Raw genomic sequence first — 138,499 nt, 5'->3', positions numbered from 1 at the left:
CCATTATACTATTTGGTAATCTACCTTTTTAAAAAAAAATTTATGTACTTAAGATGTACAGCATGTTGATTTGATATACATAAACATAGTGTTATGATTACTACATCTCTATCTCCTCATTTGTTGTGTGTGTGGTGAAAGCACCTGAAATTTTTGATAATTTACTTTTAAAATAAACAATATATGGTGAATTTTCCTGTGTCAAGACATATGTCTACTATATTTTAATGGCTACATATTCAATCATATAAATGTACCATATTTAATTAACTTGTCACATTTTGGGGGATATGTAAGTTGTTTCCAATTTTTACCATTAAAAATATTGCTATAAAAAATATATATATATATATATATATTGCTATAGGGCTTACCTGGTGGTGAAGAATCTGCCTGCCAATGCAGGGGACACGGTTTTGAGCCCTGGGCCGGGAAGATCACACATGCCGCAGAGCAACTAAGCCCGTGTGCCACAACTACTGAGCCTCTGCTCCAGATCCCATGAGCCACAACTACTGAACCCATGTGCCACAACTACGGAAGCCCGCGCGCCTAGAGCCTGTGCTCTGCAACAAACGAAGCCACTGCAATGAGAAGCCTGCGCACCACAATGAAGAGTAGCCCCCGCTCGCCGCAACTAGAGAAAGCCCGGGCGCAGCAACGAAGATCCAATGCAGCCATAAATAAATAAATAAAATTAATAAATTAAAAAAATATATATTGCTATAGTGAAAAAAATATATTGCTATAGTGGATATTCTGTAGTTGATCTTTGTACAACTGTAAGAGGGCTTTTTGGTATAAATTCCTAAGAATGAAATTGCTATATCAAAGACTGATCGGATTTTTGCATCTATGTTCATGAGGGATAAGGGTTTATAATTTTCTTTTTTTGTAATATCTCTGTCAACTTTTCATATCAACGTTATTCTGGCCTCATAAAATAAACTGGAGGGCTTCCCTGGTGGCGCAGTGGTTGAGAGTCCGCCTGCCGATGCAGGGGACACGGGTTCATGCCCCGGTCCGGGAAGATCCCACGTGCCGCGAAGCGGGTAGGCCCGTGAGCCATGGCCGCTGAGCCTGCGCGTCCAGAGCCTGTGCTCCGCAACGGGAGAGGCGACAACAGTGAGAGGCCCACGTACCGCAAAAAAAAAATAAAATAAAATAAACAAAATAAAAATAAATTGGAAAGTGTTCCTCCTCTATGTTCTGCGTGAGTATGTGTAGGATTGTTTTTTTCCTTCATTAAATATTTGATAGAATTCTCCAGTGAAGCCATCTGACCCTGGAGTTTTCTTTACAGAAAGAGTTTGATAATAAACTTAATTTCTTTCATATGTATGTGTCCATTATGATAAGTTGTGTTTTTCAAGGAATTTGTACATTTCATTTAGGTCATCCAATTTATTAGAATAAAGTTACTCATAATATCTTATTTTTCCTCTACTATATGTAGCATCTATAATGGGATCCCCAGGGACTTCCCTGGTGGTCCAGTGGTTAAGAATCTCCCTTCCAATGTAGGGGATGCAGGTTCCATCCCTGGTTGCAGAACTAAGATCCCACATGCCCTGGGGCCACAATGAGAGAGAAGACCGTGTGCCACAACAAAAGATCCCACATGCCATAATGAAGATCCCATGTGCTGCAACTAAGACCCGATGCAGCCAAATTAATTAATTAATTAAATTAAAAAATATATATATATATAAAATGGTGTTCCTTTTTTATGCCTGATGTTGGTTATTTGTGTTTTGTCTATTTTTTTCTTGCTAAATCTTGCTAGGAATTTATCAATATTTAAAAAATATATGCCTATTTTAGTCTTACATTTTTATTCTGTTTAAATGCTGTTTGAGACATTTAATCTTTTTTTTTTTTTTTTTTTTTTTTGGTGGCGCGGCATATGGGGATCTTAGTTCCCCTGCCAGGGATCGAACCCCTGCCCCCTGCAGTGGAAACCTGGAGTCTTAACCACTGGATCATCAAGGAAGTCCCAGGGATTTATCAATTTTATTAATCCTTCCAAAGAACCAACTTTTGACCTTACATTTTCTCTATCATTTGTCCATTTTCTATTTTATTGATTTATATTCATTATTTTTTTCTATTTATTTTGGATATAATTTGTTCTTTTCTAGCTTCTTAAAGTAAGAGCTTAGATCACCAATTTTACACTTTTCCTTTTTTTCCCAATATAAGCATTTTGTAATAAAGCATTTTTATAAAGCACACTGTTATTGCTGTATCTTACAACTTAGTTATGTTTTGTTTTTCATTTTCCTTCAGTTTAAAATAGTTTCTAATTTCCCCTGTGATACATTCTTTGACCAAGGGTTATTTTCAAATACTTTGGAATTTATAGGTCATCAGGGAGATGCAAGTTAAAATCATAACAGGATACCATTTCATACCCACTGGAATGGCTAAAATCAAAAACATTGACAACCATAAGTGATGACAAGGAAGTACAGCAATTGTCACTCTCATTGCAGGTGAGAGTGTAAAATGATACAACCAGATTGGAGAACTGTTTGGTAATTTGTTATAAAATTAAATGTACATCTACCATATGACCCAGCAATTCTACTCTTAAGTATTTACTCAAGAAAAATGAAAAGATATGTCCACAAAAAGACTTGTACACAAATGTTTATAACAGCCTTATTTGTATATAGCCCAAAAGTGGAGACAGCCCAAATGTCCATCAACAGGAGACTGGGATAACAAATTATGACAAGTCATACAATGGAATTCTACAATAACAAAAAAAGGATGAACTACTGACACAGTTAACAACATGGATGAATCTCAAAACGATTATGTTAAGCAAAAGAAGAAAGATGCAAAAGAATATGAACTGTACAATTCCATTTATATGAAGTCCAGAAACAGACAAACTGATTTTTGGTGTTTGAAGTCAAAAAAGTGCTCTTGTTGAGGAGGTGATTTGCCAAGAAAGGGATCGAGGAAATTTTCTGGGGTAATGGAAATGTTCTATATATTGTTTTGGGTGGCGGTTACACACGTACATATATTTAATTGTCAAAACTCATAGAACTGAACATAAAAGAACATTAAAGGTCTGAGCATTTTATTATATGCAAATGTATATATAAAATAAAACAATATTAAAAAATTTAAGAGTATGCAGAATTTTTAGATCTTCTTATATAGTAGATTTCTCCTTGGGGTGATTTTTCCTCCACTTACCCTACATGGATCTTAGAGCCCACAATTTACCTTCCATTGTCCTACTGAAACTGTGAGCACACTGCACATTCTTGGTTGTCAACCCAATACTACAAGCTTTACAGTATTTAAAGGCTTTCCCTTAGCAAAGGTGTTTCCAGAGCTGACAGCTGTGATTAAATGATAAGGAGGGGCTTCCCTGGTGGCGCAGTGGTTAAGAATCCACCTGCCAATGCAGGGGACATGGGTTCAAGCCCTGGTCCGGGAAGATCCCACATGCCACGGAGCAACTAAGCCCATGTGCCACAACTACTGAGCCTGCACTCTAGAGCCCATGAGCCACAACTGCTGAGCCCACGTGCCACAACTACTGAAGCCCACGCACCTAGAGCCTGTGTTCCGCAACAAGAGAAGTCACCCCAACGAGAAGCCCGCTCACCACAACAAAGAGTAGCCCCCGCTCACCACAACTAGAGAAAGCCCACATGCAGCAACGAAGATCCAACACAGCCAAAAATAAATACATAAATTTATAAAGAAATAAAATAAATGATAAGGAGTATACTCATTAATATAAATAGACAGATGATTGCTGTGGGTTGAGTAAAGAGTACAGTGCAAATAATTTGGGAATTCCCTATTTTTGGATCTCAGCAACCCTATAGGAGAGTTCATTGTGTCTTATTAGAATAACTGAATAAGAAGTATTAGGTAAACCAGGAATTGATTTTCTAGCTGCATCAGTATAACCCCTTTTTGTGATTTTTTTTTTGGCCGGGCCCCGCTTGTGGGATCTTAGTTCCCCAACCAGGGATTGAACCCAGGCCATGTCAATGAAAGCACTGAGTTCTAACCACTGGATGGCCAAGGAATTCCCTATGATATTTTCTAAGGTGTAGATTTAAAACACAAGAATGCCCCCAAACATCCCAGACTCTTTAAGATAGTACCACCATTAGAGGCTATCAGAGGTAAACTATTTCCTAGGAAAATTAGGTTTTGTGAGTTTGAAGTAGCTAATTTTTTCATGGTCAAAAATCAGAACAGTGGCTTACCAAAAGAGTTGTATTCAATTTTACATTATTTTTGAACAGTCTCTCTCTCTTGTTATATATGATTTGGAGTGTGTTCTGCCTACCAGCATTAATTATATTGTTGGGGTCTGGGGCTATATCCATGCCCTACTTCGTAAGAATTGCTAACTGAAGAAATGACACTAACTTTGCCACCTGCCTCCTATAACACTTTCTTATGTTTTTTGGCAGACTGGTTTTAGCCTAAAAGTCATCTTTCAGGAAGCTTTCCTGACCAGTCACCCAGACTAGTTTAGGTGCTCTTAGAGTCCTGCCCAGAGGTTGATCACACTTTATTTTAATCGTTGGACAACAGTCTCATTCAATAGATTGTCAGTTTCTGGAGAGCAGAGATGTTGTCTCTTTTGTTACACTTTTAATCCCCAGTGCCTGGCATATCAAAGACAGATGTTGAATGAATTTAGGAGCAGCTCAAGAAAACCTTCAAAACTCACAAGTTGTTGGGTAAGATAGCAGATCCCTTAAAAACCCAACCAAACAAAAACACTCTGTAGTATTCCAAGACTTTATGCACAGAACACAGTCTAAACCCAGTGTAGAGGTTTCAAAATCTAGTAGGAAGGAAAAATACCGTCCCTGCTCTCTCCTTGGAGAAGATATCATTGTGCACATGTGGACTTCCTCCTGGTGAAATAGTTTGAAAGGAGGAGATGGTTGTGGGCCCTTGTGCTGCTTCCCTTACTGAGGTCAGGGGTGTTGAGAGGTAGTGTGATCCAGTGACACAGTGGTTTAGAACCAGTGCTTTGCAGTCAGTGGGTTTGAGCCTTACTCTGCTATTTGCTCCTAGTGTGAAGTTTATGCAAGTTTACTTGACCTCTTTAAACTTGGTTTTTCTCATCAGTAAAATGGGGATAATGGTAGGATCTTCATAGAATTATGAGATTAAATAACAAAAGGTATGTATAGGGACTTCCCTGGTGGCACAGTGGTTAAGAATCCGCTTGCCAATGCAGGGGACATGGGTTCGATCCTTGGTCCAGGAAGATCCCACAGGCCGCAGAGCAACTAAGCCCATGTGCCACAACTACTGAGCCTGTGCTCTAGACCCCGTGCTCCACAACTACTGAAGCCCGCACGCCCAGAGCATGTGCTCCGCAACAAGAGAAGCCACCACAATGAGAAGCCTGCGCACAGCAACAAAGAGCAACCCCCGCTCGCCGCAGCTAGAGAAAGCCCGTGTGCAGCAACAAAGGACCAATGCAGTCAAAAATTCTTTTTAAAAGTATGTATAAAGTTCCTAGCCTGAAGGAAGTGCTTATAAATATTAGCTATGATGATAATGATCCTTTTTCTGAGAAAAGCAGTATTATAAAAGACTGGTCCTAGGCAGTCTTTTTCCTTGAAAGAAGTCTACAAACTCAGCCCCTGTGAAGCTGAGATTGGTTTCCAGAGCCCTCAACCACTGCTCTTTCTGTGAACCTTGTGGTGGGGATGAGAATACAGCAGCAAAGGGTGGATGGCTTCCTGCAGGCTCAACCCATACCATTGCCCTGGAAGGGGAGGGGAGGGTCTAAGGACTAAGAGACAGAAGAGGTGGCAGAGCCCCTAGACAGCTAAGTAAAGCCCCAATTTCTGAGGACTTGGTGGTTCTCGTAGTCTACAGCTTAAAAGGACCCAGCTGCTTCACTGCTGGGAATGAGATAAGGACTCCGTATTCAAATGCCAATGGCTTCAGCAGCAAAAAAGATGTATAGTTCAACCTTATTTGTTTTTCCAATAGTGTATAGAGACTACACAATATAGATGATGTACGTGCTATATGCAGAGAATAACATCTGTATTTGGTGGTTTCTGAGAGGGGATTATGAAGGACTTTTGCTTTCTAAGACAAACATTTCTGAAATGTTGAATGTTTCATACTGAGCGTGTATTATTCTTATGTAAAGAAAAAACAAGTTTTTAAAGTTTTAAAATCTGGACTTCCCTAGTGGTGCAGGGGTTAAAAATCTGCCTGCCAATGCAGGGAACATGGGTTCGAGCCCTGGTCCAGGAAAATCCCACGTGCTGCGGAGCAACTAAGCCTGTGCACCACAACTACTGAGCCTGCGCCCTAGGGCCCGTGCTCCGCAACAAGAGAAGCCACTGCAGTGAGAAGCCCGTGCACTGCAATGCAGAATAGCCCCAGCTCGCCACAACTAGAGAAAGCCCGTGTGCAGCAACGAAGACCCAACGCAGCCAAAAATAAATAAATAAAATAAAAATAAATTTTAAAAAAAGTTTTAAAATCTAATAACATGTTATAGCAAAAACTTGGACACAGTGTAATTATTCATCAACTGGAAAAGGTTAGAGTACTGTAATTCATACTACAGAAAAATATGCCACCATGAAAAGAATGAGTTAAATCCATATGTCCCACTGTGGAAGAACTATCACAATATTGTTGAGGTAAAAAACAAAAAACAAAAGCTGCAGCAAAATCTGGTTGATATAATTCCATTTTTGTGGGTTAAAAAAATGTCTAATAAAAACTCATGGAGCTGTTTACACTTGATATTTGCACAATTTATTCTAAGTAATATCTCAATAAAAGTTTTTTTCCATCTTCATGAAATTCTGGTTGCGTGTGTATGTGTTGGAATGTGCATGGGAAAAGATCTGAACAGATGAAAACCAAATTTTTAACAGTAATTGTTACTTAATTACCCCTGGGGAATTACATGAGGAAAGTGAGGGAAGACACTTGCACTTTTTGTTTTACATACTCCTCTATATTGTTTACATTTTAAAATAATAAACATGGGAATTCCCTGGCAGTCCAGTGGTTAGGACTCCTCAGCTTCCACTGCAGAGGGCACTGGGATCCACCCCTGGTCAGGGGAACTAAGATCCTGCAACCACATGGCCTGGCCAAAATAATAATAACAAGAACAACATGATTTTCTTTTGTTGTTAAAACAAAAGCAAATAGAAAAAAATTATTTGTTTGCTATGGGGTCCCTTAAATCACTCCATCAATTTCAAGAACATTTAAAAAAATACTTATTCGCTTGCACCGGGTCTTAGTTGTGGCATATGGGATCTAGTTCCCTCACCAGGGATTGAACCCTGGCCCCCTGCATTGGGAGCACAGAGTCTTAACCACTACACCACCAGGGATGTCACCTCAAGGACATTTTTGCTGCCTTCCCTCCCTCTCAGTGGGTAAAGAAAATGAAGTTAAGAACAGTCCAAAGGCTTCAGGCAAATTGTGTCCAGTCCACATCACGGTATTGCTGATTTCCCTGTAATTTACATTAGAGAAATTGAACTTCTGGTTGAAGTCGCTCGTGTTTCAAGCAGAAAGCAGACGAACTTTAATGCTACGTACGGTCTCACGACCTTTTAACGTTAACACTGCTCTCAGGAAAGAATTGGGATTTGGCGGCGAAGCTCTGCGTGAACATTATCACTTTTTAAATATCTATTTTTACCGATGCCCTAGAAGCATTCTTTTGGAAACGTTCTTGTTCCAGTAAAAGTTAGCCAATGGGAAACAGGCATGCGGGATCTGAGAGGAGGGACTGGTTTTGAGCATCCTCAGCCGCGAGTAGAAAGCGGCACCTACAGCCAGGCCCCTCCCTACAGCCTGCGACCGTCCTGTCCCCAGTGCCGCCTTGGGGGCAGTTGCAGCCCTCCCGCCAGGTGGGGCCGGGGACCAACCGGAACGGTGACCTTCCTCTGCATCCAGCCCCACGTACAATCCAGGATCCACACAGATTTAGAGGGATGATTGAGCCCAAAAGAGGCAGAATGATCAAAGATATGAACACAAAATAGGGCGAGGAAAGGGGGACGTCCTAACAGAGGCTGGGGGCCCACCTGCCAAGCTTTGTCTTTCAGAATAATATTGTGACTATTGTAGAGTAACCCAGATCCATTATTAGGACATGGAAGAGGGGGTACCACAGTAGATTTACCTTTTTAGCTTTTAATATTTTTGTCTGATTTAAAGTCATGTTTATTGTCAAGCAATACAGAAACCTATAGAGCTGAAAATTAAAGCCCCCTTCCCTAATTCTACCTTCCCAGAAATAACTACCATAACTAATGCTGCGTGTCTGTCCAAACTTTTTTTTTTTTTCGGTACGCGGGCCTCTCACTGTTGTGGCCTCTCCCGTTGCGGAGCACAGGCTCCGGATGCGCAGGCTCAGCGGCCATGACTCACGGGCCCAGCCGCTCCGCGGCATGTGGGATCTTCCCGGACCGGGGCACGAACCCGTGTCCCCTGCATCGGCAGGTGGACTCTCAACCACTGCGCCACCAGGGAAGCCCTGTCCAAACTTTTTAATGTAAATATTGTATATATAAATATACATATGGTATGATGTGGTGGTCAAGAATACAGGCTGACTTTGACAATCGAGCCTTATCCTGGACATCAGTTTTCTCAAATATATAATATTTTCTCAAATATTATTTCTCAAATAATAGCTGCTTTTAAATTTTTTTACAGAGGTGGACTCATACTACATATGAGGCTCTATAAATGTAATTTCAAATTTATTTTTGAAATACTTATAGATTCACAGGAAGTAGCAAAGATAGTACAGAAAGTTCCAGTGTGCCCTTCAATCAGTTTCCCCCAATAGTTACAAATTACTTATTTATAGTACAATATCAAAACCAGGAAACTCATGTTGGTACAATGTGCGTATATAGTTTAATGTCATTTTATCACATGTGCAGATTTCTGTAACTACCACTGGAATCGAGATGCAGAACTATTCCAACACTGCAGAAATCTCCTTCATAGTACCTGTTTACAGCCACATCCACCAACCACCAACTGCAGCATCTCTAACTCCTGGCAATTACTAACTTACTTTTCATTGCTGTAATTTTGTCATTTTGAGAATAATATATAAAGGGACTAATACAGTACACATGAATCATTTGAGACTGGCTTTTTTCACTCAGCAAAATACCCTTGAGATCCATTTACATGTATCAACATTTGTTCTTTTTTATTGCTGTGTAGTATTCCATTCTGCAATGTACCTTAAAACTTCTTTTTTTAAAAAAATATTTATTTATTTATTTATGGCTGTGTTGGGTCTTGGTTGTTACACATGGGCTGTTCTCTAGTTGCAGTGAGCAGGGACTTCTCCTGTTGAGGAGCACGGGTTCTAGGCGCAAGGGCTTCAGTAGATGTGGCTCACGGGCTGTAGAGCACAGGCTCAGTAGTTGTGATGCATGGGCTAAGTTGCTCTGCAGCCTGTGGGATTTCCCGGACCAGGGCTTGAACCCGTGTCCCCTGCATTGGCAGGCGGATTCTTAACCACTGTGCTACCAGGGAAGTCCTACATCTAGGGATTTATCCTACAAATGTGTTTAAAAAATTAAACTTGGGCTTCCCTGGTTGCGCAGTGGTTAAGAATCCGCCTGCCAGTCCAGGGGACATGGGTTCGAGCCCTGGTCCGGGAAGATCCCACATACCGCAGAGCAACTAAGCCCGTGCATCACAACTACTGAGCCTGCATTCTAGAGCCCATGAGCCACAAACACTGAGCCCGTGTGCCACGACTACTGTAGCCCGCGCACCTAGAGCCCGTGCTCTGCAACAAGAGAAGCCACTGCAATGAGAAGCCTGCGCACCGCAATGAAGAGTGGCCCCCACTCGCCACAACTAGAGAGAACCCATACACAGCAACGAAGACCCAATGCAGCCAAAAATAAATAAATAAATAATTTTTAAAAAGAAAAGAAAATCCTTGTTTAAAAAAAAAACCCCTAGATGTATTATTGCTGGATGAAAGGATATGCAAATTTAAATTTTCAGTAGATATTGCCAGATTATTTGCTAAGGAGGTCATAAGATTTACACCCCGTATCAATAGTATACGAGACCACCTGTTTCCCCACACCCAAAGACATCCCTCATCACAAATGAGGTTAGGCACACCTTTTCATATGCTTTCTGGCCACTTGTGTTTCTTGCTCAGAGACCTGCATGCCTATATCTTTCAAGCTTTGTGTCTTCATTTATAAAAATGGGGATGTGGACTGCTGGGAATCCCAAGCATGAGAATTACAAAGTTAAGGATGAGGGACTTCCCTGGCGGTGCAGTGGTTAAGACTCCGTGCTTCCACTGCAGGGGGCACGGGTTCAATCTCTGGTCAGGGAACTAAGATCCCGCATGCTGCAAGGTGTGACGGAAAAACAAAAAAAAAGAATGAATGGTCCCTCCTGCACTATTGGTGGGAATGTAAATTGGTACAACCACTATGGAAACCAGTGTAGAGGGTCCTTAAAAAGCTAAAAATAGAGTTACCATATGACCCAATAATCCCACTCCTGGGCATATATCCGGAAAAGACAAAAACTCTAATTTGAAAAGATACACGCACCCCAATGTTCATAGCAGCACTATTTACAATAGCGAAGACACAGAAGCAACCTAAATGCCCATCAATAGATGAATGGATAAAGGAGATGTGCTATATATGAAATGGAGTATTACTCAGCCATAAAAAAGAATGAAATAATGCCATTTACAGCGACATGGATGGACCAGAGATTATCATACTAAGTGAAGTAAGTCAGACAGAGAAAAACAAATATCATAGAATATCACATGTGGAATCAAAAAATGATACAAGTGAACTTATTTACAAAACGGATTACAAAACAGAAATAGAGGGCTTCCGCGGTGGCGCAAGTGGTTGAGAATCCGCCTGCCAATGCAGGGAACACGGGTTCGATCCCTGGTCCGGGAAGATCCCACATGCCACGGAGCAACTAAGCTCGTGTGCCACAACTACTGATCCTGTGCTCTAGAGCCCGTGAGCCACAACTACTGAGCCCGTGTGCCACAACTACTGAAGCCCACGCACCTAGAGCCCATGCTCCACTATGAGAGAAGCCACTGCAATGAGAGGCCCACGCACCGCAACAAAGAGTAGCCCCCGCTCGCCGCAACTAGAGAAAGCCCGCGCGCAGCAACGAAGACCCAACACAGACAAAAATAAATAAATAAAATAAATTAAAAAAAAAAACAGAGATAGACTCACAGACATAGAAAACAAACTTATGGTTACCAAAGGGAAAAGGGGGGGAGGGATAAACTAGGAATTTGGGATTAACAGATACACACTACTATGTGTAAAATAGATAAACAACAAGTACCTAATGTACAGCACAGGGAACTATATCTTGTAATAACCTATAATGAAAAAGAATCTGAAAAACAGTGTGTGTGTATATATATATATATATATAATATACGTAACTGAATCACTATGCTGTATACCTGAAACATTGTCAATTAAAGAAAAAAGAATGAAGGGCGATGCTTGTGCAGTTCCTACCTCCTTACCCCCTCCCCGCAGATGAGCACCCCACACAAGATGGCACCCTTTTTTAATAAAGCCCCTGGCCCTGAAGAGAGCACACTAGGGACTTCTGCTGAGTGGCTTTTGAGCCCTATCTGTAACTCACTGGAAGCTCCCAGGTGATGATAGCCAGTGACAAACAGCCTCCACATCCATCTGTAACCCTAGGTGACACAAATTTATGGGAGTTACCAGACACTACAAATTAAACACAAGAATCCTTGAGAGGCACTGGGGGAGGTTCTAACGTGGGTCCGCTCAGCCCCTCCTTGAAGGTGGGTGTCCAAGAGGCAGAGTTGTCCACTAGATGGAGGTTCTGCCCACTGCCATTTACTTTGCTGAATAATGTTGGGCCAGTGGCTTCCCCAACTCTGAAAACAGTTTCTTCATTTGGGGATGATAATAGCACTGAAATGGGATTGTTGTAGGATGTGGTGAGCTAATGTGCCAGGCACCAGGCACCTAACCAGGTAGTTATTATTATTCTTACAGATCTCCGACAGGAGGTTTCTAACCTTTCTATAAGCAGCCCACTTAACATTACTGTCAGTAGGTAAATAAAATTCCTCTTGTAGTCTAATCTCATCCCTCCTACTGCTGGTTCAGCTCATTCACTTGAGTTCTGTAGCAAGAAAAGGTTATTTTTAGAGACCCTCTGTAACTTACTCTTTTTCCCATCGTTCTAGGCACAGTCTGTCAAATTCGGTGGGGGAGAGAAGGAGGCATGGGGTGGGGGAGTGCTCATGGTGGCACCTTCCACTCTTTCTTTGCCTGCGCCTGTATCTGGAGACCTACATGCTATGTGCTGGTGTGGGGAGAGGGGAGAACATTCTCACCTGGCCCAGCTTCTGTGTGTAGCTTTTGCCTAGGTCCACCTGGATCTTTTCTTTGTTTCTTTTTGGCTGTGTCGGGTCTTAGCTGCGGCATGGGGGATCTTCATTATGGCATGTGGATCTTTCGTTGCGGAGCAAGGGCTCTTTGTTGTGGCGTGTGGGCTTCTCTCTAGTTGTGGTGCGGGCTCTCTAGTTGTGGCTCTCTCGCAAGCTCTGTAGTTGCAGCACAGGCTTAGTAGCCCCTCTGGCATGTGGGATCGAACCAGCGTCCCCTGCATTGGAAAGTGGATTCTTAACCACTGGTCCACCAGGGAAGTCCCCAACTTGGATCTTTAAACTTCTTCTGCCAAGGCCCCAGGGGGACTATTGACCCCTTCCAGAGAAGGAAGGGGTGGGTGATTGGGCCAAGTTTGGAATTGGGCCCCTGCTTATTGTTTAATAATCATCATAAAAGCCTTCCTGGCTAGGGAGCCTTGGAGCCTCCTGAGGGGCTTTCACATTTAGGATCCTCAGGCGTCCTTTGATCCCTCACCCTCCAGTGGTGGCCCAGTAATACGTAACAATGGCCTCTTGTTACTAAGCACAGTAGCACACAAAGGACCATATCTTTAGCACTTGGTAATAATAATAGCTAGCATTTATAGAATGCTTAATAGATACCAAACCCCTCACAACTCTCCTGGGAAGAAAATACTGTTACAGTCAAGCAAAAGAAGAAGGAAGGTCCTTAACTGCTCAAAGTTATGGCAACAAAAGGGCCAGCTTGGCACCTAAAGTCCTGCTGGGACCCTGAACCCAGTATGCTCTACCTCCAGGCAGGCAGGCTGCACTTCCAAACCTGTCCGTCCTCTTCCTCCTGCTGGTGCTTCAGCTTCCCCTGACTTCCCCTTACCAGGAGTTTTTTCCAGGTCCCTTTCTCACCTCCAGGCCATCACTGGTATTTTCAATACCCTCCGTCATCAATCATTGTCCCTCCAATTATTTAAGAATCTCCTGGGGTCACAAAAGGATTAGCTCCCCAATCCCTCCCAGTCCAGCCACCCCTCCATCCTTTCTGGGGTGCGTGCATGCACACACACGCACACACACCCATATCCAACAAAACAGTCTACAACCATTACAAATTGTGCAGCAGCAGGTTTTAGTGACAGAAGCAAATATTTAGAATGTATTTTATTTACCTTTTCATATTTTTGAGGAAAATAATAAAACATTATATCAAATATTTCTTCTTGTTGCTTATCTGTGGTTTCTAATTTATTTGCAAGTGATCTTGTATTAATTCTGTAATGAAGGGAGAAAAGTCCCTATTTGGAAACACTTGGGTACAGATGGGAATTGATGGCCTTTGGCTTTATATTTAGCCTCTGGATAGATTCCTGTCTCCCCGTGGCCCAATAAACTCCAGAGTAAGAAGCCCCAGCAGATCTAACCACTTGGGTCAAAAGAAAAGCAGTAGAAAGAAAGAAGACCCAAGAACTTTTGTGGTCTCTTTTCTGATACCCCGTGGTAATAACAGTTGTGTCTTTGATGATCTGGAGAGTCAGGGACATGATCCTGGCAGTGCCAAGGGGGGCTGGGAGTCCCCTCTCTTTCTTTGATATGGATATTGATGCCTTTTAAAAAAATAGATGCCTTTTAATTCTTACACAGATAGACTTCCAAGACAAGTTTCCCAGAAGCCTCCTTCCACAAAATGCATCCCTTGGCGTTCCCTGGTACCCCAAGGGCCTGAGGTACCTCCTCCAGAGGTTCCAGCCCCTCCCCCAGTCTTTCTCCCATTATCCTCCTGCCATTTCCCCTGCCCTCCCCCTTCACTGTCCTTTGTTCAGGAGATGGACTCAGTTGATCTGTGAGCTGAGGAGGGTGCTCTGTGAACAACAGCTACAGAGATTTAACAGGGATAGCTCGCATTTGGTAGGGAGACCGCAGAAGGCTTAGAGGATGAGCTGGATGCTAGACCTTTGCATCTTCAATAGCCTCTTGGGTGAATAGCATCAGGTAAATATTTTTGGATCACTTCATACATGTCATGTATGGCACTAAGCACTTTTACAGCATCATCTGATGCCAGTCTAGGTCTCTAACCACTGCACAACATTGCCTGCCCCTAGTTCACTTAATCCTCTCACAGCTCTTGTCACATCTTGTCCTCATGATTTACTCATCTCCCGCACTAGCCCGTGAGTCCCAAGAGAACAAGAATGACATTGTTCTATCTGTCCCATCTATCCAGCATTGCCCAGCGCAAGGTCTGGCACACAAATTGGTAAGTTCTGGGGAAGGACTGATATGGTGGGATGAGGTTTTACATTCTGTGCTCACCTCTGTGGGTTGCCCAGTTGAGTGGAGGCTTTGGATTGGATGACCTGGTTGGGGGACTGAAGCACATTGGGCATAGGCATGGGCATATCAGGTTATTTATCTGCTAGGGTCTAGATTCCCCATGAAGGCTACCAGCTCAGACCCTCCATCAGCTTGCATTGCCCCAGATCTGGCTGGCCTCCTCTCATGTGCTTGCCTCTAGTTTTCAGGGTACCAGATGCCAGTGGGTAGGTGATTCAGTGGTACCCATTCCCACAGCTGGAAAAGCTGCTCAAAGGAGTGTGCAGTACCTGCCTCCAAGAATCTATAAATCAGTTCTGTTCAAAGACCTGAACTGGCTCCTGGGGGGTGAGGTAGCCTCCTCAGGGCCTGGGCACCTGGTGGGGTAAGGGATGAGGGACGCTCTTTATCTTTTCTCCTCCTCATCTTCTTCTCTTCTAATTTCCCAGCTCAGTCACCTCCCCAGCCATTTTTGTCCCTAAAACTAAGCACAGAGTGTTCAAACATATTTATAATCATGACATATTGTTCCTTAGTTTTTCCGTTTTGTTTCTAATAACATCAGTTCTAGGCATGTTAAAACTTTGGGATCATTGTAGGGTATGTGACAGGAAGGCTTTTGAGATGGGTCCTAAATGGTGAGGAGAGTCAGAAGGTAGGGAAAATGGGAAAAGGGTGTATAGGCCAAGGCACAGAGGAGTCTATGATAAAACCAAAGGATATGAGGAAGGAAGAGATGGGAAGTGACAGGAAGTGACACTGAAAGGGCATTGCAGGCCAAGCTAAAGGTTTGCACTGTATCCTGACTGCAGTCAGAAGCCATTGAAGAGTGTGGACCAGTGAGTATATTCCAGCAACACAAAGAGAAGTGTTAAATAGCGAATATTTATTGACCACTAGCTTTGTAATGAAAAAGATTATTTCATTTAGTCCTACCAACAATCTTATGAGCTAGTATTATTTCCATCTAATTTTAAGGGAAGCTAGAGATGGGAAGACTGTTTCCTCAAGTCACAGCTAGGAGCTGATCCTGTAATCTATTCCTTTAATTGTCATGCTAGCAGGTCTGAGAAAGGGCTGGGGTCAGGGAAGGGTCCTGGAGATGGTTAGGAGACAGAATGGGCCTCCAGACTCCATGACCACCTGGATGTGGGTGTGAGGCTGAAAGCCTTCTCAAGAATGATGTCCAGTTCTCTGATTTGTGCACCTGGGAGAAGCGTGCAGAAGCACAGACTCTCTGGGACAAAGCGCGGAGACGGGAGCCAGCGCCAGCCAGCTAGTTGCTCCAGCTGCGATGGGTTGATCGCACCCGCGCGGCAGGCCCAAATCTGCCAGACAAGCAGCGCTATAGCACGAGCAGGCGGCCCGGAGTGCCTTCCCGGTCCTTTCCTGGTGCCAGCCAAGCGGCAGGAGGGGCCGAGGGGGATGCCCGGAGCAGTGCCATGTAGCGGAGGCCGGACCCTTGGCAACCGAGCCCCATGAGGTGACCACCCAGAAGCAAGCCGGGAATGGCAGCTGCTGGGGTGTGTCACCAGCGGGACAGAGGAAGAGTATGGACCCAGCTGCGGGCTAGGCCTCTCTGGTGGTCTCCGTCCTACTGTGGACACAGGATACACCAGTTTGTGGGGTCTCCCGACTCTGGGGTCCCTGAGGTGCAGTGCCTTCCCTACTCCCAGCCTGTGTCCTCAGGCAACAGGCATGGACACTATGGTCCGACCTCTCAGACCCCTCAGATTCCACACTGAATCCCTTTGTTACCCAGTTCGGGTCTGTTTGCTTGAAATGCAGCCAAGCCAATCTACCGATACTGGATTGTGGTGACGGAAATTACAGTGTTTACTGCGGGGCACCAAGCAAGGAGAACTGGGCAGCTAGTAATCAAAAGGCTCAAACTCCCAATGGCTTTCAGGCAAGGGTTTTAAAAGGCGACATGGGGGTCGCAGGGAGTATGATCAGCTCCTGGACATTTTTTGGACTGGTTGGTGGTGCTTCAGGAATCTCAGTCATCAACCTTCTGGTTCCAGCCAGTCTGGGGTCTACATGCTTGTGGTCAGCATGTAGTCACCATCCTCCACCTGGTGGAGGGTCTGAGTTTCTGCAGAACAACTCACATTATTATCTATATCCCTTCAGGAGGAGCCGTGACCCTATTATTCTAATCATTAACTGCTTGAGTCTGCTCTTTGGAACTCAGGGAAGGCCAAACCAAAAGGGGGGGGCACAGAGGGGCTTGTACCTGGGAAGGCCTCGCAGGGTCCTGCTCAGTTTCAGTCCCCCCTTTTCTCTGATAGTCCTCAATCCTGAGGGGAACAGCGATGGGACAAGAAAGGGAATAAGGTTTTGGACAGAGAGGTTAATCAGAAACTCAGCATGGGAACTGGGTTTTAGGGGTCCCTCACACTCCTCCGACTTCCCTTACCAGGTTTTGGCTCCTCACCACCCATTCCCTTGCCCTCTGGCTGCCTCCTTTCCCTTATCTCACAGCCAGCACGTTACCAGGTCCTGGGAATGCTCCTGTCCCCACTCCTCTCCCAAATTCAGCCACTTCTCTGGCCCTACTGCCTCTTTCTTAATTCAGGCCAATATTCACTCCAGGCTGGAAGGCCACATCGGCCAGCAGTCCTGTCCTCTTCAACCCACTTCCTACATTGCAGCTAGAGGGGGGATCTTTGCAAAGATTCTGGTTGTTCCCTGGATGAAAGCTCTTCAGGGGCTTTCTGATTCCTTTGGTGTAAAGACCGAACTCCTCCGTCTGACCCACGAGCCTTTCACAGCCTGGCCTCTGCGACCTCCAGCCCATCTTTCACAATGCCTCCCTCACATGTTGAGCCACAGTCCCACCTGCAACAAAATCACTGGTGGAGCTTGTTAAATGTGCAGATTCTGGGTCCCTACCCCAGGTCCGCCAAATCAGAATCCCTGGGACCGGCACCAATGCTTAACAAGCCTCCCATGATTGAAACCTACTTCTTGCAGCTCCTCAGAAAGGGCTCTCTTTCCTCCTGGGCTGTACACAGGTTCCTCTTGCCTAGTGGCTATACCTCCTCCACTTCCTTCAGACTGAGTTTAAACATTACCTCCTTCCTACCCTGGGCTTACTCCTAAAACAGCACTTATTAAGTGGAGATTTGCCTGTCTGCTTCTTTGTCTTTCCCCCCAACCAGAATGTAAGCTCCTATGGCAAGGTACCTGGCACAGAGAGGGGACTCAATAAATACTTGTTGAATCCAGAATGAATGAATATCTGGGCATACTCCAAGCTCAAGGACCTGCCATGGTGGCGGGGGAGAGAGAAGAACAACCAAGAATAAGCCACCATGAGGATGGAGGAGAGGACATGACTGGGGGGTGGGGGGTGGTGAGTCTTTCCAGTTCCCCTCAAGCTACCACCCACAGGGGTCTGGTTTAGGGGCACACCCACCTCCCAGGGATGCTAAGGAGAACCTGTTCCAATAGATCAGCTTTCTTCTCTGTCGCCTCAAGGACCCATTCCTGCTCCTCTGCTGGAGGTTTTGAATGCCCCCCACAAACACCATGCCATCCAGGGCAGCTGGGGTGGCATCTTGGTACTCCAGCAGCACTTTGTCTCCCTTTGTTTATTGACCTACCAGAAAAATCTCAAGCCCAGTCCAGACAAGTGACTCAGTACAGCCTCAAGGAATGAAAGCTGGAAAACAAGACTCAGACAGCAGGGCCAGTCCCTGCCCAGCCCAAAGAGAAGGTGCTAAGGGAAACCAGTCAGCAGATGCCCTCTAGAGCCAACACAGACCACCACTGTGTCCTGGGTCTTCTCTGCATACACAGTCAAGGTATTCTGCCCTCTGCCCTCTGCCCTCAAGGATGTCTCCATCTAGTTGGAAGTTGTGGGAAGGACTTGAATTGGGTCTTAATTACAACAGCAACTGTAATAGCAGCTGTGATTCTTATTGAATGCTTACCACATGCCAAACATTGTTCTAAGCACTTGACAAGCGGCCTCTCTCACAACTCAAATAATCCCTTTGCAGATTAGGAAACTGAGGCTCAGGGAGGTTAAACCCATCCGTACAGTTGAAGGGATGGGTATAAAGCAGAGTGGTTGAGAGGAGGGCTCTGGGTGAGTTGGAAGGTGATGCACACTCAGTTTGGGCCACATTGCTTCAGTTGGAAGCAAAGGCATGTGCTGGGGAGTGTCACAAGGTGATGGGAAAGCCCTGGTTGCCAGGCTAAGGTGCTTGTAATTGCTTCTCTAGGCTCCATGTCAATTGCTCCTTTCCTCTGTGTTTTTAATCTTAGGTGGTCAAATGCTATGATATGACCTAAGGAACTGGAGCTGGGAGTCCTGGTCCTGCTACAGTCTGGCTGTGGGACCTTAAGTAGGCTCCTGCCCTCTCTGGGCCTCGGTGTCCTCACCCTGAAAGGAGCCTTATTCAGGAACTTCCAACCCAGCCCATGGGTTTCTATTCATAGCTTCATCGCTCCAGAGCCCAATTAAGCTTAGATGCAGGAGCAGCTTTTAATTAACTTTAGCCTTTTCCTACAATAGACCCTTCCCGCACCTCACAGGTGCCCCTAGGACACAGGACAGGCACAGAGGAGGAAGGCAAAAGAGAGAGCAGAGATACTTCTCTCTGTACATCCCTGAGCAGGTGAATTGTCTGGCTCCCTCCTGGAGTCCAGGTTGGTCCACCTAGTTAGATCTCCAGGCCCAGAGAGACAGCATCTCTTCTTCCTCTTCCTCTTTACTGTCTGTATTCATTCATTCACCCATTCATCCATTTCTTCCTCAAAGGGCAGGGCCTCCTCTGTGCCAAGCATTGTACTAGGCCCTGGAATACAGCTATGAACCAGATGCACAGGACAGGCAGATGGTGGGGTTGCCTCTGTCCTAGTCCAACTGGCCACCAGGTGTCACCAGTGCCAGCCACACAGCCTCTCTCGGGTCTGAGAAGGAAAGTGGAGCTGGGATGGGGAAGTGTGAACGGGTGAACCAACCCAGCTCTGCTCAGCCAGCCTGAATCAGAAGCAAGTTCCTCTAGTGGAAAAAATAATCCATCTCCTTACCCCTCCCCCACCAGAAAGACACCCTCATGACTTCCTCAACAGCCCAGCTCACTTGCGATCTTGGGAACTCATACCCCTCTTCAGTCTGGAATTCTCTCTACAGCCCATCCTTCACAGAGAGCCCACCAGTTTCTTGTAAACCCCTTTGGTGACTGCAGCTCACTACCTCACAGGTGAGAGAGGCAGAGACCTGGGACCTTTACTGCAGTGCTTGCCCCTGGACAAATGTTTTCTCAAGCAACAGAATACAAAGAAACTATAAGGGACTAAAAATAACTGCATGCATGCCCAGCTGTGGCAAATTATGAACAAGATACAAAAAGACCAAAACCCAACTGCCATTTCTGAGGAAGGGGGAGCAAAAGCAGGGTACTGCATGTGATCCCTGCACACGGTACCACCCAGGGGGTAGGCAGACCACCTACGCCGCCCCTCTGGCCCGACCCACCAATTCGCAGGTATCCTCACCCCAATTAAGGGACCAGCTGCCTCCCCACCTCCCACCTCCCCACTCGCCCCCCGCCCCACCCCCACCTTGGGGAGCGAGCAAGGGAACCTGTTGCTCGTTTTCTTCCCTCTTGCTGCAGCACCAGTCCCAATAAAGCCTTGCTTGAATTTCTTGTCTGGCTTCTTATCAATTTCTATTGATTAAAGAGTCCAAGAACCTGGGTCAGTAACACAGGCAACCTATATTATTAGAAGACCCTTCCTGACTTAGAACCAAAATTTGACAATCACTTTGATTTGTCCTCGTTTTACCTTCTATAGGTAAAAAGAGGAGGGCTCTTCTTTCCCATACAGCACTTTAGGCATTTGAAGAGATTGTTCAGATCTCCTGAGTGTGTTTGTTCATTATTCATGTCTGTATACAGAGCATTTACTATGTGATAGGCCTCGGGGCCACAGCAGAGAACAAGCAAAGTTGAGGCCTGTCCTCCCATGGCTTGTAGTCTGTCCAAGAAACCCAAAACCATACCAGCAGTAATGATAAAGTTTGTACAAGGCCAAATAGGAGAGATCTGGTCTGACATGGAGCAGGGGGCAAGGGCCTCAGCCAGCCTGGTCCCTAGGAAGACTTCCTGAGATCTCCCTGTGGTCAGACAAAGGGTGAGCAACTTCAATGCCGTTCAATATCAAACTTTTTAAGAAAAACTGGGAGAATTTTGCTGGTACCCTGAGCTTAGAAAATGCAGCATCATGGTGGTGGGGGGGGTTGATGGGGTGTTTAGGGGACAGAGGCGGGGACAGAAAAGCCATCCAGGCAGTGAGAGAGAGGATGGAGTATCTGGGGGGCTGACAAGGCCCAGACTTGCTGGAGTACACAACTGAGGAAGGAGCTGTGAGGCAAGAGTCCCCAAAAGAAGGGAGAGACACCTTTAGGCCCTTCAGTGGTTTCTGGATACCAGTATCCAATGCCCAGATCTGGTGTGATGTGGGGTCTGGGGAAACCATGAGGTCACCTTCCCTGATGCAGAAACACTACATTCCCATGAACACAGCCCAGGAAAGCAGCAGACTTTTGATGGGGACTTGCAGTGTAATTGTGGTCCTCTAAAGCCCTCAAGGGTTCTTCACTCAAGCTGCTAAGAGGCCAGAGAGGTCCCATCTAGGGATCTCATAGCTGAGTTAACGAACCTCAGGCTGAACTGTATTTCCTCTGTTCTCTTGTTTATTTCCTTTTTTCTTAGTTTCATGAACAACATGCATTCATTTTAATAAAATTTACAAATACGATAAACAAAATAAGAATCTAAAATTACCTTGTATTATTGTATTTATTTCTGTGTAACAAATTACCCCTAAATTTCATAGCTTCAGACCACAAACATTTATCTCCCAGTTTCTCAGATTCAGGTGCTTTGGAGTAGCTTAAGGATTTGGCTCAGGATTTCTCACAAGACTGCAATCAGATTGTCAGCCAGAGCTGCAGTCATCTGAAAGTCTGACCAGGGTTGGGAGTTTTATTTCTAAGGTTGCTGATTTGTACACCCAGCAAGGTGTTGCTTGTTGTTGGTAGGAGGCCTTGTAGCTCACCACGTGGACCTCTCCATGGTTGCTTGAGTATCTTTTGACCCAGCTGCTGACTGTCCCCAGAGTGAATGATCCGAGAAAGAGAACAAGGAAGAAACCACAATGCCTTTTATGATCTAGTTAATCCTATACTTGGGAGGGGAATTAGGCTCCACCTCTTGAAGGAAGGAGTATGAAAGAATTTGTGGATATCTTTTTCAACCTCCAGATACCCCAAATCCCCTTCCCAAATAACTACTATGAACATTTTACCAGAACTTTTCTCACTCAACTATATACATCAACCTTAAAAAATAAAAATGGTGTCATAATGTACATACTGTGGTTAATTACTATTTTATGTAATGTTTGAACAGGTGATAACTCACAGTATAAAAATTTAAAGGTACAATAGCACAAAAGCATATGCTGTTAAAAGCGAGTCTCCCTCTCTCACTTGATTTCAGCCACTTAGCTCCCCTCCCTGAAATATGCCTTCACCTGTTTCTAGCATACCACAAACATATGCATATCTATCCTTTTGTTTCCACACTCACTGTTCTGCAACTTACTCTTTGGCCTCACTATATAGCTCTCAGATATTTCCATATCGGTACATAGAGAATTGCCTCATTTTTAAAAGAGCTGCAGAGTGTTTTACTGAATGGAGGCAGCCAAGTTTATTTAATATGGACTGTTTTGTAACTAGTTCTGTGATTTTAAAATGTACTATAAATGTCTTTCAGCATCAGTAAATCTAGTGCTACGTTATAGTGTGTTGTGGCTGCTAACCATGTACTGTGACTATTTTAACTGATCCCCTGGTACTGAAAATTTGAGTTGTTTCCTATTTTCTCATGGTGGCTTCCAAGACAAACAGCATACATCTAGTGAGACTTTTGGTACTACCCATCAGAAGCCTGAAAAATAGGCATAATCTTTGATCCAGCAATTCCACTTCTAAGAATCTCTCCTAATAATCAGAAAAGTGCACAAAGATGCACCTTCTTATGTTTGTTGCAAAGTTGCTTATAGCAGAGAAAAATTTTTTAAAAACCTATACATCCCAAAATATGTGACTGATTAAATCATGATTCATAATTCTATCCATGGAATGCTAGGTATACACCAAAAATTATGATGTAATCTTATCTTCACTGATCCACAAATATGTCTATGAAATGTTCCCTAGTCTTAAAAAAAAAAAAAAAACAGGTTACAAGACTGTGTATCTAATAAAATTGTGAAAACAATTCCATTTACCATAACATTAAAAAGAATAAAATAGAAAACAATTTGGGGGTCCCTCAAAAAGTTAAACATAGATTACTAAATGACCCAACAATTCTACTCTAGGTACATGCCCAAAAGAATTGAAAACAGGGCCTCATACAGATGCTTTCAAGTGAATGTTCATAGCAGCATTATTTACCATAGTCAAAAGGTGGAAACAACCCACGCGTTCATCAACAGATAAATGGATAAATAAATGTGGTACCCACATACAATGGAATATTATTCGGTCATGAAAAGGAATGAAGTTCTGATACATGCTACTATGTGGATAAACCTTACAAACATTATGCTAAGCGGAATAAGCCAGACACCAAGGACAAATATTATATGATTTAACTTATATAAAATATAGAGAGTAGGCAAATTCATAGAGATGAAAAAGTAGATTAGAGGCTACCAGGGACTGAGGGGAGGGAAAAATAGGGAGTTACTGCTTAATGAGTACAGAGCTTCTGTCTGGGATAGTGAAAAATTTTGGAAACGGATAGTGGTGATGATTGTACAATATTGCCAATGTAATTAATGCCCTTGAATCATACACATAAAATGGCTAAAGTGGTAAATTTTGTGTTATACACATTTACCACAATTTAAAAATTCCAAAAAAAGAGTAAAATACTTGCAAATAAACTTAACAAAAGAAGGGCAAAACTTATACTCTATACAATATAAAACATTGCTAAAAGGAATTAAAGGAGATCTGAATAAATGGAAAGACAACTCATGTTCATGGACCTGATATTGTTAAGATGATGATACTCCCCAAATTGACCTATGGATTCAACGTAATCCCTGTCAAAATCCCAGATGACTTCCTTGCAGAAATTGACAAGCTGATCCTAAAATTTATGTGGGAATTTAAGGGACCCAGAATAGCCAAAACAATCTTGAAAAGGATGAGCAAAGTTGGAGGAATCACATTTCCTGATTTTGAAACTTACTACAAGCTACAGTAACCAAGATGGTGTGGACTGGCATAAGGATAGATATATAGATCAATGGAAAATAATTGAGAATTCATAAATAAACTCTCATATTTAGAGTCAGTTAATTTTTTTTTTAATAAATTTATTTATTTATTTACTTATGGCTGCGTTGGGTCTTCGTTGCTGCGCGTGGGCTTTCTTTAGTTGTGGTCTTACGGGCTTAGTTGCTCCGCGGCATGTGGGATCTTCCCCGACCAGGGCTCGAACCCGTGTCTCCTGCATTGGCAGGCAGATTCTTAACCGCTGTGCCACCAGGGAAGCCCCCTAGAGTCAGTTAATTTTTGACAAGGGTGCCAAAACAATTCAATGGAGAAAGGATAGTGTTTTTGACAAATGGTGCTGGGAAAACTTGGTATCTATGTGCAGAAGAATGAATGTGAACCCCTAACTCACACCACATTAAAAAAAACCTCAAAATGGAACAAAGACCTAAATGTAAGAGCCAAAATCATTAAACTCTTAGAAGAAAATACACACACAAATCATTATGACCTTGATTAGGCAATAACTTCTTAGATATAGCACTAAAAGGACAAGCAACAAAGTAAAAGATAAATTAGATTTTATCAAAATTAATAACATTTGTGTTTCAAAGGACACCATGAGGAAAGTGAGAAAACAACCCAAAGGATAGGAGAAAAATTTTCCAAAGCATTTATCTGGTAAGGGACTTGTATCTAGAATATACAAAAAACTCCTATAATAATTACAATAATAAATTATTATAATAATAAAAAGGCAAATACCCAATTAAAAATGAGCAAAGGATATGAATAGACTCAAAAAAGATATACAATAGCAATAGGCACATAAAAGATGCTCAACATCATTTACCATCAGGAAAATGCAAATCAAAACCACTATGAGACACCACTTCATACCAGTTAAGTGAGGATAGCTATACTCAAAAAGACATATGCAAACGCGGGCTAGGATCTAGAGAAATTAGAACCCTCATACATTGCTGGTGGAAATGTAAAATCATGGAGCCACTTTGGAAAACAGTCCAGTCGTTCTTCAAAAGGTTAAACAGAGCGTTACCAAATGACCCAGCAACCCCACCCTGAGGTATTTACCCAAGAGAAATGAGAATATATGTCCATACAAACACTTGTACATGAATGTTCACAGCAGCATTCTTCATAATAGCCAAAAAGTGGAAACAACTTAAGTGTCTTCAGTAAATGAGTAGGTAAATAAATGCAGTATATCTATACAATGGAATATTATTCAGCAATAAAAAGGAATGAAATGTTGATATATGCTGCAACATGGATGAATCTCTAAAACATAAGAAGACAGACACAATCACATATTGCATGATTCCATTTATATGACATGTCCAGAACAGGAAAATCTATAAAGAAGGAAGGTAGATTTGTGGTTGCCTGAGGGTGAGGTGGGGGTGTTGGCTACAGGAGTTCTTTTGAGGTGATGAAAATGTTCTAAGTTTGATTGTGGGGATGTGAATATACTAAAAACTAATTTTTTTAAAATGAACATATCTTCCCATTTGTATTTGCCTTTGAAATGGAAGTCTTTTATTCTTTAGGACTTTTTTTTTTTTAATTTATTTTTGGCTGTGTTGGGTCTTCGTTGCTGTGCACGGGCTTTCTCTAGTTGTGGCGAATGGGGGCTGCTATTCATTGCAGTGCGAGGGCTTCTCATTGCTGTGGCTTCTCTTGTTGCGGAGCACGGGCTCTAGGCACACGGACTTCAATAGTTGTGGCTCGTGGGTTCCAGTAGTTGTGGCCCATGGGCTCTAGAGTGCAGGGTCTGTAGTTGTGGTGAAGGGGCTTAGTTGCTCTGCGTCATGTGGGATCTTCCCGGACCAGGGTTCGAAACTGTGTCCCCTGCATTGGCAGGTGGATTCTTAATCACTGCGCCACCAGGGAAGCCCACTAAAAATTACTGAATTGTACATTAAATAAGTGAGTTGTATGGTATGTGAATTATATCTCAATTAGGCTGTTACCAAAAACTAACAAAAAACAGCAGTAGATCTCTCCACCCTGAGGAATACCCTCTTCCAGGAGGATGTAGGTCCATTATTTACTCCCTGAAGATACAGAAGCTCAACCAGCTGTGCTTCCCCAACCCCAATCATGCATCATCCAGTCCCTCTTTCTCTATCACATCTACCAGGATATTGTCTTGTCCTGGAAAGCCCATGACACACAAGGCAGCTCCATGATGGGGCAATAAAATTACAACAAGGAGGTGGCTGAGGTCAGACTCAGAGCCACCAATGGATGAGACATCAAGTCTCTGTGTCTGCCGGAGAGGTGACTTGAGCCCAGGGTAGAGGCCAAGATGACAGGGACTGGCAACTCCAAGAGTGTGATTGTCAATGGTGATGATGATGATGGTGGTGGTGGTGATTAGAGTTGACAATTACTGAGCACTTACAAGTCAGGCCTACAAACACATTATTTCTTTTCATTCTCATGACAATTTTATGAGAAAAAAGGTATTACCACCCTCACTTTAGGTATGAGGAAACTAACTCTCAAAGAAGTTATATAACTGGGCCAAGGTCACACAGCAAGGAGAGGCAGAGGCAAGATCCCAGGTGTACCATGGTCAGCTGATATCAAAATCCTCCCAATGTCCCTGCGCTAGCAGGATTCAGGAACATTTACACACAAATATCAGGGACTTTTAACCATGAAAGGCATTGCATGGGCAAAAGGGTGGCTCCTTAGAAGCCAGAGGCCTCCTTATCCCACTCGTGGTCTGTCCCAGAACGAGCGTCCACTGAATGAGTGCTTAGTGTTTTCTTCTCTCCCAGTAACACTGATGACAAGTTTCAGGGAAGACACGTGGGAACTGTAACTAGGCTGGCAATGGAAATGAAAGCCATCCCAGACCAGCACTTCTGGGGTGCCTGGAGGGAACACGCAACTACCAGGACGTGAAGGGAGGAGGCCCCAGGAGTGAGCAGGCTGTGGAGCAGTGTGTTGGCACTCAGCAACACTGACCCGAGGGCAGCAGCCTGTGAGCTGGGCAGTCTGGAACTTAGACCTAACTTCCCTCTGTGGTCCTCGGTTTCCTCCTTGTGTGCCAGATGGCCAGTCTGGAAGGGCTTCAAGGTCCTTGGCCATCAGCACAGCTGATGAGGACAATCTCATCCGTGCAGTCGTTGTGACACTCCCCATGCCCTGAGACCCTGGCCACAGCCCACAAGGCTCCAACCAACTCTCCAGTACCCTTTCTTACATCACTGACCTTGTTATGGGTTGAACTGTGTCCCCCCAAAAAGATATGCTGAAGTCCTAACTCCCTAGTACCTGAGAATGTGACCTTATTTGGAGACAGTGTCTTTGCAGGTACAATTGAATTAAGATGAGGTCATTAGGGTGGGCCCTAATCCAATGGGACAATAGCTGGTATCCTTATAAGAAGAGGAAATGCCATGTGAAGACAGAGATGCACAGGGAGAAGGTCACCCCGTGATGATGGAGTCAGAGGCTGAAGTGCTACAGCTGCAAACCAAGGAACACCTCGGGCTGCCAGAAAGTGAAAGAGGCAAGGAGAGGTCCTCCTCTAGAGGCATCAGAGGAAGCATGGCCCTACTAACACCATGATTTCAGACTTCTGGCCTCCAGAACTGTGTGAGAATAAATTTCTGTTGTATTACACCGCCAAGCTTGTGGTACTTTGTTATAACAGCCTTAAAAAAATAACACAGACCCCCAACATGCTTACATGCTCCCGCCACACCAGCCATTTCTGTTTCTCCTCAGGCCAAACTCCTTCCCACCCCAGGGGAAGGCCGTGCTGTTTTTTATGAATGTTCTAGACTCTCACTCCTCCCCCACATCTCTCTCTTGGTCCTCCAAACCCAGCATAAATGGCACTCCTTCAGGGAAATCTGGACTTGGGGTTTTCCAAGTTCCGCTCAGAGCAGCAAAAGGAATGCATTCTTCAAAGCCCTCACCATATCTGCAGTGACTCATACTGACTTGCAGTTATGCAAGGCCCATTGCACCTGCCCAGCTATAGGTGTTGTGACAACAGGGTTCTGGCCTGACACGTTCACAGGCATGTCCGATGCCTAGCACATTCCCTGACACATACAGCAGGAAGTCAGGACACAACTGTGTGGGCTGCATGGTACGTGGAAACTCCTGGGCTGGTATTTGAGGGCCCAGACATTGGGGCCTTGGCTGCCTCAGCAGCCTTCTCTCCAGTCAGACTTGGCCCCCAACTCCACACTCCGGATGGTCTCCCTGCCTCCCTGCCTCCCTGGTCCCCATCATTCCTCATTCCCCTCAGCCAGGCCACATCTTACCCTTCCTGAATGACCTGGCCCTCATGTCTCCTGCAAGGCTTTCCTCAGAGCAGGTTCAAACTCAGGAAAAAGAGCCCAGAGCAGCAGCAGGCAGCAAAGGGCAGTGAGGACAGTGTGGGGTGGAAGGAGACCCCAAGACAATGTTGGGATTTTTTCTCTTTACAGCATACTCCAAGCATCAAACAACTAATACATGTTCAATGTCAGGAAAAGAAACCTTAAAAAACATAATGAGCAAAAAGGGAAAATTATACTAAAAATCACTCACATTCCCGCCACACAGAGTAATCATTGTTAGCACTTTTCGTATATCATGTAGCCTTCCAGACCTTTTCTCGTGCAATGTGTATTTCTTAAAATGCAATTATACTGTTTTGTACTCTGCTTTTTTCCAATAAGAAACAATATACTAAAGGTATTTAAGAGTCAACATACAAAATTACATCATCATTTTAGTGGCTACCTAACATTCTATTATAAGATGAACCACGGTTTTGTTATTCAGTCCCCTATTGTTGGATATTTAGATAGTTTTTAGTTTTTCTCTGGTATAAACAACACTGGCACAAACATCTGAAAAACTGGTATCTTTGTGCCCTTGTCTCATTATTTTTTGATGAATGATTCCCAGAAGTGAATTGCAAGGTCTACGATTCTATGTGCATTTTAAGGCTTCTAATGCATAGTGCAAATCTGGCCTATAAAATAGAGAACCAACCTTCAGGAGAAGCGGGCAGAGATGAAGCACAGGTTCAGGGGTGGAACAGTGGAGCTGACAGCAGTGGCATCACCCAGGGGAGGTGGTGCTGGCCGCTGGGCAGGATACTGGAGGCCCAAGGTTGCTTGGCACAGGGAGACTTTGGGGCAGCTGTGGACTGCTCACTCTGGGAGGACTCTGCTCAGGCCTTTTGTTTGGCAACCTTGACTTTCTTTGGTTCTGAAGCACTGGAGCCCTTGCCCACTGCAGGGGGCTCCCTTGTGAGCTCTTGTAGGGGAGAGAAAGTACAGTGAATTCGAATTCTCTCCATTCTTAGAAAATTATTCTAAAAAATGAGAGAGTTTTCTGGAAGCCTCCTTGCTCCTGAGAGGCCAATGGCACTTATGAACGTGGTGTGTCTTCTTGTGTCTGTTTGGGGTGTGGGGAAGGGTCTAGGCAAGGACCCTCTGGCCTGGGGACGTATGGACTGCTGTCGCTCTGTGGCTTCCACCCCAATCCCACTCCCAGGCGCCCCCTCCTCGAATCCAATCAGCTCACCAGTTTACCAGGAAGCAGCCAGAGACACTCCCCACCCCAAGGGGAAACACATCATGAAACTTGGTCCTGGCACCTTCCACCCCTTTCTGGGAAATCAAGGCACAGAGCCAGCTGCGTTTTGGAGCCACCTACCTGGTTCACGTCCCCACTCCCTCCTTTACTAGCCAGGGGACTGGGGAAAGTTAATTCACCTCATTGAGCCTCAGATTGTCCATGAGGTTAGTATTATACCTTCCTGACAGGGTGGCTGAGGGGATTAAGTGAAACAATTTATGTAACGCTTGGCATAATGTCTGGAGCACGGTGAGCACTTTATTATTATTACTATTATTATCATTCACGCGACTGCCTTTTTGGCTGGAAGCACCAGTTTCTCTCTGAGAAGTCACAGGCGTTGCCACTTCCTGTGGAGAGCCAAAACCCCACTCTTCTGCAGGGCTTCTGCTCCCACTAAGCTTTTTACTAGAAGGCTGTCGTTACAGGAAATAACTCTTCATTTTCCCCGCCTCTGGCCTGATATCACAGTCTTCAGAAAAAGAGGATCTGCTCTGGAAATCAGAATAAAACAAGCAGGTAGGGCAGCATGGTGTAGTGTGTGTGCTTGGCTGGGTGTGTGAAGTGCCCTGTGGGTGTTGGTAGAGTGGGCTTGATTGTGGGTGCTTGAGGGGCAGCCCGTTCAGGGCTGTGACTGCAGGGAGTTTGAGGGAGTTTCTGAACACCCTTGGTCTGGGGGATGGGCAGTGGAATGCGGGATTTCTCAAGGTTTCTCCCTCACCCCAATACTGGGACGTGGCTCACCAGGGTCTTGGTGGGAAGGCTCTTCCTCCCTCCTTGGGTGGCAGGAAATAACCTCCCCAGCGCAGCCCAGTGCAGCTGTGGTTTGGTGAGATGCCAGGGCTGGAGTGCTGTGGAGGAAGTTTCCATTGTTTTTAACGTTTCATTTTCAGGCTGCACCCTGAGAGGCCGTCCTCAGTTGCTGGGAGCCCTTGTGCCGGGCCTTCTCTCCTTGTTGCCTTCCAGAAACAAGCTGCCGTCTGGGAGGCAGAAGGTAAGATCAGGAGAAGACCGGCCTGAGTTCCAAGGCTGAGGCCCCTGCAGAAGCTGCACAGGTGGGTGGCAACCTTCTGGCTGCCCTGCCCCTACCCTCTGAACTGTAGTTTTCAGCTTTGCTGACTAAGGTCCTTCTTGGGGTGGATTGTGGGGAGAGGGAAGCCCCGGTCCCCAAGGGTCCCCAGGTGGGTGGTACCTCACGGGACACTTTCAGGTCTAGGTCTGGGGTAGTTACTGTCTTCTTTCTTTGCTACACCTGTGGTCTCACTGGGCTTGGGTGGGGTGTGTATGTGGAGCGCATGCATTTCTTTCTCCACCTGCTTTGTTTTCAACAAATCTCTCTTGGATCGGAGCTCTGGGATGCTGTATGCCCAGCCTGTCCCCTCGAGGCGCCTCCAAGAGCAATCTCTGGGTATGGCTGGGCACCAGGGAAACATAGAGCTGGGGCAAGTGCCCAGCCAGAGCCTCAGTCCCAGAACAATAGGAGAGTGAGGGGAACACAACCATGGATTTCTTGATATCCACAGATGCCCCACTCCAGTCTGCATCCATCCATCCCACGGCCCAGGGGTCACAGGGCCCAGAAAGCAGCCTTGGTCCTGCTAGGTGCCTGCCTGGTGGCCCTCTGGGGGCTGGGGGAGCTGCCAGACTACACTCTCCAGTGGCTGGTGCTCTACCTGGCCTCCCAGCAGATGGGGCTGCTGATCAAGGGGGTCTGCAATCTGGTCGAGGAGCTGAGCCACGTCCATTCCAGGTGACTCCCTGCAGTACCCATGGCGATTAGGCACCCAACATGTCTCAGTCCCTTGACCCCCAGCCCTGCCCCTCCTTGAATCTCTCTGGCTGAGCTGGGCTGGGGTCTGGAGCTTGGCTGTCACTTGCAGGTACCAAGGCAGCTACTGGAAGGCTGTGCGGGCCTGCCTGGGCTGCCCCATGCGCCGTGGGGCCCTGCTGCTGCTGTCCTGCTATTTCTACTTCTCCCTCCCAAACGTGGCTGGCCTGCCCTTCACTTGTATGCTTGCTCTCCTGGGCCTCTCACAGGCACTTAACATCCTCCTGGGCCTCCAGGTATGATACAAAGAGGTGAAGGGTCTGTTCAAGAGGAGGCGTGGCACATGTGACCTGCTCTGAGCTTAGTACTGAGAGTGGGACTAGTTTAGAGGCTGGTCCTTGGATGGAGCCTGTAATGGTCTGGGTTCAGCAGTGGCAGAGAATAGAGCCAAATGACAGCAGGTTGGGTAATCTTGGGGGGAGGAGGAGGAGGGTTCATGTTGTTCTTCATGGAGGCCCCCCAGCCCCACCCTGCTGTCCACAGGGCCTGGCCCAAGCAGAGATCTCTGCAATCTGTGAAAAAAGGAACTTCAATGTGGCTCATGGGCTGGCCTGGTCATATTATATTGGGTACCTGCGGCTGATCCTGCCAGGTGAGCCATCCTCTCTGCCCCCATTTCCAGATCTACAGGACAGACAGTAAGACACACAACCTTGTGTTTCCAGAACTCACTATATTTTCAAAGCATTTTCATGTCTAACAAACCATTTGATTCCCAAAACAATCTTGTAAGCGTGAAGCTGTTATTATTATGCCTGGTTGACAGGAAGAAATTTGGAGCTTAGGTCCATTAAGTGACTTGTCCCAAGTCACCCATGAATTCTTTCAATAAATATTTGCTGCATGCTGTATGCCCTTCACGCGCACTTTCTCTTTTAATTCACACCCTGTGAGGAAGGGATAATCATCACCCCTGTTTTCACAGCTATTCTGAGAGATACAGTGACCTGTCCAAAGTGACACAGCTAAGTTAGAGGAGGAGACAGGATTTGAACCCAGACCTGTCCAGAGCCTGGACCCTTGACTACCCCACTGGGAGCCCACGGGTCGTGTCTCATTCCTCTGACTTGCTGGTCAAGGCCATGGTTCTTCCCTGTCTCATGGCTGCCTTCCCTTGACACCAGGGCTTCCTCTAGAGGCCTGGCTCAGTGCACGTGGGCCTGCTGGCATGTCACCTCCCAGGACTCTTCCTGCCTCTCAGAGCCCTGAAAGCTGCGGTGGGAAGGAGTGGGGCTGACAGAAATCTGGACAAAGGTCAAGTGAGGGAGAGAAAGGGGTGGTGGGAGTAGGTGGAGGGGCGGGGAGGATGCTCACATGCTCTTCCCGTCCTGGCCTCCCAGGCAATGTGAGTGGACTGGCCCCTCGGTTCTCTTGCACCCACACATTGAGGGGAACAATGATGTGGGTCTCTGTCCTGAGTTGGGTGGGAGACACAGTTGGTGGAAATGACTTCTTGGGCCTCTCCACCCCAGGGCTCCAGGCCCGGATCCAAATTTACAATCAGTTCCACAACAATGTGCTACGGGGCGCAGGAAGCCAACGGCTGCACATCCTCTTCCCGTTGGACTGTGGGGTGCCTGACGACCTGAGCATGGCTGACCCTAACATTCGATTCCTACACAAGCTGCCCCAGCAAAGTGCTGACCGTGCTGGCATCAAGGGCCGGGTTTACACCAACAGCATCTATGAGATTCTGGAGAATGGGCAGCCGGTGAGTGTGCAGGGAAGTGGGAATGCTGGGGAGGGGTCAGGCCTAGAGACCCAGAACTCTGGGCCCTGGCCAAGCCCTGATAAAAATTCACTGCCCTTCTCTGAGCCTCAGTTTCTCCAATTGGTGCCAGGGCTGGGACCAATTGAGCTCTGAATGACGAAACTGACAAGTAACATTAATTGGGCACTTACTGCATGCCAGATGCTATTCCAGGTGCTTCATCTGACTACCTCACTGCATCCTCACCACCACCCTGTGGGGTAGGGACTGTTATAGCCCCTACTTTACAGAAGAGGAAACCGAGACTCAGAGAACCAGGGAGAAAGTGGACAATTTCTCCTTGAGTATACCATGCTCTTGACCATAAATCTGCCCTAGATGAAGGCCGTGAGAATGTGTGAAGGATTTCACGTGGGCTATGGGGAACCCAGCCAAGGCTGAACCCCAGAGCCCCATCCCCAGACTTGACTGCCAGCTGGAGCAGTTGACAGCCTAGCTCAGTGGGCCTTGCCCTGAGAATCTTAGGAGGAGGATCTGGGAAGGGTAAATTTAACGCAGCCCTGGCCCTGATTTAGGAGTGGGGTGTCAGAGGCAAAGGCCGACCAGACAGTATAGACCCCATCAGGTGGCCACCTCCCCTGACTCCATCCCTACAGATTGAGCAGTGGCACTGGGGTCCAGCGTCTGTCTGCCTGGCCCCTGGTTGAGTCTGGTCTTCCTTTTACCTCCTCCAGGCAGGCATCTGTATCCTGGAATATGCCACCCCCTTGCAGACCCTGTTTGCCATGTCACAGGATGGCCGAGCTGGCTTTAGCCGGGAGGACCGGCTTGAACAGGCCAAACTCTTCTGCCGGACACTTGAAGACATTCTGGCAGCTGTCCCTGAGTCTCAGGACAACTGCCACCTCATTGTCTACCAGGGTGAGGGGTTGATAGGCTTAAGGGCAGGAAAAGCTGGGGTCCCCAGGGTCTCCCAGGGGGTCAGCAGGAGATATGGCAGCACCACGCCCGGGTCTTCCCGAGTGGTCAGGGCATTCAAGCCCTGCCCCTTCCTCCCCTGGAAGGAAGAGGAGAGGTCCCATCTCCCCACCGTGGGATACCTGATTGCTTTCTGAGGTCTTTGGCTGTGGGTCCCGGGTGGAGTGTGAAGAGATGGGCTCTAGGGGCCTCTCACTTCATCTAGGGATGCTAGAAGAAGCAGATAGCCCCAGGCCAGGAGCCAAGAGACCAGGGCTGCAGCCTCAGCCATGCCACTCCCTTGCTCTGTGACCTTAGGCAGGTATCTGCCCCTCTCTGAGTATCATCTCTAAAAGAAAGAGGGTGGAATTCTCTTGTCTCTAAAACCACTGCTAGCTCTAGGATTTCATGAAACTCTAGCCCCAGTGGCTAGGAGTGGGGAGGAGGTGCAGGGAGGTGGGGGAGAGGGAGGGCTGGAGGATTCACCCAGCAAGTCCTCTGGGTGTGCTAGAGTGGGAATGTGTGAGGCCCTCACCCCACTCCCCACCCCTACCCTCGTTCCAGAACCGGCAGAGGGAAGCAGCTTCTCCTTGTCACAGGAGATTCTCCAGCACCTTCGGCAGGAGGAAAGGGAGGTTACCATGGGCAGCATGGGGACCTCGGTGATGCCCGTTTCCTCCACACTGTCCCAAGAGCCTGAGCTCCTCATCAGTGGCATGGAACAGCCTCTCCCGCTCCGCTCGGATATCTTCTGAGGCCCAGGGTCACCTTCCCTGAGCCCCTGGCCATCCCCAAGACTCTGGATTGGAGGATTTCTTTCTTCAGCAGCTAGAGGCCTAGCAGAGCCATTTCCTCCCATAGAGGGCCTCTCAGAGAAGGTCCCTGAGTTTGACATCTCAAGATGAATCCTATGACCTTGGGCAAGTTGTTTCACCTCTCTGAGCCTCAGTGTCCTCATCTATGAAATGGGATTATAATCATTGCCCTACCTACCTCACAGGGTAGTTTTTGTGAGGACTATGGCTGTATGGGTTTTTTGTAAACTCTAAATGCCAGGTAAACTTAAAGGATCTTCCAGGTGTCTTCCATTGGACCCTCAGACCTACTCTCTACCTTTCCTCTGTCCTGGGATGGCTTCAATAGGCTCCCTTGCCCTCTGGCTTCTGGTCACATTCAGTCAATGGGAAGCCCCAGTGGGAGAAGGAGGGGAAGGGAAGGGTGAGCTTGGGTTATCTATTCCCCCAGGTCCCTCCCTGCAGTATCAAGGTCACTGTGGGCTCTCTCTAGACCTAAAGGACCCTTTCAGTAACCCTGTCTATCTCCAGGTCTCATTAACTTCCTCCTCCTCATGCCCCTTCAGTCCTGGCAGTGGTATTGGAGCCTCACTGATGCTCAGTCTGGAGCGCTCACTCTCACTTGTAATTTCCTTACACCTGCCCTTTCTAAATAGTCCCCTTTTTATTTTTATTTTTAAAAATTTTTTGGCCACACTATGCAGCATTTGGGATCTTAGTTCCCTGACCAGTGATTGAACCCACATCCCCTGCAGTGGAAGCTTGGAGTCTTAACCACTGAACCACCGGGGAAGTCCCTAAGTAGTCCCTTTTATAAACACTCCTCAGATTATTTGAGTATGCCATCTTTTTCTGGCCAGACTGACTGATACAGGTGGTTGGCCATTATTATCTGCAATGTCCAAATCTGGTTGCACAGACACATTTCCTTACACGCCTCCTCATCCTAGTACAGGGCCATAGGGTGGTAGCTATCATTTCAGTGTAGACAGAGCCCACCAGCTGGGCTGAGGGTATAGAGCTGGGCAGCACCCCCGCTCCACCTGCCCTTTCAGTGCCCTTGTCTCCAGTGGGAGGCTTGGGGGACAGGGAGGGGCCTGAGGCAGCACACAGATGCCATGACGGTTACACACATGTGTCCTGGGCAAGGGGCTGCTCAAAGAAGCAGGAGCTAAATGTTTCCAGATGAGAGTCCCCTGGATAACGGGGGGAAGAGGGTTTGTGTGAGGTGATGGGATATACGCTGGGGACCTTGGACAACACAGCTGGCCACCTGCCATACTTTGTGCCATCACTGTTAGACCTGAGCCATTTCAACGACACCGTGGAGGCAAAATTGCCCCCATCTGGGAGGCCAGACGCCCATTTCTGCCACTTCCATCCATTCCACCCAAGACTTATTCCCTCCCTCCCACCTTTGTTTTTATCGCAAATGCTTTGTTTTTATCGCAAATTTCTGAGTACAGTATTACTGTGGAAAAAAACTTCACACACAGACACATATTGGCCAGAAGCAACACACTGCTCCCAAGGATGACAGAGAGTAAAGAGAGAGCCAAGGGAGTGAAGGGGGAAAGTCTCCTCTCCTCCCCCACTGTGCCAGCCATTCTGCCCCTGAAGATCCCCCAGCTTCACATCAGTCATTCCAACACTTAAAAACCAGCCCAGAATTAAGGGTATCCCCAACATAACCTTTCCCTACCCATCCGGCCCCCAACATGGTGCTCAGACTATGGAGACTGATGGCCCCAGGTTCAAATCCTGATTCCACCACTTAGTACTTGTGTCTTCCTGGGTGACTTGATATCCCCAGCTGTAAATGGAGATAACAGTGGCTCCTCCTCCCAGGGCTTTTATGAGGAGTAAACAGTATAATATCCGTAGGTCCATGGATGAGTCTGGAGCCCAGCACACAGTGGGCCCACAAGAAGGAGCAACTATTAACATTAGAGCTGCCTCTTACCAGTCTCAGTGGAGGCAAGCCAGTTCTCTGCACACATTACAATCCCCGTCTCTGTTCCTCTTCATCTTCTGTTATTTCTCAGAGTCCTTGACTGTGCTGGGGTCTCACCGAGGACAGTCCCCAGGGTTGACTTGTTGCCCTGAGGTGTTCTCCAGAGTAAAGCACCCAGAAGTTCCTCCATAAATGTCTGTCTGCATGTTCTTGACTGCACATAAGTGAGGCTCAAAGGTGTCAGGGGAAGGGGTACCTTTCCAGAGAGCCACTGGGAGGCTCTGTTCTGCCTTCGTGGCCTCCTGCATCTTCCCAGCCTCCATGTCCCGCCCCCTGCAGGGATTCCCACCCCTTCCTCTCCCCAGACAAACTCCATGGAGCTCCTTTTCCTTTCCTGTTTTCCCACCAGCTGGAAGATTCTGGATCTGGGAAATGTCCTGGGGTAAATGCTAGGGTAGTTCTAACAGGCCAATGTGCACAGAAAGTGGGAGGTATTGAGAACCCCCACACACACCAGTTTCCTCTATCCCATCCTGGGAAGGCAAGATAGAGTCTTGCTCCAAGATAATGGGGGCAATTCAAAGACAATTTGGGGAGCTATGATTGGTGCTTGGGGCTTTTAAGGGCCTTGGAAGTTGTTGGCAAGACCTGGTCCCTGACAGCCAAAGGTAAAGGGTAACAGATTTTCCTTCCTTTCCTAAGTCTCAGAGAAGGCAGACCCCTGAGTTCTTTGCCTTGGCTCTCTGTGGCTGGCCCTCACAGGCTGTGGGGACGGGTCTTCTATCAGGAGCCTCTGACATCCCTGCACAGGGGTCGGGTGGGTGGTGGAATCTTCCAAGCTAGACTCACTTTGACACCAAAAGGGGAGGAGATGAGGAGTTGAGGAGGGAGTAGGAACTCAGAGAGGGAGGTTCAGTGGTCTGGTGGTCCCTGAAGAGGAGGGGGTAAGTTTGTAAGGACAAATTGGGCCCTGGGAATGCTCACAGCAGCATTCAAGCTTCTTTTATTTCTTTGGTCCACGACAGGGCTTTCTGTATAAATACTCTGCTGAGAGGGCAGCTCCAGCTAAGTCCATGTGTGCCCTTACGAAGCGCTGATGCCCAGGCCCCAATTTGCTTTTGCCCTAATTCTCTGTCCGGTTTCTTGTTCTGAGCCAGGTCAGGCCAACTTTCCAAAGTCTCCCTCCTACAGAAATGTGACTTCATCAATGCTGAACCTGGGCCCATCTGGCACAGGGCAGGAGTCAGAGCCAGGAAGTTCCTGCTGGGCATCTTCGTGACTGTCCTGACGGCCCAGCACTCGCCAGTGGGTGAGAGAGATGCCACCCTCTGGCTTTGGGGATGGTGGCTCTGTGGCGAGAGTGGCATGGCCCTTGTGTAGCCTTGGCCCACAGTGGACTGCCACCACGATACAGACTGCCAGCAAGACAAAGGCAGTGACAATGACAGTTAGCGGGGGCAGCCCAACCCCTTGAGGTGGTTCCCAGGCCCCGCCCAGCACCTCCGGAAGCTGCCTCTGGGGCACCTGCCCCGCTGAGCCGTTCACAGCTGCAGAAAGCCAGGGATGGTGGCCAGCCTGGGAGGGAAGCAGCAGACGGAGAGGGTGACATGGGCACGTACACACAGAAAAAGACCAAAATAGAAAGAGATAGACACCCAAAGAGAACTGAGAGAGAGAGAGAGAGAGAGAGACAAAGAAAGACAGAGAGACAGTAAAGACAGAGAGAGAAGAGACACAGAATCACAGAGATAAACACACATAACAATAGAGAGAATGAAAGAAAAAGACAGAGGGGGGATACAGAGAGAATGAGAAAGATACAAAGAGAGAGACAGAAAGAAAAAGAGAGAGATGAAGAGACGGAAGTGAAGATAGATGCAGAGAGACAGAGGGGGAAAAAAACAGAGATAAGGCAACAAGGTCATTCGGAAAGGGACAAAGAGAGGGGCTTTATTACAGGCTGGCATATAAAGTTTGCCTCCCCACCCCCCCAAATCCCCTGCCAAGTCCCCTCCCACTGCTCTCTCTTCCCAGGTCCTCAGGAAAACTCCTAAATAGATCTTATGTCCTGGGTCAGGAATCTTAGCACACTATGGGCTGCTGTCCCATGTCCTGGCCAGGGGGCAGTGAACAGCTATTCCTTAAAGTCCCAGGAAAAAGGAGTCATTTTGTCCAGCATCTTACGTTCCCACTACTCTCCACATACACAGTAGGGAGAGGGGTGTACCCCGGGGAGAGGGAGAGAGGAAGAGGAGGCATGAACCCCAGAGGCTTGGAGTGAGGCAAGAGCTATACCCCAAAACACCCTGCTCAGAATCAGGTTCAGGGGCCTGGAGGGGAGGGAATGCCCAGTGTGGATTCCTGGCTTTGTCCAAGATGGACTGAGGAGACCCCACGCCAACCTCTGTTCTCTTTCAGGGTCTTCTACCAAAAGCTGGGGGTCACTATCCCTACCTCTGTCTGTCTCTATCCTGCTAAGTATTGAGAGGGGGTTGGGGGGATTACCATCAAGGTAGCAAACCTCCATATTGTAAGCCCCAGAGCTGACGAAGTTATCACAGGCTCAAGAAACTATCTCCTTAGTCTTCTCTTCCCCAGCTGGACCTTGAGGAGCAGACCCTTGAGGTGGATCCCCTCCCCTAACCCTGAACCCTCAGCCTGGCCATCCCATGGGTAGGCACCTGGGGTCCAGGAAGGGCTGGCCAGAACAAACCCACTCCCTTTAGTTCCTGAGTCACACTGTCCACCCCATCCCTCCCCAGTACCTGTCCCTCGGCATCTGGAAAGCTCAATACCTACGTCCCCACCCTGCTTGAAAGTCAGAGCTCTCTGGGGCCCAGGCCACAGAGCTCCCAGGCCAGGCGGTGGGGAAGCAGCTCCGGATGTACAGGGGAAAAAGGGAAGCACAGGCTGGTGAAAGGCTTGGGGCCCCTGGGGAGAGTCTCACCAGCGTGGCGGGAGGGGGTGAGCTGAGAATCTACCTGATGCATTGTCCGGCTGCGCAAGGCTCCCTCGGGACTGGCGGCCAGCCGGGCAAAGGAGAGCCTGTCTCCCCAGCTCGGTCCCTACCCGGAGCTGCCACGTCTATGGGGCTTACAGGGCACACACCCTCTGCACGCGCAGCCTCAACGCTCTCTCCTGCGCTTTTACTTCCTTGAACATCTGGGCTACCCTGAGCCCAGCCCTCAACTCTGACAGTGCTTTGATCTTACTCCTTGGCACCTCCTTTCATGCCCCCTGCCAGCTTCAGAAGCCTAGGTCTGCCTGCCTGTACCTCCTCCACGAGATCCCAGGCACTTAGCCAGCGCCTTAATCCCACCCCGCCCCCCACCAGGACTTGCCTGCTCTCTATCCCAACTGATTCCTTGAAGTCATTATCTTTGATGTTTTTTAAAAACGCGATTTCTCAAACACACTGGAAAGTGCAGACTATAATATACTAAATCTCTCTGGCCCAACCACTAGTTCTGTTCATCTCAATAGTCTGTCACATTGATTTCAAAACATTTTAAGGACTAAAACATTACAAATAAAATAGAAACCCCGCTCCCTGACCTCTCCCCTCCTTCTCACTGTAGGGATAAACATCTTGTTGAATTTGACATTTATCATTCCCATGTAAGGCATTCTTTTCTCTTTGGGTTCTTTGACTTTCACAAATATAAATTCTGGTATGTCTCTTTGCACTTGTCTATAACTTCATTTGTAAATGTGTGTGCTTTAATGCATCCAAGACACAAAAAGTGCCCACCAGTCTCTCCTCTCCCCGGAGACAGTTTATAAAGATAATTTTGGGTTCCCAACTAACTCCATGGGACCAGCCATCCCTCAATCTGTCCCTTGCTGTGCATGCACCACCCTCTATTCCAGTCTGGAGACCAGGAGACCCCCCAGGAACTCCCCTCACCCAGTGATTTGATCCCAGGAAGTAAGATGTAGCCTCCTGATTCCTTGTCTCTCAGCCCAGCTGCTACACACCCTAACGTTTAGGGACCCCACTCAGACCTCCAAGCTCGCTTAAGCTGCTGGTCATTGGGCTGCTGACTTGGCCTGCAGAGTGAGTGCAACTGGCTGGCTGGATGCTAAGGACAGGGTGCTGCTGGAGCACAGGGAACACCTGACCCCAACGTGAGGGGAGGGCTGAGGGAGGGATGCTTAGAACGTGGTCCTCTTGTTTTTCTATTCAGAATAACAATAATGTTTGTAAGGTCTCCCTGAAAGATGTAAGGAGTCCCATCTGCATCCGGAGCCCTGAGGAGGGAGAGGCATGTAGAGGATTCAGTCTACAGAGGGTGGGCGGCCGGTGGGCCGAGCTGTAGGGCTCAATGAAACAGAGTTACACTCCAAGAAAACCTCCAGGTGGTGTACGGAGGGACCGATGGATCCCCACGGAGGGGAAGAGAGGGGGCACGGGGCCAGGTTGCCATCGCTGGCTTTTGGGCACAGGTCCTGGAGGAGACCACGGTGGCCCTAGCCCAGGCCACGAGGAGCCCGGGCGCAGGCGCGGCTGTTTCAGCCTTACATCCTCAACTGGGCTGCCGGGCTGAGCAGGGCCCCTGGAGCCAGTCCCAATCTGTTTCCTTCTATTCTTTGACAGGAAGCTCTGGAGAGTCAGCCCCCACCCCCATCCCGCCCCAGCACTCCCTCTCTCTTTTCCACTATGGACAGAGCCTCCGCACAGAGGCTGCCTGCCTGCCGCCGACCCAGCTGACATGGGGAGCATCGGAGAAACGCAGCTGTGCTGGGCCATCCTGGGCTTCCTCCTGCTCCAAGGTAAGAGGCACCTGCCACTGTCCTTCAGCAGCTCCTCTCCTGTGGCCGGCAGTCCTGGGCGCCTGTCTCTCCTTCAGGACACACACCACACAGGCTCTGCATCCAGGGCTTCGCTCACCCGGAGGGAAATTCCAGAGCCTTTTTGTGAAGGGGACCACTTGGCTTGGGAGCTGGTCATTCCCAGGCAGCGGTAAAATAGAGGTATGGTTAGACTCTTTTGTGGGACATTTTCCAGGGTGAACTGGGGCCCCCGGAGAGGCTGGCCCCCTGAAATGTGGGAGGTGACTGTCTTGGTGTGAGGCTGAGGCTGGAAAGCTCCTTCCAGGGTGTCCTAGCACAAAACTGTCTGTACCTTGGCTTTACAGGTGATCTTTTTTCTTCTTTCATATGAGGAGTAACAACCTGGGATTTCCAAATATTGACTTTATGCTCAAATCACAGCAAGAGGGACTCAGGTTAGATACAAAGAACCATTTGCCAAAGAAGATGTACACATTTCATCTAGGAGGCCAGATGAAATGACCCCCAGAGGAAATGACTTGGGAACAACACCTCTCAGATAGAGCTCTGCTAGCTGTTGTGAAGCAGCTCATAAGGGGTCCTCTAATTAGGGAGCGGTTTCTGGGAAACATGAGAAATCCAGGAGATTCTGACTCACAGGGCAGAAACTTCCCTTCGGTCATCCCTTCCCCACCCCCACCTCACCCTCCACAGGTCCTCTGTGGAGGATTTATGAGCATGTGCTCAAAGCGGCAGAAGGGGGTTCAAGAGTATTTGGATGGGGAGGGAGGATGGCGGTTTCTTGGCGGTGGGTGAGAGGGCCCAAGTTCCCCAATGCTCTGTCTCCTGGAGAGGTCAGACATTTTTCTAAAAGCCCAAGGACTGGGGATAAAACTCTGATTGTCCCATTCCTATTCCCCCACCCCCTCCCGGGAGGATAGAGTCACACATCTGATCTGGGGCTGGGGGACTAGGCTATCGTAGAAACCTCAGAAATGGCAGAGGAGGAGATTAAAAGGTGAGACCCACGAGGGGACATTTTCACAAACCTAGGCTTGTCCCAGCTTCCCTACCTGCCGTCCTGTCCCAGCCAAGCCTCAGGGTTAGGAATGTCCTGAGTGATTCTACCTGAGCTACAATCACCCTTGAGTATCCTAGCCGCTCATCCCAGGATCTCACAGCCCTCGCTGTTTCCTTCTTTTGGTGGACTGGGGAATCTTTTTGAGGATATTCAGGCCCACAAAGAGACGTGACTGTGGAGACACAGATTCAGGGCAGACTTGAAACTTGGAGGATTGGAGAGAAGGGGGCAAAATTTTAAATGTTTAGAATTTCTTGAGCATGAACTGTCAGGCCCTGTGTTAAGTGCTTTATGTGCCTTTTCTTATCCTCACAATGACTTTTGGGCTACTAAAATCACTTGCATTTTAAAGAAGAGAAAACTGAGGCCCAGGTCAGACAGTAAGCGACAGAGTCAGGGCTTGAACTCAAGACCGCCAGACTCCTAAATCTATGAGTTTAACTACTAAACTATGCTGCTGAGGAAAACAGTGTGGTGGTGGTGAAGAGGGGGAAGAGAGAGGCTGGCAGGGAGTGAAGCAGGTAGGGATTAGGGAGGGGAGACAGGAAAGTAAGATATCCCTGTGCCTAGTGGTCAGAGGCAGACCGGCCTATAGAAACAGATGCTCCTCAAGTCCCTCCTCTACTCACAGAGGAATCCACTGTTGACAAACTGTTCCGGTAGGGGGAGGGGAGACAGGAGACAAAGAGAGAGCAGGCCACTGGGACTCAGAGCTTGTGACTTTGGAACTCCTTCTAAGACACTAGTTTTGCTTCTAGATAAACGCAGGAAGGCAGTGAACTGTGCCTTCCCACTAAAAACTAGTTATCACCTTATAGAACAAAGATGGTACCTTAGATATGTTTGATCAATAACTGATAGATTTTTTTTTTTTTTTAAGACATGCCTCAGATTGAAAAATGTTCACCCAGGGTGATTCCCCAGCTGGGAAGAGTTCTCTCTATGCTGGGGCACCTAGAGGTTTTAACTCCCCTCTTGACGGCCCCACCCAAGGAGGGAATGGGGCTATGAGAGATGGTGACCTGGAAAAACACAGCCCTGGCTTTGGGCAAGCTTGGGCTTGGAAGCAATTAATTCCACACTATCCAAGTGATAGCACCATGGAGGAAGGCAGTGGCTGAAGAAAATAAACTAGTGGGCTGCCCCAGGCTGGGCAGGTCCCTGGCCCTCAGCAGCCTCTGTTCACCGGGGCCTGGGCCCCCAGCCCAGCTAGTGGAGGACGGGAACCCAGCTGGGCGGCTCCACTTCCCCACGTTGTTTTCCTTTCACATTGTTCACAGGTTTCAAGAATGATTTCATTGTGGAAAATAAGCAAACACAACCTGACCTTTCAGATCCCATACACACAGGGGACACGTATATGGACACACAGCACACAGGCCCATCTGCCTGGAGGTCTGCAGGCACACTCATGCACACACACAAAGGAGAACGAGGCCTTGTGACTGGGGCCTCCTGATAATTGCCTCTTCCCTGGGTTTGGCTAACAGTGACCATTTCTGAAGTAGCCTCTATCTGTTAGAGTAAACTGGTGGCTCGTTCTAGAATTTCCTTGCCTCCTGTATGTACCTCAGAACTTGCTTCCTGTGTAGGCCCTTACCTCCAGCTGGAGGGGCACAGAGACAGCCCAGGTACCAACCCCAATCCCTCACCTCATCTTATTCACCACATCTTTCCATCCCCTTCCCTTGGGGCAAGACCAGGATGACAGTATTCACAGAAAAGGGGTGGCTCCATGGTAGTGTAGTGAGAACATTAGCTAGAGAGCTGGAGTTCTGGGTCTTTGTCTAGACGTGGCAGGTCACTGGCCCTCTGTCCTTGGACGTATCACTACTTTGGAATAACCTTCCCCTGCCCTTGTGTCAGGTTGGTATATAACCCATGTGGGACTGAAGAGACAGGAAAGGACTCTAGGACAATGAACCATGAGGTGCTGGTGATGGTGTGATTGAGTCACAGTCTCAGAGGAAGCCAGCGCCGTGAGCTGGAGTCACATCCTCTAGCCTACTGCCAAGGGTGTCTGCCTTCTTGCGTGGGAGGCTGGAAGCCAAAAGGCCTGGGTTCTTCTCCGGGGAGGCTCACCAAGCTAGTCTACGTGTTCTGCTTTCTCTTGCAGGCCACAACTCCCTGCCTGCGACAACTAGCCCTCAGGGTAAGACCAAAGACACAGGGCCTACTCCAGCATTCTGGCCTGGGAGCTGAGGAAAAGTGGAAAAAGCTCCAGGAAAGAGTTCCTGTTTGGCACTAATCTTTCACATGCCTTGAGAGAGGAGAGAGATGACAGGTTGGGGTGTGGGGTGGGGGAGGAAGAAAGACTAGAAAACACCAGCTTAGCAAAGGAGAGAGGCAGATGGAGCAATAGGAGGCAGCGGACCCTCAGTCTCAGATGATCTGTTTCAGGAAACTTCAGCAGTCATAGTCCAACCACAGAGCCAACTTCCCCCCAGACAGGTGAGTGAGTGTGGTTGCCTAGGGGCCAAGCCCTGTCCCTTGCCCAGCCCTTTAGATCTGCTTGGAGCCCAAGGGTTCTCGGGTGGGCTAGGGAGTGTGGTGTCACCAAACCTGCCCCACCTCCAGCTGCCCTCCACTTGTACTTGCAGGAGACGGTCCTTCCGCAGAGCCCAACTACTCCAGCCCTCTGTCCAGCACCAGCATCCCAGGTACTCTGCCACTCAGATTACAGATGCCATCCAGGGAGGGTCCAGCGAGGAGGCAGACACAGTTTCTGCTCTAAAGGACAATACAGATAAGTGGAGGACCAGACAAGCAAATAGGACCTCATATTGACAGTTACAAAGCGGGGTGAGAAGGGCCATGATGAGCGTAAGCCGAAGGTGCTATGGGAACCCGGGCAACATTAGCCACTTCAGACTTGGGGGCCAGACATCCCAGAGTGAGTGATCTCTGAAGCTGAGGCCCAAAAAGGAGTTAATCAGATGAAGACTGTGGGGTGGAGGGTGGTAGGGCATATCCCAGGGAGAGGGAACTGCACAGGTAAAAGCCCAGAGGAACGGAAGGCAGACTTGGGGCTAAAGAGCTTCCCTGCGCACATGCTGGTCGAGGCCCTAAGCAGGCCACGCATGCTTCCTAATCTGAAGCAGCTCCAGAGAAGCCCTCACAGGTCTCCATGGAAGCCAGTAAACCCATGACTCTGAGTTCAAGCACCGCGGCCGGTCACCCCTGTCCTTGCTGGGACTGACTTGGTCCCAGCCACAGAAGCACACGTTAGGACTCCATGAGTACCTGAGACTGGGGGTGAAAAACCCTGGGTCATGTCTGACTGGGTTCCTTCTTCCCGCCTCGGGAAGCCCAGGTCCTGCCCCACAGTGAGGGTTCTCAAGGCCAGGATCCACACCAGTGGTACCCTGCTCTGGGAGAGAAGTAGAGAGGCTTGGGATTGGGGGGAAGTGGAGACAGGAACTGGTCTCAGTGAAGGTTAAAGGAGCCTGGACTCAGGACTGATAAAGACATAGAACGGGTAAGCCGAGGGTAGGAGAACCCAAAATGTTGGAAAGGGAGGCAGAAAAGGCGGGAAAGGGCTACACGCGTCTCAGGGCAGGTTGGCCTTCACCCAGCAGCATGGGAGAAAACTAGGAGGGGGTGGACACCCTCCATCTGGGCCCTCCTGTTTCATGGTGCAGGCACAGGTGTCCCAAGCAGCAGCAAGAGCAGTGACAGTACAAGCAGAGGTACGTCCTGTCTGTGCTCACAGTGAAGAGCACCCTGACCCTTTCTCTCATCCCAGCCCTCGGCTCTGGGGCTTTTCTACACTTCCAGACTTATTTAGGAGTTGGGTGAGGATAAGGAGGCGGAATAGCAATCAGGCCTGCAGTAAATGTGTTGAAGCGGGGCAGAGATGGGCGACCATACCGTTTTTTAAGAGCACCAGAAACTTGTGCCCATTAACTGGCAGCCTGGCTTGTTAGGTCAGTGCCTGGGGACAAACATCTGATGCCCTTCCTTCCTTCCGCCTCAACCTTTGGCAAAACACAGATGGCTCCCCCTTGCCCGGTCTGGCTCCCTATCTCTGCAGCATAAATCCCTTTCCTCTGGACCCCACGGGTGTGGTGGGAAGAGCATAATGAGAGAAGCATCCTGAATTTTCTGAAGTCCTCTGGAACTAGGAACACGAGCAACCAGCAATGCTCTTCACGTGATTCCACATCACCCAGTTCTGAAGGGTGGGAGGAAGTCTTTTTGGTAGGGCATGAGTTCTCTCTGCAGTCCTCTAACTGGGGGAAGTGGGAGGGGACCAGCTTTCTCACATAGACCGCATCAGTCCCTTCGCTGATACCCCCATCCCTACTCCCTTTTAGACACCTCTCACAATGTTACGTCCAAATTACCCACCATGAATTTGAGGACGAGAGAAGACTCGACCGTCCTGCCCAGCCCCACGTCAGAGACAGTGCTCACTGTGGCTGCATTCGGTGAGAGGGAGGAGAAGGTGGGGGGTGGCAGGGGACCTCACGCCTGAGCTGACTTGGACTCTAACACTCAAGTTCAAATCTTGTCCATTTGGTTTAGGAGGGTTTGGCTGACGAGGAAGATGCTGGTGGGAAGGAGCCTCCGCTGGCCCTCCCCTCCGCTCTTCTGGACCCCAATGGGCTCCATGTTCTTAAGGGAGGATGGGGGTAGGGCTGTGGAGCCAGAAATAGCAGGCTGAGAGCTCATTCATTCAACAGAGAAGGGGAATTAACTTTCCTCCCAGAGCCTGTCTACACAGCACTTAGCTGGGAAGGGAATTTGGACTCCTGTTGCCCTCTTCTGTCCTGTCCTCTGCTTCTCCTTCACCCCATCCTCTTCCCTATTCAGGTGTTATCAGCTTCATTGCCATCCTGGTGGTTGTGGTGATTGTCCTGGTCAGTGTGGTCAGTCTAAGGTTTAAGTGTCGGAAGAACAAGGAGTCTGAAGGTACATGCCCTGACCCTCAGGGCCCCCTTTGCCTCTCTTTGATGAGGGACCCAGAGCTAGATTCTGGAACTGACACCCAACCTGGAGTTGAGGGAAGGAATGGCACCACTAGGGGAAATGGGAGGGTCCACTGGGTGGGCTTTGAGGGGCAGCTTTGGCTTCTGAGTTACAGCCTGTGACCTCCAATCTGTGCCTTTGGATTTTTACAGATCCCCAGAAACCTGGGAGTTCGGGGCTCTCTGAAAGGTAAGACTGTCAGAGGTATAAGGGAAGAATCATCTACTGACCTCTTACTCCCCCATTCCAAGAGGGACCAACACTTCCTGCCTTCACATACACACACACACACACACACAGAATCCTGACAGCCTCACCGAGACCAGGGCTCGGGCAGGTGATGGACTGGAACGCTTCAGCCCCAAGGCTAAGTCTTTATAACCCCTTCGTGAAAAGTGCAGGAATTCGGATTCTGATATACTCCTTAAACAAGAAGGTACTTATTTAAGGAACCACTTGTTGAACACCTTATATGTGCCAAGCACTATGGTAGAAATTTTTGTAATATCTCAAATTCTTAGAGGAGTTCTTCAAGGCAGATATTACTGCATTTTACACATTTAAAAAATTAAGACTTAGGAGAGGTTATAACTTGGTCAAGATCACACAAGTAGTAGGTAGTTTGCAAAACTAAGATTTTTTTTTTTTTTTTTGCGGTACGCGGGCCTCTCACCGCTATGGCCTCTTCCTGCCGCGGAGCACAGGTTCCGGACGCGCAGGCTCAGCGGCCATGGCCCACAGGCCTAGCCGCTCCACGGCATGCGGGATCCTCCCGGACCGGGGCACGAACCCGTGTCCCTTGCATCAGCAGGCGGACTCTCAACCACTGCACCACCAGGGAAGCCCACAAAACTAAGATTTAAACACAAGTCTTTGGGGCTTCAAAGCACACACTCATTTCATTATAGTCCACCAACAAAATAAAGGTTTCACAACCCCCAATTCCTTGACCCCCATTGCCCTATGGCTCCTTCTGTCTATAACCCATGTTCCCTTCCTTCCCCAGCTGCTCCACAGCCAATGGAGAGAAAGACAGCATCACCCTCATCTCCATGAAGAACATCAACATGAATAACAGCAAAGGATGCCCCTCAGCAGAGAAGGTGCATTTTTCCTGGTTCCTTCCTCCCTTCTCCCTCCTCCTCCTCCTTTCAGGCTCCACTTCCTTAACCAGAAAGGAGATACTTTCAAAGATCCAGGCTCTTCTCTCCTCTTCCCTACCCCACCACTCCCGGTTAACTTCATCCATCCTCATTATGTATTTATTTTGCAGGTTCTTTAAAAGCAACCTTGGGTCCCTGTGGATCTGACGATGATGCAGCTTCCCTGTGACTGTAAGAAGGAAGGCGATGGGATGGGTAGAGGCAATAAACTAGATATAAGTTATTTTATTGTTTCACATCTACTCCCAGATCTAAAGGACATTAGCATTCCTCCAGATCTGGGAGCAAGCTGCCAGCATGAGAGACTCTTTCCCACATGGACTGTCACCCTAGAAGCACAGCATGCTCCTCCCACCATCTCAAAGTCACAGGGAGGAGGAGTCTATAGGGCCAGAGCAAGGAAAATGACAGCGAATTGGTCCTTTCTATTTTGCATTAAAATTATTTTCTAGCCTGCAGTATAATTTCTTTTAAGGTCTATGTTCCCATGGGTATTTCTTAACAGAGTGTTTTAGCAGCTCTGGGGCCTCCTTTTGTAGGTAAGGCATGTGTGCAAGTTTCTACCCCCGTGGGGAGCTCTCTGAGAAACCTGGGAGGTGGAGAGAACTTTTTGTCAGGTCTGCCTTGTTTCACCTGGTTTATTAAGTAGTGACGAGGACTAATCACTCCAATAGAAGGGAGAGAAAAGGAGCTGTAAACAGTGATCACTGTCACCAGTAAAGAAGTTTTAAGTCTGGAGAGTGAGAACATGGGACACGCAACGCATTCTGATTAGAAAACTCCGGTGACAATGGGTTTCCCTGGTGGCGCAGTGGTTGAGAGTCCGCCTGCCAATTCAGGGGACACGGATTCGTGCCCCGGTCCGGGAAGATCCCACATGCCGCAGAGTGGCTAGGCCTGTGAGCCGTGGCCACTGGGCCTGCACAGAGCCTGTGCTCCGCAACGGGAGAGGCCACAACAATGAGAGGCCCGCGTACCGCAGCAAAAAAGAAAAGAAAAGAAAAGAAAACTCCGGTGATGAGAGCTGAATAATATAAGGGCAAATGTCCTCTGCCTGCCCCAGGTAGACTTGCCTCATTTTGGTCCTAGCTGTGGGAATAGCACTGGAAAGGTTTGGAGCGAGGATAGATCTGTGACTTCGTAAACCCAAATCCACTCCCTTTGCCCCACACAACTATGATTTTTGTGTCCAAGACAGAGAATAATGTCTCACAAACACTGTAAACTTGTTTCAAGAGAATAAGAATGCAGTTACCTTAGTCATCTCTACCATGACACTGGTTTGGAAATGAATCTTGGTTGGGGAGAGTCAATGGAAGAGTCATCTGGATATGTCTGCATGGAGTGCTACAGGCATCTGGTTGATGGCGGTTTAGAACATAGATTACCCATTCTGAAGGAACCATATGCTATTTTTTTCTGGATTTAGACTCTGCAAGGAGAGAGAATGCTTAGAACAGAAAGTTTCACTCTACTTGTCTCAGTGAAACTATTAAAGTGGCCTGAAGAAACCTACTTGATTCTAAAATCGTCTAGGGCAGAGGATTTTATAACCTGCTCATGTCTGTAACTCCTATGTGGTACACTGTGCTCAGCACATCAGAGGTCATGACAACTGGATCTTAAGTGCAGGAAATCTAGTCAAAAGGCTGGGCTCTGCCACAGACTTGTAGCTTGATTTTGGCGAAATCATCCCAATCTCTGAGCCTATTTTCTTACTTTTAAAATGAGGTACCTGGCCTTCACTATCTTTTGGGGTTCTTATATTTTACAGTTCTATAAACTCTAGATGTAAGAAAAAATGAACACAATCTTTTAAGTAGAGATCACTCTGGGTGGGAGCCAGAGACAAGTCTTGGGTGACTCTGGGACTTAGATTCTCTGGACTTAGATTTTCCTGCGCGTTCATGTGTATTAATGTGGAACAACGATCCCAACCTGGCCCTGTCTCTCTCACAGGCTACTTGGTAGGTAAAATGGAATAGTAAACGTGGAGACACTTGGGAAGTAAAAGTACTAGCTGGCAATTGCAGCAGACAACATGGAGTACCACCACCCAGGTTCCACTTCAGGATCAAGACCCTTGATCTTGAATTGCTGGGAGTGTTGGCTGCTGAGGGCTCATAGCTGACTGATGACCAGTTGATGGGGCGGGGAGGTAGGGATGAAGACCTGGACCCCTTGCCTCAATTTCTCCCTCTGCTTAATCCTGCTTCCCTTATCCCTCACAACTGTAGTTCCAGGAGCACTCACCAATAAACCTTCAGCATGCAAATCCCAGAGACTCTATTTCCTGGAGTACCCAACCTATGACAGCAAGACTATAGCATTTTAAAAAATAATTCAGATATATTTTATTTAAGCCACAATGCAAAAAACATATGACTTCCAAGCTAGTTCCAGCACAAAAATCCATCACTGGGACAGAACTCTGCAGGTGACCTAACAATGTCTAGAAGTTCTGGATTCTGTTTGAATTGTTATTGTCATTCTGACTGCGTGGGTACTTAGTTCAGCTGCTTATCATGCTGGACTAATTAGGTCAAGGACATGGACTTCATTCTAAGTAAGTTTACGTCTTCAGTATAAGGCCACAAACTTCCCCCTGACTCTGGACAGTGTCCTGCAAATATGAGCTGTTAGTCCTAAGGTATTTATATATGGGAGAGATGGGGTGAACTTGTATTAATATGAGATTGAAAGGTTTTTACCCTGAAACTGACATTGCAATACCACATTAGCCATGTTGATTTTCCCGTTGCCAAGTAACTACCCTCTGGGAAGGGGTTGAGGATGAATTCACTTAATGCTGAATTCCGCTCTCTAGTAAATTATATTAGACAGGGTTCGGCTGGAGGATCCTACTACTTATGTAAATACAAGACCCCACCTCTGACAGGAAATCCAAGTATATATAGCCTTTCCCTGCAGCTTCCCTGAGACCACATCTCTTCCTTTATGTCTAGACAACAGGATGGTGGCCATTTAGAAGACGGCTTCCTCCCTATTCTAACACAGAACTAAAGGGCCCCAAAGCAGGAACGGGTGGCAGGCGTGGGCTGGTTGCTGTGTGTTCTTCCCTTGCTTCTCCCCTCATCCTATGCTGGGGGGTGCAACCAACAAGCCAGCTCAGGAGCACAGGCCCAGTTGAATAGAGGGATCATTTACTCAGTATCTTTCTTCCAGGGCTGGATGGGGCAGCAACTCAATCATATAGGGCACATGGCAAACCTCAGTATCACCAGAAAAAATTCACTACAGTTTAACAAGTTTTTCTAAAAGTGAGAAGAGAAAACTGATAGAAATTCGAGGCTGTCTCTAGGTAAAATGGTTTAGCAGGTAAAGAGTCACTGCAGGGTCCCCAGCCTAGGTCTAGAACACAGTTTCCCAAAGCCAGGCTAGTACTACTCAATTCTATTTGAATCTGCTGGAAAACATTGTGTGCCTCTGCTCAGCAGTTTCCCCTGGGTCTGTGGATGTCCTTACCTCTTTGAATTTCTTTCTGCACCTACCTTCCTCTCTTTGAGAACTGCCAAGTTCTTGTCCTTTATTTCCTTCCCAGGTGCTCTCACTCTTCCTGCTGATTGCTTTCCCCTGGCACCTCTATCTGGAGGCTGTTGAGCCCACAGCTTCCACTTTTACCAAACACAGAGATTGAATTTGACAGTGGGAATTATTTTTGTTGCGTGGTTGGTACGCTTAAGCAAAAACTGGCACAAAAGTGTTCTAAGTGTTGAGGTTTGGAGTTCTAAGTTAGTCCTGGTGATATAGTCATAGAAAAATTTATCCAGAGGTGTTAATTGAGGTGTAAATGAGCTCTAGGATATTTGTGCATGGCAACACCTGAGAAGGTCGCAAGCTAAACCATTGTTTACTGATCTAGGAGTAAATGAGCCATCTAGAAGAGGAGGAAGTGAGGTTTCAGAGGATGATGGGAAAGGTTGTTGAGGTACCAGACATTTTCAAGAGGCCCCAGCTTCCCAAATCTTGTCCAGCATTCTTGAACCTGGACTCTACTCCTAAGTAGCCCCATAATTTGTAGCACCCCTTCTCAATCCAATTTCCCCTACAATGCTCTAGTACCCCCACTCTCAACCAGATACCTCTGACTTCATGGTACTCTGACATCTTCGAGTACCTCCAGACCTTAGCCCTATACCCCTGGACTTCAAGACATATTCCACCTTCCCCTGTACATCTTCTAGATCAGTCTGTCTAGCCTCCCTAAACCAAATACACTTCCTTCTTATATTCAACCACCTAAAGGATGTCCCTGATCAGACCCCTTGTCTGAAGAGCACAAGTGGCTTCTTCAGGACCCAGCCTTCTGGGAACACAGTGATGCTCATATATCCCAGGGCCATGACTACAGGGAAGGGATGGAACTGCATGCCACTGAAGGCATTCACCCTTTCAGTTTGTGTCTAGGGCTGTACATCTCCCCACTCCACTCCAACTACCTAAGTAACTCTTGGTTGATATCATAATTGACATAACTGATTTGGTCTTCCTGAGTAAGATCTCAATGAATTCTAGGTAATTTTTTATTTGGGGATGTACATGATCATTTCTCACTTTTGCAGACCTGATTTTTGGCCATCCCAATTCACCTGCAGGGATGAGTCAGTGACACCAGACCTATCCACCTATGAAGAATTCCTTTTATTCTTTGCTAGGTCCCATACAAACCTGGGTGGGGAAAAGCAGGAATATTTCATTTCCTTTTTACTAATCTCCTAGAGCCTGGTCCTTCAGAAAAGAAGGGAATGGGCCAAGGAAACGAATGGGGTGGAGGAGAGGAGAAAAGTCTCGGAGGGGCCCTGAAGTAGGATGGGATGAATGAAGGATAAGGAACAGCAAAGATAGGGGATCTAATGCCAGCTCCAATACCTGCCTTTTTCTTCTTTCTCTACCCCTGACTCCTATCGGTCCCTCTAATGAAGCTATGCCAGAGGAAACGCCCTCTAACCACATATATCTCTCACTTTCTTATTTTCTTGGTTCTCCCTAGGGTTAGGTTCGACATCACCAAAACCTGTCCAGGACCGAACATACACTTTGCACAGAACAGGCATCAGCTATATTTAAAAAGGACATCCCTAAGGATAAAAATAGTCATAATGCCACCCTCTAGCCCATAGTTTGCAATGCCTTTCCCAGGATGGATCTCATTGCGTCTCCCTGAACGTCCGAAGTGTTAGGCGGGGCCAAAGCCACTATCCCCACTCTACAAATGAGGAAAAGCGCGGCCCGCCGTGGCCGCAGGTGCAGACTGTGAGCCGCTAGCCATAAAGCAGTCAACTGGCAGCAAGGGTCGCGCCCCTTCACACCACTGCATCTGCGACTCCTGGCGCGATCCCTGCTGGGAATTGTAGTCCAATGACCCTCAGCTACTATGGATTGGACTACAATGACCAGCATGCCCCGCGCTTTTTGGCGCCCCCTTCCCTTTCAGCCTCGGGCGCGGGGGAGGCTCGGCAGACCTGCTGACTGGGAAGCGGTATGGCAGCGACGCTGGGCAGCGGGGAGCGCTGGACGGAAGGTATCAGGTCCTGGCCGGAGCGTGGGACAGGGCAGGGTCAGTTGAAATCAGGGATGGGGCTCCTGACGGCGCCTGAAGGGGCTGAGATCCTGGGCCTGAGATGAAGGATGGAGGTCTATGAGAAGATGCTGGGCCTGAGTAGGGTTCCTGGTGAGGAGGGAGACCTCCCAGGGCAGGGGGCTGGGATCCGGAAACTAGGAGCGCTGGCTCAAGCTGAGGACCCGGCCGGGTACCCAGAGTCACCCGTGACGACTTGTTGCCTCCGACCCCCAGCCCCGCCCCGGCCCGTGCCCCGCCCAGGGCCTGCAGCTGTCAGGCCCGCCTGCGCCGGGGTCAGCGGGGTGACGCGGTTTCCCGCAGCTTGCTTACCCGGTCCTTATCCTCGCCTCCAAACTGGGCTGCCTGACCCTCGGCCTGGGTTTGGTCTTGTCCCTGCATCCAGCATCAGGACGGATGGGCCAGCTTTTTCCATCCTACAGTCAGGCAAAGAGTACTGAGGCAGTGCCTATTATGTACTCTGCATTATGCTGATCCTGCAGCGGGATTTGACAGACATGGGCCCCGGAGCCCACAGAACTCTAAGTCTACTAAGGAAGTTTGACAGGTAAACAGTCAGTTACAAAACAGGGCCAGAATGTCCTGGGCTACACAGCAAGGTCGTAGGTTTGAGGGGCATACTGACTAGGCACTCAGCGTGGCCTGGGTGTCAGAGGCCTCATGAAGAAAGTGTTAGGTATGATGACATGAAGGATGCGTTGGAGTTAGCCAGACCTACTTAGAGAATAGTTTTGCAGGCAGAGGGAACAGCATGTGCAAAGGCACAGAGAAAAGAGAAAGCATTGATGGTCTGAAGGGAGTTTGGTGTGGCTAGAGCATAGACTACAAAGGAAATTGTGTTGAGATTTGAGGCTGGAGAGACAGGCTGGGCCCATGATAAGAAATTTGGACACCGAGTAGTGGGTAGTCAGTAAGAGATGTTAAGCAGGAAAAAGGGTTTTTTAAATCTTACCCAGATCCTCCATACAGGACACGAGTACTCTGCCTTCTTTGACTATATTGCTATGGCCCTCTTTGTACTCTGCAGGCATTATGATTAATTAAATCCTCTCCTTTAAACTATATCCTCCTTGTGGTCAGGATTAGGTCTTATGCATATATCTCCTTGATCTATCTAGCCAAATGTATTGTACATATTAGTTTTATAACTGTCAGTTAAAAAATTGAACTCATTTCTACTTTAAATCTTAGTGGTGGGAGGCATTGTGACAAAAAATAATGTGTTATGATCAATTCACTTCTGACCATGGACCACAGAGAAATAGGCTTCCCCTGTGCTGCCCTAAAGCCAAGGTATTGGGCAGATGCCTCTTGAGCCCCTTTACTGGCTCTGAGTGAAGATTATTTGCTGACTGATGACTGTAGGTATGGTGGACATTATTATGCTTCATGTTGCTGGCATTAAAAGTTTTTCATGGTTGCCTCTGTATTGTTTTCTCAAGGAAGATGTTTCTTCAGCTTTGTATGGGTGTTTAGAAGTCAGCATGATGTCAGTAACCTGGGCCTCACACTCATTTGCCTACAGGCAGCCTCCCAGATAGCTAAGGCCAGTAGCAAAGTTGATTTGCAGGTCAGACTGAAGCCTCATGGAGGTGCGTTGCTTTGCAGCTTACATTGATGCAGTTAGAAGAAACAAATACCCAGAAGACAGACCTCCTGAAAGTCATGACCCCTGTGGTTGCTGTAACTGCAGGAAGGCACAAAAGGAAAAGAAGTCTGAGCATGAGTGGAATCAGACCCGACAGGGTGAGGGGAGTGCCACTTATACTGAGGAGCAGCTGCTTGGAGTACAAAGGTGAGCCTGTGGTGGGATTAAATGAGTGATTTTATGTACAGTGCCTGGCACAGATGATGTGTTATGTAAGTATTGACTGCTATTATTATTTTTATTACTGTTATTGAAGCACAATAGCTTCTTGACCTCAGAGGCAAGGCTAGGTGGAAGTGGAGTGTTAGGGTATAATCTGAAGTAACTGCCCTGCTTCTACTGTAAGAGAGACAGGAGAAACGAGCTTGACATAACAGACACCTGTACAACATTCTACCCAACAACAGTAGAACGCACATTCTTCTCAAGTATACATGGAACATCATCCGGGATAGACCATACGTTAGGCCATAAAACAAGCCTTAATAAATTTAAAAGGATTAAAATCAAACACTGTATGTTCTTTGAAATTGACAACAGAAGAAAATTTGGGTAATTCACACATATGTGAAAATTAACATATTCCTAAATAACAAATAGGTCACAGAAGAAATCACAAGGAAAATTAGAAAATACTTTGAGATGAATGAAAATGAAAACACTTATAAAGCAACTACACTCCAATAAAAATTAATTAAAAAAATGAAAATACAACATACCAAAACATATAGGATGCAGCTAAGGCAATACTTAGAAGGAAATTTATAGCTATAAATGTTTATATTTTTTTTAAAAATCTCAAATCAATAACCTAATCTTCTAAAAAAAGAAGAACAAACTAAGTTCAAACAAGCAGAATGAAGGAAATAATATAGAGTGGAAGTAAATGAAATAGAGGATAGCAAAACAATAGAGTTCTACAAAACCAAAAGTTGGTTTTTTGAAAATATCAACAAAATTGACAAACTTTTAGCTAGACTGACCAAGCAAAAAAAGGGAGAAGACTCAAATAACTAAAATCAGGAGTAAAATAGGGGATATCACTACCAATCTTACAAAATAATGATTATGTAAGAGAATACTGTGAACAATTATATGTCAATAAATTAGATAACTTGAATGAAATGGTTAAATTCGATTTCCCAAAAGAAAAGCCCAGGCCCAGGTGACTTCACTGGTGAATTCTACCAAATGTCTGAAGACAAATTAACTAATCCTTCATTAACTATTTTAGAAAATACCAAAGAAGGGAATTCTTCCCAAGTCATTCTATGAGACCAGTATTATTACCCTGTAACCAAAAACAGACAAAGTCATCACAAGATGGATACAGATTTCTGCAACATATAAAAAGGATTATATATCTTGACCAAGTGAGATTTATCCTAGGAATCCAAGGTTGTTTAACACATGAAAATCAAAAAATGTAATACACCATATTAATAGAATAAAAGACAAAAGTCACATGATTGTTTCAATAGGTGCAGAAAAAGCTTTTGACAAAACCCTGCACTCTTTCATGATAACAGTATTCAACACACCAAGAATAGAGGGGAACTTCCTCAACCTGATAAAGGTCATCTTCAAAAAATCCACAGCTGGGACTTCCCTGGTAGTCCAGTGGTTAAGACTCTGCACTCCCAATGCAGGGAGTCAAGTTCGATCCCTGGTCAGGGAACTCGATCCTGCATGCTGCAACTAAAGATCCCGCATACCACAATGAAGATCCTGCATGCCTCAACTAAGACCTGGCACAGCCAAATAAATAGAATTTTTTTTAAAAAAAACCTCCTTAAATTAAAAAAAAAAATCCACAGCTAACATCATACTTAATGGTGAGTAATTTGATGCTTTCCAAGATCAAGAACAGGACAGGAACAAGATTCTAGCCACTTCTATTCAACATTGTGCTAGGAGTTCAAGCCAGGGCAGTTAAGCAAAAAGAAGTAAAGAAAAGAAATAGAAGCCATTCAAATTGGAAAGAAGAAATAAAAGTATATTCACAAATTATATGATCTAGTATAGAAAATTTTAAGCAATACCCACACACACACAAACTATTAGGACTAATAAATTACTTCAGTAAAGTTCAGTATAAGATCAATGTACAAAAATTATTATTTTTCTATATGCTAAGAATGAACAATCTGAAAATGAAAACAATTTCATTTATAACAGCATCAAAAAGAATAAAATGCTTAGGAATAAATTTAATGAGAGAAATGTAAGATTTTACATTGTAAACGACAAACTTTATTAAAAGAAATTAAAGATGACCTAAATAAATGGGAAGATTGCCTGTATTCATGAATTGGAAGGTTTAATATTGGTAATATGGTAATAGTCCTCAAATTGATCTACAGATTTAACACAAATTAAAATTCCCTGCTACCTATCAAATTCCCTGCTACCCTTTTTTGCAGAAATTGACAACCTGATCCTAAAATTCATATGAAAATGCAAAGGACCCAGAGTAGCCAAAACAGTCTTGAAAAAGAAGTACAAAGTTGGAAGACTCACACTTCCCAATTTCAAAACCTACTACAAAGCTTCAGTAATGAAGACAGTGTGCACCAGCATAGGATAGGCATGTAGATCAATGGAATAGAATTGAGACTCCAGAGATAAACGCTTATATTTATGGTTAATTGGTTTTTGACAAGAGTGCCAAGACAATTTAATGGGGGAAAGACTAGTCTTCAACAAATGTTGTTGCGACAACTGGATATCCACATGCGAAAAAATGAACTTGGACCCCTTCCTCACACAAATACAAAAATTAATTCGAAGACCTAAATGTAAGAGCTAAAACCATAAAAGTCTTAGAAGAAAACAAATGTAAAGCTTTGTGACATATGGATTAGGCAATGATTTCTTGTTGACACCCAAAGCCCAAGGGATAAAAGAAAAAATAGGCAAATTGGACTTCATCAAAATTAAAAACTTTTGTACTTCAAAAGATACCATCAAGAATGTGAAAAATCAACCCACAAAACAGGAAAAAATATTTTCAAATTATATATCTGATAAGGGAGAGAGGGAAAGAGAAAGGCAGGGGAGGATCTGCCATGGAAGGAGGGATCAGAAACTAGGGTGGGGAATCCATAGGATCCTCATGGGCAGCTCTTGGGGAAGGGCCCTGACCGGCATTCCAGACCCTGCATTATAGTCCCAACTGTGTTACTGACTTACTATGAACTCTTCAACAAGGCTCTGGGTCTCTGCCTGCCTAACTGAATTGTGTGGTAGCAAAAAAATGGAGATACTTTAAATGCCCATCAGTAGGGAATGTACATACATCCATAAAATGCAAGAATATGCAGCTTTTTAAAAGAATGTGGTAGGTTTTTATTTTAAAGTATATAGTTGATTTACAATGTTGTGTTAGTTTCTGGTGTGCAGCAGTGTTATATGTAACTGAATATATATATATTCTTTTCCAGATTCTTTTCCACTGTAGGTTATTACAAGATACTAGTATAGTTCCCTGTGCTATACAGTAGGACCTTGTTGTTTATCTATTTTATATAAAGTAGTGTGTATCTGTTAATTATAAACTCCTGATTTAATTTATCCCCCTCCTCTCCACCCCCACCCCTGCTTTCCCCTTTAGTAACCATAAATTTGTTTTCTATGTCTGTGAGTCTGTATCTGTTTGGTAAATAAGTTCATCTGTGTTATTTTTTTAGATTCCACATATAAGTGACATCATATCTTATTTGTCTTTGTCTGACTTCACTTAGTATGATAATCTGTATGTCCATCCATGTTGCTGCAAATGGCATTTCATTCCTTTTTAATGGCTGAGTAATATTCCATTGTATATATATACTGCATCTTCTGTATCCATTTATCTGTCGATGAACACTTAGGTTGCTTCCATGTCTTGGCTATTGTAAATAGTGCTGCTATGAACATTGGGATGCATGTGTCTTTTCAGATTAGAGTTTTCATCTTTTCCAGATGTATGCCCAGGAGTGGGATTGCAGGGTCATATGGTAGTTCTATTTTTAGTTTTTTAAGGAACCTCCATACTGTTCTCCATAGTGGCTGCACCAATGTACATTCCCACCAACAGTGTAGGAGGGTTTCTTTTCTCCACACCCTTGCCAGCATTTACTATTTGTAGACTTTTTGATGATGGCCATTCTGACCAGTGTGAGGTGATACCTCATTGTAGTTTTGATTTGCATTTCTCTAATAATTAGCAATGTTGAGCATCTTTTCAAGTGCCTGTTGACCATCTGTAGAATGTGGTAGATTTGTAATAATAGCCAATATTTATGTCATGTCAGATGCTATCAAGCATTTTAATGAATACTTCATTTAATTATAACAGCTGTGAAATATAGGTGTAATTATCAGCCCATTTCAGAAGATAACACAAAGGCACAGAGTTAAGTCCACAGCAAGATCAGATGCCAACCAAGGCGTTTTTACTCCAGAGTTCATGCTGTAGTCCACCCGCTCTCAAGGTGTGGTTTGGGAACCCCAAGACCCTTTTGGGGAGAGGTCTGCAAGTTTAAAACTATCTTCATGATAATACAAACATATTATTTGCCTTTTTCACTCTCATTCCTTCATGATTATACAGTGGAATTTTTGAGAGGCTGTATAACATGCCATTATATCATTTTATAAAAGACTTCTTAGATCAGAAAGTTCAGAACCAACACTCTGGTGGTCTAAACTGTTATCCCTGTACTTTTCATCTATATAAGTTATGGATCAATTCCCAAGATAAATTGTTAGTTTAAAAAAAATGAGATATAGAAGGGTGATTATAATATACTTCCATTTATGTAAAAAAAAAATGGGGAAGTCTCTATACAGGTACTCTCTCTGTACATAGGAATCAGAGAAAACTTTTTTTTTTTTTTTCCTGTGCCACACAGCTTGTAGGGTCTCAGTTCCCTGACCACGGATTGAACCTGGGCCATGGCAGTGAAAGCCCAGAACCCTAACCACTAGGCAACCAGGGAATGCCCCACAGAAAACTTCTAACTGTGGTTATTCTTAGGGTAGGAGATTGGAGGACAGGGAATGGGGAAGCAGGAAGATTTTTCACTGTATATAGTTTAGTACTATTGGATATTTTTCTTCTACCATGTGAATATATTAACTTTTTAAAACAAAGTTTAAACAGATAGCCATAAGGAGAAAAAAAGGTAGATTTAAAAAAAAAAAAAAGGATGGTTAGGGTATTTCTTCTGACTTTGCTGTCCAGTGGTTCAACTCTGAGGACTTAGCTTGGGCCTTAGTATTATAAGGGTTAGTATACTTGTTCTATCCACTTGCAGGGATATAGAAAGAAAAAAATATTAGATGTAAAAAAAATTAGATGTAAAAATATTTGTAAAAATATTAGATGTAAAAATACTTTACTTTATGTAAAAAAAAAATATGTTTTTTACATAAATGGAAAGGAATTAAGCTCTCACTGGGAGGAGGACATTGTTAGTGAATTGTATGTTTCATTAACATGTTCACCAGTTTTCTTTTAGGTTTGTTTTGGGGCTCACAGATTGGAGAGAGGATTGATTTACTATTTTGCAGTTAATTGTACAAAAGGGGCCTTTGTAGACATACCAAAAAATATTTCTGATTTATATTCTTAGGATCAAGAAATGCAGAAATTACTATGAAATTCTGGGGGTTTCACGAAATGCCAGTGATGAAGAGCTTAAGAAAGCTTACCGAAAACTCGCCCTGAAATTTCATCCTGACAAGAACTGTGCTCCTGGAGCAACAGATGCTTTCAAAGGTCTGATCCTAAACTAATGCTTAATTCTGCCCTTCTTATGTTGTTTGGTCACAGCAAGTTGTTTTCAGCCTCCCCTGTAATTGTTTTATAAGGCCACAAGCAGGGTTTTGTTTTTTCCTGCCACACCTCTTAGATAGTGATTATTAGCATAGCTCTCTCCTGTCCTCATTCACTTACTTTAATTTCTTTTGGAAAAAATATTTGGTTTCTCTGTGACACCTTTTGGAACCTTTCATTCCTTGATTCAGCAAATCTTTATTGAAGATCTATGTGCCAGGTGCCATGGTGAGTAAAACAGATATGATTCCTCTTGTGGAACTTATAGGTTGGTGGCCGCTTGCAAGTAGGACCTAGACAGCATTTCCAAACTTCTTTGACCATCAAAATATTTGTTATGAAACCTGTTATTAACATGTATGAAAAAGCTTTATACAGCTTTGTAAAGAGCAAAAACATGGTTATAGATCGAATCTTTTTTCCATTGATTTCCGTGATACTTTTAGTGATATATTCTTTTTTTTTTTTTGCGGTACACAGGCCTCTCACTGTTGTGGCCTCTCCCGTTGCGGAGCACAGGCTCTGGACGCGCAGGCTCAGTGGCCATGGCTCACGGGCCCAGCCGCTCTGCGGCATGTGGGATCTTCCCGGACCGTGGCACGAACCCATGTCCCCTGCATCGGTGGACGCTCAACCACTGCGCCACCAGGGAAGCCCCAGTGATATATTCTTAAAAAATATTTTGGATCCAACACATAAATAAAAATCTTACTTAAGAGCTTCACCCTCAGGAATGTCATTGATTAAGGCAAGGATTATCAATGGATGCCAAAACTATTGGGTGATAGGTTGTTGTTGCATAGGATGTTCACATACTGTCAAATAATCACCCACAGAATACTTATTGATTACACAGGGGAAATTTTCCTTTATAACGGAGATAGCTAGCTGTCACCACTTTAACCAAGTGATCCAACTTATCATCACCAATACTAGAACAACCTAACATTACATGTTGTAATACCGTGTGGTATTCTTGCCAGAATGTTTGACCTGAATCTAATAAAGAAGCAATCAAAATATGGGACATTCTACAAAGAACACTGAACTACTCTTAAAAAAATTCAATATAATGAAAAACAAAAAAGGTGGGGAGACTGTTCTAGATTAAAAGTAACTAAAGATACATGAAACCAAATGTAACTCATAAACCTTGCATGGATTCACTGGGTGATAATGAATTGATGTTAATTTTCTTAGCTATGATATGATGTTGTGATCATGTAGGAGAATATCTTTCTTCTCCGGAGACATAGCTAAAATATTTAGGGGTGAAGTGTCATTATATCTGCAGCCTACTTTCAAATGGTTCAGCAAGAAAAATGAATACATATTATATGTGTATGTGTAGAGAGTTGAGGAAAGCAATGTGGTAAAATGCTAACAATTGATGAATAAATGTAAAGGTTTTTATTATACTATTTTTTCGTCTTTTCTGGAGATTTGAAATTTTTCAAAAGAAAAAGTAAAAAAATGATAGATCTGAGACATTTTTTAAAGTCAGCTTTTACCTCATTGGGCAAGCTACCCTTGTTGATGTGCCATTGTGAATCTAGTTCTCCCCACAGTTTCTACCAGGAAACAGATAACCCACAATTTCCTCACACCTTCATGTAAGGTACCTCACAGACTAATGCCATTTCTCTGAGAAATCTGCCAGATTTCAAGGGATGTGAATGTTTAAGCAACTCTGTTTAGGCTTTTCTGTTTGTTTTTTCTGCTTAGCAGTTTTATTGCTATAAATTTTTTTTTTTTGCGGTATGCGGACCTCTCACTGTTGTGGCCTCTCCCACTGCGGAGCACAGGCTTGGGACGCGCAGGCTCAGCGGCCATGGCTCACGGGCCCAGCCGCTCCGCAGCATGTGGGATCTTCCCAGACCGGGGCACGAACCCGTGTCCCCTGCATCGGCAGGCGGACTCTCAACCACTGCGCCACCAGGGAAGCCCTTGCTATAAATATTTAATACAATTCCCTAGCTAGAAGAATCATAAGGAAATGCTCTTTCTGACTATGTTTCTGATAGTGTTGACTGAATTAAAGGTAGGCGGGTAGGAATGTCTTAAAATTTGTTTTCAAGATTTCTTTGATTGTTGGTACTGATTGTATGTTTAAATGAAATTGGAAAAAGCTTGCACATTTGTGCATAGGGAGGAGAAGTGATGGTATGCATATGTAATCTATTCAGTCTTTGATCCCTCTTTGAGACGTTGGAGATACTTTTTTGTTGTTGTTGTTGTTCCCTGACCAGGGATTGAACCCAGGCCCTCGACAGTGAAAGCACAGAGTCCTAACCACTGGACAGCCAGGGAATTCCCTGGAGATACATTTCTTAATTTCTAAAGACCATTTTTGTTTGTTTGTTTTTGTTTGCTTTTTTTTTTTTTGCGGTATGCAGGCCTCTCACTGTTGTGGCCTCTCCCGTTGCGGAGCACTGGCTCCGGACGCGCAGGCCCAGCGACCATGGCTCACGGGCCCAGCCACTCTGCGGCATGTGGGATCTTCCCGGACCGGGGCATGAACCCGTGTTCCCTGTATCGGCAGGCGGACTCTCAACCACTGCGCCACCAGGGAAGCCCTAAAGACCATTTTTAAAAGTAGGCTGAGGGACTTCCCTGAAGGCACAGTGGTTAAGAATCCACCTGCCAATGCAGGGGACACAGGTTCAATCCCTGGTCCGGGAAGACCCCACATGCTGCGGAGCAAGTAAGCCCATGTGCCACAACTACTGAGTCCGCGTGCCTCGAGCCTGTGCTCCACAATAAGAGAAGCCACTGCAATGAGAAGCCCATGCACCCCAATGAAGAATAGCCCCCGCTCGCAGCAACGAAGACCCAACACAGCCAAAAAAAAAAAAGTAAACTGAAATAAGACTGATGAGTGAGGACTTTGCTTTTAGCCAAGCAGGAGGATTTTTACTGATTATTTTATTCAGGAGATTGTATGTGACTTCATGTTAGAATACCACTACTTATGTAGGAGCTGTTTCCAACCATAAACTACTGCTCTCAAGTGAAATAACACATTTTTGATGACGGAGAACAGTACTTCTTAGTTCATCTTGAGTCCAGTGTTGTTTCAGGCTTATCAGACTAGACCATGGAAGATTTCAAGGGCAAGCACTTTGGTGAACTTTCTAGGCCCAAGCACCTCTCCTTGGGTCACTGTGAAGTTGTCCAGCACCAATCAATTCCGGGCTCTTCGTTGCTACTACTATGATCACCCTCAGCTACAGCAAAGACTATGTACTCAGATGCTTTTTGTTTTTGTTGCAGCAATAGGAAATGCCTTTGCAGTCCTGAGCAATCCTGACAAGAGACTCCGCTATGATGAATATGGAGATGAACAGGTGACTTTCACTACCCCTCGAGCCAGACCTTATAATTATTACAGGGACTTTGAAGCCGACATCACTCCAGAAGAGCTGTTCAACGTCTTCTTTGGAGGACATTTTCCTACCGGTTAGTATCCCAAAATTATTGTTTAAGAAGTCATAGGGACTTCCTGGCAGTCCAGTGGTTAAGACTCCACGCTTCCACTGCAGGGGGTGCAGGTTCGATCCCTGGCTGGGGAACTAAGATCCCACATGCTGCTCGGCGTGGCCAAAAAAAAAAAATTCATATATATTTTGAGGATCTGTTTGAGGATCTGAATAGAGGGACTGTGGTATGGTGGCAACAGCAAACTTTGGAATCAGATAATCTGGGGTTGAAGGCATGTCTCCACCATCCAACTATGCATGATTTTGACTTAGTCCATCTGATCTTGTTTCCTTACCTAAAAATGGGGTTGATAATACCAACTTCACAAGGCTGCTGTGAGGATTGGATATTTTTTTAAGTGTTTTATAAATTAGAAGCAATGCCTGTATTATCATTATTGCAAAATAGCATTTATATAAAGGTAAAGGTTAGAAAAGTACCCCCAGAGAGTTGGAAGTTGGGTTAATTAAATGCCTGGGAAGTAAATTGAATTTTTTTTTTTTTTTTTTTTTGTGGTACGCGGGCCTCTCACTGTTGTGGCCTCTCCTGTTGCGGAGCACAGGCTCCGGACGCGCAGGCTCAGCGGCCATGGCTCACGGGCCCAGCCGCTCCGCGGCATGTGGGATCTTCCTGGACCGGGGCACGAACCCGTGTCCCCTGCATCGGCAGGCGGACTCTCAACCACTGAGCCACCAGGGAAGCCCAAGTAAATTGAATTTTGTTAGGTGCTATTAAAGATACTAGTGACATAATCTGATATTGGGCAAGGAGGCAGACGTGAGCATGTCAGACAGGATTCGTGGCCCAAGTGCTTTCTTTCTTAGCCTCTTGGGGTTCTCTCACTCACTGGTTACAAAGGATTATTTAAATAAGGGCGAGAGAGCTAAGCATGTCCCATTTCCAGCTGGTTCACTTGACATACCTACTGTTGTATTTTTCTACTGAGTAAAATGGGACAATACTCTACCCTCAGAGAACCTAGTTGGAAGCAAGGACCTTGGAAAAGGCAAGGAAGGGGTGTTTGCCATAATGCATACTAAGTATTTTTCTTTCTTTTCCAGGAAACATTCATATGTTTTCAAACGTGACAGATGACTCCCACTATTACCACCGGCGGCACCGACACGAGAGGATGCAGACACGGAAGGAAGAGGAAGAAGATAAGCCTCAGGTACCTGGGGAGGACAGGACAAGAGCTGCCCATAAACACTTGTACTGAGCTGACCTTTATGTAGTATGATCAGGTTTTTGAAGTTCAACTTGAGATATGTTGCTAAAATGTGCTTTAGGAAAGCAGAAGCCTGGCAAGAAGAGCTGGATAATTGGCCCAAATAAGCCAGAATGGTACCTCCTCCCCAATCCATTCTTTGGTGACTGTCCCTGGAAATCTGTTCACCTATGGGGCTGTCTTGAAAAACGTTTTCTTGACTGCAGAGAATAGGAACCCCCTTCAAAATATTCAATACTAAAGGGGGTTTAAGGTAAGAGATCAAGGGAGTCTCATGAAGCTTAAGGGCAGGAAGCTTGCTGGGCCTTATGTCAGATGGGAACCAGGAACTGGGGTGCTGTCAGGCCCCCATGCAGCTGTGCTCTCCATGACTCTTGGGGCCAGACTGTCTCCTGTTTTCCTGCCTGCCTGCATCTGTTTTGTTCTCTCTAAGCAGCCTGGCTTTTCTGCTTCCCCTTGCAAATGTCCAGTCTACAGTGCCTGAGAGTATGTGTCCTTTCTTCAAGTGACTGCCTAGCAGTGAATGGTGATGAATCTCAATCCCAGACGCTTAGGAGGGAGAATGTGATCATCCCTGCTACGGTTTGATGTCCCCAAGATGTCCCACAGTCCGTTCAGCTGAGGCCAAGGCAACAGAGTTGCATAATAACATGACCTCATGAGAGTCACAGTCTGGGCAAGCTCCCGCACAGGTGTCTGCTTCATTGGTCTTAGAAAAGGGGGCTGCAGAAGGATTACTGAGTGTCAATCCAGATTGTAGGTGGGCCTTGTTCAGCCTTTTCAGCAGACAGAATGGGGCTGTTTGGTACCTCTCAGCAGAAAGTACAACCTTCCCAGAAAAGCCTTGGGCTATGTGCAGTACATCAGTAATTCATATTTTCTTTGGGAAAACTGTTCTCTTTTCAATAAGCTTTATATTGATGAAGAGCACTTACACCAAATGCTTTTTCTTTTTCAGACTACATATTCTGCATTTATTCAGTTACTTCCAGTTCTGGTGATTGTGATTATATCTGTGATTACTCAGCTGCTAGCTGCTAATCCCCCATATAGTCTATTCTATAAATCGTAAGTCAAATCTTTATAAATATTTCTTAACAACAAGCTGGTACATTACTAACATTCCATTTCACCTTTTGTTGTAGAAAACACTGATTTTGTGTTTAAAGGAACAGCTGGATAGTAATAATGCAGAGACTCAAAAATATTGTTCTTTAGGCAGTTTCCGAGGCACTCAGGACCTGGATTGTTTTGTTCTACAGCGACATCATCTGGTCAGCTGCCCAATAGCAATGGCTGGTTTCTGAAGGATTAATAGACGAACTCCAGGTTCAGATTAAATCCTTAACATTCCACTTTAGAGTTAAAAAGGACCTTACTGAGCTTGTGATAGTATCGCTGGACCCCTGTGAGTCTGAGAACATAGTAACTAAGATCTAGTGATTATTTCCAATTTAAGAAATTGCAAGAATAGTACATTTATTCATAAGGCTATACAGTCAAACCATAGTATCTCATTTCTTTGCTTTTGCTAAAAATATAGAAATCATTATAAAGTTTGTATTGCATGGAAAATTTGAGCTCTGATAGGAATTTTTTAATTTCTTCAATTAATTATTTCAGTTAAATCAGTTCTTAATTTGATCCCTAGACCAGCATCATCAGCATTAACTTGCCAACCTGTTAGAAATGCAGACTCTTAGGCCTTACTCCATATCTACTGAATCAGAAACTCTAGGGGTGAGAACCAGCAATATGAGTTTTAACAAGCCCTCCAGATAATTCTGGTCCATACTAAAGTCTGAGAATCACTGGATTATTTTTTTTAATTAATAATGGGAAATGAGTCATTACTATTATAGTTTAGCAGACAAAAACCTTTCAAAATGTGGACTCCATGGAACCGTACCTAACAGGAAGAGCTCTTGTTGGTGATCACTGTAGACTAAAGACTATCATTCTATATCAATATCTTCATTTTATAGAGAGGAAAGCTGAGACTCAGAGAGAGGTTATTGCTGTCAGGACACAATGGCCTGATTCCCTCTTATTTCCTGACTTCCCATATTTCTCCATATGCTACTGCTACCTCCTTTCTTGTCAGGCCAGTGGGACAGACAGGAAGCTACCCTGATAACAGCTTCCCAGAGGGAGGCAAGAGCAGTCATGGCTCTTAGACATCCAGCAAGATCCATAAGTTGAGAGATCAAAGGAAAAGGCTAGGAAAAGGTCAAATATAACTCCTTTAAGATGGATTTTGTCCAATTTGGACAAAATCAGCTTGGATTTTGCACATTGCCATCACATTGTTTTAACTTGAATTTGAACTCCCTTCTGTACTTTCTTATGGTTAGACTTCAATTAACCCAGACCTGTTAAAGTTTCTGAGCACCAGACACCTTTGGATATCTTAGACCCACTGAGAGTTAGCCTGGAGGTATCATTGAAATATTTTGTCTTAGTTTTTGCAGTTCTCACCTAATGGCTATGTGTAAAGTACTTTTTATCATGTCCTAAAAATTAGAACTAAGTTGGTATAAGCTGTCTGGTTATTTTTAAATAGTTTATAGTAACAATCATTTCATTCATCCAACATTTACCAATAGCCACTCTGCGCCAGGTGCCATGCTAGGTCCTATACAATATACAAATTGTTTTTTAAGCATTCAGCATTCTACTTTTAACACAGAAAGCAGTCTAAGAGAGGTCAATCCAGATAGCTGCACCCCCATATTCACAGCAGCATTATTTACAGTAGCCAAGACATGGAGACAACCTGAACACACACACACACACACACACACACACACACACACACACACACACACACACACACACACACACTATGGAGTATTATTCAGCCATAAAAAATGAAGAAACCCTACCATTTGTGACAATATTGAGGGACCTTGAAGGCATTATGCTAAGCGAAATAAGTCAGAGAAAGACAAATACTGTATGATCTCACTTATATGTGGAATCTAAAAAAAAAAAAAAAACAAACTCAGAAAAAGAGATCAGACTTCTGGTTACCGAAGGTGGAGGAGAGAGGGAAGGGGAATTGAAGGAAGATGGTCAAAGGTACAAACTAACAGTTATAAGTTAAGTAAGTACAAGGTATGTCAGGTACAACACAGTGTTACAGTAGTAACGCTGCTGTATGATAGGAAATGATAGGAAAGTTAAGAAAGTAAATCCTGAGAGTTCTCATCACAAGGAGAAAGGTTTTTTTTCCTTTATTCTTGTCTTCTTTCTTTTCTTTTTATTGTATCTATATGAGAAGATGAATGTTAGCTGAACCTATTGTGGTAATCATTTCATAATTATGTAAGACAAACCTTCATGATATATGTTTTAAATTTAAAAAGAGAGAGAGGGCTTCCCTGGTGGCGCAGTGGTTGAGAGTCTGCCTGCCGATGCAGGGGACATGGGTTCGTGCCCTGGTCCGGGAGGTTCCCACATGCCGCGGAGTGGCTGGGCCCGTGAGCCATGGCCTCTGAGCCTGCGCTCCGCAATGGGAGAGGCCACAGCAGTGAGAGGCCCGTGTACCGCAAAAAAAAAAAAAAAGAGAGAGAGAAGAGAGGGAGGTGAATCCTTTAAGGAAATAAATATGTGGAGACTGAATCCATTTAATATGCTCACATAATAGCAACAATGATGACATTACACTTACTGCTTTGCTTGGGCAATAATAAATGTTAGATGTATTAGAAAATGATATCTGCATCTGCCCCATGAAGAGGTGATTGTGTGAATGATCTCTGTGAGGCCAGTGCTAAAAGTGATATTGCCAAGTATCACAAGCATACCTGAGCCTCTCTCTCCTTGTTTCAGGACCTTGGGCTACACCATTTCTAGAGAAACCCAGAACCTACAGGTGCCTTACTTTGTGGATAAAAACTTTGACAAGGCCTACAGAGGAGCATCTCTGCGTGACCTGGAGAAGACGATAGAAAAGGATTACATTGATTACATCCAGACAAGTTGTTGGAAGGAGAAACAACAAAGTAAGATGCTCTAAAAGGGGCTTCAGCTGGTGCCATGCTTCCAACCTGAGGCATCCCAAGCTTCCTGATCCCTTCTCTCTCCTTGTTTGAGCTACTCATGTTTACGTGAACAGGGATAGGACAGAGGCCCATTCAGGATATTACCAAAAAAGGGAAGTTTATTGACAGGATACATGTGGCCAGGACTGGGAAATCTTAGGAACTTCGGCAGTACTAGTTGCCTATCTGTCTGTCTGTCTCTGAGTCTCTACATCTCTCTGCCTATCTGCCCTCTCTCCTCTCTCTGCCAACTTCTTTGCTTTTTCAAGCTCTCCTCCTTCACAGCCTTAATTTGCCATGGCTTATTTTGGTTGCTACCCTCCTATTCACTCTCCCAACTTCCCCAACCCCACAAGTCATTGGCCCCTTTCTACATCACAAGTTTCCTGTTTAAGTAGCTCGCTGGTTTGGTCCATGGTTTCCTAATTTCACATTTCCCAGAGGGAAATCTGATTGATCCAACCTAACCAAAGTTTTATAGGTTGTTGTTATTGAGTTCGGTGCCCCTTCTCTTCCCCTCCAATCAGCTGTGGCCACACAGAATAAAAGCGACTCTCCCAGGAGCAGGCCTTCCACACTGTTTCCCTGGAGACAATGGGGGTGACAGTGTTGGCTTCCAAACTCAGTGAGTGTTCATGGGGAGTGCGTGCGCACACACACACACACACACACACACACACACACACATCCATTAGTAATTGTATCTTATAAAACTTGGCTTTGGTTAATTTTTAAAAAGCAAACTAACTCATTTTTTAAAACCTTGTCTGTCACTGGGTATTGTTAAACATCTAACAGTGCCTGATAAATTTAGATCCTCAGTCACAGTGCTGCTAAGCCCTCGCTGACCCATCATGCATCCCAACTCCACCCCAAGTTAGTCTCTCCTTCCTCTGTGTTTTTTTTTTTTTTTTGCTGTACGCGGGCCTCTCACTGTTGTGGCCTCTCCCATTGCGGAGCACAGGCTCCGGACGCGCAGGCCCAGCGGCCATGGCTCACGGGCCCAGCCGCTCCGCAGCATGTGGGATCCTCCCGGACCGGGGCACGAACCCATGTCCCCTGCATCAGCAGGCAGACTCTCAACCACTGCGCCACCAGGGAAGCCCCTTCCTCTGTGTTTTTAAAGCACTTTGCTCATCCTGCTAAGACAGTGCCACCCTCACCATGTTAACATGTTCTGTAGGTACATGACAGTCTCCCTGCTGGACTCTGGGCTCTCTGAGGGCAAAAACCATGTCTTACTAATTTTGTGTCCCAGGCCCTTGGCACAGTCTTTGCTTCAGAACAGATGCTCCACAAATGTCTTTTGAAGAGAGGATTCTCAGGACTGGAAGACAGTGAAACTGCTGAGGACTAGGAATCACTGAGCAGGGCTAGTGTCCTAACCCTGCCCCTGAGGGACCTTATCTCTGCCGTCTACTCCTGTAGGGCAGAGCCCACCTGACCTCTCAGGTGCATTAGGAGCTTGGTAGGCAATGACTTGGATGTAAGGGGGAATTCAGCAGGAGGAGGAAGTTGCTTTTTTATTGAAAAAACTGAGGGGTCAGGAAGTACCCCTACCCACTGTTAAACTAGGTTTTGCAAGTTTCAAAAATCAGGAAAGAATTTTGGAGCAAGATAGAGGCCTTACACTTAAAGGCATTATAAACGTGGATCCAAATCAGGTGAAGGCCACAGTGTATGTCCTAAGAGTCTCCATTATTTTAGACTCTGAGAGGGTTTTGAAATTATGCAGAGGGCTCATGGTAAGGATTACACCTAAGGTGGCTTCTAGGCTTTTGTCGCCATCCTCATGAGGCCTACTTTCAGGGCTTTGGCACTCTCCAGGTATAAACAGATCCAGTGGGTGAGCATGATGCGTGTACCCACAAGTTCCAACCCGGGGGTTATCAGCACACACCCCTTAAAAATCTATTTCTGGCATTTAAGGATGGTGGCCATCCGGAGCCTCCACACAACCCAAGTGCCATTTGAGAACAAGCAGCATCTGCCCTCCGGATCCAGCAGCAAGTGCAGCCAGCATGGTTAAATTTAGCACATGGAGGTTGTAAAAATAAACCCGCTTGAGAACAAAGTTCACTCGTGGCAAAATACCTAATGGAAACTGTTTTTAGCAAAGTTAGCCACTGTCTTTTAAAATCTTTTGTTAATTTCTTTGCTCTGCTTTCTTCCTCCCAAGGAGGTTGTATGGATTATAGAAGATGGTATGAGTATAACGCTTAGCATGGTGTCTGGCATATAGTAAGTGTTTGGATCCTGACCGAATCCAGACCTTGCTTGGCCTTGCTTGACTGGATGCAGCACTGTCTTATGAGGCTGGATCATGATGGTCGTTGGGATCTGTCAGGGTCTTCCAGCTGTCAGGACTCTGATCTGGGCTGTCATGCAGAGTTTTTTGTTTTTTGTTTTTTTGCTGTATGCGGGCCTCTCACTGTTGTGGCCTCTCCCGTTGCGGAGCACAGGCCCTGGACGCGCAGGCTCAGCGGTCATGGCTCACAGGCCCAGCTGCTCTGAGGCATGTGGGATCTTCGCGGACTGGGGCACGAACCCGCGTCCCCTGCATCGGCAGGCAGACTCTCAACCACTGCGCCACCAGGGAAGCCCATGCATGCAGAGTGTTTTTGAGAGAGGCTTTGGGACTTGCCTCTCTTGGCAATTTGCCTGAGTCAGCTTACCTTGAAGGTGCAATGCTCTGTCCATCTATTACACTGGCATTCAGGGCACGGGAAACATTTTGCAGAGAAGAAAAGATGTTCTCTTGATCCTGCCCCTGCCAAAGATTTTGTTTTTTCTTAGAAGTTATTGAATATTAACAGAACTTGTGAAAAGTAACATATTCATTGAGTTGACCTTTTGTTCATTGAAGTGCAAAAGGATTCACTGGCAGTTTGGAGAGAAGTTTCTCCAAGCATGATCATGGGGGTGTGCGACATAGTTCCTTGAAACACTGCCCTTGTGCAAGGTCATTGCTCTAGAGCAAGGTCATTGCTCTCAATCTCTGGAGCATTGAAAACTGGTTTCAATGAACTTTAAAAAAGCAACGTCATGTTTTGAGAAAAGCATTCATATATGTGCAGTTCTCTTTCATCAGCTTATTACAGTGGTTGTCAGTGTATAAAACAGTAAGAATCACTAGCCCTTAATGTTTTCTGGAATGAGATTTCAGGCAATGAGACATTTGGATAAGGTCAGTAACAAAAAACCTAAGGAAATCGTTTCAAGGAAAAGCAAAGCCATAGGATCTGCTCTATGTACTGGTGTAACTGTGACTCAGAGGACCAAAGGGACAGCCTGATTTCACAGAGCCCTCTTGAACAGGTTTCCCACATGCCAAAGAAGCCAGACAAATGGAGTCAGTGCCTAGCTCTGGGCAGAACGAAGGAGCAGAGGGCTTTCATTTGGGTGCAGTGTATGATCCGCCATGAAGCCACGTCACCTGCGAGGATGCCTGTGTGGGGGGCAAGCTCTGGCTGGCGCGCACTGCAGGCCCCACGCCGCGGGGTGAGAGCACATTGTTCTAGAGCCTAGGAGACCCCCTGTTTGCCAAGCAACTGCTGGGCCAGGGCTCAACCTCTGAACCCCCATCACAGAGGGTGGGTTTTCATGCATACCCACCCCTCACCCTGGAGTCCTGCACTTAATCTGCACTTTGGGCCTTACTTGGTGTGAACAGAACCATTGTGAGCAGAAATGCCTGTATTTTGGTTGATAGAGACTTATTCAGAAACCACTGCGCATTGTTCCCTCTGGCTAGCTATTAAGTCCTGTTTCCAGGCAGTTTGCTGATTAATCAGACAGGTGCCTCTTGTTCCACCAAGAAAAACAAAATCTGTCAGCAAGATGACTAAGAATGGATAGACATATTTCAGAATGATTAAAATAGCATTTTCACAAGTGTGGTCCTTTAAACATTGAGTAGCTGCCTGCTATTTGAGGCTTTCAGAAGCCACGCAGGCCCTCGAAGCATGCCATCATGTTAATACACAACACGTCTCTGGAGTTGCTTTTCAGGTATTCCTTCCTACGAATGTCTCTGAAACTATACAAAAGAATAAAAAAGAGAGGCAGCCAAACCACTGTTGAGTCCGGGAGGACAGCAGAGATTATATTCTGGTTAAAAATAGAATGACTTTCTCCACCATGAAGAGAAAATGAAATACGTTTCTTCGAGGAGACAGAGGTCACCGGATCCAGATGATTTCACTTTTAAAAGAGCCCAGCTGCCTTTGGCCTTTGAGTTAGGGGCCCCACATGTGGTGAGGGAATGAAGAACGCCGCCAGCAACCTGGCCTTCTATAGAAGCGTGCCTGCCGGTGGAGGGCTCTGTGTCGGTCCGCATATATGAGTTATGATCCAGCAATGCAGAGGGAAGGATGAAGCAGCTGTCTTTGTTTCAGATGACAGGAACAGGCGATTGGACTCCATTCTCTCCCAACTGCCATCTGAATACCATTCGTAGGAAAGCCCTGAAACAGGGTCTCCTCTTACCGCACGCGTGCAGGTTTCCTAAGTCTGGTGCCAAATGTTCTATTGATAAGAACTAAGTCCAGTGCTTTTGTAATAGAGCACAGATACTGTTGGACTTCAGGATCACAGGTGTCCCTTAATCCTCAGCACCTGGTGTAGCGTAGCTGCCTGATACGTGTTTCTTGAGTAAATGAGTGTTTCTCAAGTTTAATTGAAAGAAAAAGCATTAAAGTAAAAGGAGCTTTGCTTCCAGAAGTATTGAAGTGAAACAGAGGAGCTCAACTTTCTTCATGAATTGTTACCTCTTTTATCTTTCAGAGTCAGAGTTGACCAATTTGGCAGGATTATACAGAGATGAACGATTGAAACAGAAGGCAGAGTCACTGAAACTTGAAAACTGTGAAAAACTTTCCAAACTGATTGGCCTACGCAGAGGTGGCTGAGAGGATGGTAGTCCTATGCAGGCTCGGGGTTTTGCTGCGTGTTACTGTTTATGTTCCTAATTCCACTGTATAATACAAAATTAGGAAATGATGAACATTTTACAATTTGCTAACTTTGTTTGGTGGGCAGAGTTGGAGGTGCTTCAGCATGGAGCCAGACTTGTCATCACAGACTCCTTCCCGGGGATTGGCTCTGGGGGCCAGGAGCAGGTCATCTAAATTGAATTAATGGCAAAGCATTAGATTCAGCCCCCTGCTCTGCGCCTACCCTGCCTCTAGAAAGGTAGTTCAGGGCACCCCAGAGCAGATTCATATTTTCTTTCTTCTTCCCTTCAGTGAAGTCTCAATAGCCAGTCATTCCTAGGCTTAGCCAAAGCAGCTTAATATTGGTTGTTTACAATGTGCACTGAGAATTATACCTCTCCCTTCATTAGAGTCATCGTCTCCCCACCAGATTCAGCTGTTGGAACAACTCAACTTTCCATTTTCTAAGGGAAATGTGGAGAAATGTAAACTGTTTTAGTCCACAGTTTTCTATTTGTCTAATCTCTGTTCAGAGTTACTAGCATTAGCAAACTGCCTAATTTGAGTTTCTTTTACTTCCTTAACCCTCTCTCTTGTAGAGAGCCCAGAAATTAAGTTATTGAGTGAAACAGTTCAATGGACATGGAAGCAGGGGCCAGGGGTGAAGGTAAAATGCAAGACTAAGTCTCAGCTGCTCAGTGCAGGTTCCCTAGTCCATCACAGAACTCAGAGAATGTTCTTTTTGACATTTCCCCTTGCAGCATCACACTTGAGCTGAGTCCCTACACCCCACAGAGGTACAGTGGTCAGACCTAAGAGGAGGCACTGCCAGCCAGCTGGGCTGTTTGCTCAAGCCTAGAGATAGAGGGGAAAGACCCTCAGTCTGAGGCTATGGGGGTCTGGCGTTGGCCCCAGCAGTCACTTTGTTTAACCCAGTGCCCTGTAGTTTGTGATAGGAGATGCTTTTTCATGTAGTCAACATTTGTTGAGTGCCTGGTATGGAATGAGAACATTGGCCCAGAGAGGATGCATGGTTGAACTGGGTCACACAACTTGTTGTGACAGAGCTAGATGGTAGGCCGACTATCAAGTAGGAAGTGTGTGATCATCCCCATTGCTCAGGTAATTCTAGCCATATTGGTTAAAGCAGAATCTTTCCCAAGGATGCTCCTCCCCCCACCCTGGGATCCTGTATCCTTTCTATGGCAGTGCTATATCCGCTCAGGACACCTCTCTACACCACTTCTGTGTACAAAACAAAAGCAGGCAGCTCTTCCCACTGGTGACAAGGAGGACGGAAGTTGTTGCCTGGACTGTGTGGTTCTGGGCCTTCCTGTGGAGGTGAGCTACCAGGATTGAGCTGCCCAGATTATATCATGAATCTGAACCTGGAAGGATCAGTAGGTAAATGTAGTCTACACTCCATGTTTTCTTCGGGATGGAAGAAAAGTTCCTGTTGGAAGGAGAGTCTACGTTAAAACTTGTTTCCAAAGTAGAGTTTCTCCTTTCAGATGCATAGCCGTGATTTAGGCAGATGTATCTAGTATTGTCCCACGTGTGGGCATCCCACAGGGTCAGGAGATGAGTCCAGAGGTAAAGAGTGGGACTTTGGTGGCTGGTAGGGGCACCTACTCAGCTGTAGGGAGGGAGAGCAGCTCCAGAGATAGTCAGATTTTGTCACCCAATGAAGTCTATCCTCCTGGGTTTTGGGGGGCTTCCTTGATCCCCTCTGAGTGACTGAAGGGATTTACATGGTAAAATGTGCCTGTGGGCCAAATGAGCTATAGAAAGTTGTTTTCCTGTACACACAAAAATCAAAGCTCCCCTGTCCCCAACCCCAATCTCTGCTAGAAAATGGGCCCTAATTAAACTGACTTAACAAGGTACAAGACTCTGCTCTAGATGCCCGTGAATAGTGTAGTCACACCTGGATTTCATGGCAGAGATGAGTTATCTGTGATGATACTAAATAGAGGCAATACTAACTCACTTCATTAAATGTCAGGTCTGTTGTCTGTTTTTATAGCACTGATGGTACTGTTTTATTTATTACCTAATAGACTGCAACACTCACATCTGGTTTTCCTGAAGGGAATGGTATTTGCTTTGGGTTGAAGGATAGTTTAATCTATTTGGTACTGTCCAGAATATTGTTAAACTATAATTTCCTGGGTTGCATTTTAGATGGGTTGTCTGCATGGTGGTAAAATAAGCATTTTCCTCTTGCCTACATCATTTGGAAAGTTTTTATTATATATAAACTCTCTAGGCATGGCGTATTCTTGCTCTCAGAACTTGGCATGCAACTCTAGACTATTTCTGTGAGCACAAATGCAGACTGGAGATGCGTGATGGGAGTGGGGCTAAGAAATAGGGCTTGAGGCTCGAGCAGAAGGCGAAGCTCTCGTAAGAATGGAAGTGCCCTCTGCACTAAATGATCAACAGTGAGGAAGGTGGGATGAAAACCCTTCTCATCACAAGGGGCACTGCAGTTTAAAGGAATCCGTGTCCCCAGATTAGCAACCCTGGGGTTCATCTGCTCAAACTAGAAGACTTCTGAACTTCCTTGATCAGCTCCAGGCCTCACAGCTTGGGAGAAGTGACCAGCAAGAAAATGCCATTGCTGTTCTTTCTGTTGGAAACTATTAGAAATTACGCCGAACTCCAAACCCCACTGGAACGTGGAATCCAGCAGCCTAGCCAAGCTATGTGTTACTCTCATTTACATCCTCACACTCAGGACTGGCTTTGTGAGGAGGCACTGTTGGGATTCCAGAGCTTTCTGTTACGAATAGCCACACACGCGGGTTCATTGTCTGCATGCACTGTTCCTCACAGGAGCTAGCGCTTAATTAGTATTTATTTTGGATTCCTTTAAGGTATAAGCTTAGTGTCCTAATATATTTATTTTTGGAAAGGACCAACTTATTATACATCTTATTTTTTGAGCCTGCATTGTTGATAACCTCGTGCAGTGACCACCAAGTAACTATATACCTGTGTGTTACATATTGATTACATCTTTTGCATCACATTCAGTATTTGGAATTAAAGATGTGAATGTTCTGTGACCAGAGCCAGGTTTGACACAGATGGAATCAGCTCCTGGTGGAGTAAGAATCCTGAAAAATCTGGTCACCTGATCCATTACATCTGGATTGAGTGTATTTTAACAGAAATAAATTAAATGGTTTTATATAAAAAGAATGGCTTTATATTTTTCCTTTGTTCTTTTACCTTTGCCCATGGCACCCGTAGGTACTGCATATTGCCTGACTCCTTGGAGCCACTTAGGACTAGACAGGCTGTTGACCTCTGCTCCAGTGTTCCCTCATACATCAATGGAATTATTGGTGTTTAGCATAATAGATAGCATTGGTGGCATCACCAATTCAATATTTGTTTTCCATCAGATGTCAGCAGCTGCAGCATATTACAGCCAATGTACACATCAAATCTACTTAGCATCTGAACATCAGGTGTTATCCCAGTTCCTTGCTGGCTTTGTTCCTAACAGTCCTCAGTTAGGGTAGTCTTGGTTTAGGAATACAGGACATTGTTAATGTAATAATAATACATTTCATGTGAAGAAATATTAAGGTGATATTCAATTCAGCAAAGATGGAGAACTTACTATGTACCAGGTGGGCTGAACTTTTGGGATGGGGGTCAGGAAACAAGTGAGACCCAGTACCATGGCTCCTGGAGTTCACATCTAATGGGGGAGCCAATTAGACAATGCTCCCCAGTGGGATGAATGTCAAAGGGGAGACCAAAGGAAGCTTGGGAATCTATAACAATGGGATTTAATCCAGGATGGAGGGTCAGTGAAAGCAATTCTGAGGAAAAGAGATTTGAAATGTAATCACCCTTCATACAGAGTGCAGTGATTTTTTTTTAAATGGGGATAGAAGCAACACCATTGGAGTGCTCCCATTTCCACAAATAGCACCACCATCCATCCAAATATGAAGTCAGAAGCCCAGGAGACTTTGTGTGGTAGACTTAATTTGGTGTCCTCCAGTGGACCACACCTAATATTCATGACCTTGTATAGTCCCCTTTCTGACCTGGGCTGGCCTTGATCTTTAATCAATAGAATGTGGCAAAACCAGCAGCTTGCATTTTTGCACTTAGGGGAAACCAGCTTCCATTTAAGTCCCACCACCCTGAGACCACCAAGCTAACCACATGGAGAAGCCATGCAGAGGAGAACCAAACAACTGAGCTGGCAGCAAGAACTGAACCCAGACACAATCTGAGCCAAACTGGTTGCCACCCACGCTGATGATCACAGCAGAAATGAGCTGCCCTGCCAAGCCTGGTTCAAACTGCAGAACCATGAGCAAATAATACACTGGCTCATGTTTGTTTCTTTTTTTTTTTTTGGCCACGCCGAGCGGTATGTGGGATCTTAGTTCCCCGACCAGGGATTGAACCCGCGGCCCCTGCATTGGAAGCGCAGAGTCTTAACCACTGGACCACCAGGGAAGTCCCCTGGCTACTGTTTTAAGCCATTACATTTTGTGGTAGTCTGCAGCAGTAGATAACCAAACACCTCGACTCCCTTTTTCCCATATCCCCTCCATCATTAAGTCCTATAAATTCTACCTCCAGAACATCCTAAATCCATCTTCTCTCTTCATCTCCTCTGATACCATCTGACTCCCAAATACCATCCACTTTCTCTGACCAGAAACCACTGCAGTAGCTGCCTAAGTAGTCTGTGCATTTACTTAGGGCCATCTCCAATCTGTACACCTTGCTGCAACCAGAGAGATCTTTTCAAAGCATAAATTATAGCATATCACCCTCTTGTTTAAAATACTTCAGTACCTTTCTTTTGCCCCTGTAATAAAAATCAGCAAAGTCTTCAGTATGGCCTAATACTTAACAAGGCTCTACCAAGTTTCTGGCCGCTACCCCTGCTTGTCCTGTACATCTTTTTCTTTTCTGCCATACTAGCCTTTTAGTTACTACACTATGCCAACCCTTTTGCCCGAGGGACTTTGTATATACTATTCACTCTTTCTGGAAGCCTTTCCCATTCACTTGCCCCTGCCCCCTTTGCAAAGTGCCTCCTGGTTACCTTAATAGGTTTCATTCAGCTCAAACATCTCTTCCTCACACCTGACACCCCAGGCTGGGCTAAATCTCCTTTTAAATTATTCTCATTCCTCTCTTTCTTGTACCTCTCATAGCTATAATGCTATTTACTTGAATAGTGACTTAAACTGGGATTTATTTGGGTGTTTATTTGATTATTATCTGTCTCCCCCATTAGACTAAGTTCCAGTCTGGTATTATCTGAACTGAACCTTGAAGGAAATGACATGTCACCTGTCAGGACTTCCTCTGGAAGTACAGCTCAAATTCTTTGAAACTACTCCTATCAAAAGGTAGGATGGGGCTTCCCTGGTGGCGCAGTGGTTGGGAGTCCGCCTGCCAGTGCAGGGGACGCAGGTTCGTGCCCCGGTCCGGGAGGATCCTGCGTGCCGCAGAGCGGCTGGGCCATGGCCGCTGGGCCTGCGGGTCCGGAGCCTGTGCTCCGCGGGGGGAGAGGCCACGGAGGTGAGAGGCCCATGTGCCGCAAAGAAAAAAAAAAAAAAGGTAGGACATGTCCCCACTGCTTGAATACGGACTCTGTGGTTCCTTGACAAATAGGGTTGGGCAGAAATGACACTATGCCAGTTTTTAGGCCCAGGCCTTAAGAAAACTGGCATCTCTCATTTCGTCACTTTGTGTTTTGCTTTTGTTTTTGTTTTTGGAACCCGGGCCCCCGGCAGTGGAAGCACAGAGTCCTAACCACTGGACCACTAGGGTATTCCCTCTGTTTCATCACTTTGGATGCTTTCTTTTAAACCCAATCACCATGCTATGAGAAAGCCCAAGTGGCGCATGGTGAGGAACCAAGAACCTTGGTCCTGAGTTTTAGATGAGCTCCCAGCTGACAGCACCAACTTGCCAGTTATGCGAGTGAGCCGTCCTGGAAGTGGAACTTCTCATACCCTCACCCCCCACCCCACTAACCATCCCAGGCATAGAGCATAAATAAGCTTTCACTATTGAACCCTGCCCAAAGTGAAGATTCCTGAGCAAGGTGATTTTCTTAAGCTGTAAATTTTGGGTGATTTGTTAATACAGCAGTAGATAACCAGGACATCAACCAGTATGACAAGCCTGTGCAGAAAGGCAGCACTTCCCAGGGCAGGATCACAAAGCTATCTGTGATGTCATGTTATTCTGAGCTTTGCTGAGCCGCAGCTGGCTAAGAACCTGTAGTTTTTGTTGACATAGAGTGGGAGTCCGTGGCAATCCCCAACCAGGGTGTCCATGCTAGTATGCAGGGTGCGGACCTGGATCCAGGGTTCTCTCTTTGCTCATAACTTCCCATCCTCAGGAACTGGCTGCTGGAGCCTTTTAGGGTTTTGCCCTAAATGTGGAGGGCAGCTGGCGGAGGTGAATGTTGAGTGGCAAGGGAACATCAAGCAGCACCTCCTAAAAGACCCTAGAGAGGGGACAGAGTCCATGGGGAGATTCAGTGATCGCTGCCCCAGAGCAATGTGCAGCTTTGTCCAGGGTAATTCAAAGGAGCATTCACATTTGAAAGACAAAGTTCCTAGAGGTCTCTGTCCTGAGGCACATAAACCACAGAGCACCCTAGAGTCCCATGATATCCAATACAGTAGCCACTAGCCAAATATGACTATTTAAATTTATTTATTATTTATTTATTTATTTACTTTTGACTGCGTTTGGTCTTTATTGGTGTGCCTGGGCTTTCTCTAGTTGCAGTGAGCGGGGGCTACTCTTCCTTGAGGAGCATGGGCTCTAGGCACACAGGCTTCAGTAGTTGCAGCACGTGAGCCATTGTGGCTCACGGGCTCTAGAGCCCAGGCTCAGTAGTTGTGGTGCACGGGCTTAGTTGCTCCGTGCATGTGGGATCTTCCCGGACCAGTGTTCGAACCCGTGTCCCCTGCATTGGCAGGTGGATTCTTAACCTTTGCACCACCAGGGAAGTCCCTGGCTATTTAAATTTAAATTTTAATTGGAATTTTAAAAAATTTAAAAAGCAATTCCTCAGTCACCTGAGCTACATTTCAAGTACTGCTGAGCCACGTGAGGCTACTGGCTGCTGGTACTGGACGGTGCAGAACATTTCCATCAGAGAAATTCTGTTGGACTCTACAGCTCTAGGCCCTTAAAAACTGATCAACAGAGGTGGCCTTGCCCTCAAGGACATGAGAACAGACACAATAAAAAAGGAAAGATAAAACAAGGGCTACCACTGGGAGAGCCACAGGAATGGCCATGTTTGTTAGGTCATAACATCCAGCCAAAAAGAGGCACCTAAGCAGCTAAGGAGAGCAGCCTAAGTGGCTTACCTGAAATTTCAACTTCCCTTTGTGGTCATCGACAACATTTTTTCCAAACTCCTTCTTATTACAGTCATTTCCTACTTGGGGGTTTCAAATTCCATAACTTCAGAATCCATTATGTTCAACCAAAATGCATCACAGCATCACGGTTAAGAACATGGACTCTGGAATCAGACTGCCTCTGTCAAAACCCTGTTCCAAGGCTCACTAGCTTGGGTGACCTTGGCTTATTGGGTTATTCATTCTCATAGAACCTGCATTTTCTCATCTGTAAAATGTGGACATTAGAACCTACTTCACAAGGTTATTGTGAGGATCACATGAAATAACACTAATAAGGCATAATGGTGTCATGAAATAGTGAATACTCGATAAATATTAGCTCTGGTAATAGCTAATATCTAATAGCCTGAGCGTAATCTTATTTGGGTTTCAAAACAAGCCCTCAGGGCTTCCCTGGTGGCGCAGCGGTTGAGAGTCCGCCTGCTGATGCAGGGGACCCGGGTTCGTGCCCCGGTCCAGAAGGATCCCACATGCCGCGGAGCGGCTGGGCCCGTGGGCCCGTGGGCCATGGCCGCGGAGTCTGCGCGTCCGGAGCCTGTGCTCCGCAACGGAAGAGGCCGCAGCAGTGAGAGGCCCGCGTACAGGAAAAAAAAAAAAAAAGCCCTCAATGAGGATTGGTGGGGATGTGTGATCACCTTATCCTTCCCTGCCTCCATTTTACAAGTCTCCTTTATGCCTGACTTCAGTTCTAATATCTTCAGGCTCTTCAGGCTGTCCAGAGCCTGGTACCAGAATGTGAGGACTCTTATCTTGGGTGAAGCCACTCTCCTTTTCTATTCTTGAGCTTCCCTTCATTGCTTAGGCTCAGGCCCCCTAAGTACTAAGTGTGTTCCTAGGAGGAATAAAGATCACAGGAGGCTGGAGTCTCATACTATGGGGAAAATTTAGAGATTAAAGTGGAATAAAGAGACATGTGAAGCTAAATATGCAGGGGTTGTCTCAGCTGACCCTTGCTTCAGGGTCTTGGGCCCTGGGAGAAGGGTGAGGGCTGGTGTCTGAGTGTTGCCTGCCCCTCAGCCCTTACAGTAAGTATAAGACGGGCCCTGCCCGCTCCTCAGGACTGCGTGAGAAACATATCATATAATAGATGTGCAAATTCCCTATAAACTTAAATTACTAACGGTGTTGGAGGTTCTCTTACCCAGGCGGCTCCTCTAAGAGAGCGGCTCCTTTAAGAGGCGGGCCCCATCCCTGCTAACAAAGGAAGTCCCCGCCCCTGGTTGCCAGGGTGCTTTGTGGCGTCTCATTTTCATTGGTGAGCGTCAGCGGGGAGGCAAGCCGCGGCAGCCATTTCCAACGAGCTGGCGGGGGCGAAAGATGGGGACGCCCGTCGGGTGGTCGCAGGGGGGTTCAGGATCAGTGTGTCTCGCCTTCGATCAACTGCGGGACGTGATTGAGGCTCAGGAGGAACTGATCCACCAGCTGAGGAACGTGGTACGCAACCAGAAGAGCTGGGGGATGCCGGACTGGACGCCTAAGTGGTGGGGGCGGGGCCAGACGCTGTCCCTATGCCAGGGGCGGGCCGAGAGCACATTGCCAATGGCGTCATCACGAGGAGGCGGGGCCCAGATGTGTTCCGGCTGGTAGAGGTGGAGCCAAAAGGGGGCAGTGTCTCGTGAATATTTACCGGAGAATTTTAGTCAACGCCAAGTTGTTTCCTACTCTCTTTGGTTGTGCAGGGCCTGATAGATATGCCGATCTATTCGCTGAGCTTTAGTTTCCCCATTTCTTTTTTTTTTTTTTTTGGCCTCGCCACATGGCTTGCGGGATCTTAGTTCCCTGACCAGGGATCCAACCCCGGCCTCTCGCAGTGAAAGCTGGAGTCCTAACCACTGGACCGCCAGGGAATTCCCAATTTCCTCATTTCTAATTGAAGATGACTTCACTGACTTGCCAAGGCCCTTGTGTGCAGAGTAACTATAACATCCTTCCTATTATGGAATCCCCTCCCCATGATGAGTGCAGTAAGCACAGAATTGGCTCTTCACATGTTGACTTAAAGGCTTCCAATCCCTTTATGTCCCTTTGCTTTTGCTTTTTTGGTCAAACCCCCGTTCATGTGTGCAAAGCATTGGAGCCACAGATTACATGGACAGGCATGGTAAAACGCTGGCCAACTGGAGTTCATGGTTTTTCTGTTTTGTTTTTTATCTGGGTAAGAAGGTGGGGACACATAAAACTGACTTCACATCTATTTCTTTAACGGTAGTATGCAGCTCTGGACACTGAATTACCTGCATACCTTTAGGTACCCAGGTCTTTCTGTTGGCAGCTGGCCTTTGCATGTGTGTTCTCACCGTCTGGAACACTTTTCTTTTCCATCCTCTTCTTCTGGCCCACCCCTATTTAGCAGTCAGATATCAAGTTGACATCCCCTTCCCTTCAAGCTGTTCTGACCCTTCCCCAGGCGGGTCAGGGGCCTCCTCTGGGAACCTCCATCATAGCACACACCATGTTAGAAGTGGTGGCCATGGGCTGTCTTCTCCATGAGACTTCTTGCTACTTGAGGGCAGGACATAGAGCTGAGCATCAGTGAATCTTGTGGAATGAACTCTCCCTTTCCTGGGCCCCAGTGTCATCCTAGGTGCCCTGGGCATCCCATTATTCTCAGTCCTGGTCCCGAGAGAAACCCCTACCACCCCAGCCCCTCCCTGAGCCAGCCTCTGTTGCAGATGGTTCTCCAGGATGAAAATTTTGTCAGTAAAGAAGAGTTCCAGGCAGTGGAGAAAAAGCTGGTGGTAAGTGATGGCCTCTGTCAGCTTCTAAGCTTCCCCCATTTCCCAGGATCCCTGTGATTGGGTAGAGTCATTGAGTATTAGCCTCTGAGAGTCTCCAGCCCCAATAGTAAGGACAGAATCTTCCTGTACCCTGGATTCTATGTGCCATTCTGAGAAAGGGGGCTGGTTAAGGGAGCCTAGGAGACCCAAAGTGGCTTGGGATAATGAGGTCACTGCTGCTGCCCCTGCAGGAAGAGAAAGCTGCCCATGCCAAGACCAAGGTTCTCCTGGCCAAGGAAGAGGAGAAGTTGCAGTTTGCCCTCGGAGATGTAGAGGTGCTGTCTAAACAGCTGGAGAAAGAGAAGCTGGCCTTTGAAAAGGCGTGAGTGGGCCTTGGTAGTGGGGAAACGGTTGGGGGTCCCATCTGCCCATCAGCCTTCCCACCCTTTCTTATCTTCTCCACTCAGGCTCTCCAGTGCTAAGAGCAGAGCCCCGCAGGAGTCCAGCAAGAAGGACCAGCTAATCACCAAGTGCAATGGTAGGCGGGAGGCCCACGCTCCCTCCCATGCTTACGTACGTGGGCTCTTCCCTCACAGCCCAGTGCCGGTGTTCAGAGCAGGGTTTCACCCCAACTTCTGCCCCTGGCTGAGGATAAAGGCAAGCCCAGGTGGGCCACACCTTCGCAAAGGCCTTCAGGGACCAGGCAGGCCACGGAAATGAGGGAAGTAGTTGGTGTACAGTATTCTTCATGGCCATAAAGGAATGGGCTCGCTCCCATTTTTCTTGAAACATATGACCTTCTTAGCCTACCTTTTTGTTTTCCCACTTTTGGTGACTATTAGAAATAGTGTACTTGACTTATAACTCTGTTACCAGAGGAACAACGGGGCAATCACAGTGCTGTGTGGAATCTGACCCTTAGTTTCAGTGTTGGGGACCCACTAGGAGGAGTGGGGACTGTGGTAATGTGGAGAACCATGCCCCCTCTCAAGGGCCTAGAACCTCTGCCGTAGGAATAGGGGCCCAGTACTGTCAGATCTTTAAAAAAGAAACTGGAGATCACATTTTAATGGAAGCTTTTCTGACTTTTTAGGGTTGGCAACTGATTTAAAAATTTTTTAAATATTGTATGGGCCAAGGAAAATATGTCTGTGGGCCATTAGGTTTCAACTCTGCTCTATGCAGATGCCTGTGGCCACCTGTTGACTCAGTTGGTGCTCTGAGTTGTGGGGCACTTTCAGTGAGCTACTCAGTGTCCTGAGACCTTAGGACCCCCTTTCATTTTCCCAGAATGCTAAACTCCCCTTACCTAGTTTAAGAAGTAGATGTGGGGCTTCCCTGGTGGTGCAGTGGTTGAGAGTCCGCCTGCCGATGCAGGCGACACAGGTTCATGCCCCGGTCTGGGAAGATCCCACATGCCGTGGAGTGGCTGGGCCCGTGAGCCATGGCCGCTGAGCCTGCGCATCCGGAGCCTGTGCTCCACAACAGGAGACGCCACAACAGTGAGAGGCCTGCGTACCGCAAAAAAAAAAAAAAAAAAAGAAGTAGATGTGAATTCCATATACAACATTTCCTTCATTCACTGCAGCATTCATTTTGAGTAGGCCAGAATTCAAGCCCAAAAGAGGTTCAGTGTCTCTCCTGATGGGCCCCCACCTGGAGCCTTGGGCACCCCCTACCCACCAATGCAGCCTTCTCTCTCCCCTGGTGAGTACTGTCACTGGAAAGATGCCAGCAGGCTGCCATCTTAATCTGGCCAAGTGGACTAACAAGCCTCATGGTTGTTTGATCAAGAGCTCCTGTTAGGGCTTCCCTGGTGGTGCGGTGGTTAAGAATCCGCCTGCCAATGCAGAGGACACAGGTTCGAGTCCTGGTCCGGGAAGATCCCACATGCCGCAGAGCAACTAAGCCTGTGCGCCACAGCTACTGAGCCTGCGCTCTAGAGCCCACAAGCCACAACTACTGAGCCCGCGTGCCTAGAGCCCATGCTTCGCAATGAGAAGCCACCGCAATGAGAAGCCCATGCACCGCAACAAAGAGTAGCCCCTGCTCACCGCAACTAGAGAAAAGCCCGCGCGCAGCGATGAAGACCCAATGCAGCCAAAAATAAAATAAATAAAATAAATAAATTTAAAAAAAGAGCTCCTGTTAGGACCTCCTGGAGCCCAACAGGCAGTCAGTGCCTCCATACCCAAGGATGTTGGTCTCCTAGTCCTTCCCCTTTCCCTGGACATCCCCCCACTTCCCTAAAAGGAACCTAGGGTTCTTTCCTGGTGCTGCTAGAGGCCCTTCCTCTAGGACATTTCCTAGAGATCAGCCAGGGCCTCGGGGCTCTGCGACTGCTTGTGGAAGGTGTGTGAGTCACGGGGAGGAGCCTGGCTGCCTCCCCCAAGAAAGTCCTGAACTCCTCCAGTAGGGCATAAGCCCTCACATGAGGAGATCTGGTGACCTGAGCTACCCCCTGGCCTGTCTCCCACCCCCGCTACCTCCCTTTGCATGGTTCCAGTTTTACTCTTACATAGTTCCTTATTCTCAAAAGGCTTTTCTAACCATTCTCTCATTGGGTGCTGTTTATTCTAAATTTAGCTCTCATTTATTTTAAAAGAATCAAACACATTTATGATACTTTTTTTTTGCGTCCCGGGCCGGGGCACGAACCCGCGTCCCCCGCACCGGCAGGCAGACTCGCAACCACTGCACCACCAGGGAAGCCCTATGTTACTTTTTTCCCATAAGAACTTCACAGACAATCAGTTTGGATTCACTGGATGACCTGGGGAAGGAGGTTCAATAGTCCTGGTCCTGTGGCCCAGTGAGCCCATGTTTTCATTCTTTTCCTTCACCCATGTCTCTCTGTAACGTGTGCCTTAACTTTTTAATCAGATCTTCTCTTTTGAAACCTTCACTGCTTCAGTATATCTGCATTTTCAGAGCTTATGTTCCAGTTAATCTTTGTCCAGCCTTTAAAAGCAGTAGGATTTTCTTCCTTTGAGGATCAGAATTTTCCAGGACTCCCTGAGGGACATTATGTAAATGAAGCAACCCGAGATCCCTACAGCCTTACTGGATTTTAACCCAAGACACAAAACTTACGCTTGCTTCTAATGAGCACTTAATCTTTGCCACCACTGTCTCCCTGGGTCCTCCCCACCCGCCCTGTGGAATAGGGATCCTGTCTTCTCCCCTGAGGCCCTAACACAGGGCTGGGCATCCAGCTGGTCCTCAGTAGGTCTGGTTGGATTGAAATGACTGAACTAGGTGATGTTTCTAAGACCTAAAGACCCAGGGGACATCCTGTTCATTCCACAAGTAAAAGTACTGTACATCTAGTACGTGCCAGGTACTATTTTAGGCCTTAGGGTTAAAGCCGTGAATAAAACAAAAAATCCTTGTCCTTGTGGACCTTATATCCTAGTAGAGGAAAAGACAAATGAGCAAAATGTATGGTCTGTGAGATATAAGTGCTAAGAAGGAAAATAAAGCAGGAAAAGGGGATAGGAAGTATTGGGAAGGGTTGTGATTTTAGACTAGGAAGGGTCTCACCAAGGAGGTGATATCTGTAAAGAGCTGCAGGAGTTGAGGGCAGGAGCCATTCATCCTCCTGCTTTTGGGCAGGGCTGACCATCTCTCTCCAAGGGCCCTTGCCTGCCCTCATGTGAGCTACCTGGTCCAGAATAGAGCTGTAAAGTCACTGACACATTCATCAAGATGTTGTGCCCTCCACTCCCACCCCATCATGACTCCATAATAAACTCATTCTTACGAAGGTATTAGCAACTACTGTTGGACAACCTCTGCGTTGGGGGAGCCAAGTTCTGAAGAGACCCCTGAGGGAATGCCTTATTTCAGGAAGGAGCTCATGGGATGGGAACCACTCCTCCTCCCTGCCTCTCTCCCCCACAGAAATTGAGTCTCACATTATAAAGCAAGAAGATATACTTAATGGCAAAGAGAATGAGATTAAGGAGTTGCAGCAAGTTATCAGCCAGCAGAAAGAGATCTTCAGGTGAGGGGTCCAGGCCAGGCTGGGGATTGTTGATGGAAGTGGGGAGCCAGACCTCTGGTCCCTACCCTTGGGCTGTCCCCAGCCCATGCCCAGCCGGCTCCGTTGCAGGAATCACATGTCTGACTTTTGGATCCAGAAGCAGCAGGAGAACTACATGGCCCAGGTGCTGGACCAGAAGCATAAGAAAGCCTCGGGGATGCGTCAGACCTGGAGCCGCCAGTGTTCCAGGGAAAAATAAAATGGGCGTCTCCTTCCTGTTATCTGGCTGTAATGCCCAACCTCTGCCTTCTCTGCTGTGGTGGTCCCCATCCTGACCCTTCCGATCCCTGTGGGTACCTCCCTCAGGCCTCACAGTGGCCTGGACCCCAGGGAAGAGGTAGGGCGAAAGGCAAAAGACACTCTTTCCTTCTTCCCTGCCTGCCTTTTGGACCATCACCTGCCAGGCCACTGCTGTGTTCAGAATGGATGCTCCTCGAGTCTCCAGCCCCTGCTACTCCCCTCCCTCCCTCCTTTGGGTAGTAGTGGGGGCCCATGGGGGTATGGGGTTGTAGCCTAGGGAAGGACTACTTGGTTGTCTAGTAGGCACTGTCCCTTCTTACTCTTGGTATTAAATTCCTTCCTATATAAACAACCCTGGTTACCCCAGTGCCCTGGTAAATTTAACTCTCCCAACTTGAAGGGCTATCTGTGTATGTGTTGTGTATGTGTCTATGAGAAGCCCCAACTGGAGAGCTCAAAGATGGTGGGTTCCAGGACCACAGTGAATTTGGGAAATCAGTTTCCATCACATAACAATAACGCTGTACCTGTGAATCACATTTGCACCTTCTTACACTTCTCCCAAACTTAGAAGCTTATTAGTCTGCACAAATGGAGGAAGGAAAAAGGACAATGCTGTGTTGTGTGTGTGTGTTTTTCTTCTGCTATGTCTTTTTAAGGTGGGGTAACAGTGTGTGAAGGGGCTGTGACGTGCTCAAGTTGCATACGCAGGGCTGGATGTGATGGACAGGTTGGATCCTCTCAGAAGCCATCACTAATGTGCCGTAGGTGATAAAGGGGACACACCAGGCAGGGGTCCCACTCAAGGGAGGCTGAGTCAGATTTGTCAAGTCTAGCCTTTCCTGGCTCAGTGTGAGAATTAATGCGTAGGAGGGGCCAGTGCTCTTGCTCCAGGGCCAGCTGGGGCCTGAGTCATAGCAGGACCTTGAAGCCAGAAGTTTAAGGGCAAGTGGTGCCCATTGTCATTGTCCCAGGAGAGTGACAGGTGGTGGCTGCTTCCCCATCAGCACTTGTCCCCAGGGCAAGTCCTAAGGTGGCAGGGGCTGGATGAGGGCCTTGTGAGTGTATGGGGGAGCACAGAGCTATTCTTGCCTCAGAGGGGCTTTAGAGAAGGGACCACAGCTACCCCAGAGGTTCCTAAGAGATGCCACATCAGCATCCGGGACTTGTTCTGGAAGCCTGAAAAGCTAGAACTGTCCCCTCCAGCCTAGGTTTCCACTAAGGGCAGTGGGTCCAGTCAGGGACAGCAGTTTTTTGAGGCCCCAGTACTTTTGGAGTCGGGGGGAGCCCTCCAAGCCATGTTCCTCTATCAAAGGTGAGGGGGGATGCACCCTTATGAGCTCTAGCGACAGACTATGGGAGGGCCAGGGAGGAGGGGGTGCACTGCAGTGATGGGAAGACGCGGGGCGCTGACATAAAGATGAAATTGTTAGCAAGACCTTAGTTGTCTGGTCTCCTGGCTCACACTCTGATCCACATGCCGTAGTGCTTGATCTCAGGCAGGTCCCTGCTTAGCCTCCGTTCCGTCACCTGTGATGGATGAGTGGAGCTGGGCCTAGCTCCTGCGTACAAGTTGGATGCCTGCCCTCCCCTCACCAAAGCCTGGAATGCCACCCCAGGCTCTCCGGCCGCGCCGGAGAAGGGGTCTGGGAGGGTAGGACCCAGGGCCCAGGTCTCTCCGGCTGCCTACGCCGCCGTCTCGGGAGCGGACGCGGCCGCTTTAAGGCGCGGTGACCCCCACGGCACCCGCGGGCGGGGCGGGGACAGTGCTGGCATCCGCGGCACCAGCAGAGGCGAACGCGAGGGAGAGAGTGCGCGGCGTCCGGCCTCAGCATGCTGACCGCGTTCGCCCCGCCAACCCTGCCCGGGGTCCCAGGGCGGCTGCCCGCGGCCCCCGCGCGGCGCCAGGACTCCTCCAGTTCGTCAGGCTCCTACCACACGGCTCCGGGTTCTCCAGAGCCCCCGGACGTTGGACCGGACGCGGAGGGCAGGGCGAATTGGCCCACGGTGGCCCCTGTGTTGGGGGAGGGCGCGCAGCCTCGCCTGTCCGTCAGTGCCCAGAATAGCCGCCAGCAGCTCGGGCCCGGCTCGGGTTTCCCGCGAGGCCCGGCCTCGGGCCCGCGGCCACCCCAGCCCCAGCTGCGCATGCTGCCGTCGGGGGAGATGGAAGTCATCTTCGGCGCCGGGCCCCTGTTCAGCCGTTCTGACGCAGAGGATAGCGAGGTGCAACAGCTCACGACGCAGGCCTTCCGCAGCCTCTCTCCGCCCGGCTCCGCGTCTCCCATCTCTGCCGAACCGCAGCCCCAGGGCCCCGACGGTGGCTCCCGCTGGGCCACCTACCTGCAGCTGCGACCCCGCGGGCCGAGTCCTGCCACCCCAGCGCAGTTCGAGTGTGTGGAGGTGGCGCTGGAGGAGCGTGCCGCGCCTGCCAGGCCCCGGACGGTGCCCAAACGTCAGATCGAGCTGCGCCCCCGGCCCCGGAGTCCCCCGCGGGAGGCCAGCGCGCCGCCCCCGCGACTGTTCCTGCGCACCGGCTCCCTGGACGAGTCTCTGGGCCGCCTGCAGGCTGCCGCGGACCTCGTGCAGACGGCGCTGGCCAGAAAACTGAGCCCCGCGACCCCTGCCCCAAGCAGCGCCACATTCGGACCCACGGTACCGCCAGAGCCTGCGGCCCCGGAAACGCCCCGCAGTACTCGAGTGGCTCTGAAGGAGGCCAGGTCTCGGCCACCTCGTGTGCATTATAGTTCAGCCCCCGCCAGGGCCCCACGACCGTGGCCTAGCCTCCGGGAGCGCGCAATTCGGCGCGACAAGCCCGCGCCCGGGACCGAGCCTCTGGGTCCAGTTAGTTCCAGCATCTTCCTGCAGTCTGGGGAGAAGATCCAGGAGGCGCACCACCAGGAACCCGAGACTCGGTTCCCGCAAGAGACTCCGGATCGAACCGTCCTGAGGGCACAGAGTCCGTCTTCCCAGTCTAGGGCCCCCCGGGAGGTTTCGAGTAAGGCCGTGAGACCGAGGAGCCCATCCCCGCTGTGGCAAGCCCCAAATGGGACCGTGCGGGGTCCTCACTGCCCCTCGCCCCAGAACCTGTCCCCGTGGAATAGGGCTATCCGGAAGGTGAGTGGCCCGTCGCTCCCCGAGGCATCCTCCGCATGGGGAAATCAGGATGCTGCTGTCACGGAAACTGTCAGCAGGAAGAGCCCTTCCCCTCCGACCCTTTCCCAGTGGAATCGGGGTGTTGCCAGTGCAAGAAGCCCATCCCCCGAAGCTCCTTCCTCGTGGGAGGTTCCGCATCCGGCAGGTGGGGATATAGTTGAGGGGAGTAGGAGCCCGTCCCCGCCAAACTTGTCCTCATGGGAGACTCCAGATCGTCCTACTGGGACGTGGAGCCCATTGCCCCAAGAGACGTGGGACTCCACAGTGCAGAGCTCAGCGGTAGTTTCTACGCGGGAAGCTATGAATGGCGTAGCCCAGGAGGAACTGGTGCCACCCACGCCATCTGCACCCGGGACTCCAGAGCTAACAGAGGCGCAGAGTCCGTCCACGCGGGAGATGCCGGATCTTGCCTTCCCAGGCAGCCAGCTGTCGCCAGCGGTGGCTGCACCCCAGCTGCCCCTTAGTCGCCTCGTGGGCACCCTGGATGCCGATGCGCGCCCGGAAGCCTTGGGCTCTGGAGAAGCGGCCTCGGGACGCCCGCGCGTGGCCATTCCGCGGCCCCGCGACGTGCGCAAGATGGTGAAGACCACATACGCGCCAAGCTTCCCGGCAAGCACCCCAGGCTCAGGGCTCCCTGCGCCTCCTGCGGAACCCCGCGGGGAGGACGGCGGCGCATCCAAGACACAAGGGCTTCAGGCGCTGGGGGCCCCCGCCCCAGCTCACTACACTTCCGTTTTTCTCAAGGACTTTCTGCCGGTCGTGTCACACCCCTACGAGACCCCAGAGCCAACCACAGACACAGTCCCCCGGGACGTTACGCAGCCCAACGGGGTCCTGCGGCGGAGGGCAGAGAACAGCACGGCGAAACCCTTCGCGCGCACTGAGATCCGCCTGCCTGGTGCCTTGGCCTTAGGCCGCCGGCCGGAGGGAACCCAGGGAGTCGTGGTGCGCGGTCCTGGCGGAAAGAACAGGGATGCAGAGCCCCAGCGCCTGGTCCCCGACGACAAGGGTCGTACCAGCCCTCTAGGCGGCGCTCGCACCTCACCCCAGAAGTCGCCGATAGGGCCGGCAGGGACCCAACCTCCCGGACCGCCCCGCCCTAGCTCCCCGCAGGCGTACCCTAGCTCGAGCCCTGGAATAGCACCGAAACAGGAGACGCCACCTACGGCCCCTGAGCCCGCGGTTGCGGTCCAGTCGCCCCTCCCGCGGGAGACCCAAGCGTCCGCTGGCAGAGCGGCCCCGCCCCAGGCCCGCGCCGCCTCGGCGCCTCCCATGGACCGGTCCCCGGAAGGCCCCTCCCAGGGGGCGCGCAGGCCGCCCGGGGCCGCGCACCCGGGGAAGGTCCTGGTGGACCCAGAGAGCGGCCGCTACTACTTTGTGGAGGCGCCGAGGCAGCCTCGGCTGCGGCTGCTCTTCGACCCCGAGAGCGGGCAGTACGTGGAGGTGCTGCTGCCACCCTCGCCCTCGGTGCCACCCCGCCGCGTCTACACCCCGCTGGCCCTGGGCCCCGGCCTCTACCCGCCGGCCTATGGGCCTATCCCTGGCCTCTCACTGCCACCATCCCCGGGCCCGCCGGCCTTCAGCGGCCCCCAGCTACCCTGGGCCTCCGAGGCGGGGCCCCTGGACGGGATGTACTACCTGCCAGTGAGCGGGACCCCCAGCCCCGCGCCTCCTCTGCTCCTCTGTGCTCCACCCTCCAGCTTGGGTCCCGCCCAGCCGAGCAAGGGCTCCTTGTTCCCCGTGTGAGGCCCAAGGGCCTGATCCCCATGGTGTTGGGGCCCGTTAATGGCCTTGGAAGTTCTGGCATCCAGTCCTGTGCCTTCTTTTCCTAATATCACCTCTTTCTTTTACCCATCTCATGCAGTCTTCAGACCAGAAGTTACCTTCAGAGTGCTTATCTGAGACCCCCAGCGCTGATGGAGCTGGAGCTCAGGAAATGGCTGCCTGTTTCCTTCCCCGACAGAATCGTATACCCCTTTCCCAAGCATTCCCAGAGTGTGGTGTGTTGGGGGTCTGTGTGTGTGTGTGTGTGTGTGTGTTGTGGGATGAAAAAAATGCAGAACGTGAGAGCTGTGAGTTAGGTTTTATTTGGGGCAAAATGAAAACTATAAGCCTGGGAGACAGCCTCTCAGCACTGAGGAACTGCTCTGAAGAGGTAAGTGAGGGAAGTCAGTATAGATGTGGGTTTGGTGAAGGAGGATACAGGCAATCGAGCACACATTTTGGCAGAAGGTTGCTGCTAGTCACAAGGAGCAGATGTCCATTAATGATTTTAGTGCTTTTCTAGTTATGAGAAGATGCAAGAAATTGGGCTCATAAAATCTTCTCCTGAAAATATCTGATTATCTAAAGGCCTTTTCTGCCAGTGTTTCCCAGAGCACAGAGGGCCTCATTCCTGATCTCTGCCCAGAACTCCTTTCAGGGTGTATTGAAGGTCAGCGATTGCACTGGCTAGTGATTTCATCCTTGTAGAGGCAGCTAGCAAGTGACAATTTTTAGTTGGTAGCGTGAGAAATCCCAGGACATGGCCCCAGATGCCGACCTGAGGGGGTGATGGGGTTCCTCGGGGGCAGCAGGAAATGGGAACTGCAGGGGACAGGGCTGCCCCCAGAGGTAGTGAGCTGTCTGTGTCTCCCTGAAGGTGGGCCCAGCAGAGGTGGAGCAGGCTAGTGAGCACTGATGGGATGAGGAGAGAAAGACACTGGCTATCAAATCTGTTATTCTTTGCAAGAGGATCTGAGCCTTGGCCTGGGAGCCTGCGGGGGAGAGTGGCTAGTGCAGGCCCTAGGTGAGTCTCATCTGAGAGAGAGAGCTGCGGGGACAGGTGGTGGAGGTGGAGAGGGAAGTAATACGGAAGGGGCCATGGAGGGTCATCCCGGGACTTGGGGTGGGGGTGCTGTGGGGAAGGTGGGGAGGTGACTGTAGTCTCCAGCTGGGAGTACCGCCCCTCATTCTCCCCTCAACCCCAGCCTCTGACTTGGCTTGTCTAAGCCCTCAGAGCTGAACTGGCTGGTCCTGGGGTTAGGAGTGGAGGTTCCAGCCATTCCCACCGAGGGTGGGGGACAGATGATTGTGTCGTCAGGAAAGACTTAAAAGCACGGAGGATGGTTGAGCTGTTGTCCCAGAGGAGACTCTTGATCTCTCTGGGTGGGGTGGAGGGTGGGTTAGGGCTGGCAAAAGAAGGGATGCCCCTGTGAGGAGCCCTCATCTGGTTCCACTGCCCTGGTAACAGGTGTGGCAAACATGCCTAGGGAGGGGCTGGCTCTTCAGGTTCATTACAGCATAGGAAGGGACGGGACCCAGGGCCTGTGTTCCAATTGCCTTGAGATTCCAGGAGCTTCTGAGGAGAGCAGAGGGAGATGCATGGTGTGGGAGGTGCTCTGCGTGGGGGTCTGTGTAGAGTTCTGAGTGAAGTGGCTGGGCCTTGTGGGACTGGTATGTGATGTGATGAGGTTGGGGAAGAACAGTTACCATTAGAAGCAGTGTCAGGGATGGAGATCAATGCCTTCCTTAAGTTCCAGGCCTCCCGGGGGCCTGGATCCCTTGGAGTCACTGCCCCCTTGCCTTGAACTGGAAGCTGACTGAGAGAACTATGAGTCAGAATAACTGGACATCTTTCTGTGGCTGGAGATGCTGGTCCTGATGGCAATGAGGGCCCTGGGCCACTCCCCCTCACCGCATCGTGGTGTGCAATAAATTGCTGACCCCATGGCCACGATGGCTGGAACAACTGGTGTAAGGTGTCTGATTTCCTGCTGCGGTCCCTTAGCACCCCAGAGTGCCCTTCCATGCCTGGGTGTGGCCTGGGGGAGGGGACCATGTGTGTCTTTCATACACTGTGGCATCCCTGCCTCAGCGAACTTGCCTCTCAGGGAGGGAGCCTTGGCTGGCAACCACGCCTGTGGCCTCATTCCTCCTGGTGGCTCAGTGGCCAGTGTGCCTTGGGGTCAACCAGGCTTGGTTCCAATCTCAGCATAGCCCTTCTAGCTGTGTGGCCTTGGATTTGTCACTTTTCTCTGAACCTTTGTGTCCTCAGGGGTAGATTTAAGATAACAGTAACAAGCCACCTCCTTCCCTGAGGGGCTAAGCGTAGTGCCTGCCATGTGCTCAGGTCCCAGGACATGAGAGGTATCAGCCCCCATGTGTCCTCGCCCAGGCCCAGCCCCTCTCCTTGCCTCATTGGCTGGAACCACGGGGTCCCACGAGAGGAGGTGCGCGAGCGGTGTCTGCAGGGCCCTGGGGGAAGGGAGAGAACGGGAGGGTGAGGTGTCGGTTTCCCATTGGTCTGGGGCAGGCTCTCTGCAGCAACCCCCACTGCGCGTACACACCTGCACCCCTGCACCCCAACCACAGTCCCTGCTTGCTGAGCCAGCTCCACAGACCATGAGGCTGTCGCCGCTGTTGCTGCTGCTGCTGGGGGCCTGGACCATCCCAGGGGGCCTTGGGGACATGGCCCCACTCACAGCCACCGCCCCTGAGCTGGATGATGAAGAGAAGTTCTCAGCACACATGCCTGCTCACCTGCGCTGTGACGCCTGCAGGGCAGTGGCCTACGAGGTGAGCCCCCCCACCCCCTCGCCGCCCCGCGAGCAGTTCTCCTGCCCCTACCCAGGCCCCCACCCAAGCCAGACCCCTCCATCTACCTCAGATTCCACCGCTGGCCTTGGATCCCCAAACCCCGCCCCCCCCCAAGGCATCGAGCTAGACTCAGCCTTCCATGATATTGCCATCTTCACCTCACCGGCACCGGCCTGCCTCAGTTTACCTATCTGCCCAACAAAGAGCAGGCGATCTCTGGGACACCAGGGAGTCACTAGCTTGTCCTCTCGGACTCCTCCCTTCCTAGAACCACCCTTAAGTCTGGACTCCTTCCCAAAGCATGACTGGGGAGCATTGGTGTATGTGTACACGTGTGCATGTTTGTCAGTCCCATGAGTCCATGAGCATGTGTGTGTCTTGAGTTCACATACAAACCTGTCACGCGTGCCTGAGTACTTGTGTGTGTCTGTGTGACTGTGTGCACGCGCACGCACACGGGGGCTATGAGTACACGTGTCACTGAAGACTGGGAGGTTTTTTTTCTTTCCTTGTTCTTGTGGTTTCAAATAGTGTGTGCTGATGGGCAGGTGTTACCTGGGGGAGGGGCCCCAATGCCCAGGCCTAATTCTCCACCTCAGTGTTTCCCACCCACCTCCCATCCCAAGGCAGCGGATCTTGCCTCAGCTGGCGTGGTCCCAGCTTTCTGGACCTGGGGGAGGGCCATGAAGCCTGCCTCACAGGTGCTTCCTGTTCAAAAGGCTCCATTGCCTCGTTCTTCCTCAGAGACACAGGCTTCTGTCCCCGCCCCCAGCCCAATCACCCCTCCTTTCGCGCTGAGCAGTTCTGAAGCCCTGGTTCTCAACCCCTCCTTGTTCCAGATGTGGCAGCATCTGACAAAGGCAGAGGCCAAGCTTCACACCCTGGACTCTGGGGGCCGTGGCAAGCTGAGCGAGTCGGTATACACAGACGTCCTGGACCAGAGCTGCTCCCAGACCTGGCAGGGGTGAGTTGAAAATCTGGCCCCTGCCCCCCTCCTCCAGGGGCAGGCTGATGAGTAGGGCTTCTCATTCTCCCACTCACACACCACACACACTCCAATAGGGCTCTGGCCCAAGGGTGGGGACTGGCTGGGACAGAGTCTGAGCTCTGGAGCTGGGAGCAAGTAGAAGAGTAAGGTGGCCAGGAGACAAGGTTGCTGTGTGACTTTGGGCCCGGAGTTTCCCCTTTCTGGTCCTTGGTTTTTCAGCAAGGAGGCTCAGAATCTGGGCACGAAACTCGGCAGATGCCCAGTGTGCCCAGCTTCATGTGCTGATGGGCTCCACTAATGCTGTCTCCCTCTCCTCCCACTGCCTCCAGCTACGGAGTTGGAGAAGTGGACCAGGTGAAGCGTCTCATGGGCCCAGGACTTAGGAAGGGGCCGGAGCCGACCATCAGTGTGATCATCATGGGGGCGCCGTGGCCCACGAGGTCGTGACTGGAGGACTGGGGTGGGATGGAGCCTTGGTCTGCCCCACTGCGGGCCGGGCAGAGTCTGAGGCTCCTCCTCCTGGGCTCCCCTAGGCTCTCCAAGACATGCTTTCACTACCTGGGGGAGTTTGGAGAAGACCAGATCTATGAAGCCCACCAACAAGGTCAAGGGGCCCTGGAGGCATTGCTGTGTGGAGGCCACCGGGGGGCCTGCTCAGAGGAGGCACCAGTCACAAGGGCAGAGCTCTAGTCCAGCTCCTCCTTCCCCTTCCTGGTCAGCCCCTAAAGGGAGCTGGGCTTCTTCTGGATCTGTCCCCTCCTTTCTGCAGGCTGTCTGGAGGGCGGGGAGGCCTTGTTCTTCTGTGCTGCCACTCTCCCTCCCTCCTCCAGCTTCTGGGCCCTGGGGCCCAGTGGGCGGCCAAGGCCTTCCCTTCTGGACTCAAATAAAACCAGTGACCTCGATTCCTTCTCTCTGCAAAAGGTGCTTGGGGGGCTGGGAGGATAGACATTGGTGTTTCTGCTGACGTCCCTCCTAGAGAGGGCCAGGTACACATCCCCCACAATTTCCCAGAGGTAAGTGAGATCTGTCATGGCTGGAAATGTGAGTGAGCTGTCAAAGGCATATGGAACCAGTTATCTGAACGGTTGAAACCCCAGATCCCTCAGGAGAGAAAAGAAAAGCCAAGGCAAACTCCATAAGCAGGCTGCCTGTGGACATACCCACTGCAACCACTGCGTGCTGCTGTGCCCCTCCCAGAACACTAGTCTTCCTGGGTCTACACCCAGCAGCTGCTCACTTTCTAGACTCTGCTCTGACCCCAGCTAGCACGGTTGAGCCCTCGGTGCTCACCTGGGACAGGGCAGGGCAGGGGTCCTGGAACAGGCTGGATTCAGTATCTTGGCTCTACGTCCTGCTCTCCCCAGAAATTCTCACCTGGGGCCCTTTTCTTAGAAACGGAGAAAAGAGCTCCACCTGGTTCACACCTGGGTCTGGGTATCTGGGGTCAGTGGTGCTACAGCTTACAGTTTCATTTGTGTCTCTGATCCTCCAAAGCCCTGGAAAGTGGACAGAACAGACACTCTAATCCCCTGTTGACAGGTGCAGAAACTGGGGCTCAGACAACAAAAGAGGCTCAGGCAGAGTCCCAGGCTGAGCAGTGGCAGGGCTGGGAGGGGATTCAAATTTGGGGAGTGGGGGAAGGTTAGGGCTGAAGGAATGGTGGTGTCCCAGGCAGGCACTTACCACTCTGCACCCCAGCCCCCTACGTTCCATCACCTGTTCCCCATCTGCCTGAGGCCCCTCCTCCTGGCCCTCAGGAGAGAACTCTTAAGCACCAGGAGAGCCAGGGCCCAAGGAATTGGCTGAGCAGTCAGTAGTATCAGGTGTGGAGCCGGGAGCCCATGACGTGCACCTGCGTGGCCCTGTGTTTTTGTGGAGTGATTTAGAGACACTTTGCGTCAGAGTCTAGGTGCTCCAGGTCCATTTGTGTGATTGTGTATCTGAGACCATGTGCAACTTCCCGGCTTTGTCTCCATGTGTGTGGTATGTGGTTTGGGTTGATTTGAGGGTCCAACGGACAATGTGTGGAAGGGGTAGGGCTGTCTCCCCAGCCCCTGGGAAGTACCGGGGAGGAGAGGGTGGGGAGGAGAGTGCCGAGGAGTAGAGGCTTCGAACTGGTCAGATGACTTTGGGAACCTGGGAACAGGAGCCAGGATTTGAGAGGAGAGGACAGGTGGACAGAGGAACGGGCTGGAGGCTGGACAGGCCGTCGGATTCGGATTCGGGGCTGTGACATGAAGCTGCTGCCCAGCTGGACAGTGGTGCTGCGGGGGAGGCCTTGGGGCAGGGCCTGGCCATGGGCACAGCGACCCAGAAGCAGGTGGACCCTAATGGGGTTGGGGCAGCGCAGAAGGGAGCAGAATCAGGGCCCTCAGCCCCTGGGCTCTCCCCAGCCCCCAGGAGGGGAAAATAGGCCGGGCCCAGGCCGGCTTCAGCGGCTGCGTGGCAGTCACTCAGGGCCCGGTGCTTAGAAAGGCCCCACAAATCAGTTTAATGCTCTGCTGTTGCTGTTTTTAAATTTATAATACTTTTGCAACAGGGGCACCAGATTTTCATTTTGCACTGGGTCCCGCAGATTATGTAGCTGGTCCTGACTGGGAGGGGAAGGGAAGGAATCCTTGTCCTGACACAGAGGACAGAAAAGACCGGGCTAGCCTCGGCAGCTCCTTCTCCGGAGGCCCATCTGTTCTGCGCCTCAGGGACCCTGAGGGGCGAGTGGAGGTGGTGGGGAGGGCAGCCCTGTCTGACATTTAATGTATAATTAACAGCGTGGGCTCAGTAGTTCAGGCCAACCTGAATTTTTGGAATGGCTTTCTAAAACCTTGCTACCTGTGTGGCCTTGGTCAGATCACATCTCCTAAATCTGTTTCCTCAGCTGTAAAAGAGGTTAATGGCACCTAGCACCTGGGGTTAAACATGACAATACGTAGATGTTGCTTGGCACGCAGTTGTTCCTAAATAACGAGGTGGGTTATGATGATGATAATGATTAACTTTTGATTAATAAGCAGGGAAAAGCCTCATTCAGAGTGTACCATAATATGTGCCCATTTTCACTCCTTTCCTCTCACCTCACCCAGGGCCTGGTAAACTTCCACGGCCGTCTGCTCCTCACCCCCTCTCCGGCCCTCTCTCGGAAAATACCTGTCCCGTGCCCAGGCTCAGGTGCGGGCAAGGAAGGGTGTGCTCGGGAGGTAAATGTGGCAGAGGCTTGGGCGGCCTTTTCCACCGTGGCCGGAGTTAATACGTTACCTGGGCCTGGGCCCTCCTTTCGCAATCAGTGTTGGAGATCTGGTTACAGATTTACTTTGAACAATGTCGGCTATGCGGATTAAAGTCCTCCTTGGCCTTCGTATAAGCAATCCCTTCTTCTCCTCAGGAACTGCTCACACCTGTGCCCCAAAGATGAGGGCCCAGGAGGACCCTGAGGGCCAGACACAGGTGCTGGGGAATGAGGGGAGCGGGTGGGGGCAGGGTGGGGCTGGGGGCCTGAGCAGTCCTTGCTCCCTGGGAGGGCAGAGACAAAGGTTCTGATGAACTGGATCGAGAGTGACCGTCCCAGGCGGAATGTGGCAGTTGGGGGAAGGGTGGGGTGGCAGTGGGGTGAAGGAGACTTCTGCTCTGGGACTGGCTCACCCCAGCTTGGGGGCCGGCAGGGGCCTAGCCTACCGCCCCATTAGTGACACCCCAAGGACCTCTAAGGGACAGAGGGGGGACCAGAGTACGTCCAAGAGGGCCTGTCACAGTCTCCAGCCCTCTTTGCCTCCTCTCCTGGTGACCCCGGCCTTCTGATGTATGGGCCCGTTCTCTTGGAAAGAAGGCCCAGGTTCTGAGGGCTCCAGGAGCCAGTACAGTGGACTCATCCCTGCACAAAGCAATGTGAGGTGGGAGCCACGTGTAGCCAGGCCAAGGGGTAGCTGGGTGCATGAGCATTGAGGAAGGGTGGGGACCCCATTCTGAGGAGCTGACAGGCCACTTGGGCTACCTAATTGATTCTGAAGCAGAATGGACTTTTCTGGTTCCCATCACTCCACGCTGAGTTACTTCTCTCTGCTGCCCCCAGCATGAGTCCCTGGGCTCAGCAGGGACCTCCACGAAGGACCCCCCGACGGCCCTGTGCACAGAGCCCAAGTCTGACATGTTGTACAAGATCGAGGATGTGCCGCCCTGGTACCTGTGCGTCCTGCTGGGCTTCCAGGTGGGCATCTCCCCAGGGCCTTCCCACCCCCGCCCTGCCTGCTCCCCAGCCCCCTCCCTGGCCAAAGAGGTCATCCTGGGTAACAGGAAGAGAAACCTAAAGTCAGAAGCAGTGACTGTCACCAAGCAGGGGTGGGGAAGAGGCTTGATGGGGCCTGAAAGGGACGAGGTATCACCTGCCAGGCGGAGTGCCGGTGACAGGAAAGGGGGCCCACTCCACAGAAGCTGCAGGAATAACTTGGGGGCAGATTAGTAACCCCCAGAGAGGTGAGCAGTCACTCTGTGGGAATGCCTTATGGGAGTATCAGTCCTGGGTGGGCACACTGGCTGGGGCGGCACGGGCTCAGGCCCACTGAGGCAGGCGTGAGGACTGTGAGGGTTCCCCTGCCTCCCTGTGAGCTCCGTGGGCCCTGCCTCATGCGCTCTCCCCACACCCCTAGCATTACCTGACCTGCTTCAGTGGCACCATCGCTGTGCCCTTCCTCCTGGCTGAGGCGCTGTGTGTGGGCCGTGACCAGTACATGGTCAGCCAGCTCATTGGTACCATCTTCACCTGTGTGGGCATCACCACCCTCATCCAGACCACACTGGGCATCCGGTGAGCTGCCCCACTCCCACCCCTACCCCACCCCACGTAGACACACACGCAGTGATCCACACAGCAGGAGCCGTCTCAAAGGACTCTTGTGGGACAAGAAAAACTGCTATCTGCCCCCACCTGCTGCTTTTGGTTCCAGGCTAGCCTTAGAGCTAGGCAGCTGGGGTCCCACCCTGGACCCCTGGTGTCCCTCAAGGAAAGGGAACGTGCCCTAGCTGGGCTCTCCTCCATTAAGCCTTACTCTGGGTAATTGGGACCACTCACTCCCCTGCTGCCAGGGCTTGTGTGGGCCTCTTCAGTGGTCCGTCCTCCTGGGGGCCCCCTGCCCCTGCGTGCACAGTCCTAGGCCTGGGTGGCCTAAGGATGGTCATTTGTATGGTGGGAAGATGAAGGAAGGTTGTGAGTGGAGCTTGCATGCAGGAGCTGAGCTGTCCACTTCCGTGCACGTGGCCCCTCACAGTGCAGGAGCTGGTGCTGAGAAGGAAAGGGAGCAGGTTGTGAGCCAGGGGCTCCATCTGTTTTCTTTCTTAGGCCCCCAAAATGTTAGAGTCCTGCCTGGGGCCTCAGTGACTTCCCTCTGTTCTGCCCTTGCCCTTGTTCCTCTGTGTCTCTGTCCCTGTGTGTGATTCTCCCTGTGCCTCACTCTGTGCCCCTCCCTCCCCATCTCCCCTGTCTCTGTGTTCCTGCCTCCCCACCTCCCACCCTGTCCCTGCTGCTCTGTGCCTCTCTTTCCAGGCTGCCACTGTTCCAGGCCAGTGCCTTTGCATTTCTGGTCCCAGCCAAAGCCATCCTGGCCCTGGAGAGATGGAAATGTCCTCCAGAAGGTGGGCACATTTCTGGGGGCTGCACTGGAGAGGGGAGCCCCAGGAGCCCGGAGGTCTGGGCGACTGTTCCATGTCCATACCCCAAGGTGCCTTCAGGGCAGCATCTTTACTTTCTCTCTCTGTTCCCCGTGCACGTGTGTGTGTGTTCCTGTCTATGCCCCCAGAGGAGATCTATGGTAACTGGAGCCTGCCCCTGAATACCTCTCATATTTGGCACCCACGGATACGAGAGGTGGGTTTGCATGTGGGGTAGAAGAGACCTGGACTTGAGGGTGGGACTAGATGGGAGGGAAGGCCACTGCTGAATTGGGGGATATGAGGATGTGGTCCAGGAACATTTTTTTAACTTAGAGGTCATGGCTTCTACATGGTGACTTATAGCTGATCTTTGCTTTTCCAGGTCCAGGGTGCAATCATGGTGTCCAGTATGGTGGAGGTGGTGATTGGGCTGATGGGGCTGCCTGGGGCCCTGCTCAGTTACATCGGGCCTCTTACAGTCACCCCCACTGTCTCCCTCATTGGTCTCTCTGTCTTCCAAGCTGCTGGTGACCGAGCTGGCTCCCACTGGGGTATCTCAGCTTGGTGAGTGGGCACCAGGCCTGATCCTTGCCCAGCCCCAGTCCCTCAACCCCTTCGTGTCCTGCCCCCTTAGCCTTGGCTCTTGCCCCCAGCCCGGCCTACCAGCCGTTTTCTCTTTGTGCTTCTGTCCCCAGCTCCATTCTCCTGATTGTCCTCTTCTCCCAGTACCTGCGAAATCTCACCTTCTTGCTGCCTGTCTACCGCTGGGGAAAGGGCCTCACTCTCTTCCGCATCCAGATCTTCAAGATGTTTCCCGTGAGGAGCTGACAGGCGGTTCGGGGTGGGACTAGGGCAGGGGCTGGACCTATGTCCAGGGCCAAGGGCAGGGGAAAGGGCAGGGGCAGCAGGGGAGCTAGAGGCAGAGTTGAGGTCCTAGCCAGGGATGGGGGCCGGGGTCTGAGCTGGGGCTGGGGCACAGGCTCGGGCTGGGGCTAGGGCTAAGGTAGGAGCTGGTTAGCCTGGACCAAGACCTCCTGGGCCCTCAGTGCAACCCTCACCCCCCACCCCCACTTCAGATCGTGCTAGCCATCATGACCGTGTGGCTGCTCTGCTATATACTGACCCTGACGGACGTGCTGCCCTCAGACCCCACAGCCTATGGCTTCCAGGCACGAACAGATGCCCGAGGGGACATCGTGGCTATTGCTCCCTGGATCCGCATCCCCTACCCCTGTGAGCAACTCCATCTGGGCCCCTCTGCCTCCAACTGAGACCATCAGTGAGGCCCCTGGTGACCCGAGTCCAGCTGATGACATAACAAGTATTAGCTGCACATTTATAGTGTGCCAGGCAGAGTGGTGGTTACTCAACGTCTCACTCCAGCTTTATGACTCTAAGTGACCCCAAATAAGCTCCCACAACTGTATAGCTCCCACCCCAGCTTGAGATCTCTTTACCCCTTCCCCTGCTCCACCCAAGTACTGCCTAGTCCACTCCCTGACCCACCTAGGAACACTCATTGCATCCAACCTCCCATCTCCCTGTTGATACAGGTCAGTGGGGGCTTCCCACAGTGACTGCGGCTGCTGTGCTGGGAATGTTTAGTGCCACATTAGCGGGCATCATTGAGTCCATCGGAGATTACTATGCTTGTGCCCGCCTGGCTGGCGCACCACCCCCTCCAGTGCACGCTATCAACAGGTATGCCGACCTGCCCTCCCCGGTATCTCATCCCCTCAAGGGTCACTCAGGAAGCAAACGTCCGGACAGAATTGAATCCCAGAGGTGGGGGACAAGGAGTTGGGCAAGTCACTAACTCTCCAGGTTCTCCTTACTTATGAAATGGAGATGCTCTCATCACTCACTCTGTGTTGCGAACAGCTGAGGAGACAACGAAGTCTAAGGGAAACTACAGTCACTGACAGCCTTCCATGTGTCTAGCTCTTTCTTTCTCTCTTTATTTATTTGGCTGCACCGGCTCTTAGTTGCAGCGCATGGGATCTTTTTAGTTGCGGCATGCGGGCTCTTAGTTGAAGCATGTGAGATCTAGTTCTCTGACCAGGGATGGAACTGGGGCCCCCTGCATTGGGAGTGCGGAGTCTTCACTGCTGGACTTCCAGGGAAGTCCCCATGTGTCTAGCTCTTGATGTGCGTTCTCTTATGTAATCCACTAATGGCTCTGTAAGACAGGTACTCTTAATGTCCCCATCTGACAGATGAGGAAATTGAAGCCCAGAATCACCTAAGGATTAATTGCCAGGGCAGTGGGACTGGCATTCAGACCTGGGCTCCTGGCTCCCAGACCCACCTCTGGCCCGGAGTGGGGAGTACTACGGACAGATAGTTGCAGCTCACACAGCCCTAGAGACTCTGGCCAGGCTGGCCAGGGCAATGGGAGGACACAAACCAGGCTAGAGCATGGACCAAGGCCCCCACTTGCCCTTTTCTTACAGGGGTATCTTCACCGAAGGCATCTGTTGCATTATCGCAGGGCTGCTGGGCACGGGCAACGGGTCCACTTCGTCCAGCCCCAACATTGGTGTCCTGGGGATTACCAAGGTGCCGCAACTAGCCAGAGCAGCACAAAGCCGCGCCCCAATTCCATGTGCCGCAGGCCCCGCCCCAAACCTGTCCCTACTTTGGCCTAGCCCCACCCTGCCTTTGACAGGCCTCCCTTGCATCATGCTCTGACCCATATGTACCTTGCTCTTATAACAGGCCCCGCCCACCCACCGCGCCCCTCCCCTCCCACAACTAACCCCACACAACTTCACCCCCTGGGTCTAGCCCCACCCCTTGGCTCACTGGCAGGTGGGTAGCCGGCGCGTGGTGCAGTATGGTGCGGGTATCATGCTGGTCCTGGGCACCATTGGCAAATTCACAGCCCTCTTCGCCTCGCTCCCTGACCCCATCCTAGGGGGGATGTTCTGCACCCTTTTTGGTGAGTGTTGTGCGTGCTTTTGGGGTGTGGTCGCCGTGTGGTGGAGCCTACCTGGCCCGCGAGGAGCCTCCAGTGGTTCTTTTGTGCTCTCAGGCATGATTACAGCTGTGGGGCTGTCTAACCTGCAGTTCGTGGACATGAACTCCTCCCGCAACCTCTTCGTGCTTGGATTTTCCATGTTCTTCGGGCTCACGCTGCCCAATTACCTGGACTCCAACCCGGATGCCATCAACACAGGTGCCTCCACCTGTCTTACCTGTCTCAGGGTGGGGGAGGTGTGGTGGGCTCAACTCTGAGCACAGCCTCTTCCCTCAAAGGCTCCACACAGCCAGAGCCACAAATCCTGCCTGTCTCTGGATGTTAGCAGCTGAGGCTAATTAACAGCTCTTCTTTACTAAGACACTTTCTGTGGACAGGTATGAGCTTTACATATGCTCATTTAATTTTCACAACAGCTCCATGAGATAGATACTATTACCATCTTCATGTTACAGGTGAGAAAAGTGAGGTTCAGATGGGTTAAATGATTTGTTGCAAGACAAGTAGCAACCAGCAAAACTGGGATTTGAATCCAAGGATGGGAGGCAGAGGTGTATAATCTTGAAAGTCAAGGTTTTGTACTTTCCATCTCTGTGCTTGCTCAAGGAAGTCAGCAGGCTGCACCAGTGGGGAGAAAGTCTCTGAGCTCCGTTCTCCAGATGGGGCCGTGACACCCATTAGCCTTTGGCCTATTCCACAGGCATTCCTGAAGTGGACCAGATTCTGACTGTGCTGCTGACTACGGAGATGTTTGTGGGTGGGTGCCTCGCTTTCATACTGGACAACACAGTGCCAGGTATGGGTCAGCCCTGAAAAGGGGAACAGAGAACCAGGTTGGACTCAGGCAGTCCAGCAGATGTCTCCTGAGCTGAAGCTGTGGCCAGGTCAGATGCAATGCCTCAGGCCCTGCAGGGAGAAGCAGGAACAGATGGGCCGGAGGGAGAGACCACCAGCCTGATAGAGGCACAGGCTTCCCTCTTAGTCTTGAAGAGGGTGTGGCTAGGAGAGTCATTCCCGGGCCCTGTAAATTGTTTCTTTTCCATTTCTTTGTTGCCACTGGGTTGAGGGTTGCTTTTGCTTTCTTAGAGTAGGACAGATGGAAATGTAGCATCAGTATGTTGGCAAAATTCACTCCAAATATGCCAGTGACTTATGCTGGCTACTAGAAGAGCCCCTAACGTTTCTCTTTGGTTATCAGGGCTTTTTACAGGGATCATGGAGGATACTTTGTGGGGTCCCTGAGAATCCTCCTGACCCATGTTTATGTGCCCAGGAAATATATAAAAACTAAATGTCACCAGGTGCTCTAACTATTAATAAGAATAGTTAGCATTTACCAAACATTTATGGGTCAGGCATGGAGCTAAATGTCTCCTTTCATCCTCAAAAACTATCCTGTGAGGCAGAGACTATCAACACCATTTTATATGAGAAAAAAGAATCAGAGGTTAGGTGACTCACCGAAGGTCACAAAACTTGCTGATTTAAAACGCTGCAAATTTGGGATTTAAACAAGTCCATCTGATGCAGTTAGTCCAAGGCCTGTGTCCCAGCCACTCCACCACAGTGCCTCTGCTAGAGAGTTTCAGGGGAAGTGTAAGATCAAGGAAAGCTCCGTAGAGACAGGGGCTAGATTGCATCAGTCCACAGAGATGACAGATGGAGGATGATAGCTCTCCATCTTCTGCGACTTAACAGCCTAAACATAGCTGACCCCACTTGCTTTCCCCTCTCTGAAGACACAAGTGTCTATTCAGAGCACAGGAATCAGCGGCTGGCTATGCACAGCTGGTGGGTTAGAGTTTGGGCAGGGAAGGGCCAGGACTCCCTGGCACTTTCAGGGATTTTAGATAGCATCAGATGAGGGAGCTTTTGGTAGCAGCTATCACTTGGATGGATGGGTGATACCTGACCATGGTACCCCCCTCGCCCACCAGAGGAAGCTGAGGTGGGACCTGGAGAAGCTCATCCTGAGGACATGAGACAGGGAAGTGGCAACCTCAATGCCTAGGGAATCCACGGAGATAGAGGGCGTCTGGGTGGGCAGCTGTACAGAGGGGTCTGTGATTTGGGCAGCTGGATTAAGCTACCCAGATGTTAACAGCCTCAGAGTGCCTGAGTTCCTCACATCTCTATCCTTCAACCCAGCTGCCCATCAGCAACCATCTCTGCCAATGATCAATATATGTATTATGCTACATAATCTTCAACAGTCCTTCAATGTGCATGATGAGGAATCTGAAGCTCAGAGTGGTTAAATCACTTGCCTAAGGTCACACAACCTGGTTTCAAGCCCAGGTCTGGCTGGCTCAGAACCTTGTCCTCAACAATGGAATTACAGAGCTTTATTCTGTAGGATGGGTACATTTTGCTGATAGACCACTTTGCATTTGCTCTTACTCTTTACCTACCCACAGACCAACCTTAGAGGGGCAGTAAGTTTAGTTCAGCAAGTGCTACTGGAGCAAGCATGGCCCCGAGTTAGACACTTAAGGGTAAAAAACATTAAGTCAACAAGATAGGAAGTAAAACTGGGTTTAAAGCAATTTAGAGCAATGAGGTGAATAAGCCTGGGCTGGAGTCATCTGGAGGGCTTCCTGGATGATTCTGGGTGGGGCCAAGAAGATTAGGACTTGGAGAAGCACTGGAGAAGGCAACACAGGTAGGGATGTGGAGGGGAGGCGAGGGAGTGCCGGGCTGGCTCTTGTGTCCCAGCAGTGGTGAGGAGTGGGGCCATCAGTCACCTCAGTCCTGTGCCACAGCTGCAGCTCTTCTCCCTCCACTCTGCCCACCTGTGCTCTTTGTGCAGTCAGGCCCAGCTCAAACAGTACCTCCTCCAAGTGGTCTTCTCTAAGGACGCCAGCCCTCCCTCAGTGCCCTCTCCTCTGAGACTTTGGGACACATTTGGTTTCTCTACTCATGGGGCTTTTCAGTCTGGGCTGCCAACGCGTGGAAATCTTTGCACTAGATTTACACTGTCTCACAGTCTTCGGTCAACCCCAGCCCTCTTGTGAAAACCTCAGAGAATTCACACATCCCTCCCATACCTCCTAAAGGAGACTTCCCCTAGTTGTAAAAAATCTCTCTCGCGTATCCCTACCACCAACAAAGATTTTACTTAGCTTGACTTTCTGAAGTTTGTATTATAAAAACAAGAGAGTTTATTTTCCAAATATGGAATCGTAATATTGAATATTAATACTGATTACAGTGTTTCAAAATATAACTTCCTGCCCTCACAGCAGTCTGAGCATTATTTGGTCCCCACTGGCCCAGGAGACACCAGCCCCATACTCGAGATGTAGGCTGACAATTACTTAACCGTCTGCCTGCCTTCTTGATCATAAAATTTTGTGTAATAGTGCCTATACACCTCCCACCAATGTTTCAAAGAAATTAGATAATGAAATAAAAGCACTTAGCACAGACCATGGCACACTGTAGATACACAATAAATACTAATTACGTATAACCAGTATCCCTTAGGGTTCCCTAGAGCTCTAGCCAAGTTAAGAGCTGAGATATCACAGATTCAACTTTTCAGGACCAGAGAATTGAGAATCAAGACAACTCCAGAAGTCTACCTTATGGCTAGGTTATGGGAAGGGGAGGTAGCAGAGGATTGCTGGCTCTGGTAAGTGACCCCACTGTCCTCTTCCAGGAAGCCCAGAGGAACGAGGTCTGATACAGTGGAAAGCTGGGGCCCATGCCAACAGTGAGATGTCTACCAGCCTGAAGAGCTATGACTTTCCCATCGGGATGAGCATGGTAAAAAGAATTGCCTTTCTGAAATACATTCCTATCTGCCCAGTCTTCAAAGGATTTTCTTCAAGGTCAAAAGACCAGCTTCCAGTTCCAGAAGATACCCCACAAAATACAGAAACTGGGTCTGTGTGCACCAAGATCTGAAAAACTGTGCCCAGGAAAGGTAGGATGTCTGTTAGTCTATGGCTTTTGTGGGAGGGTTGAAAAATCACAACATTCTTATGCTTTAACCAAAGAGAAAACAAAGTACTCAGTTTCCATTTCTGTGACCTATTTGAATATTTTCAATCAGAAGGCATACTGGGTAAAAAGTCAATATACATATGTGGAACTCCTTAGCCATTTTATAGTGACAGTGGAACTTCCCAACAGGTGTGGGCCAGTAACCTTGTAGGAGGTTACAAGTATACTGAAGTATTGATCCCTTTGGCCTTTGGTTATCTGGGCTGATACTGGGTCAACTGGAGCCCATGAGCCATAAACTCTAGCTACAGGCAGCCTCATCCTTACACTCTAGTATGATAAATTACACTTTATGACATAGAAAAGGTTGAGAAGTAACTGACATAGCATAAGAATAGGAAAAATCCTCTCACATAAGGTGCCTTGTTTAAATAGTTGTAATAAGATAAAACCCCTACGAAACAGAATGACCTCAGTTACCCTAAAACTATGCCACATAGGCCCAGATGGGGTAATAATGTGTTTCAAGCCCTTAAAAAAAAATCAAAGTGGTTTTAATGTGCACATTGCCTCAGACAAGTTCCAATAAAGTGAGAGCTTAGCTTAGATAACTCCTTAATTGTAATAAGTCACTTAAATAGAACTTTCTATGTACCAGGGATTGTCTTAAGTACTTGATGTGTATTAACTAATCACACAATCCTGAGATAGGCTAGTCTTTGCTCTTAAACATTAGGTTACAATGCCTCTCTAATTCAAGTTTATAACCTCTAATTATACTGCATGATGATAATTCGGCAGTATGTGGAAATGAACTCATTTGCCCCCGTCCAGGCTCAGAGAAGTGATCTGTAATCCTCATCCTTGAGGACGAGGAAGTAAAGTAAATCCTTGGCAGCCTGCTGTGCCACTTGTGGTACTGAGCTGTTAGAGTACAGAGTGGACTGGTGGTATTATGGCTCCAAAAAGAATGAAAGCCAAGCAGGATCGTCTGCTTCAGCATCTTAAAAAAACCTGTTTATTAGCTTAGTAAGGTAGCTATTAAAAAACACCAGGCACAGGTACATACACCAAAGGACCCTAGGAAGAATGTGACCCAGAACTGACTAGATGGCCTTCTTAATCTTGAGCCCTCCAAGCTCAAGAAGAACACAGAGGACATTATCAACGACTGAGTAGGGCCGTGGGGCAGAATTGTATGTGGAACCAGGAAATTGCTAGTTGGTTTGACAGCCTATCCCAAATAAATATTAGCCACAAACCTATTATTAATTAGCTTGTGAGGGTGAAAAAGGGGAAGGTCCAGGTGAATCAAAATAGCAAACCAGTCCAATCAGAACAGCAATGGTTTGTGAAGGGCAAAACTCAATGAAGGTTAGACTACAGTAAGGTTACCATTATGCTGGCCAGCCAGAAAGTTTCTTAACATGGATATATTTAATTGCCTTGACACTGCAGCCTGAGGTGATCAAGGTGGGCTACGGAAGGGGCTATGGGATTTATTTTACTGCTGTATTTTGGACAGACACTTATATAACAACATACTCGACACTATGGAATATAATAATAAAGCCTGCTCTCTCAGCAAATCTTGCCAGCAGGGCTGTCCTGAGGGACTGAGCCCACGCTGAAGGAAGTATCACCACTGGAGAGTCTGTATTCCAGCACCAATAAACACAACCATCTGCTCAGTTCTACTATTATTTATTTTTTTAAATATTTTTGAAAAAATATAATTTTTTTACAATATTTTCAACTTAAACACTATTCACACTGAACACGTATGGCAGCTTAACCTACCCAAATAAGAAGTTTAAGAAGCCAAAACTGTTCTAGCTTTGTTAAAAGAAAAGTTGTGCTGCAGACTATTGTAGTGATAGTTAACAAAGCAAGGAAAAGCACCACTCAAATCACAGGTTACAATTTCTTTGTTCAATTGGATTATGGGTTGGTCAAATGTTAGACTTTACACAGGTATAGCTTTGATGCAATGACTCCTTAGAAGAGGATGTAGTTCTCAAATCACATACTTTCTCAGATGTAACATTAGGAGAATTCAGTATTTCTTACATGATAACATACCATAAAAGCCAGGACTTTGGTTACTAAGGTAGTGAACCTAAGACATACTTGTTTATAAAAAATTATTTCAAATTAACTAACAAGCCTTCATCAGAAAAAGGAGATTCTTTCTGATGGGGACAAATGCAAATTTAAGTCTGAACTGAGAAATTAACTACTAGAACTTAAATTTACTCATTTAAAAAAATTTAGACATTAACAAGTATCAGTTAACCTTAAGGGACCAGTTTAGTCTCAAAAAGGACAATTCACTAAGATTTAGAGGTCATTTAATTTGGTGCTTTGACACAACTTGACTGGTGCTTCTTTCCTCACTGTCTTCACATCAAGCCATGGGGCCAATTCTATTTTCAGTAAATGTTTGACAGCTTTTTACTTAATAACAGTCTCAGCACTTTTATTAAGCATGCAAGACTAACAAAACTTTGGCAATGCATAAGTGTAACACAGTGACAAGAGAGAGCTTTTACAATTAAGTCTTCTAATACTGCCTTCACAGTGTGGAAATTGTGCTACATCCACCAAAAGAGGGCCCCGTCTACTCAAATATTTCAGTACTTCACCCCAGGAACAAACTCCTTTGCATTTGGATTGAGATTGCTCTTGACCTGGAAAATAAGTACATAAAAAAGCAAGTTCATTAACAGATAAGCTTCAGATACTCAGAAGCATTCAACCCAGATCCACATGCAAAAACATCTTCCAAAAATATAAGACAAAGGCAAGAATTCAGATTGTAAGGTCAAACTTAAGTAAAAAAAAAATAAAATCCACAGCAGGGAAAGGAGGAACCAGATGTAAGCTACGTATATTATACCAAATTTTATCAACTTTCTAAAGAGAAAGTAGAAATTGAAATTAAATTTGCTTAAGTGTAATCAGAAACTCACTAACTTCACATCAACTAAAGGAGTGTCTCAGAACACGGAATTCTGTTCGTTTAACTATGATACTTGACTTGCTATTTAAACAGTTTCATAATATGCAAAAATACTAAACAAGTGTTGAAATGATGATAAAAGTGATTGGGGAATGATTTACAGATTAATTTTACTTTATGATGCTCCTTGAAAATATGGAGTTGTCTTTCTACAACTGCTGTATTCTAATTCCCACAGGTAGCATGGTATATAAGAGGAAAAGAAAACTGCATGGGGAGTCAGAAGACCTAAGTTGGAATCCCAGCTCTGCTAACTAACTTCTTATATAGGCCTGGATAAGTCACTCTCTGGGACTTCATTTTTGCATCAGTTAGGGGAAGACTGGGCCAAAGCCTCTAAGAGCGTGAGAGACTTGTACCACCATTATTTTGTATTTCTAAATCTTTACTTTCCTAAGCAGATGTGTCAGCATATAGGGAATGGCTGGAAATTTTCCTCTACCACATCTCTGAATGCAAGTTGATCAAGAAAAAAAGAAACCAGGACGATTCCAGGGCCTGAAATGGTAGGCATGCTGGCAGGATTTCAGATTGAATCTGAGCCCCCAATATCACTTACTTCAAGACCAAAGCATATTAAACAACATGTTGGAGCAATAATTTAAGTTTCATAATTTATATACAACCATTCCCTTCTCTCAAGGGAAATATATCTAAACTTTAAAAGTCTGAGGTTTAAATTTAAAAAGCAGTGTTCTTGAATGTCCAATCTTTTGGCAGCTACAAAAGAATGAGAAGGAATTAACCTCAAATGGACTTGAGTCAAACAAACCAGTTTCTAGACAATGAAAAGATGCTGGGTCCAGTTAAAGTTATACATTATGCCCAGCAAAGGGCTTCCCTCCGCAGAGCAACCAGGATTATTTGTGGAGTGCCTAATGTGTAGCCATAAGCAAGCATATCCCAACAGACTATTCAGATCATGTATCTGCTTAATTGGGTTAGTGTCATTTACTGCAACAAAAGCTATACCACAAGTAAATTTCAGTGTTCTCTATACAGCCCTTTAGAAAAATGGTTTCCAAATGCCTGATAGGGCGGGCTGGTGGTATCCTCTGGGAGTGCTTTTAAAAAATTAACATGCCTAGATGACTGATTCTGCAGGTCTGGGATGTTGCTGAGAAAATTTTTGTAATGCTTCATAGGTAATTATGACGTACAGCCAGGTTAGGAAATCACTGCACAGTGAACAGAAGACAACTGCAAAAATTACTTCAGAGTCTAGGGGTAAATTCCAGAGAACCATCTTGTAGAAGCAACTAGACAGACTGTCCATATGGAAAGAAAATCTAACATTCTGACTTTAAATTATTTTATCTTAATTTTAGCAAACGAATCATTAGGTTTTACTCTAGTACTGATGCTTAGTTATCAAAATTCGTGAAAAAACTTTTCACTACAAATAAACTATCAGCAATGAGACACTGAGAATAACTAAAAATATAAAAAGATTTGTGTTCCTTTTCTGCCAAGAGCATGTAAAAGTCTTTATCATAGTTCCAAATGGAGTTAGGGGTAACTCAATGAAAATCCTGGGTCAGGAAAAAAAACCCTCAAATTTTATCTTTCAGAAAAAATTTGTAATTTCACCAAATATTTAAGACAATTAAAGAGCAAAACCTCTCCATCAAGCTACTTTTGCATAGGCAAGTCACATGAACATCCTGTGTACTCCCTTTTGAATTAATGCTTTAAGACATTTCCTAGGGCAACATAGTTATCATTATCTAAAAGCAGTGGCAAGAAGTCTGTTAGTAGTCTCAGGCTACCTCCAGAGTGTTGCCAGAAGTCACTCCTTATCATAAGTAAGACCAGGAGGCCTCTGCTTCCATAGTAAGAAGCAGTAGCATTTCTGAAGGGGAAGAGATGTAGAACTCTTCTTAAACAGATGGTTGCTAGCTTTTCCACTTATGGGAGAGATGAGCTAGGTTTTAAAAAGATGAAAAAATAACTCTTTACCACAAGATCTTCCAGGGAAGAGCCATCACTGATAACAAGGTCATTAAATTGGTCTTGGATTTGGTCCATAGTTTGTGGGAGATCTCGAGCTGGAATAAACCACTCATGTTCCTCTTCTTCTTCCAGCATTTCTTGGAAACAGCGTTCAATAAATTCTTCTTCCCATAACTCCTCTTCTATCTGGATTTATAATAAATAAAGGGTAATTTATAGCACACTTGGTAAGATGAAATCACTAGAAAAGGCTTAAAGAATCTTGAACTAAACCATTTAAAAACATAATGTCATACCTTCCTCCTTTGCTTCTGTGCTAAGGAAAAAAAAATCTTTTCCATAAGACCTGGAAAGATCTGTTTAGGGTTTTGCTATGTCTTTACTTGTCACAGCAGAATATTCTTTTTTTTCCACTGAGGGTGGCGGGGAAGAAGTAACAAAGAAGTGTTCTCATTGAGGAATGTGTATCAGAATTACCTGTGATACTTCTAAAACTATACAAACCCTAAACCCACTCAAAAATGACTGGAAAAAAAAATCTTTGGGTAGGACTTCCCTGGTGGCACAGTGGTTAAGAATCCACCTGCCAATGCAGGGGACATGGGTTTGAGCCCTGGTCCGGGAAGATCCCACGTGCCACGGAGCAACTAAGCCTGTGTGCCACAACTACTAAGCCTGCACTCTAGAGCATGTGAGCCACAACTACTGAGCCCTCGCACCACAACTACTGACATCCGCACACCTAGAGCCCGTGCTCCGCAACAGGAGAAGTCACCTCAACGAGAAGCCCGCGCACCGCAACAAAGAGTAGCCCCCGCTCACCACAACTAGAAAAAGCCCTCATGCAGCAACGAAGACCCAACACAGCCAAAATTTAAAATAAATAAATAAATAAAATTATTTGGAGGGTAGGGTCAGCAACTAAACATTCTCACTGAAATAAGACTACATTGCTTTACTCTTGAATATATATAACTGGATATGGTGAAATCAAGCTGGCTACTAATTATCAAAGCCAGGATCAGAGAGAAACTAGATGAAAGGTAGAAACAGGTACCAGAAATATGGGAATAAAAGACATCTATCAATATATGAGAGTTCTCTAAAAAAAAACAGTGGTGTCAGATTTTGAGGCTGATCAGAATGAGAACCTTACATGAAAAACAGTACAATCTGTACCCCAGTACCTGTGCCTATTTGCTCCTGATTCCAGCTCTCTTGACTTTCACTGCAGTAGAACAATCTGACTGGTGTAAGGTAGTGGTTTCCAAACCTAATTGCTCACTGGAACCACCTGGGAGCTTTTAAAAAACACGTTTCCCAGGCTCCACCCTAAATCCTTCTGAATCAGAATCTCTGGGTGGGACCCCGAAAAAAGCTCCTTAGGTTATTTCAATGAGCAGTTAAACCTGGTAGTATCAGCATCCAACTAAAATAGGAGTGGTAGCACATAAATCCATGTATTTCATATATAAGGGACCAGGTGAAAAATGCATTTCAGGGAAAAGTACATTTATATTATATGACAGCTGTCATAGGCTACAATAAAAGAGCATGTTTATACACAAAACTAACTTGTCTGTTGAATTCCTCTTCATTTTCCATCCACATGTACTCTGCAAATGGATTGTCATCTTCATGAGAATGACCGTTAATAATCACATCTTCATTGATGATGCTTGGGCTAGTACTGCTGCGACTTGGATCTTTCATGGTTGGTGTTAGATATAGTCTTTAACCTTAAAGGAAGAACAATACAGTTAATCTAGTCAGTCATTCTTTCAGTTCTTAGTGAGCATCTATTATTACCAGCCATCATGATTAGGTATTAGATGTACATGATATATTAATGCACATGATAAACACAGCAATTGGAAAGCTTTTCCTCCTAAATGATTTTAATGTTTAAGAAATAGCTGAGAATAGCCTAGATTCATCTAATGTTTTCTAATAACAGTAAAAAAAGGCAATCAATTGCTTAAATGGAATCCCCAAACCATCCAATTTTTTTTAAATTGGATATTCTGTGCTTTATAAAACAAGCATGGTTTGGAAGACTTAAGTCATCAAGAGACTTTATGAAAAGCAAATTCTACTTTTTAAAATTGTTATTAAAAAGCCCAGAGACTGGAAGTGAAAACTAACAAACTTTTAATAACTCCTATTTCCTTAGTCGCAAGGTACAGCTCTGGCTCTCTCGACTTCATAGCCCATTCTCTATTTGCTTTATCTTTGGGTCCATGTTGAGTTCCTCCATGTCTGGATTTTCCCACTGCACAGTAAGTATCAGGCATCTAATCTCATACAGTAGATGTGGTTTCTTATACTCTACTCAACAGGTGATAACATGATCTAACCTAGCTGATATGTTGCAGGCTAAAAGTTCGAAGCATAAAGTTTCAGATTCTACAATAGTCTACCAATTCACTGACTCTAAAATTGCTAAAAAATGGGTTTACATAAAGCAAGAGTCACTTGTACATAAATCCAAACATTAGTGTGACTTGTGCCAAAGGAAGGAAATAGCATACCTAATAGAGTTAAAAAAAAAAAAAAAACTTCTTCAGGCCTTCTTAAACTTATAATCAAATAAAATACTAAAACTAAAATCTTCTACTGGAAATACTTTTTTTCTTTGGGTAAGGTTCAGGGAAAGACTTGCTCTAGGTATGTTGCCTGGCCCTTTACATTCATTTTATGTACTTATCCTTAGGAAAACCTAAGGATAATAAAACTTATAGCTGTTCATATAACATGAATTTAGTCTCTAAGCTGTGGTAGGGGGTCCTATCCTGGCACACATATGCATTTCCCCCAAGACTGAATACGAATGAGAACAGTCATCATGGTGGTAGCATTTTCAATTGTTAGGAAGTCCTGAATTAAAAATTACTGAGAACTTCTGCCTTACTTATTCATTGTTGTATGTATATGAAAGAAAGGCAGAGACAGACTGAAATTTATGGGCTAGGCTGTGGGTAGAAAGAAAACATGATGTGGGTTAAGAAAGTGTAGCACTGTGAAAGCAGACATGACAGAAAACAGATGATGGATATCTTTGATATTTTTATTTATCATTAATCTTGGATTAAATAAACCCCCTTATTTTGATAACAAGTTTCGACTAGAGAGCAATCAGTTCCTCTAAAGATTACTTTTTTTTTTTAGAAAATTACTCATTCTTATATGTCAAGGCTACCAAACATTTATATGCTCATCTTTAAACAAATTACATTTTAGATTAGACTCAAATATTATGAAAAGCAGGGGGTCAATTCTGCTTTGCAACTGGATGGAACTTTGTTTACTCTGCATATGAACTGATCATTAAACTATATTCAAAGGCACCCCAATTTATAACAGCTTTACATTATTATTTTCCCAACATGTGTCCTATCCCAACTCGTGCCCATTAAATCCTACGTTTCAGAAGACCACAATATTAATAAGTGACTTATATCTTTAGTTAAAAACAGCAAATAAAAATCATGTTTAGCACAGAGTACAGGATATTCAAGTAGAATTGAATAGTTAAGTAGCAATTATACGTGTGAGACATGTACTAGAAATACTACTAACTTGTGGTTGAATGTGCTTCTGGTGACTAAAGTATTATCTATATATAAACGCAATTTTTTTAAAAGAAAAAAGTGTTCTCCATACATTTCACGAGCATAACAATGAAACAATGAAAAATCTGCATCAGCAAATTCTATAGTCTGAGAATCTCAAGGGACTCCCTCCCTGCTTGTTTGATGCCAACCAGTAACAAATAAAATATAAATAGTGCTTAGCCTAACGGGCCCAATCCCTGCATTTGACATGTCTCTAGGTCAGCTTTTTGCCGATTATCACCTCATCAAACAACCCGTGGCTTTGGTATAGATCCCAGTGAAAGAGTCTATGAAGGACAGTAAATGAAATTTCGCTGTCAAGTAATATTTGGGAAACAAATCATAATTGGAACCAGTAAAAATCAACTGGAGCCTGGGCACTAACCTTAAACCTTAAGATAGCTGAGGAAGGAACAACTGCTGACCAGATTTCTGATACAGTTAGCCAAGTGAAAAGCCAGAGGGGTAAGGATCATTTACTTTCAGAACGCTGACAGACCTACAATTACTGAGTACAAGGTGTTCTAATATAAGGTATTGTATCAGATTTTAAATTTTCTTCTATGACCTGTTCTTGATCCTTCTTAGACCACACTCTTTAGATTGTGTCGTGTGTTTTGCTATTTTAAAAAATTGAGTATATAGTTCAAATACCATAAAATTTACAATTTTAAATTGGCATTTGTCAAAAGCAGTTAAAGGCAAATGTAGTAGCCAATGCCTGCAAAGAATAATAGTTGGGGCAAAAAGCCTTGGAGGAAAGGCTGGTGAAGGAGATGCTTTGGGAATAAAGGCTTTGAAAAGCTCCTGCATATTCTGGGAAACCTAAAAGGCCATGGGCATGCCCAGTGCTGACAGCACGCTCAGAAAACAACTAACAAGGCCCTACACTTTTCAGGCGTCAGGCTCTGCACATAAAACGAAGGTTAAGAAGGAGCTGTAAACTGCCCAAGTGTTAAAGGTGTACCTCGGCATACACAAAAACCCATCTGCCAAGACTGGGAGAGTTTTATTTTTTGCTTAGGGGTATTAAAGGACATCTCTTGAAAATAACTAGCTGGGACTTCCCTGGTGGCACAGTGGTTAAGAATATGCCTGCCAATGCAGGGGACACGGGTTTGATCCCTGGTCCGGGAAGATCCCACTTGCTGCGGAGCAACTAAGCCGTGCACCACAACTACTGAGCCTGTGCTCTAAAGCCTGCAAGCCACAACTACTGAAGCCTGCACACCTAGAGCCTGTGCTCCACAACAAGAGAAGCCACTGCAATGAGAAGCCTGCGCACCGCAATGAAGAATAGCCCCTGCTCGCTGCAACTAGAGAAAGCCTGCGTGCAGCAACAAAGACCCAATGCAGCCAAAACTAAATTAATTAAAAATAAATAAATTTTTAAAAAAAGAAAAGAACTAGCTGACAACTAAGCTAATGGGACAGACTTCAATGGCCACACAAAAAATAATACAAGCTTTTACAAAATTATTTCAGAAAGGTCACTAAACAAATAACAGAACAAGCAGAACAACCACCCTGGGGAAAGGGGAGAATATGATTTCCAGAGTTGCCATATAATAGTCACAATGTTCAGTTTTCAACAAAAATTATAAGGCATGCAAAAAAATAAAATAGTATGGCCTATAAACAGGAAAAAAAGAAATTAATAGGAAATGTCCCTGAGGAAGCCCAGACATTAGGCTTACTAGGCAAAGACTTTTAAATCAGGTGTTTTAAATGTCCAGAGAGCCAAAGGAAACCACGTACAAAGAACTAAAGGAAACCATAAAAATAGCAAATATCACCATCAAATAGCAAATGTCAATAGAGACAAATTATAAAAAGAAGCCAAGTAGAAATTCTGGAGATGAAAAGTACAATAAATGAAAATTCTACTTGAGGGTTTATAGCAGATTTGAGCAGGAAAAGAATAAGCAAACTTGGTAAGTCAACTGAGATTATTCAGCCTGAGAAACAGAAAGAGAAAATAATGAAGAAAAATGAACAGAACCTCAGAGACCAGTAGGACACTGCTACATGTACCAACATATGCATAATGGGAGTCCCAGAAGGAGAAGAGAAAGAGTATTTGAAGAAATAATGGCCCCAAACTCCTCCAACTTGATGAAATCTATGTTAGTCTACACATCCAAGAAGCTCAACAAACTCCAAGCAGGATAAACTCAAAGCAATCCACACCGAGACACACTGTAATCAAGTTATTGAAAGTCAAAGAGAGCATCTTCAAAATAAGATTAATAGCTGATTTCACATCAGAAACCACAGGCCAGAAGGCAGTAGGAAAACACATACAAAGTGACTAAAAAAAAAGACTAAGACATTCCCAGATAAGTAAAAAAGTGAGAGCTTATTCATCACCAATAGACCTGTCCTATAGGAAAACCTAAAGTGAGTCCTTCACGTTGAAACAAAAGAATACTAGCATTAACTTGAATTCATCCAAAGAAATAAACAATGGTAACTACATAGGTAAATACAAAAGTCACTAATAATGTTTTGCTTTATAACTCTTTTTCTCTATATGAAACTAAATTGTTATTAGTTCATACTTGTTACAAACTAAGATGTTAGTTGTAATTCCCAGGGTAACCACTAGGAAAACCACCAAAAAAATATACAGTGAAAGGTGTATTGCTGGGGTGTATCATCATCCCATTCAGAGGCAGCCCCAAAGAAGCAGCTTCAAGACTCCAAGAGTCAATGAACTCAAATCTATATATATTAGTCTCTTGTGGCTGAGAAAAAGTTTTTCTCTAGAGCAAAACCAACCAAAACTAAAAGAGGAACTACTAGAAATACAACAGAAGCACCTAATTTGCTTGAGTGATGTCTGAGGGCACAATGTAGATAATAACTCGACAAATACAGTTAAAAAAAAAATCTGGTAATTAAACCATACCAATCTGTTGCTATCTTATCTTTGTTCATGCTTCAATCCAAACCACTTTAAAACTGGCAGAAATGAACTGAGAAAGCCAGTAATTTCCCCACAATTTTTTAATGTTCATATTTACTTCAAATGTTTATTATGCTTTAAAATCCTAAAATTATCAGAAAATGTAATTCAAATAATTTTTTAGCCTTACTCTCATAAAAGGATTTTTAAAATAACATAGTAATACTAACTCAGAACACGCTATATTAAATTACTAATATAAAATATCTAGTAGTTGTTAGACTACATATAGTTAAGATTTTCCTAAACAAAAATTACAAAATAGTAAAACAGCAATGTATCATCTTACAGTGTTTTCAATAATCATTTAAAAAATTTTGTACATAGTTAGGACATCTTGTTGAAAAAAGAAGCATTAAAGTGAAAGAAATGTACATATACAAAGTACACCCTACTTAAAAAAAAAGGTTAGGGCTTCCCTGGTGGCTCAGTGGTTAAGAATCTGCCTGCCAATTCAGGGGACACGGGTTTGAGCCCTGGCCCAGGAGGATCCCACATGCCGCGGAGCAACTAAACCCGTGCTCTAGAGCCTGCGTGCCTAGAGCCCATGCTCCGCAACAAGAGAAGCCATGACAATAAGCCGTGCACGGCAACGAAGAGGAGCCCCCACTCGCCACAACTAGAGAAAGCCCGTGCACAACAACGAAGACCCAACACAGCCAAAAAAAAAAAAAAAAAAAAGAAGTTAAATGTACAAAACAGGTCCTAAGTGTATTTAAGTTTTTTCCTTTTGATCTCCAATCCTACTCAGAGGTAATCAATGTTAACAGCTTAGTATGTGTCCTTTCATATCTCTTTGCTTACAGAAACACACATAAAGGATTTATATATTTTACAGAATCATGCTAAATATATTACATGAAATATACTTACTACTCAACATGTAGAAATACACTTTACTTTTTTTTTTTTTTTTTTTTTTTTTTTTGCGGTATGCGGGCCTCTCACTGCTGTGGCCTCTCCCGTTGCGGAGCACAGGCTCCGGACGCGCAGGCTCAGCGGTCATGGCCCACGGGCCCAGCCGCCCCGCGGCATGCGGGATCTTCCCGGACCGGGGCACAAACCCGTGTCCCCTGCATCGGCAGGCGGACTCTCAACCACCGCGCCACCAGAGAAGCCCCCCACTTTACTTTTTAATTGATACAGCACCAATTACTCAACAATTCCCCCTTTGATGCATTTACTTTTCCAGTTTTTTCATTACAAACAATCCTGCTTTGATCACCCTTGTACACATATCCTTTTCTATCTGAGCTTTCTGTGGGATACATTCTGGTAAGTGGGAATAACTGGGTCAAAGGCCGTGTGCACTTATAGCTTTAAGAGAAGACAGATTATTTGCCAAAAATATTATGGTAATGTACATTCCTATAATACACTGAGTGCTCCCAGTTCTCTGCATCCTCAACAGTTCTCTATACAAGCAACATAGCATTTTACTTTTGCAAACAGATGGGCTTAAAAAGAATCTGTTTTCCTCTACAGCTCCTGGGATATGCTTATCTTGCTTAGTAATAAGTCTTTTCCTACCTTGAGGTTATATTTCCTTTATTTTCTCTCAGTATTTTTATAGTTTCTTTTTTTTACATTTAGATCTTTAACTCGTGTGAGCATTTCTTTGAGTATGATGTGAAAGATCTATACTTTTCCATATGAACACATCATTCATTATTTAATGAAAGCTTGTTCCTGATGTTTATCATAATCAAATTCCCACTTACACGGTTTCTAGATTCTTTGTTGCATGACAGTGTATTATTGTATGTATACTGTTTTATCTCCAACTTTTATTTTAAAGAATTTTAAACTTACAGAAAAGTCATAATAATAGTACAATAAACATTTGTACCTTTCATCTAGATTCATCAACTGTTAACATTTTGCCACAGTTGTTTTCTCTGTACAATTTTTTTTGCTTAACCATCTGATAAGTTGCAGACATTATGACCTTTCATCCTCAAATATTTCAGCACAGTATTTTACTCTTCTGATTACAGGAGCCTTTCAGTAAGTTTAAATACGCAGTAGCACAACTCCCGTCTCAACTTTCTTTGGGGGGGAAATCTTGCACTTTTATTCTTCATACGAACTTTAGAATAATTTTTCCATAGGAGTCTGACTGGAATTTTATTAAAAATTTGCGGCTTAGGGCTTCCCTGGTGGCGCAGTGGTTGAGAGTCCGCCTGCCGATGCAGGGGACACGGGTTCGTGCCCTGGTCCGGGAAGATCCCACATGCCGCGGAGCGGCTGGGCCCGTGAGCCATGGCCGCTGAGCCTGCGCGTCCGGAGCCTGTGCTCCACAACGGGAGAGGCCACAACAGTGAGAGGCCCGCGTACCGCAAAAAATAAATAAATAAATAAATAAAATGAATCAGGACTTCTTTTTACCAATAATGGTGGGCTAGATTATTTGGACCAGTCTTCCCATTGCAAACTGAAAGTGTTGGATGCCATAGTCTTAAAGAAACACTTAAAAGCACTCAAGTGTTGAAGAGTAAGTAAAGTGGGAATTCAGAGAGCAAAGTGGAACTTTTAAACACTGAAGCTGCCTTCGCACTGAGGACTTTTGCCCATTAGCCTTCTTTGGGTTGACCTTGGATGCTTCATGGGGCAAAAGGCATAAAGGTCAAGGTGGAAAACTGAAGAGAAGATCCTCCCCACTCTAAGCTGGGACCCTAAAGGGCTATAGGCTCAGGGTAAGGGTGAACCAAAAGCAACTCCCACTCCCCACCAAGCAAATCAAAAGGAAAAGGTGGAAAGGAACACAGACACTGTGACTGTGGTTGGTCCTCCTGTGGATAGGAGGAATAAATTCATCACCTGGGAGGTCCAGAACATCCCAAGTCATGAAATGAGTATGAAGTTGTCCTGACTTGGTAGTGTCTCTAGTGCCAGTGCCTGGCAAAAGCAAATGTAAAACTCCTTGGGAGGAAGGCATCTTCATGCTAGGACTTAAGGACCTCCAAAAATGATTTTTCAAGGCCAAAGAAGAGTTCAAAATGAAAGATAACTAAATCCAGAAGGAAAAAGCAAGATACAACACGCAAGAATCAGTGCAATTTATAGAAAGCATAATCAGACCCATGTGGCAGATGACAAAAATGATCATTACGTATCAAGCTTGAAAATATCTTCAGAAAGCAGCAAAATATAAAAAGTGCATAGTAGATTTGGAAAAGAGCCAAATAAAACTTCTAGATATACAGAAATCACAACATAAACAAAAATGTAATAAGTCTTGCAGCAGATTAGATACAACAGAATTGAAAAACAAAAGAAAGTATCCAGAAAACAGCAAAAAGATAAAAAGATAGAACATACAAAAGAGGGTTCAAACAATATAGAGGGCAGAGTGACAACTATCGAATTCCTGAAGAAGAAAAGAAGAAACATAGGGCAGAGGCAGGATCTGAATATTGCATATTTGATGAAAGCAATCAACCAACATGTTTAAGGAGCCCAAGAATCTCAAAGTAAGATAAATAAAAAGCAAGATATATCAAACTGCAGAATATCAAAGAGAATTCTAAAACCCAAAAAGACATTATTTTCAAAAAAGAATGAGAAAAACCAGCTGCTTTTCAACAATAATGAAAAGCAAAAGACCACACTGAAAGAAAATAACTGCAAACCCAGATTGCTAGAACTCTACAGAAAATAGTTTTCAAACAAATGAACTAGAAACTTCCCATCGTTATATTAAGGAATCATTTGAATAACAAGAATTATGGGATCCCTGAAGACAAATGAATCAAAAATTATAAGGGCTTGGTACTTTTTAAACTAGTACATTATTAACAACCTTTAATTTTGTTTTTTTTGTTTTGATTCGTCTATTCAGGTTTTCTACCTCTCTGGTTAACTATGGTCATTTTTATTTCACTAAAATTTTATTTCTCCATAATTTCAATTTTGTTATAATAGAAACTATCTAATTTCTCCTATTTCATAGCTAATTTGACTACGTTCCTCTTTTCCTCGATTAGGCCTACCAGGGATCTATCATAGGAAAAAAAAATTCCAACTTTGCAATTTGCAGAACAGCAAGTGTAATAAACTCTTCATATATATATAAAAAAAGGTGTGTGTTCACAATTTGCAAATGCATAGAATCTCTAGAAAGACAGAAAACAAACTGAGAAGGAAATTGTATCTGATAAGGGAACTATATCTAGAATATATAAAGAACTATTACAACTCAATAATAAAAGGACAACCAACCAATTTAAGATTTTTTTTGAGGTGGACCATTTTTTAAAGTCTTTATTGAATTTGTTACAATATCGCTTCTGTTCTATGTTTTGGTTTTTTGGCCGGGAGGCATGTGGGATCTTAGCTCCCTAACCAGGGATCGAACTCGCACTCGCCCCCCCCGCCCCCCCCACCATTGGAAGGTGAAGTCTTAACCACTGGACCGCCAGGGAAGTCCCCAAAACAACCAATTTAAAAATGCGCAAAGGATCTGAATAGACAGTTCTCCAAAGGCCAATAAACACATGAAAAGATGCTCAACATCCTTAACCTTCAGGGAAAATGCAAATCAAAACCACGAGATACCACTTTATATTAGTGAAAATGTGGAGAAATGGAATGCTCATTCACTGCCAGTGGGAATGTTAAAATGGTGCAGCTGCTCTGGAAAACAGTCTGGCAGTTCCCCAAAAGATTAAACACAGAATTACCTTATAACTCAGCAATTCCACTCCTAAGTATATACCCAAGAGAAAAACAAATATGTCTACATAAAAACTTATACACACAAATGTTCATAGAAATATTATTCTTAATAGCCAAAAAGTGGATAAAACCCAAAGGTCCACCACTTGATAAATAGATGAATACTGAAAATATCCTAAATGAAAGAAGCTAGTCACCAAGGAACACATATTGTATGACAGGTGATGGGAACAAGATTTCTTTTTGGGGTAATGAAAATGTTCTAAAATTGACTGTGGTGATCGATGCACAACTCTGGCAATATATTAAAAACTACTCTACTATACACTTCAGATGGATGAATTGCATGGTATGTGAACTATAGGTCAGTAAGAGCTGCTAAAAACAAAACTGAGAATACTGGTTACCTACAGGGAGGAGAACTAGATGGCTAAGGATATTTTTTATATCTTTTTTTGGGAATGGATTACCTATTTAAAAATTCAACTTTAATAAACAAAACTCTTGCTTTTGGTTTTATTGATCTTTTCTACTTATTTTTTGTTTATTTTATTAATTTTACTTTTCTCACATTATTTTTCCCTTCCTTTTTACATAACTTCAATTTGTTGCTCTTTGTTTTTCAAGTTGACAAATGTTTATTTTCAAGCTTTCACAAAAATTTTATATCTATGAATTTTCCCTAGAAATTTTAATATAGAATACAGTTAACCAACCTTAGGTAACTACAAATTATTTAATTTATAATAAGCCAGAGATTATTCAGAAGAATGTTCTTAATTTCCAAGTGGTTAAGGTTCTTTTGGTTACCTTTTGATGCCTGATTTCTAGTTTTATTATGTTATAAAATGCAGCCAGAAAACCTTCACTTTTGGGAATTTATTACAGTTTTGTTTGCAGGCAACTAATGATTTTTGCAAAATGTTCCTTGGGCCTAAAGAGAAAAATGTGTAACTTCCATTTCTTTTGTTTTCTGTGAATTTTTAAAATTGAAGTATAGTTGATTTACAATGTTGTACCAATCTCTGCTGTACAGCAAAGTGACTCAGTTATACACATACACATTCTTTTTTTACATTCTTTTCCATTATGGTTTCACATATATTGAATATAGTTCCCTGTGCTATACACTAGGACCTTGTTGTTGTGATTTCTATTTCTTACATAAAAAAATGATGCATATATATTAGGCTGATCTTTTTTTTCTTTCTTTTTTTTAAACTTTACCTGTTAAATTCTGAAAGCAATATATTCAAGTCCTGTACTATAACAGCTAGATTACTTGACCCAGTCTGAGGATCTGTCTCACAGGGAATTAACATTTTTGTAACTGATGCTTGGTATTGTCTTTCATCGTAACTTCATATTTAGCTTTCTTATAGCTTCTTTTTACATTCTATTCCTGTAATGTTTACTTTACTATTTTAAGCAGATTAAAAAAAAATACTTGATTTATTTTCTGTAACTTACAAACTACTGTGGAATTTCAGTTGGTTTTTTCCCCCCCGTTTTGAGATATAACTGACATACAGCACTGTAGAAGTTTAAGGTGTACAGCACAATGATTTGACTTATATCTATTGTGAAATTAGTTTGAACAGTTTCCTATCAATTAAAAAAATACTCTATACACCCTCAAACCAACTCAAGACATTTAGAATGCTTTATCTTCTTCAATATATCCAACCCAATCCCTGCTCCCAGACAAAGCAAGACCTTTAGGATGATTTTACTTACACACTTCCTCTCCCCACCCCATATCCTGAGTTTTGTAGAAATAATTTAGCACTGTTAGATCTACACTATTAGGTATTCCCTTATATATATATAATCATATATATATATATATATATGATATATATATATAATCATCTTCCGCTAACTTGACACCTTTATTTTGCCTTAATATTTCTTCAAAAGGTTACCTGAGGATATAAATTTCTAAGCTACTTCATGTCTGAAACTGTCTTTTGCTTTCATATTTGAACAGTAATATTAAGTGGGACAGATTTAGACTTGTCCTTTCTATCAATAACCTACGAATATTCCAACTTTCACTATTGTAGAAAATGAATTTTCTTTCTTTTGTAAACATGCTGTTTACATCACGCCTGATATGAGAGCCTAACACCTAAATTCAGAGATTTTTGCCAGATTCTGGTTAGGTGAGAGCTGTTTTTTCTGATGCCTGGCACTTTAAATCTACAAACTCTTTACTTCAGCTCTTTGTTCCCTTCTGAAATGCCTCTTACACATACTGGTTTCCAGCAGTGTCCATCCTTTCATAGTCCCTACAAAATTTTAAAATATGGAAATCTTTTAAGTTTTAGAAAGTCTCCCCCTACTTTCTTAAGAATTCTCATTAAACACTTCATGATACATGTAAATCAAATCATTATGCTGTATACCTTAAACTTATACAGTGCTATATTTCAATTATATCTCAATAAAGCTGTAATAAAAAAATAAAAACATTAACTCTTCAAAAAAAATTCTCATTAAAATTCAAACAGGATTCTCTTTCCGCTTCTTTCATTAAACTGACTCCACAGGGAATTCCCTGGTGATCCAGTGGTTAGGATTCCGGGGTTCCACTGCTGGGGGCCTGGGTTTGATCCCTGGTCAGGGAACTAAGATCCCACAAGCCGTGGCACGGCCAAAAAAACCCAAAACCCCCCAAAATAAAAAAACTGACCAGACAGACATAACACCTTTTCTTATTCCACTGGACTCTACTTTGAACTACAGTAGACTCCTTAACCTTATTTGTACACATATATATTGTATACGTATGTATTTTAATTAGAGAAGATAAAGAAATTTCTGCATCAGCCTCTGTATTTAATTCAGAAGTCTGTGAGCAGCGCTGAATATTTTGCTTTAATGTTTGGCAGTATAAAGGAACGATTAAAAGCATGGGCTCTGGGATTTCCCTGCTGGTGCAGTAGTTAACAATCCACCTGCCAATGCAGGGGACACAGGTTCAATCCCTGGTCCAGGAAGATACCACATGCCGCGGAGCAACTAAGCCCGTGCACCACAACTACTGAGCCTGCGGTCTAGAGCCTGTGTGCCACAACTACTGCACCTGCGTACCTAGAGCCTGTGCTCTGCAACAAGAGAAGCCACTGCAATGAGAAGCCTGCGCACCACAATGGAAGAGTAGTCCCCTCTCACTGCAACTAGAGAAAGCCCGCGCGCAACAACGAAGATCCAACGCAACCAAAAATAAACAAATAAAAATAAAATTAAAAAAACAAAAAAGGGGCTCTGGAACAAGGCTACCTTTCTAGCCATGTGACGATGGGCAAGTTATTTAACCTCTCTGTGTTTCAGGTTCCCCATCTGTACCTAGGCAGACAGCCTAGCACATAATAGTATTATTAAACACTTAGAGCAAATATAAATTTGTATAAATAAAAATAATAGGTCCAAACATCTGTAGGAGTGAAACAATGTCACAGAAAAGTCCCAGAGAGTATAACCCTAATCTCAACTGTAGTGTAACCAGGGTGATCAGGTCAGAGTAAGGATGGCTCAACACTGCTGATAAAAGCTCAAAGCACATCAGAAATACCATCCTTATTTATAAAAACTGATACAAAAAATAAAAAGCAAAGGCAATTCAAATAAACCCACACTATCCAATGTGGTAGCCACCAGGTACATGTGGCTATTTAAATTTAATTTTAATTCAATACAATTAAAATTTTAGTTCTTCAGTTGCACTTGCTACATTTCAGGTGCTCAACAGACATGTGCTTAGTAGCTATCTTACTGGACAGCACCACTCTAAACGATGAAGACATTAAGAAAAAAGATTGAGTTATTGGAACTGAACCTCAGGCTGTAACATATACAAACTATTAATGCATCTGTGCAACAGGGTGATCCAGATCACAAAGATGACAACTTGGACAACTTTAACCTTGCATTGATTCAAGTCCCAGATATGCCACTAACCACCTAGAGTACCTTGGATATACTACTAAATCCCAGGCAACACACTATAGTGGTTAAGAGCACATAATCTCTGGAGTATTTGGATTTGAATTCCAGCTTTTATTAGCTATGTAACACTGGGCAAGTTACTTCACATTTCTCATTTATAATCTTCATTTTACAGTAGTACTTACTGCCTACAGACATGAAAGATTAAAGACTTGTAAAAGTACTTCGAACAATGCCTGGCATTACTAAGTGCTATGGAAATATGTGCCTAATAAAATAATCTCTCAAGTTTCTATTTTCCTGATTTCCAAATGGGCAGGATAAAACTTACTCTGCCTAGGGCTTCCCTGGTGGCACAGTGGTTAAGAATCCGCCTGCCAATGAAGGGGACAGGGATTCAAGCCCTGGTCCGGGAAGAACCCACATGTTGCGAAGCAACTAAGCCCGTGAGCCACAACTACTGAGCCCACATGCCACAACTACTGAAGCCTGCACAGCACAACAAAGAGTAGCCTCCACTCGTGGCAACTAGAGAAAGCCCGCGCACAGCAACGAAGACCCAACACAGCCAAAAATAAATAAATATTTTAAAATTTGTATTAAAAAAAAAAACTTACCCTGCCTATTTCACAGGTTAATAATAAATATGAAACTCACTTAGCTCCCATCCCTGAAAGAAACAGATAAGGAGGCTATACTTTGGGGGGGGGGTTACCTATCTTTTTATCATAGACACTTATTTGTGAGAAAAAATTAAGCTCTGTTCAAGTTCACAATTAAGTTCTGTAATATAAACAGACTAATTTGCCCCAAATATCCTCTCAGAAACCAGCAACAGAAGCACAAAACAGCAAACACTAGGAATCTCATTAAAAACCCTGAGAGACCCTTATTTGCAAACATAACCTGCAGCCCACGAAATTTCAAAGGCAAACCAACACCCGACCAACTGCTCAAAGGCAAATTGTGACAAATTATGCTATCAGGTTAACAAGATTAACCAGCACATGCAAAATGGGAATCTGTCTTCTGTTGAAATGTCAAAAGCTGTCAGCTGTTAGACCTCATCCCACGGCATACTGGAATCCAAATTCTTTCTAGAGTTTGCGGTTTCTGTAAGATGATGGGGTTGCAAAATCAGGGAAAATAAGACAACAAAAGGAAGCAGAAAAGGCCACCTTTTGCAGTTACTAGAGAATACCATTGCTGACTGCTTCAACAAATGTTTTGAAACAAACAACTTTACCAGAAGCCATATATTTTTGATGGTGGGAGAGAATAAGCACAGTAGTAGAAATTAAAAAGTGAGATAACCAAAATCAAAAGAATGTGAATTGGATGGGTTCATCTGGTTCAAAACAGTCCTGGAGTAGGAGCTGCCAGTACTCCAAAGGCCCTCCTATCCCGAGCACGGAATACAATGTAACTAAAAATAAGGGTCAGGGGAAGGCGAAGAAACCGGAGAAAGGGGATCATCAGAAAGGTACAGGCTCATGGACGGTTACAGAATGCTCCCCTAGGACTATCGCCAGCCCGCCAGTCCCTCCGCCCCTTTCTCTTCCCCCACCCAAGCTTCTGGAGGAACGCGCAAGCGCATCAAGTAGGGGCTGCGCGTGGCGACGCGCAGGCGTAAAGTGGGGAGAAACAATGAGCTTTGTTGCCGAGGCGGCAGTGGGGGGCAGGGGAAAAGGGTATCGGAGGGTGGGTGAAGCGATTGGAGGGGGAGCACGCGAGAAAGTGCTATCCCAGCAACCCTCGCGCGCCACCGAGGACCCGGATAGAGAGCTGCGAGATCCAAACCATAATAATGACAATGAGAAAAAAGCGACGGCCATTTCTCAGAGAAGAAAGAGACTAAGTCGGTCCAAGATCATCCCTCAGACTCGGCTGGAAGAGGCAAGGAACAATGGGGGCCATACAGGCTTGGTAGCCAACAACCCAGGGGACCCTCTAGGCCCCTCAGCCGTCGCCGAGGTGCTGCCCCTCCACCGCCGGGCCGCCGCACCCTTCTCGCCGCTCCGCCCGAGAGAACCCCTCACCCAGTGCACGGCAGCGGGGACGGCAGCCAACGAATCCGGTCGGCCTCCGCGGATCTCCACAGGCAGCGCCGCTACCCCGCTCGACGCGCGCTTCGCCCGCCGCCTCCCTTCTCCAGTCCAAACAAACACCCCAGCCCGGAAGTGACTTCACTTCCGCCGTCGCCGCCGGCTCCGCCTCTCGTTTTGTCATCGTTGCCCTCCGAGGCCGCCAGAGAGCGCGCGGGAGAGAAAGGGCGACCTCAAAGTTCTCGTCGCCCAAGCTGCACACATGTGCATGCGCAACGGCCTTTCCGGCGTACCCTGGCGGCCGCGGGGAACAGTGGGAGTCCTGTCGTGTTCTCTCAGGAAAACCGAAGTGGAGCTGGGCCAGTGTCCCCACAACCGCCCATCCTTCAAGAATGATGGGATGCAGTGAGTGGGGGAGCTGGGAAGGAGACCCAGAAAGGATACACAGACGTGGACTATTCACACCGCAACGGTTACCTCAAACACACTGACATCAAATAGGAACATCTAGATAACGACAGCGCACTCACACACCCAGGAACACACACCAAACGTGATACACAGCGTCACACTACGAGTGACATGTACCAAACCATATCCAGAGATCCTGACACAGAAACATAACACAGAAATAATAAACTAAGACAAATTCACAGAGGCATGTTAACTGATCTACAAGCACCTGCACTCATACACGTTCAGGAACACACTTTTTGAAGCTAGATCTTAACACACAGGCGCAAATTACCGATATATATATGGTGCCCAGGCTAAGGGAGGAAATACTCTGTCCAGAGGTAAGATAGAAGGGTGAGACCTAAGGGTCCAAGAATTTCCTCGTCCATATCTTGGATGGGCTGCCCCGCACACTTTACTCTAATCCATTCTTCCTTGCTTCATCACTGGCAAGTCCCAATATATTTTTAGTGATGCTAATCAAGCTACAGTGTATAGTATGTGTAAGAAAATTCCGAATATACATTGTATTTGACAGGGGACACACAAAAACTTCTAACTTCTTCCCCTTGGGGAAGTAAAATGAGGGACTGAGATTTATCTTTTTACTCTCTTGTACAACTTGAATCTTTAAAAAACCACAAGCTTTTATAACTGCTAAAACTAAAGAAAAAAAAAGTTCCCTCCATGAAACTCTTGAATCCAAGCGAGGGCTTCTCTCTAGGGCCATTTCACTGATTAAAAATCTGCTTTGGGGCTTCCCTGGTGGCACAGTGATTGAGAGTCCGCCTGCCGATGCAGGGGACACGGGTTCGTGCCCCGGTCCGGGAAGATCCCACATGCCGCGGAGCGGCTGGGCCCGTGAGCCATGGCCGCTGAGCCTGCGCGTCCGGAGCCTGTGCTCCGCAACGGGAGAGGCCACAACAGTGAGAGGCCCGCGTACCGCAAAAAAAAAACCAAAACAAAACAAAACTGCTTTGAGTCACCCAAAGCTCCAAAGAAAGTTTGGCAGTTGTCCCTTGGTCAACCACTTTGGCCACATTTGCAGATCTGTATCCTAAACTGGAAGGGCTTGGCTTTCTTGCCTGCTGAGCCAACAGCTCTGGAAAGATGGTGCTGTTTTACTGGTCTGTGGAGCATGATTCATTCAAGGAACCCGGAACTATCAACTCGAGGCTAGAAGAGGCATGAACAGGAGGGAGAACAAAATCAAAATAGGTAGTTTAATCTGTAGATGACTCTGGCAATCTTAAAAGCTAATCATGGAGATAAATGGAACTTATTAACACAACCCATGTAAGTTATGTTGAAAAATAATCTTTGCTAAATCCTGGCTTATTTTAATCTGAACCATTCAAAGGCTTATGTTGTTTTTCTCACACAAAGGGGCTATAGATCTCAATTCCCAGCTCACTGTGAGTTCACCATTGTAGCTGAGAAAGCCTGATGGGCCCAGGGTACTGTCATGTTTTTATGCTATGCCTGGATGGTGGTGATGGTCTATGAATGGAAAACACTATCACAATAATGAAGGCTAATAAGTTTGCCAATGATGAGGAAAGACACTGCAATGGAACCATCAGAGGTGCAGTTTTAAAATGCTGCAGACATTCAACCGTCCCAGGCACTAACAATTCTAACTTGAGATGGAAGGTGAAGTAGGAATCAGGAGAGGATGGTTATGAAGGCATAGGATGGCTATGAACAGGTTCCCACTCTCCCCGAATTATCAGAATGTAGAACGTGTAAATCCTCTGACTCAAACACTCCATGTATGGGGAAGAAATCGGACATATATATAGATACGTAAGGGTATTCATAGCTATGTTATAAACAACCAAGAAACTGAAAAGCCTATCAATAGGGAATTGGTTAAGTGAATTATGGTATTAACAGAGTAAAGCAAGTTATTAAAAAATGACTGGCCTTTCTCTCCTTCTGAGATGGCCCACACTCTATGGAGTGTTTCTCTCTAAATAAATCCACTTCCTACCTATCCAAAAAAAAAAAAAAAAAAAAAAAAAGGCTAAGATGGTAAATTTTGTGTATTAAAAAAAAAACTGTCCTATGGGCTTCCCTGGTGGCACAGTGATTGAGAGTCCGCCTGTCGATGCAGGGGACACGGGTTCGTGCCCTGGCCCGGGAAGATCCTACATGCCGCGGAACGGCTATGCCCGTGAGCCATGGCCGCTGAGCCTGCGCGTCTGGAGCCTGTGCTCCACAACGGGAGAGGCCACAACAGTGAGAGGCCCGCGTACCGCAAAACGAACAAACAAAACAAAAAACTATCCTAAAAAGAGGATCAAATTTGTATAAAGTTGTAAATGTAAAATAAGCAAAGGTTTTTGCAGAAGGGTGATATGAGGAAGAAAAAATTCCTCTTTTCCAGTCTGAGCCAAGCCCATCCTTGCTGGTTTCGCACAGCCCAGCTACTCAAAATGAGATGGGTCAGAAACACACCTTGTACTTGCGAGCAGAAGCAGCCACCATCAGGAAAATCAGTTAGGTCTTCACTAAAGTTTCACCATCCATTACACCAAGAATCATTTAAACTCCAATTCCTTTCCACAGGTTTTCATACCACAAAATAGAGTGCACACAGAGCATGAACTAGGGCTTAACTTGATACAAAGTGTAGGAAAAAAAGGGGGGGGACATATATCAAGAACATAGTTGGTAGTAGTTGCCAAGGAAGTAGCTGTGATTTAACAACCCTAGCAAGGTTGCTAATAGAGCAAATAGAAATTGGCCCTACTTTTGATAGTCAGGTGCAATGACTGAAACTTCAGTATTTTGTCCTTGTCAAAGGTAGGACATTCCTGCTGCTCTTGGTATATCCATTTGGATCAGGTCCTCAGAACCAATACATCAATGCTGCCATGTATGAAGCACAATGACAAGATGGTTCAAAGATCATTAAACTTGTATCTAATGGCAGCAATTTTCACCCGAAGTTTACAAATGCTATTGTCATGGATACGTTTGACATTTCTCTACTACATGTAACATACTGCCTTTCAATTTTCCCATTCTCTACTGTACATGTGACTTTGCAGAATTCTTAAACTGTATGGAAATTATAAATCTAAGGCAAGAACTGTAATTTCAAGGGAAGGCCAGGACTAGAACGTCTTAAGATAAAGCCTTTTAAAAGTATTAATATAGCCTTTTAAAAATTAATCATGTATTACCTGACAGTCCTCTCCCTCAGAACTTTTCCAAATTAACTAGTACCTTAACTGAGCTCTAGCCTGTGTCAACTATAAAGTTTATAATTCAGCAAATTATACATGGAGTGATGAGAGGTACCTACTTCCATTTTGCCATTCACTTGAAACTTCAGTAAATTAGCTGTTCAAGATTTTATTAATGTTCCAAGCAAAAGACAAAGGGTTGACTTGGGAAAGCAGTATCTAGGGCTCTGAAGTGGGTGTCTCCCATTAACGGCTCTTTAAAAAATGCTTTGCGAGTGCCCCCAAATAATGATTATTTTCCAACATTCCCCTTATTTTCAGTTTTTAATGGTAGCAAAACCAGTACTTCAAGCAACAGTTATCTAAACCAGGTGTTTGATTACAACTGCCTAGCAGTAACACTTCAGCTACAGGTAAACCAATCAAAGTGTGGCCTCTATCCTTGACATCAACATCACCTGGTAACTTGAAAGATGGATAATTATTAACACCCACCCTACACCTAGCAAATCAGAAATTCTAAGAACAGGGCCCAGCAATGTTTAAATGAAGCTTCCGGGTAATTCTGATGCATGCTAACATTTGAGAACCACTAAAGGAAAAGAATTCACAGAACCATTTTGTTTACATACCATGTTGGATAAGAATCTTGGTCTTACCCATGACAGTCAAAGGACCTGCATCAGACTGGAGAGGCACTCCAGCTCAACAAACAGCTCAAGGTCCTTGTCAAGGGAATATAATCTCAAATGCGTAACCATTCAATACTTTGAGCTTTCAGCTATCCTAGGCCATTTTCTGTGATGGAGACCAATACAGAAGAGTACAGAGCTACTCACTCCTAGCCCTAGTGCATATTATCCTAACCAAACTGTCTATATCAATTTTGTTACTAATTTGATTTAAAAATATAATCTGTAGTGTTTCTACAGATTTCTACTACATACCGTGAGCCTCTTTTGTCACAATTTTTATTCATGATGTTTTTACAGGTCAAAGCCACCAAAAATGCACTGTGAACAAGGTGAGGCATAAATATGTGTACACTTCCCCTTTTATAAACTTAATGCCACTATAATACTTAATAGGGTATACATCCTTTACTTGTCCCCATCACCCTAAGGGGTAAAAGAATTCAGAGAAAGGATATAACCTTTAAAAGGTCCTTGCAATCATACCATTTTCTAGAGGAGGTACCTCCTGGTGT

General features: G+C 46.5%; 9 protein-coding genes across 17 annotated transcripts; 7 read left to right on the top strand and 2 right to left on the bottom strand.

Annotated features, from left to right (window-relative positions):
• The first annotated feature begins 30,164 nt into the window (after positions 1-30,164).
• Positions 30,165-35,453, top strand: STING1 (stimulator of interferon response cGAMP interactor 1). Of its 4 annotated transcripts, XM_079917214.1 has the most exons (8): positions 30,165-30,215; positions 30,590-30,751; positions 31,220-31,446; positions 31,577-31,760; positions 32,008-32,116; positions 32,997-33,235; positions 33,970-34,156; positions 34,757-35,453. In XM_079917214.1, exons 3-8 carry the CDS (start codon positions 31,220-31,222, stop codon positions 34,945-34,947), a joined length of 1,137 nt encoding a protein of 378 aa, XP_079773340.1. In that variant the 5' UTR covers positions 30,165-30,215; positions 30,590-30,751; the 3' UTR covers positions 34,948-35,453. The 4 variants fall into 4 exon arrangements, with proteins under 4 accessions (XP_079773340.1, XP_079773338.1, XP_079773339.1 ...); XM_079917212.1 differs by lacking the exon at positions 34,757-35,453 and having other exon boundaries at positions 33,970-34,449; XM_079917213.1 differs by lacking the exon at positions 34,757-35,453 and having other exon boundaries at positions 30,171-30,215; positions 30,590-30,690; positions 33,970-34,449.
• Positions 35,454-37,786: 2,333 nt separating this feature from the next.
• SMIM33 (small integral membrane protein 33) lies at positions 37,787-39,930 on the bottom strand (the record flags this gene model as incomplete). Its single annotated transcript, XM_079918646.1, has 2 exons — positions 37,787-38,605; positions 39,922-39,930. The coding sequence occupies 2 exons, from the start codon at positions 39,928-39,930 to the stop codon at positions 38,126-38,128; spliced, it is 489 nt and encodes a 162-aa protein (XP_079774772.1). The 3' UTR covers positions 37,787-38,125.
• Positions 39,931-41,594: 1,664 nt separating this feature from the next.
• Positions 41,595-49,386, top strand: ECSCR (endothelial cell surface expressed chemotaxis and apoptosis regulator). Of its 4 annotated transcripts, XM_079917986.1 has the most exons (10): positions 41,598-41,713; positions 44,911-44,946; positions 45,195-45,245; positions 45,395-45,454; positions 46,436-46,483; positions 47,111-47,224; positions 47,610-47,708; positions 47,918-47,954; positions 48,772-48,868; positions 49,039-49,386. In XM_079917986.1, the coding sequence occupies exons 1-10, from the start codon at positions 41,653-41,655 to the stop codon at positions 49,045-49,047; spliced, it is 612 nt and encodes a 203-aa protein (XP_079774112.1). In that variant the 5' UTR covers positions 41,598-41,652; the 3' UTR covers positions 49,048-49,386. The 4 variants fall into 4 exon arrangements, with proteins under 4 accessions (XP_079774113.1, XP_079774115.1, XP_079774112.1 ...); XM_079917987.1 differs by lacking the exon at positions 44,911-44,946 and having other exon boundaries at positions 41,595-41,713; XM_079917988.1 differs by lacking the exon at positions 46,436-46,483.
• Positions 49,387-54,365: 4,979 nt separating this feature from the next.
• On the top strand, positions 54,366-78,891 carry DNAJC18 (DnaJ heat shock protein family (Hsp40) member C18). The gene is made up of 8 exons (XM_079917706.1): positions 54,366-54,470; positions 56,136-56,322; positions 61,794-61,939; positions 65,270-65,455; positions 66,538-66,647; positions 67,663-67,772; positions 70,539-70,711; positions 75,536-78,891. The coding sequence occupies exons 1-8, from the start codon at positions 54,431-54,433 to the stop codon at positions 75,658-75,660; spliced, it is 1,077 nt and encodes a 358-aa protein (XP_079773832.1). The 5' UTR covers positions 54,366-54,430; the 3' UTR covers positions 75,661-78,891.
• A 5,418-nt stretch (positions 78,892-84,309) lies between these two features.
• SPATA24 (spermatogenesis associated 24) lies at positions 84,310-90,871 on the top strand. The gene is made up of 6 exons (XM_079916316.1): positions 84,310-84,560; positions 85,799-85,864; positions 86,095-86,225; positions 86,311-86,381; positions 89,747-89,849; positions 89,943-90,871. The coding sequence occupies exons 1-6, from the start codon at positions 84,444-84,446 to the stop codon at positions 90,085-90,087; spliced, it is 633 nt and encodes a 210-aa protein (XP_079772442.1). The 5' UTR covers positions 84,310-84,443; the 3' UTR covers positions 90,088-90,871.
• Positions 90,872-91,658: 787 nt separating this feature from the next.
• PROB1 (proline rich basic protein 1) lies at positions 91,659-95,976 on the top strand. Its single transcript, XM_079918915.1, has one exon. The coding sequence runs from the start codon at positions 91,962-91,964 to the stop codon at positions 95,025-95,027; it is 3,066 nt and encodes a 1,021-aa protein (XP_079775041.1). The 5' UTR covers positions 91,659-91,961; the 3' UTR covers positions 95,028-95,976.
• A 1,688-nt stretch (positions 95,977-97,664) lies between these two features.
• On the top strand, positions 97,665-99,948 carry MZB1 (marginal zone B and B1 cell specific protein; the record flags this gene model as incomplete). Its single annotated transcript, XM_079918609.1, has 4 exons — positions 97,665-97,838; positions 98,699-98,823; positions 99,177-99,287; positions 99,381-99,948. 4 exons carry the CDS (start codon positions 97,665-97,667, stop codon positions 99,535-99,537), a joined length of 567 nt encoding a protein of 188 aa, XP_079774735.1. The 3' UTR covers positions 99,538-99,948.
• Positions 99,949-100,995: 1,047 nt separating this feature from the next.
• On the top strand, positions 100,996-116,341 carry SLC23A1 (solute carrier family 23 member 1; the record flags this gene model as incomplete). Of its 3 annotated transcripts, XM_079916832.1 has the most annotated exons (16): positions 101,889-102,012; positions 102,227-102,288; positions 102,911-103,045; positions 103,485-103,642; positions 104,378-104,466; positions 104,631-104,698; positions 104,867-105,048; positions 105,180-105,300; positions 105,561-105,717; positions 106,038-106,185; positions 106,938-107,043; positions 107,296-107,425; positions 107,519-107,662; positions 108,165-108,260; positions 111,126-111,392; positions 114,613-116,341. In XM_079916832.1, 15 exons carry the CDS (start codon positions 101,889-101,891, stop codon positions 111,371-111,373), a joined length of 1,968 nt encoding a protein of 655 aa, XP_079772958.1. In that variant the 3' UTR covers positions 111,374-111,392; positions 114,613-116,341. The 3 variants fall into 3 exon arrangements, with proteins under 3 accessions (XP_079772959.1, XP_079772958.1, XP_079772957.1); XM_079916833.1 differs by lacking the exons at positions 101,889-102,012; positions 114,613-116,341 and adding an exon at positions 100,996-101,167 and having other exon boundaries at positions 102,231-102,288; positions 111,126-111,802; XM_079916831.1 differs by lacking the exon at positions 114,613-116,341 and having other exon boundaries at positions 111,126-111,802.
• On the bottom strand, positions 113,101-133,769 carry PAIP2 (poly(A) binding protein interacting protein 2). The gene is made up of 4 exons (XM_079916834.1): positions 133,637-133,769; positions 117,963-118,126; positions 116,394-116,573; positions 113,101-114,102 (listed from the first exon to the last, which is right to left on the bottom strand). The coding sequence occupies exons 2-4, from the start codon at positions 118,098-118,100 to the stop codon at positions 114,046-114,048; spliced, it is 375 nt and encodes a 124-aa protein (XP_079772960.1). The 5' UTR covers positions 118,101-118,126; positions 133,637-133,769; the 3' UTR covers positions 113,101-114,045.
• Between the last annotated feature and the right edge of the window lie 4,730 nt (positions 133,770-138,499).

This window comes from Stenella coeruleoalba (assembly GCF_951394435.1).
Source record: "Stenella coeruleoalba genome assembly, chromosome: 3".
NCBI classification, from domain to species: Eukaryota; Metazoa; Chordata; class Mammalia; order Artiodactyla; family Delphinidae; genus Stenella; species Stenella coeruleoalba.
This window is presented reverse-complemented; position numbering and strand designations above follow the sequence as displayed.

Excerpts from the sequence above, each read along its gene's own strand:
- STING1 (XM_079917212.1), top strand. The coding sequence starts at position 31,220 with ATGCCCCACTCCAGTCTGCATCCATCCATCCCACGGCCCAGGGGTCAC. Across the intron at positions 31,447-31,576 it reads CTGAGCCACGTCCATTCCAG|GTACCAAGGCAGCTACTGGA; the intron begins GTGACTCCCTGC and ends TGTCACTTGCAG. Across the intron at positions 33,236-33,969 it reads TTCTGGAGAATGGGCAGCCG|GCAGGCATCTGTATCCTGGA; the intron begins GTGAGTGTGCAG and ends TACCTCCTCCAG.
- DNAJC18 (XM_079917706.1), top strand. The coding sequence starts at position 54,431 with ATGGCAGCGACGCTGGGCAGCGGGGAGCGCTGGACGGAAG. Across the intron at positions 54,471-56,135 it reads CGGGGAGCGCTGGACGGAAG|CTTACATTGATGCAGTTAGA; the intron begins GTATCAGGTCCT and ends GTTGCTTTGCAG. Across the intron at positions 65,456-66,537 it reads TGGAGGACATTTTCCTACCG|GAAACATTCATATGTTTTCA; the intron begins GTTAGTATCCCA and ends TTTCTTTTCCAG.
- SPATA24 (XM_079916316.1), top strand. The coding sequence starts at position 84,444 with ATGGGGACGCCCGTCGGGTGGTCGCAGGGGGGTTCAGGATCAGTGTGT. Across the intron at positions 85,865-86,094 it reads CAGTGGAGAAAAAGCTGGTG|GAAGAGAAAGCTGCCCATGC; the intron begins GTAAGTGATGGC and ends CTGCCCCTGCAG. Across the intron at positions 86,382-89,746 it reads GCTAATCACCAAGTGCAATG|AAATTGAGTCTCACATTATA; the intron begins GTAGGCGGGAGG and ends TCTCCCCCACAG.
- PAIP2 (XM_079916834.1), bottom strand. The coding sequence starts at position 118,100 with ATGAAAGATCCAAGTCGCAGCAGTACTAGCCCAAGCATCATCAATGAA. Across the intron at positions 116,574-117,962 it reads AAGAGGAATTCAACAGACAA|ATAGAAGAGGAGTTATGGGA; the intron begins GTTAGTTTTGTG and ends TTATAAATCCAG. Across the intron at positions 114,103-116,393 it reads CTTCCCTGGAAGATCTTGTG|GTCAAGAGCAATCTCAATCC; the intron begins GTAAAGAGTTAT and ends CTTATTTTCCAG.
- ECSCR (XM_079917986.1), top strand. The coding sequence starts at position 41,653 with ATGGGGAGCATCGGAGAAACGCAGCTGTGCTGGGCCATCCTGGGCTTC. Across the intron at positions 45,246-45,394 it reads GCCAACTTCCCCCCAGACAG|GAGACGGTCCTTCCGCAGAG; the intron begins GTGAGTGAGTGT and ends TTGTACTTGCAG. Across the intron at positions 47,225-47,609 it reads GCTCACTGTGGCTGCATTCG|GTGTTATCAGCTTCATTGCC; the intron begins GTGAGAGGGAGG and ends TTCCCTATTCAG.
- PROB1 (XM_079918915.1), top strand. The coding sequence starts at position 91,962 with ATGCTGACCGCGTTCGCCCCGCCAACCCTGCCCGGGGTCCCAGGGCGG.